This window comes from Amblyomma mixtum, chromosome 1 (assembly GCF_055824585.1).
Source record: "Amblyomma mixtum isolate Tamu chromosome 1, ASM5582458v1, whole genome shotgun sequence".
NCBI classification, from domain to species: Eukaryota; Metazoa; Arthropoda; class Arachnida; order Ixodida; family Ixodidae; genus Amblyomma; species Amblyomma mixtum.
Genome location: NC_143012.1, coordinates 22,469,907 through 22,614,085, shown reverse-complemented (window position 1 = coordinate 22,614,085; position 144,179 = coordinate 22,469,907). Strand labels below are relative to the sequence as shown.

Sequence of the window (144,179 nt, the reverse complement as noted above, 5' to 3'; positions counted from 1 at the left end):
CGCACGTAGCGTCCTCTCGCTAATGAATCGCGCGAGCGGCCCACTGCACAAGCGGGCGGGGTGGAGCGCCAGGCCGCCGCGCTTGAGAAACCCAGTCAGCTTTTAAACGTCGTGTTATCTAAAAATAACTTCTCTTCATTTCTCAAGAAATTTAAATCATAATCAACAACATTTAACTAAGGTTTGACTCTTGAGTGCTGCTCTGGGTAAAGGCGTAGTTTCTTGCCGAACAGACGGGAAACGCTTCGGAATAGTTCCCAGCATGCCGTTCTATGAAGTCTTCTTTAGCTCTTCATAGTTTGCGTACACCACTGGAATATTTTCCAAAACTAGCATCGCTTGCAGCAGTGGTAAAGCCCTTATCGACGGTGAACGAATAATCATCGGAGGCACTTTACCAACCTAGAAAAAATTTGAACTACCACACTACTAATTGTTACATTGGATAAATCACGTACCGCGCACAATGAGTCAGTGAAACAAGCATGAAGCGCAGCATCAGGTGTTGCCGCTTATTATACTGCAGCACTTGCTCACTCAACGCATTCGTACTGCATTTTCACCACATCGACAGAAGTTTCGAAGAGCTGACTGCTATCGAGGCCAATAACATGAGTGTTGAAATGCAGTGATTAATACACGATTTTAATATGTTTAATGCACAGAGTAAGAGCCACATACAAGTATTCGTGAGTGAGCTCTAAGTATGAGCGTCGGGAATTACGCATTTCACTGCTTGAACGAGTGTCCCTGGAAGTTTCATTGCTTTTGTATTGTTAATGCGTACGCAATATCAGTGTCACTTATGCATATGTGGTCAATGTACGCGCTTAATAAAAAATGTACCTATCACGCAAAATAGTCCTTGTAATCTCCTCTATCCGCCCCGGGCGCGCTTTCTTGTCGCACTTTATGCAGCAGCCCACTGCGATGGGAGCACTTTTGATTAAAGTACGCATTCATGTGGCACGACTCAACCTCTCAAAGCAAACAACCAAAGCATAGCACGGCCGGTCTCGACGCGCTCGCTCACGAGCGAGCGCGTCGGGACCACATAAAAAACTTGCTTTCGAAAAATATTTCGCAGTTAGCAGGGCTAAACCGCCCCCAAATTTTTTGACGAAGTTGGCATGCGTACACCGCACTAGCCACGGTCCGGCTTCTTTTCTTTCACCCCAGCAAAGAAGGGAGCGAGTAGGGGAGCGACACAATCAGCGCGCCTTGAATACGCTGGGTGACAAAAGAATAAAGAGAATCTCTGCCAGGGCCCCGAAAAGTTGGGTTCACGTGAGGGGAGCGCACACAAAGTGGAGAATGGGGGAAGGTGAAGGCATCTCTCCCCCAACCCAGGAAGGAGGAATGTAAGAGGAGAAGGAGGAGCTCAACTTCATGCGGCGCGTGGTGGCAGATTTGTGAACTAGGGGCGCATGAACCAGAATCCTGGCCATGAGTAAGTGGGACTGAGCTTAGTTAATTGCTTAATTGCCCAATTAGCATAATTAATTTTTCTAGTCAAGGCATATAAATAAATAAAACCGAGTAGGAAATTGGTCGAGCTCGGGAATCGAACCTCGGTCTTCGGCGTGCGAGACGAGCCTGCTATCCACTCCGCCATGCCAGCTCGATGATTTGGCATGAACAAAGGCGCGTCTAGTGAATAGGGTGTCTTCGCTCACTCCCATCCTCCTCCCTTCCCTTCCGACGAGGTTTAGGTGTCCACCGAGATATGTGAGACAGTTACTGCGTAATTTCCTTGCTTCAAATACAATTTTCATTTTCTTCATTACGGCCCTTCTTTCTTCTTTCACTCCCACTTCCTCCTTTCCTGTGCGGTGCCGTTTGGGTGTCAACCGAGATTAGTGCACCATTCCCTTTCCTCAAAAGGCGTCGCGTTCAAAGGGCAAGCTATCGTGCTGAATGTGTGGTGGCGTTCCGTTCCGTGGATTCCCTGGCAGAGCTGCAACACGCTTTCGCGTTCCACTCCTAAAGGCGAACCTTAAGCGTCATGAATTAGCAGTTAATTAGTATTCAGGCATTAATCAATAATTAACCATTAATTAGTGATCTGTCATCACTTAGTAATTAGTACTAAATTATGTGACGCCACCAGTGCCACAGAAGCAGCGAAAGTGGTGCGGAAAACGCTTTCGCCTCTAAGCACTTTAGACAGCCAAAGTGCCCCCTGAATTTTTTTTATGCGAAGCATACTACTTTAGCTACCACTTCAGGCCTTCACCGTGGTTATGCGCCTCAAAATCACGTGATACATGACGTCACACCACGTGACACGATGACGTCACGACAGTAGAGAAACGGGGGCCCACCTCGCGCCGTCGCTGTGGTTGTGCGCCTCCAAATCACGTGACACATGACGTCACACCACGTGACACAATGACGTCACGACAGATGAGAGACGGGGCTCCAACTTGTGCCGTCGCTGCGGTTGCACGCCGTGTGAATCACGTGGTATGGTGACGTCACACTCCCGCGCATTTAGAACGCGCGTTCACACTCGGTGTAGGTGAAACGCTCGCTCCACCGGGCAGGCGGACGCGGCTTCCGTGGCAATCCAGGCGCTCACCCAACGCGCGTCTCGGGGTTAGTCGGCGTTCCGCTGTAGCCATGCCGTTGTCTTCCCCCAGGACGAAGGCTTCTAGTGGTTGTACTAAATTAACCAAGTATTCAACCAAGGAAAGCCATGTATTACCAAGCCTAGCCATCAATATGCTTCGCATCTGACTAGGCTTAACCTTAGCGAAGCCTCAACCATTTTTTTTTCTCTCTCTCTCTCTCTCGGGCAACTAGACGCGGCTTGGCGTCTGTAACGTTGATTGTGTTCTGGACAACTTCGCCACGAGCTTAAATGTAACGTCTGTAATTTACACGCTCATAATTAAATTTTTCGGGAACGCCTGAGTGCGTAAGTCGGAGATACGTTCCTAAGATATTTGTGCACTAACTGTACGCGCGCCATGTGCTGGACCATCGGCGTACGTTGCGTGTCGGGTTTTGAGTGGGTGCCGCATGATGGCGCTACGAATGCACGCACGCCGTGCATGAAGGAAACTCACCGGAAATGTACTTCGCTAGTCGCTTAATAGGTGGTGTCCAACTGACGGCGGACATTGCGTCACGGCGCAGCTTTGTCACGTGAATTTGAACTTCCGGGTCTTTTCTGTCGTTTGGTTTGCGTAGGCATTGCTTGCAGATCTGCGGTTTCGGTCTTGCTTTTCTTAATACTGGCTCTCACATTGCTGGAAAGAGGATGTTGTGCGCCACCGCAACCTGCAGAAACTTCATTGCAACGGAATGCAACAGGTTCCGAGTGCCATCAAGTACAGGGAACGGCAAGAACAGTGTGCCGTTGCGATCCGCTGGCAGAATGCCTGCGACAGTCAACCCTATATATGCTGTTGGTTGGTTGGTAACAACTTTATTCATAGTCCTGCAGAGCTTTCGCCGACGGGGCCTTAGGTCTCCCACGTGGGGACGTCGAGGCGCTGCCTCGCCGTCGCCTTGCGGGCCTGCTGGACGGCCCAGAGTTGGTCCGCGAGGCTGGGGCTGCGCAAGGCAGCGGCCAACCGCGGCGGGAGGGTTCCGGAATTAGCACCGTGAAGGTTTTTGTTACAGTCCCAGAGCATGTGAGTTAAAGTGGCTACATTGGCGTTGCAGACCTTGCATATATTTGTCGGGTATGTACCGGGGTAAAGCCTGTGGTATAGCTCCGGGTTGGGGTACGTGAGCGTCTGCAGTTGTCTGAGGGTCACCGCGTGCGCCCTGTCCAGCTTGCCGCTGGGCGGAGGGAAGGTTCGGCGGGCCAGGCAGAGGGCCTTGGTAATTTCGTTGTAGCTGGTCAAGCAGTCTTTGGTGCTATTCCACGTACGACGGTCGCCGGCGCGGTTCGCGAGCTCGCGCGCCTTGGCGTGTGCCGTCTCGTTGCGGTTGCGATACGTCCTCGATACTTCTCCTATGTGCGCCGGGAACCATTGAATTCTGGTTTGGAATTCTACCTCCTGCTGGACTTGTCGGTTCCTCAGGACTCGGGCCGCTCTCTGTGAGATCCATCCTTTGGCGAAGTTAATAACCGTCTGACGCGAGTCGCAGAGAACCACGGTGCACGTCGGATCCGTGAGGGCGAGTGCCACCGCCGCTTCCTCCGCCTCTTCTGCGCGTTCACACGCTACACTTGACGTTATGCGCGTTTTGCCGCACGAATCGACGACCGCAACCGCGAATCGCGAGCGTTCTGCGTATTCCGCGGCGTCAACGAACCTTGTCCCCGTATCGTCTCCGTGGCTGTGCAGGAGAGCTCTGGCCCTGGCCACTCTTCTTCCCCGGTTGTGATCCGGGTGGACGTTTCGTGTAATCGGGTCGACTCAGCGTTTGTCTGATCGCGTTTGGAATGGCGACTTTCTGGCCTTGTTGTACGTGGTAACGGATGCCGAGACTTTCCATGATCTGGCGGCCTGCTGTCGTTCCCGTTAATCTTTCCAGTTGTGAAGTGCGCTGCGCCTCGGCGATTTCGCTAAGCGTGTTGTGCTTCGAGCATTTTGTTGGCGGCAGAGTTTGAGAGCGTTGTGGAAGTTGAAGAATTCGGTAAAGTAGGTAGTTTATCTCCTTGAGGAGCACCAATTTCTCGCTCGGAAGACTTCGGCTATGTGCCACAACCGTTCTCACATGACGGCGGCAGCACCGCGCGGGCTATGTTTGCAAATATATGCGGTTCGGCCTCCGTCAGTACAGCGTGACAACTTAAGATGTTAAAGGACTTAAGATGTTAAAGGACAGGACGATTATTCCTAGACATTTGCGCTGAATGCGAGTAGCTCGAATTCATAGCTAATACTTAAGGCGTGTGTTGTTACTGCCGTCTGCTGTCGAAACGGCGACACCGCGGCCACGTACGGCGGCATCTCGTTCGCTGGCACTGCTCTGGTCGCAGTGTTAAGGCATGTTTACGAGCACTTGTAAGAGTTATAAATTGTTCTATGAGGCCATTTTCGCTAATTTCATGCTCAAACTGAAACACGTTTTCACCAGAACACTAGTCGACATGAGCACGCAGCAAGTGTCGAAAATTATAATTAAGCAACCTGTTACACATAAGTTCCCTGTTTGTGTGGACCCGCATGTTGCAGTAATGTTTCTTCGTTTCCTGTGTGCGGAGAAGGAGGCTGACAGACGAGGTGATCGCATTAGAAAGTGATAAGAATTATTAATCGCCTTTCTTTTCATACTCCGAGTCAGTAAGTTGGGAAAAGCTTCACTTCAGGATAACACATTTAAAAATAAATGGCAGCCAACATAGCCTAGCTGTTTTTCACCTTTCCCTGTACAGAACTTAGTAGAATTGACATCTGAGACAAATGCTATAATACTGAACTCTCACTGTGCAGCAAAGTGTCATTCGCACACTGTTTATGTGCTGAACATGCATATGAAGTAAATAAATGTCTACGTCTATAGCTTGCATATGTGATGCATTGCATGTTTGCATGTAGTAATGTTGCACTTAATGATTGACTAATTGAGAGGTACATTGGTGATTTCAAGAAGTACAAGATGCTACAAGGAAGGCAGAGGCTGGTCTAGTGGTCGTTGGGTTCATAACGATCAAGAGTAATAATCATGCTATAAAATTACGTTTTTTTATTAAAAAGCCAAGGAACGCATTGTGTTCAGTCATTCCAGACTTTTTGGTATCACTAGTGTCTTAGGGATGGTTTATCAATGTGCAAGCTGTGCCGCATTGTTAACGCCAAAGCTAAAACTGGATGCAAATGCCTTTTGTTCAACATTGCACAAGACTTTGTAACAGGGACTTGTAGAATATTCTGAAAACAACTCGTATCAAGCTTCTGTGTGTGCTGTAAAAGCTGAAGCATGATATTTTTTTACGCTCGACCATACTATTTATTATAATTTACTATTTTTCACAAAGATCTCCTGCATTAAACTCATTTATTGCATGCTGTAGAAAATGCACTGCGAAAGGTTTTCCAAGACAAAGATATGATGTTATACCTACAGGACAAGAAGAGTTAAGTTCAGTTCAGTTTCTCGTTAATAGCTGAGAAACTTGCTCCTCTTGCAGTTAAACAGTAAAGCTGCCCACGTCAAGAGCTTGTTCTGCTTTTGGCTCCTGTTGCTTACTGTTTTGTCTTTGTGCCTGACTTTGTTTACGTTCAATAAAACTTCTTTTGGGGCTATTTGGTGCATTTTGAGTCTAAGAAAAGGAGCAGCACCAAAGCATGCAAACACAAACAAAGAAAGGAGAAGAGACAAGCGCTGTAGTGCGTGTTGTGGTGCCTGTAGTGAAGCTCTGTAGCAGGCTTTGATGCCTTGTTTTGGCTTTAGGTTTTTATTAGGAAAAACAGAAGGCAAGCTCATCTTTTGCCTAGCTGCTAGTGTTGTTACTTACCTACCTTACCTTGAACATTGTGCATACAGTGCGTAAGTTATACATCTCCAAATTTCTATACATAGCTTGGCATCAACGGCTGAGGTGCCAATTATTGGCGACATCTGTCTGTACACAGGCTGGTGGTTCTCCTTCAACCAGGCTCAGAGCACGAAGTACACGACAGCAAAATGGCTACAGGCTCTCCTCTGCTTTCTTCGGGAGCAACATTGATTATACGTCCTTGAAGCTAGTGAATATTCAAGAGATGACACAAAACAAAGCATTTATTTTTGTACATTTTTTTCATCTACCTAATGCAGCAACCAGCATCGGGAAATCGAGTACAGAAATTCTTAACATTCAGAGGTGCAAGTTAAATGTAAATGGCTTGTAATGTCCCACACCACCATGCAGCGTGTGAAATGCATTGCAGTGCAGTTGCAGTGCATAACTATGCATAGTCAATTTTGTTTGTGAGAAAAGTTCTTGTGCATCCACCTAAGCTGCAGTAAGTGGACGCCTCTCACTGCTGGAATAGCTGCCGTGTAACTTCCCATCTGGGCTCTTGGCGCACATAAGTGGAGGTTTTCAGCCACAAAGTCTCGGTGCATGCGGTCGGGGCATAATTCGTAGAGGCAGAATAGTGCTGAAAATTCAACACATTTGTAATGCAGTTCCATTTTTGCATTACAGCTCAACTAAAATTAAATCACATGACAGAGTTGTTAAGAATGCCAGCTTCTGCAGTAATTATTCCATAAAGCATAGCAAATATGCAACGAAAGCAATTAAGCTGACAAGTACAGAAACCGACAATAAAACAGATTGTGCCCCTTGCTAAGGTTGTAAAACATTGATAAGTTCACAGACTTTCGAGAGGAGGAGCGACACGTGGGCAATCAGGGACGCCGTAGTAGAGGCCTCCATATTAATTGGAACCACCGGGAGTTCTTTAACGTGCGCTGACATCGCGCAGCGCACGGGCGCCTTTCGCGCGTCGCCTCCATCGGAAACGCGGCCGCCGAGTCCCGGATCGGGTCCTCCGACTTAGTAGCCGAGCGCCCTAACCGCTAGGCCACCGCGGCGTGTATAGAAAAAGTACCGAAAGTCCTCCGCCGATTTCCACGGTTCAAGCTCCTTGCCGTCGTAGCCACCCTACTACAATGTGCGCTCGTACGTAATGCTAGGCTGCGGTTGCTGGTAGTCCATATATTCAGCGCCTGGAAGCATGAAACCTCTAGGAAATATGTACTATTATTGTAATATGTAATATTAATATGTAATATTAGAGAACTATGTAGCAGCCATATGATAACCGTATCAAGAAGCGGACTTTTCAGCGAGTGAATGAAGCGTCTAAACTTCAGCGCTTACAGACGACGCATGCCGAAACGTTCGCACTTACAACGCTTTTCCGCCCTTAATTCCAATACGGAACGTCGAGCGTGGGCATAATAATGCACGTAGAGCATGCTGACTTTTTTTACGACTTCATTCGCGCGTATTAACTTATTAGGAGCGAATTTAAGCTTGGCAAATCTGCATTTCAAGCAGAGCGCCATACACGCGCATCTCGCCGAAAGACCCGGAAGTCGGAGTACCCAGCATGCCTTGCGGCTCGTTCAGATTGGACACCACCTATTGGGATATCTGTAATTTTCATGCTCATAATTAGTTTATTCAGACATGCCTCAGTACATATTGCCGCCAGGTGTCCCCGTGCGGCGCCGAAAGGACGAAGAAGTGAGGAACTCGCGTGCTCTCGGAGCTGGGACATGATTATTTTATTTTTCCCCACCATTATTTTCTTGTTTAACATTTTGTACACCTATCAGTTGCCGCCTGTGTCTTGGCCAATCCCCCGCAGTGGGTATGCGCCATTTTCTAGAGGACAACAACAACAACAACAACAACAACTCCGTTTCTCTGTTTGCGGCCTGTGCCTAGCCTGTGTGATTAAGGACCCATCTGTGACATTTGTGGTGGAGTGCACTGGGTACATCGCCCTGGAATATGTCGCACACCCCTCCTAACACCGAGGACCCCAGACCTCTCCCTATCGACACGCCAGTGCATCGGGTCAGTCGCGGCAATCTAGGACTGTCCCCTGAGCATGGGCTGTTGGAGACTACCTCGGCACCTGGCCGGCTGCCTCCTGAGCTCAGGTCATTTGACACTACCTCGGCGCCTGCCCCTCAACCACTCATGCAAGGCGCCGCGTACTACACCCTCCAAAACCCACGGCTACCAAAATCCTTTCACGGGACTCAGCTGGAGGACGTGGAAGATTGGCTCCTCCAGTTTGAACGTGTCGCCGCATTTAACCAGTGGGATGACGCCGCCAAACTGAGGAACGTTTTCTTCAGCTTGGAGGACGGTGCTCGGACGTGGTACGAAAACCGTGAGGACGCTCTTTTGTCATGGCATGAGTTCCGACGTCAATTGCTCGCCGCGTATGTCAGCGCTGATCGTCGGGAGCGAGCTGAACGCGCCCTGCAGTCCCGCATGCAGATGCCCAATGAAACAGTTACCATGTACGTCGAAGACATGACGCGTCTCTTCCGGCGGGCTGACCCAGCCATGTCGGAAGCCAAAAAGCTGCGCCACCTAATGCGTGGTGTGAAAGAACAGCTTTTCGCCGGCCTCGTGCGCAGCCCCCAAGCACTGTTGCCGAGTTTATAGCAGAGGCTGTCACGATGGAGCAGGTTCTCCGGCAGCGTTCCACCGCGTACGACCGGCCAGTCCTTGCTGCATCTGTTACGGAGCCTCTCCCGGCGTTCAACACCAATACCGACTTCCTCCGTGACATGATCCGCACTGTCGTCCGTGAGGAGCTGCAGAAGATCTGTGGTACGTCGCAGACCACGGCCAGCTCATTTATGGGCGTTATCCGCGACGAGGCGCAGCAGGCTGTCAGGCCACAGTTACTACGCGGCGAACCACAGCCAGTACAGCCAGATTACTACCGCCCGACGTACGCTGAAGCTCTGCGACGCCCTGCCCCGAATCCAGCGGCATTTACACAGACTATCCAGACGGACTACTGCCGCCCGACGTATGCTGACGCTTTACGACGCCCTGCCCCAAATGAAACGGCGTTTGTTCAAGCCCATCACGACGTCCCGCTACCCTCCGTGCAGCCAGTGCAGCACATGCAGAGTGACCGACGATCCCTGCGCAGAGCGGACGTCTGGCGTGGCCCAGACCGACGACGTTTGTGTTTCCATTGTGGGGAGCCCGGTCACCTGTTCCGGCGGTGCCCATATCGTGAACTTGGCCTGCAGGGTTTTTCCCCCGATGCGCCAAGACCCCGATTTGGTCAACGGCCCCCTGCGATTGAAGAGTACGTGACGCAGCAACCTATGTGGTCCATGGCGCGCCGTCAGTCCCGATCACCGTCCCCTCGCCGGTCATCATTTTCACCGAATCCGCAGAACTTTTCGCGAGCGACAGCGGACCGCTCGCCCAGTCCTCGCCGGGAAAACTGAAGACAGCGACCTCCGGGGGCGTGGTCGCTGGATATCGATGCTGTAAGGACCCCCTGACGACGCCGACATCCGATGATAGAGCTTTGTCGACGTCGACGACAGCAGGTAATCTAAAGGAGCGATTCTCACGCGACATACCCGTGCTTCTCGACGGTCACAGCATTAGCGCGTTGGTGGACACAGGAGCAGAGTTTTCAATTATTAGTGGCAAATTGGCAGCGCTTCTGAAGAAAGTCACGACTCCCTGCTCTGGCATGCAGATCCGGACGGCGGGGGGCCATATCATTACTCCGCTTGGACAGTGCACGGCTAGGGTCCAGATCATCGATTCGACGTTCGTAGGGAGCTGCCTGGTGCTCCGCGACTGTTCTCGTGACCTGATTTTGGGCGTAGATTTTCTCCGTGAGAATGGTGCCGTTATCGACCTGCGGAACAGAACCGTTACGTTTTCTAGAGCGAAAGCCGACGACACCTCCGATGTTCGTCAACGCAGCTCCGCCCTTCGTATTTCCATTGAGAGTGTTTTGATCCCACCGCGCGCCAGTGTTTTTGCAAGAGTTGAATGCGATGATAGGCTACGTGATGGACCTGCAGTCGCCGAGGGCAACCTTTCCTTGCTACTGACACACGGCATTTGCTCGGCCCGAAGCCTTGTCCACCTCCATAACGGTCGGTCGGAGCTCCTGATTACTAATTTTACCAACGAACCTCGTCGCCTTTTCCGAGCTACTGCCATCGCGTGGGCCGACCAATTGGCAGATGTTACTGAGTGTTTTGCGTCCGAGGGCATGGTACAACCGGACACGTCTCTGGATCGCATCGATATTAGCTCCGGGCTATCAGCGACTCAACAGCGCGACCTACGCGCCCTACTGCTTCAATACCAAACCTGCTTCGCATCCTCCTCCAAAGTGTGGCAAACGGCGGTCACAAAGCATCGAATCATCACTTCCGATGATGCTCGCCCCATACGACAGCAGCCGTACCGCATTTCCCCGAAGGAACGCGACGCAATCCAAACGCAGGTGAAGGAGATGCTTACAGACGGCATAATTCAGCCTTCTAAGAGCCCGTGGTCGTCGCCTGTTGTTCTGGTAAAGAAGAAGGATGGGACTTTGCGCTTTTGCGTTGATTACCGTAAGCTGAACGCCATAACGAAAAAGGACGTCTACCCGCTGCCTCGCATCGACGACTCACTCGACAGACTTCGCCGCGCCAAGTATTTTTCATCGATCGACCTAAAGAGCGGATATTGGCAGATTGAGGTTGATGAACGTGACCGCGAAAAAACTGCCTTCATCACACCCGACGTCCTATATGAATTTAAGGTGTTGCCCTTCGGCCTTTGTTAAGCGCCTGCGACGTTTCAATATATCGAAGATACGTTTCTTAGACATCTGTTCATTCACAAGACGCACCTTCATTCACTTCCAACATTCGAGTAGTCGTGGCGGAGGGGCGACACTGCGCTATCTAAACATAAAAGGTAGCTAAAAGGGCGGCAATTATAGACAGCGCATCAAGAGCGGAGACCAAACCGGGAGAAAGTCCTTTTCATCATAAATGTACCTGAGTTAAAACATCATTCGACTTAAATGGCTTTTGGCTTTAACGAGAGGGTCAGTAGCTGAAAACTTTGTAAATAATCTCTATATATATCCCCTTTGTGCACATTTTGGAAAGAAAAATGAAAGATTGTACACCTAAAAGAATTTGATTCCCGGACCGAGTATGAAGTGGGGCTCACGGTGTACTGTGATGTTTCGTTGTCTATTTTTTTTCCCCCCTAGTTCTTTCTTGGTTATTTGTGTCGTGCTATGATGTATTAGCTATGTACTCCGCATTGCGTCTTTTCTCGTGTTTCATTGCTTATGTGTATGCTGATGTGCCGCTCACAATGTTTATAGATAGCTCATGTACATAAAACATTTAATCATTGTAATAAATGCGACGTTGAAAAGAAACAAAAATTGCCGACGATTACGTTACTTCCTAATGCGAAATTTGAGCGCAGCTCGTCAGCTGTTTCAGCTTTTCGATAGATTGAGGCAAAGAATTCGAGCAAGACATGTATATACAATTACAGAAAACTTGTCATTTTTTACAATTCCTTCTTCAAGAAACACTCCACTAACAGTTAATGATTGTCATGAAGGAAGATTTGGGGTTGGAGAAATGGATACATGCTAGACTTTCTGCACCAATGCCTGGTTCTCAAAGACGAGGTCTATGCAAATGTTTCGCGACGCAGCCGTGGGTGGTGTTGCGAACGAGAGGAACGGGATGTTCGCTCACATAAGATTAAATTAGTTTTTGAGGAAAGGAAACGGCGCAGCATATGTCACATACCTCGGTGGACACCTGAACCGCGTCCTAAGATGGTTGGTTTGGTTGGTTTATGGGGTTTAACGTCCCAAAGCGACTAAGGCTATGAGAGACGCCGTAGTGGAGGGCTCCGGAAATTTCGACCACCTGGGGTTCTTTAACGTTCCAAAGTACATATACTAAAATTGGAACGATACAGAGAAGATTAGCATGGCCCCTGCGCAAAGATGACACGCAAGGATGACACGCGTCCTAAGAGTATGGAGGAAGGTGGGATTGAAAGAAGAAAGAGAGAAAGAGGTGCCGTAGGCGAGGTCTCCGGAGTAATTTCGACCACCTGAGGATCTTTAACGTGCTCTGACATCGCACAGCACACGGTCGCCTTCTTCGTATCGCGCCCATCGAAACGCGGTCGCCGGGGTCGGATTCGAACCGGAGTACTCCGGCTCGGTAGACGAGCTCCTTAACCACTGAACCACTAGATGCGGCGGCCTGTTTGTCTTTATATTTACATTAAAGTCCCCGCCAACCCTGCCACCCTGGCTGATGGCGGTTAATGGTTGATCGCGAGAGTTCGCTTACCAGCGCTGACGCATGCAGCCCACATCTCTCTCTCTCTCTCATCAACCCACATACCCGTAAAAGCGATTCAGGCGTCCACTAACCCAGGGAGCCAGTTATGCGCACTTCCTTTTCTTAAAATCGTCGGAGCGTAAAACGTTGTCAACGCCAACGCCAATGAACACAATGAACGCCGACGGCCTGTGCCTTCTTCGGCGCGTTTCTCTCACAACGTTGTTAATGCCTGCAGCTCACATCTTTATCTCTCTCTCTCATCACCCCACGCACCTATTAGCGCGCTTCAGGCGTCCACTGACCCAGGGAGCCAGTTATGCTCACTTTCCTGAAAATGGCGCAACGTTGTCAATGCCAAATCGTGCAGCACAGTCAGTACCGCCACGTAGCTTAAAGGGTGTCCACTTCTAAGAAGGCAGTTATGCGCCTTTCCTTTTCTTTCCAAGCTCCCGCTCCATTGGTTTCGCGGCTTAAAGCGCGAATAAGGCGTCCACCGCTGGTTACAACGAACAACGAGCAACGGACAACGAACAAGGACGATGGACGACGGACGACGACGACGCCGTGAAACGCATGCAGAAATGGGCGGCAAAGAGATGCGCTCTAAAAAAAAAACTTTCGTGGCGGACCAAAAAAAAATTTGCAGAAGCTTAGCTTGGTTAAGCCCGGTAAGTTGCGAAAGCAATAGCCCTGGCTTCACCTGGTTTGGCTGGTGGTGTGTCTTGGTAGTGCTCTTAATAAAGGTTATGTTTATGAAAGTTTTGCGCATTTGTTTTACATGGCATTGTACTCACCACGTGCTGGGAGATTTATGCGTGCCTCGGTCGCCAAAACGAGCGGCTGACGCTAACGGAGGATTGTCTAGAAGCTTCCCTCTTCTTTCACTCCCACTTCCTCCCTTCCTGTACGGTGCGGTTCGGGGGTCCACCGAGATGACAGAGAATTTCCTTTCCTCAAAAAGCGTTGCGTTGAAAGGGCAAGGCATCTCAAAGGGCAAGGCATCGCGCCGAACGGGTGGTGGCATTCCTCCCTTCCTGTGGTTCGAGTGTCCACCCAGATGACAGAGAATTACTGCGCCATTCTTTGCCCTTTGAACGCACCGCTTATTGAGGAAAGAAAATGGCGCAGTAATTCTCTATCATCTCGGTGGACACCCGAACCAACCGCTAAGCGCGCCGCGCGCGGCAGGAGCGGGAGTTAGGCCGCGCTTGGTAGCTGCGGCCTCGCTACGCGACGGCGCGAGTTGGGCCCCTGGTTTTTGCGGCAGATGGCATGACGTCACAGCAGGGGGTCATACTAAAGGTCATTGGTAGCTACCGGCCTCGCTACGCGACGGGCTGAAAGTGCAACACACACACACACGCACACGCACACGCACACGCACACGCACACACACACACACACACACACACACACACACACACACACACACACACACACACACACACACACACACACACACACACACACACACACACAGTGTTGATGCGTAGACCTGTGGCTGCCTTGTAGGCCTGCCTGGCGAGTACTTCAATATTTAGTTTCTCGGCGTTTTATAATTGGAGGTAGGGGAGAGCGTAGGTAGTCCTACTTATGACACAGGCTTGCACCAATCTGCATAGACAATTTTCCGTGACATCTCCTGTTTGCTATGCGTTGAATCAGTTTAATCGTATCGTCTACCGAGACGTTTAGCTTTTTGATGGTTTCGGTGTTTTTGCGGTTCTCTTGGACCAAGGATCCGAATGGAATTGACTTCTCTAATGATTTTGCCTTGCGCTTGTACGTTTATGTTGGCTTCCGGGGGGGGGGGGGGGAGTGGGGGGGGGCGGAGGGGGGCTGGATTTACGTCCACTCGGAATGCCTTAATGATTATCGCGAGATCACTCAGGATTACGGGCTACAAAAGCTTATCTTCCCACCTCCGCTTAAATAACTAAGCAAAGAATAGGAGGTGCTGGGGAGTCAAGTACAATCTAAAACTCTCCTTAACTCCGCTGCCCTAAGCCATATGTGTACCCGGTTAGATTTAAACCTGAGTGCTGCAAATGAGGCGTCAAAGCCACCGTAGACCGCATCTTCTGGGACTGTCCGACAGATCCCCCCACGAGTATCGTTTCAGAGGCTCGCGCATCCGGGCCGTGGGAGGCCTTGCTGCTCAGCTCCGACCTGGAAACGCGAAGTCGTGACAAGAGGACAAGAGTTAAACGCCAATCTCCGCTGACGGCCATTTAGCAAAATCAACTTATTTACTTCTAGATTAGTTGATTTTGATAAATGGCCGTCAGCAGAGACTGGTGGCGACCTCTTGTCCTCTTGTCACGACTTAGTGAAGCTGATAATAAAAGTTGTCCAATCCAAATGTTTTTTATTATCTGAGGCCGCTTGAAGGTCCTATCTGTGCCGTAACATGACCTTCAAAGTTTGTACGCGAGAAGTAGAGCTTTCGCTCAAAAAAAGAAAAACTATTACGAAGAAATTCGGGGCACGCCACTGGGTCCCCGCACGACCCCTCTGCCCTCGTCTTTATGTTCCTAAGGTTCATAACACTGGCGGCGCCCGGTCGGTGGCGATGGTCTGCACGGCCGGGTCGCGTATTTTGCGCGCCTGGACACGAATGCGCCGCGAGAGAGAAACGCCTGAAAACGAGGAGGAAAGGACCTGTTTGGTTGCTGCCGGCCGGCTGTTACCAGCAGCGGCCAGCACCCCCCGTGCTGCTGCTCCTCGCTCGCCGCGGGAGCTCCCCTTTCCCACTCACGCCTCCCCCTTTTCCCCGTTTTTCCATTCCCGCATAGGGTACGCCACGAGGTGCTTTTGGACTTTTTATGCGAGTAACTTGTTGTTCCACCCGAGAATCATGGCGGCATCATCGCTGCCGTTCGAATGCGAGTTGGACAGTGAGAATTGCGTCGAGAACGTGCGTTGTTTTCGAGTGGCTCTGAACACCGACGGAGACGCGTACGAGTGGCTCACCAGCTACGGTGTTGCGACAAGAACAACGTGGATCGTTGACTGGGAAGTCGCAAAGCCTAAAAGGTATGGAAAATTTTGAATTTTATTAACCAGTGCACTTGATTTATTATTTCAAGAACTGAGCTGTCGACATTGCCTGATATACTTCTGTCCCCCGTGCGGGTCGAGGCCACCTGTGGAAGCACGTAAATGAGGAGATAAACATGCCACTTTGTAATTTTTAGCGCACTCTGCGCTGGAGCCGTCATATCTTGCTTGACGTAGCCGAGTTATTCGTGCGCATCAGGGTGCTCTGTGCAATTTCTGAGGCCTGTCATGGAATAATTACGTAACTGTGGACTGTGAAAGGTTCCAATTTTCTGCTTTTTGCTAGGCTGGCTTCACCGCATGGCAGTAGTGTCATGCAGAAAATTACGCAGTAATTACATTATTGGTGACAGTCTCTCTCTAATATGAAAGACTAAAGCAAAAAGATGAGTGTTACTGTGAGAACGAAAATCAGTTGCATTTGTTTTAGTTACGTTGTTGTGGACTGTGATAGATTCCAATTTTCAGCTCTTTGTTACGCTGGCTTCACCGCATGGCAGCAATGTCGTGCAGAGAATTACGCAATAATTCTATCATTGTTACTAGTGTCTTTCTAATATAAAAGAGACTTAAGCAAAAAGATGAGTGTTACTGTGAGAAGTAAAATCATTGGCTTTTGTTTTTTACTAGGATCGCATTCCACAAGAAGTGGAAATGCCAGCACTCAAACCGTAACAAGGTTACTGGCCAAACAGCCACGAACTGCCCAGCCTTTGTGGACATTAAAATCAAGAATGTCACTAGGGACACAAAGAAGCGGGACCCATTCCTGAAGAGGACTACGCCGTTGCGTGCCATCGTGAAGGTCAGGGATGACCATAACCATGCACTTGACTGTGCTGATGCACTACGCCTTCTGCGCACCACACCTGACACTCGAGCTGTGTTCCACAGCTACTTTCACGATGGCCTCACACCAGCACAGGCCATAACGATACATCAGCAGAAGCTGGAAACTGAAAACGATGCAGCCGAGAAGCTTGCCAGTGGTGCCGTAAACCCAAGTCCTGGCACCGTGTACTATTGGTTCAGGATGTGGCGGGATCAGCATTACGGCAGTGCAGTGGACCCTGTCAGCAAGCTTTCAGAGAAAGCATCATGTTATCTTGACAAAGGTAAGTTGTAATATGTCTGAGCAGTGTAGTTTCTTTTGTTTCTTTGAAATTCTTGTCACTTTTTGAAAGTACTGAACTGCAAAGGTTTTTTAGGTGTTTCACTATTCACATTCTCACACATTTGTGTGTGCAATTACTTTTATTTCTGTGGTCTAGGTACTTCATAAATATTTACCTTTTGCTTCACAAAAATTATCACCAAATGTTTTAGCACGTCATGCTATCAGCAGGGACAATCTCTTGGCTAGCAGTTTTCTTTTCCCTTAGAGGGACCACCTGTGGCTTTAGAGTATAGTCGTTCAAGCCACAGTGGACATCTTTTCGGTGAAAATAGAGCATGATGAGAAGTCACACGCATGTCTAAATCAGCTTATAGCAACCTTCTCTGGCCTGCATTACTAAAGCTGTGTGCTTTACAACAAAAATCACATCCACGATGAATACCTCTTGCAATGTCAAACAGTGACTATGCTCTACTTTTCATTATCTGTAATGTCGAGATTCAATATCCATACATCACAACAATACTGCCCAGTGATAGATTTGCCGCCCCCTTAGCCCCAAGCAAAGCATTACAGACATGAGTAAGTGCAACCCGCTTGCAACCCAGTTATCCTGCACCCAAAAAAGTAATTACACTGTCACTGATTTCTTACTACAGTTAACAGCATTAAAAGAGTAAATAGAACAACATTCCCTCATGCTTTCTTGGGCTTCAGTGATCATTTGCTTTTTTCTTATGTACATATTATTGTACCAATCATTTCCCTTCACTTGCATGCTAAAAACCATAAAGAAGGTCTCTGGTCTGGCACTCTTGATGCCATATACAGCATAAAGGGGTTAAACATGCCAAGTGCATGCTAGCACAGATACACTTGATAGTATTACTGCCATAGCTCGGTTGGTTGAGGACCATGTGCAACACGTGGTCTTACATTCGGATTTCATTGGTGGTACGTAGCTGCCTTTACTCCTACCTTGTGTTCAATTATCTGGCATCTAAAAAATGATTCTGCTGCTCCTAATTTGATGAATAAGAAAATGAAATTTTTTTCTTTAAATTACCATTTTACTTGTACTGCTGGCAACTTTCAAATATATATCTTAACAAGCCCCTCATTTTCCTTCGCGTCTCTGCTTAATGCCGCTATAAGTGGGAGCCCTATATTGCCTTTTGCAGGGGCCGATGTGAGAACCACAAGGTCAGAGGATGGTGCTTGCTGGGCAGTCCTCGTGGTGACCCAGGTCATGAAGAGGACACACGGACTGAGTGCTGCTAAGGAGATAATATTTATAGACTCCACAGCCTCATGTGATGAGTCACAAAGCAGCCTCACCGTGGTTCTTACAGCAACTGCAGTTGGGGCAATGCCCCTTGCTGTACTGCTACATAGTTCTCAGAGCAGTGAGAGCTACAAAACTGCATTTGGCCTTCTGAAGCAGAGCTACCCAACCTGCTTTGGTGGTACTCATGTAAGTAACAAATATTACTCAAAACATTCAAGAGTCACCAAATTGTAATTACAGCAGTGGATATGAACAAAAGTGGCCCATCACATGTATTTTGTTCATGCCTTCTGTTGTATTCACATAGGGGTATCTTTAGTAACGGAAGGGCAGATTGACATTTGCAATGCGTTTGTTTCCATTGGTCACATGTATAAAGCTGTCATTTAGCCATGTGCATAACTCATAAAATGTCTGCTGAAGACTGCATAACGAAAGCTAAAGCATCAAGGTCATGTCCATATCAAGAAAGCACTGTATGAAGGTTTAAGATTAGAAATGTTGATATTTATTCATTACCATTTCTGCTGCGATATTTGCCTGCTTTATTTATGGCTTGATAGGAAAGGATAAAAGCACATAAAAACACTAGTGTCTCTTAGTTCTCGTTGTTGCTCAGTTTGAAAAATGCCAATTCATTACATCATTCAGAGCCCAGTTACCTCAGCCAGTATTTTTGTAGCACATATGATGAATGGCTGTATGCTCCCAAGTCAAGGGCATAAGAAATGGTGTCTTAAGCATGAGCTTTGACCGCTAAACTTCATACTCTTTCTGCCGGCAAAATGAAATATTAGACCCGCATTTTCATGCAACTTTTTCAAAAGCTTCAGCATTCAAAAATGGATAAGAAATCTTACTGTGTCCAGGTTACCGCTGTGGCAATATTTTAGACATTTAGTTTAACAAAACCATGAGACGGGGTATCTGGACAGTTGAGTTCAATTGTTACAGAAAGTCTCTGTGTCCTTTGTCACAAACTTTGCAACACAAAACCCTCAAATGAAAAGCAATGTACAGACTCCGTACTATTTAGAATGGATAATACGGTTCTTTATTTACAGCAACAAAGGTACAAAATATTGCTTCTTATATTCTGTAGGCACCGCAGGCATTCATGACTGACAATTCGGCAGCTGAGAAAGCTGCTTTGCAATCAACCTGGCCCGAAGGCAAGCAGCTTCTGTGCCACTTTCATGTGGCTCAAGCCGAGTGGCGCTGGCTACATGCGTCACGTGACACCAGCAGGGATGACAAGCGAGATTTGATGACTACATTCCAAAAGGTGAATGCAAATTAAGCATGCATTACTTTTACTTCTGTCAATTCCAACTGGAAAATGTGACTGTCGGATATAGTATTGCATCTGCCAAGACAGTAAAGCATAATCGGTCAGTGATTTAACACCGCATGAGTGATGCAAAGTGCTGGTAATGCCACAAGACAAGCTGTTTGAATTCTTACAACAAAGTAACATGAACTATGTCAGACTCTCGTGCAGTTAGCAGGAATCTGCACTTAGAAATATGTGCTCACACTTGTAACATACAGCGACAAGTATTAAAGGAACATGCATGAATGGCTCAGAGGGCCCAGTGAAAAAGGTACTTCTGTGGGTGCTATCAAAGCAACACATGGCTGCATCACGGGAGCTTCAAAGAGCACACTTTCATGCCGATCATCCCTCTCAAATAAGAACAAAGAGTTGGACATTTTATGTGCAATAATGCAGGGTTTTAAGGTTTCTGGAACACTACACATGGCGACTTTTTCTTTCTCTTTCACAAAAGTTTTTTCTTTTCACAACCGAAGAAATAAAAATTTCTATGGTCTGTGCAGGTGGATTGTGCAGCGATAAAAACATGATGCCCATCACAGAGTGCAGTTAAAAGACAATAAATAAGAAAGCAGTTCATACTTAATGGTTTGTTAAGGCATAGAGAAATGGTGGTATTGTAGAATTGAAGGTTACTAACATTGAAGGCAAATTCTTAAATTTCTGGCATTGGCGTTGTGGTTCATGATATTAAACAAGAAATTAAGTACCCTATATCCTCAGAAATCAATGAAAGATCTACAGCAGAAGTAGTATAGCATTACTTCTTGGCATGGGGTTCAAAGGCATGTGCATGAAGCAGGCTTTCTAGGGCTCTGGGCCAGTGTCTCATTTCTTGGTGCTCCTAGAGGCAAATCATTATTTCATTAAATTAAATAAGTGCTTTCACAGTCATGTACACCTGAACAATTGTGACTGCCATGAAAACATTACGCTGCAAATGTTTACAACATTGCTTTGTGATTTTTTTTTCATGCACCAAAAGGGAAGTACCCAAGAATCCCATTTCCTTAGTCATGTGCCCTTCTTGCACATATTAATATGATGTGAAAATACTGTAAAATATTTTCAGTTCTTACCACCACCCTCTGTTCATACTTCACTGAGAAGGGTTAGAACTGTCACGAGCTACCATACCAACAAACAAACCTAGCTGCCCTGATGCAGTTTAATAATAGAGGAAATTGGTATCCTACATTCAGGTACTGAAACGTTTGCACTGAAGATCTGCTGGCTTGCATGTCATAGTTGCATAAACAAGTTCTAAATTTCTAGATTACAAAGGTAACCCATCAAATCCCCACTACATTCAGGACAGGCATAGCTCGTAAACAATGGCAGTGCGGTAACAAATGGATTATTTGAGCACAGTATCACATAAACTGAAATATGCAACAAGAGCAAACATTCTGCAACTTTTTTTCATTGTTCTGCCAAAAGTTTGGGCTAAGAGGTCTGGCCTATATCAAGGTTGACTTGTCAAGCATTGTGTTCTGTTACATAGTCATAAAGGAATGGTCATCTGCATTCACTACAAATAACAAGCTTGCATGCCTATTTAGTTCACCCTCACAGCTTACAAGAGACATTGTGGAGGGGAGTGGCAAGAATGCATAAAACTGGTCAAAAGTCACGAAGGCGCCGCATAGATGAGAAGAAAAATGTAAATTAAATTGTGGGATGAACGTCCTGAAGTGACGCATGAGCTACAAGGGGCGCTACAGTGGAGGGCTCTTGATTAGTTCACACCGCCAGAGAGTTCTGTGATGTGCACTGACATCATATAGCGCATGGGTATTTTTGTATTTCACCTCCATTGAAACACACCCACTGCGGTTAAGATCAAGCCTGCGACCTTAGGTTTGGCAGCCAAAGCCACCGGGCCACTATAGCGGTTTGATGAGTGAAGAGGCAAGTCAAAAACACCAAGTGTGATACAAGGCATGTTGTAAGTAAAATTGAATGCAATCAATAATTACATGCTCACAGAACTACCAGAGCAATAAAATCAGACTAAACACATTGAACACAATAGCCAAGATAAATTCAATGCATGTAGAACTGAACGATAGCTAGTGTGTCCGGAGATAAAGGCTAATGTGCCTGGCAAGCAGTTCCAAGTATGGAATGTCTCTGACAGAAATAACCGTATATGTGTCATTAACTGAAGAGGTACATCAAGTTTGTGAGGATGATGAACATGTACATAAATGCAAGTACCATGAGCGATCAGGGGTACCCTTAGATGGTTTTAATACAGTGGCAGGTCCTTTGGAAAAGATCAATATTAAGAAAAACCTGAGAAAAACGCACATAGTGACATGCCACAGTACGAGTTTGTTGCATATTTGTAATGCTTCTACTATGCTACTGATTACACACATTAAACTAATTGATTCTATGTGTTCACTCTAGCTTTAGTTAGTAAAAATCTGCTTTGGTAGTTTCTAGAAAGAGCACTATAGACAGAGTTGGACACAGTATATATAGCTGTCTTTGTTTTGAGCGACGCTGATGTGAGAAACTATGTTTTCAATAGCAAACATGTGGTGTTATGTATCTTACGTAGTTAACATGAGTTTTCCAGGAAAGGTTACTAGTAGCATAGGCATTAAAGTATTTGCATTCTAGAATGGGGCCACGCAGGCTATTGTTAATACAAAATTGTTATGTGGTGGTGGCAAGAAGGGGAGAGGTGAAAGAAAGCTTTGGCGGCAAACTTTTGATTGGCAGAACTTGTGTCCACAGATAGATAATGAATCAAAAGCTGTAATGGCAACAAGTATGTGCAATGTGGATTGAAAATACCAGCTGTTCTCAGTTGTGTGCAGTTTGACGGTTACAGTGAACTTTGGATATAAAGCACCCAAAACACCCACACAATCTCAGACATTGTAAAAGCTGCAACACACGATCATTAAAATTTCAGATAGTACCGTCACATCTCATATAGCAAAAAAGGGGGCAAACAAACACAGAAAATGAAAATGGAAACAGCACTTTGCGGAAATATTTGGGACAAGGTGATAGTTGTTGGAACATTGTCATTACTACATATCTAGAGGCTTGATATTGAGCAGCGTCAGAAATGTTAGTTATCTTGCACATCAGAAACGTAAGCCGCAGATGACACAGAGATAGACTGCTCAATATAAATTTTTATGCAGGAATAGTGCCTTTACAGGAGGCGAATATTGTAGTGCTATACATGCAACATGTGTTTTATAATCTTCTTTGCAGATTATGTATGCATCAAGTGTCAACGAGCTGAATGCTGCCATAGCGGAAATGGAGGGGAAATCCCACAAGGGCTATGTAACACGCGTTCTTGGCTTCCTGGAGCGGAAGACAGAATGGGTGCTCTTGTACCGCTCCGGAATGCTTACAAGGGGCCACAACACCAATAATTTTGCTGAGGCATCGATACGGGTCCTGAAGGATGTGGTTCTGGGCAGGCATAAGGCATTTAACGTTGTCGCCCTTGTTGACCTCATCACAACCATTTGGGAAGGCCACCTGCAGAAGAGGCTGCTGAAACACGCTCACAACCGTGTGCCAAGCCACAAGCTCCTCTACGATAAGCTTCTGGAAAGGATGCCTGAAAATGCTGCCGCAAGCATCCACACCCTTGGCAGTAATCTGTTTCAAGTCCCCAGTTGTAAGGAAGACGGGAAAGTCTACGAAGTGTGGCAGGATGTCGGCACCTGCACCTGCCGAGCTGGCCAGCAGGGGGCGTTCTGCAAGCACCAGGCACTGGTTCACAACACCTATGGGGGAGGATTCCCCAATGCTCCCGTACTTGGTGCTCAAGACCGCCACCAGCTCGCATGGCTCGCCTTGGGTGACAAGTGCCAACATCCTGCCTTTTTCCGTGACTTCCGTGAACCAGCATGGGACCAGCCGGGGAGCAGCACAGGCGAGCCAGGCAATGAACTTGTCCAGCCACAGGCCTTGGAGCAAGATGCCACAAGCCTGCCCCAAGACAATATGGAAGTTGAGGAGCAGCTTGCTGTTGAAGGCCCAAGTTCCAGTCATCAATGCCGCGAGGTCTGAGGCACATTCCTTTTTTCATTTTTGTGCATTACAGTATATCAGTTTCAAGTCTGGCTGCATGACAGTTCCCTAAAGCAGTGTGCAGGATTCTCATTTCAAAGAAGCTGAAAACCTCTCTCTCTCTCTCTCTCCTGCTGAAAACTGTGACTGGGCTCGCAGTACCCAACCCTCTCACTATGCTACTGCACCAACTGCATCAATGAACAGAGCTTTCAACAGCAGCATTGGTCACAGAGTAGAAGTGTAACATGAAACTTGCCCCGCAACCAGAGTGCACAGCTGTTTCAGCATTTCTTGCTTCTTATTGGAAGTTTTTTGCGGCACTGTGCCTCGCAGGCATGTTGAACAATTCAGCGAGTCGAAAAGACAGCTCTATTTGCAAAAATGACCGATAAATAGTTTACTTCTCTGTATCTCTAACATTAAACATTTATGTACTTAATGTATGTAACATAACTTTCGTGACATAAAAATCATTCGTAGTGCCAAGCATATGAGGATGCAGGTTCATTGCAAGTATAACCTTTCCACGCTTTCACTTGATGCAGTACACTGATGTTCTACTCTTCCACAATCCATCGTGTTGGCCCCTTGCGAACTTCCACAGTGCAATTTGCTTCGTAAATTGGAGTCCCATATTGAAATAACCTAAACACATGGCCGTAATAACCAGGAGTAGCTATAAACAGTAAGATGAAAGGACAAAAAGAACAGAAAAGTGAGTGGGATGCTAGAGGTACAATGCAAAAGTTATTACAGTTTGTACTTTAGTGCCTCACTTTACAAATTTCTGAGCTATTTTTGTTTTTTTCACAGGATGCCGCTGAGGTACTGAAGGAAATCACAGAGGAGCTGTGGCGGCAACATAATTTGGCCGCAGACAATCCATTTTACCTAACCCTGCTCCAAAGAGACCTGGCACTCTTGAAGAGAGCGCGCACAGAGCCTCAGGTAGTGGCAATGCATCTTGCTTCTACTGCAGCAAAAGCAAGTTCACTGAGGCGCGGCCGCACCATCAAGGTGCAACCAACTGGGATAGCAAGGCGTCGTCCAGGTGTCACACGAGGCGCAGCCAGAGTACATGCCGGTCGGCCTTTGAAAACGGCTGGCAACAAGAAAACAAAACGCCTTCACAGCTTCCATCAGAGTGTGAAAAATGCGGTTCCTCATGCAAAATCTCATGGGGCTGGGCACTGAAGTACAAAAGGGTGCTCTTGTGCACATAGGCAATAAGGGACGCCATAGAGGAAACCTCCGGATTAATGTGGAGCAACTGGGGTTCTTTACTGTTCTCTGACATCGCACCGCACATAGGCGTTTTTTCTATTTTGCTTCTGTCTGTTTGTTTGGTTTCTGGGGGTTTAACGTCCCAAAGCGACTAAGGCTATGAGAGACGCCGTAGTGGAGGGCTCCGGAAATTTCGACCACCTGGGGTTCTATTTGTATCTGTATTTTGCCAGCCACTCAAGCCAGCAGCCAAAGCCCCTGAGCCAGTGCAGCTGGTCATTGCTAACTTCAGCTTATCTGAGTCAACACTGATGCACCATTTAGTTTTGAGAGCAAGGTCTGAAATGTTGGCATTTAGATGTATGGATGTCTGCTTGCCTCATTCAGCTTTCATGGGTCAAGGTAGATCTGAACACAACCTTCTTTTTCTTTGTTCAGAACTTCCACGAGGCTGGTTCAGCAACTTGCGTGAACACTTGTTCTTTCCTTGGGTTTGCATTCCTTGGTTTAATTCGGCTTCCATATCTGATAGGAATTCATATGGTGCCAAAATGAATATTCGAAATTTTCGTCCAGTGCTACTGTAAGCTCTCCATGCAGAAGACTTGCCGTTCAAGTACATCACTGTATTGCTCAATTATGAAAAAAGTGAAAATTGGTTTTTGAGGAAAGGAAATGACACAGTAACTGCCTCGCATATCTCGGTGGACAGCCAAACCACACTGTAAGGGAACAGATAAAGGAGGAAGTGAAGGAAGAAAGAGGTGCCATAGTGGAGGGCTCTGGATTAATTTCGAACACCTGGGGGGACCTTTAACATGCACTGACATTGCATAGCATACGGGCGCCTTTTGCACCCTGGCTGCCGTGGTTGGGTTCGAACCCGGGTACACTGGCTCAGTAGACGAGCACCTTAACCACTGAGCCATCGTGGCGGGTTCAGTTGGCAACTTTTCATTTCTGGCTGTCATATTATTACGGTGTATAGTCGCAAGGTGAAGACGATGTTGTTTTGATGCTGGGCAGTTGACGACGACGAGGGCGTTGCAGCTAGTGCTTGGGGTTACTTGGTTTGGTGTGCCTTCTGACTGCGGCCTGTCACTCCTGCTGCTGAGCTAACCCCCGTAATATTTGGTGGAGGTCGTGCTGGGTATCACACCAGGACCCTGCCCTGGACCTCTGCCGCGGTCGTCACCTTCGAGCCATCACTATGCCGTCCAACACACCAGCGGCCGCAGCGTCCCCTCCAGCGACGACCGTCGTGGCGCAGCCTCGCGATCCGGGCGCCTTTTGTGGCACCGATGACGTCAATGTCAAGGACTGGCTCGCCATGTATGAGCCTGTCAGTAAGCACAACCGCTGGGATGCGACCCTCATGCTTGCTAACAAGATCTTCTACTTGGCAGGCATGGCGCATGTCTGGTTTGAGACGCATGAGGAATACCCCACACAACCTTGGGACAACTCTAAACAAAAGCTCTGGGACTTATTTGGCAAGCCAATTGGATGGAAGCTGGGCGCTAAAAAGACCTTGCTTCTCGAGCTCAGTCGTCTACAGAGCCATACCTCTCCTACATCCAGGACGTTCTCGCTCTGTGTCGTAAACTACATAGCGATGTCAGAGACCGACAAGGTGGGCCACATCCTGAAGGGGGTCGCTGACGATGCATTCAACCTTCTCCTATGCAAAGATTGTGCAACTGTCAACTCCATCCTCCATGCATGCCGGCAGTTTAAGCAAGCAAAACACTGCCGTATTGCTTCTCGTTTCGACTGCCTTCCAAACCCGGCGGCGACATCCTCCTGTGAAGACCTGCCAACACTGCAACAGCCGTCCTGTCCTGCCAATTTGGCTCGAATTGTATGCAGAGAGCTGGAAGCTATGACTCCCGTCACCTTTACCCCTCAGCCAGCCGACGCTATGATTGCGCTGATCCAGGCCGTCACTCACCAGGAGTTTGCGACCGTGGGCCTCACTTCTGGTCTGCCTTCTGTGTTGCCGTTTACCAACCACCGCTCCACTGGTTGCTGCTGCTTTACCGACTCCGACCATATTGCCACGTTACCGCTATCACAATCCTGCGGATTGGCGCATCTCAGACGACCGCCCAATCTGCTTCACCTGTTTGCGTGTCAGCCACATTTCCCGCCACTGCCGCAGCCGTTGGTTTTCACCTCCTGAACTTCGCTCTACTTACGATCGTCGTGCTGACTACGGACCTAGTTCTAATTATGATCATCGTGCCAACTACAAACCACACCTGAAGTTTTCCCGTGCCGAGTTTCCACAAGCCTTTGAGACACTCCGACCCCGCGAAGGTCCAGCTGCTCGCCTTCACTTCAGGTTCACCGCTCTCGTTCACCGCAATTTCAACGGGCGTCCACTCCACCCTTACCTGGCTCTCACTGGGAAAACTAACCAATGCAGCTCCCGGAGGTGACACTGCATTGATGACCTGGCCCGAAAATCCTCTCCTGATCCTCACTCCACGCAGTAACCTTCTCGATATCTGTGTGCACGGTGCACGAGTTACCGCTCTGATTGACACTGGCACCCAAATTTCTGTCTTCAGCTCCTCCTCTCGCCGTCACCTCAAAAAGGTTGTGACACCTGCCGTTTCCTCAGCTGCGTTTCTCATAGCTCGAGTTGCTTCAGGACGTTAAACCCCAATAAACCAAACCGTTTCCGCAGCCGTTCGCGTCGCTGACGGCAGTGCTGCTGCCGTTGTTAGACTGTGCACTGCGCGTTTGTATTACCGGTAGTACTACACCTGTCCTGTTCACATTCCTTGACCATTACCCAGATGATGTGACCCTCGGCATCGACTTTTTAATGACGCATGCGGCACTAATTGATTGCTCCACTGGCATTCTTCATTTGGACTTGCCGCTCTGCTCTGAAAGCGCAGATACCAAGCCGCCCCATTTACGTGCTGCTGAATTCACTCGCCTGCCGCGTGACCCTGCAGTCTATGTCCCAATGTCCCCATTTCCCGCCATTCCTGATGGTGCCTATGTCACGTACCCAATCAAGGACGTTGTCATCCAGCGTAACGTCAGCTTTTCACACACAGTGAGTTAGTGAAAAATTTTATTAAGCTCTAGATTTGCTTTTCTTCTCCGGCTGTCAGATGGCTTCGTCCATCTACTTGTACAAAGGTTGGCTGCCCTTAGTCCAGGGCTCCGCTGGAAGCTGCTGCCAGTTGTGCTCGCCGAATCAGACCTTCTTGGTCGACTCGGCGATCGCTGGAGAGCACTCCCTCCCATTGCTCCGCACTCGGGTTTGTTATCACTGGTACCACGCTTATCCTCTGGCATGCCCACGTTATGTGGTACAGCGTGGGTGGTTCTGGACACCAAGGGCATTTGTCAGTGTATTGTGAGGGATACATTTTGTTGAGTATGTGTAGGTTCGGGTACAAGCCCATTCGTAGCTGCCTCCACGCGACAGAGTCTTCTCTGCTAAGGGAATTGTGGTGGTGGATACCGCTTTCTGCAGCCCTTGTAATAGTTTAGTATCGCCGAATAATCTTGGGGTACAGGTTCGTTCCCCTCGAGGTCGGCTACTTTGGATGCTCGGTCATAGGTGTACCCTTGAGCTATCCTGTCCGCCTCTTGGTTCCCTGTTACTCCCGCGTGTCCCGGCGTCCATACTATCGTATGCCTGATTGGTTCTTCGTTTGGTTGTCTGTGGCCCCCAGAGCGGAGTATGTGGAGCGCTCTGTACCCTATTCTGCCGCGTAGGTAGTTGCAGCATGCTGTTTGTGAGTCTGTAAGAGACCGTTTAGATTGATAGCCCTCCGCTGTCACTAGAGCGACGGCCGCTTCTTCAGCCTCAACTATCGTACAGTCTTGTAGTAATGCGCTGGTGATCTCGCGTAGGGTCGAGTCAATCACTGTTGTTACCGCATTGCTGTTGTGCTGCCCCACTGTTCTAGTGTATGTGGCTGCGTCCACGTATACCGTCGTTTCTTGGGGTGCTAATGTCTTTTGTAGGTATTCAGCCCTTGCCTCTCTGCGTGCTTTGTGTAGGTTGGGATCCATGTTCCGGGGTATTGGCGTTACTTTTAGTGTGTTGCGATATTCGTCCGGAATTGTTTCTGTCCTCTGTATCTCTTGAATTTGATCGGCGCGTCCCAGTTTCTTTAGAAGCTCTCTGCCAGATGGGGTCTGCTGTAGTCTGCGCAGTTGGGAGACTAGTTGTGCCTCTCTCAATTCATTGAAAGTGTTGTGTAGTCCTAGGGCTAGGAGCTTTTCGGTTTAAGTGCTGCGAGGAAGGTGGAGTGCGGTTTTGTAGGCTTTGCGTAGGATCACATCCGCCTGTTGTACGTCAGTCTTGATGGGATTGTAGTAGGGGAGGCTGTATGTCACTCGGCTCACTTCCAGGCTTCTAACCAGCTTGCGTGTATCCTCCTCTCGCATGCCATGACATTTGTGTGAGATGCACGTGATCATGCGGGCCACTTGTAGAGTGGATGCTTTGAGTAGGGCGAGGGTGTGGGTGCAGCGTTGGTTCGACTGTATCCACATGCCCAAGATTCTGATGAGTGTTTTTTCTGGTATCGACTTCCCCTCGAGATATACTTTTAACTTTAAGTCGTCGCTAGTGGGGACTGTGCGATTTTGTTTTCCTCTCCAAACTCTTAGGAGCTCAGATTTCTTGGTGGAGCATGCTAGCCTTCTTGCTCTGACGTAGTTCTGTACGCAGGTGGCTGCCTTTTGTAATTTCTCTTCTTCCTCTCCGAGCGAGCCTGTGTTGACCCAGATGGTGATGTCTGCATACATGGCGTGGTGTATGCCGTCGATTGCTTTTAACTGTTTTGCCAAGCCAATCATGGCTATGTTGAAGAGCGTAGGGGAGATGACCGATCCTTGATGTGTTCCTTTGTTTGGAGTAAGGAATTTGTCTGACCTGAGCTCCCCCAGGCCAATCGTTGCCGTTCTGTTTGAGAGGAAGGCTTTGACGTAGTCGTAGACTCACCTCCCACAGTTCAGGTTGTTTATGCCCGTAAGGATAGCCTCGTGACTGACATTGTCAAAAGCCCCCTTGATGTCCAATGTCATTATTATGCTCTCTCCACTCTTGGGGATGTTCCCGAGTACCTCTTCTTTGATTTGAAGTAGTACATCTTGGGTCGATAGTTTTGCTCTGAAACCGAACATGGTGTGGGGATACAGTTCGTTGTCCTCCATGTACTGTTGTAGTCTCAGCGTCACCACTCGTTCGTACAGTTTTCCTAGGCACGATGTGAGCGAGATCGGTCAGAGGTTCTCAATTTGTAGTTTCTTGCCCGGTTTAGGAATCATGACTACCTCCGCATGCTTCCACTCCTCAAGGACGGTCTCCGCTTCCCAGTGTTTGTTGAGAAAGTTCGTTAATTCTGCGACTAGCTCATCACTGAGGTTGCGGATAAGTGCGTTATTGATCTTGTCTGCACCCGCGGCCGTGTTTCTGGTTGTGTTTCGAATCGCTGCGTAGACCTCTTCTCGCATGATGGGTCTGTCCAGGGTATCGTTTTCTCTTCCCCGGTAGCACTCTGCGTAAGCTGCTGGGTTTGTGTCCCCGAAGCACTTAACGCGTTAACGCATACTTTCTCCACAAGTTCTGAGTCTAGTCCCTCGAACTGGTGGATTAACCAGTAGATGGCTTTGTTGTTTTCTGCCTTGGTCTTGGTTGGATCTATGAGAGCCTTGAGGATATGCCACGTTCTCGCTGTGCTCAAAGTTCCGTTGAGGGAGTCGCTGAATTGTTGCCAATTTTGCCTTGCCAATTGCGCCGCGTACTCCTCTGCTTTCGCTGTGACTTCTACGATCTTAAGTTTTAGTTCTCCATTGTACTTTTGTTTCTTCCACCTCTTGGTGAGCCCGCGTCTAGCTTCCCACAGCTTGAGCAGCCTGGCATCTACCTCAGGTGTCTGCGTCGTTCACGCGATTTCTTTAGTGTACTTGCGCTGGTTTTCTTTGAGCATATTTTCCCACTCTTCTGTTGATTGGATCCCGTTCGCGGTGAGATTCCCGTCGCATGCCTCTCGAAAAGCGCTCCAATCCGTAATTTTTGCCAATCCCAGCTGGCGCTTCAGCCTGTCTGAGGTTACTTGTGTTTTGAGTATGTAGTGGTCACTCTCCAGATTTTCTAACAGATTATCTCACACTGCCTGTTCTGCTCCCTGTATGAATGTGAGGTCACATGTCGGTACTGACGCTGTTTCCGATTCTGGTTGGAGTGTCTGAGTCGGTGAGGAGGTCGCAGTCAGTGTTTTCTGCTGCCTCTGCTAGTGCTTTACCTTTTGGGTTAGCTGTTTGGTATCCCCAGCTTTTGTCCATGGCATTGAAGTCTCCTAGTATGATTAGCGTGTTTTTTCTTGCTAGTTTGCGTGCGCCATGGAAAAGTTTGTGGAATTTTGCTTTCCTCTGTTTTGGAGTGCTGTATGCATTCACAATAAAGACGCTGCCCCTCTTTCTTTTCTTCTTTCGTATAATTTCTACTATCACGTGTTCTACGTCAGTGTCGGCTATCCTGTTGTGGTTTATGGTGATGAGCGCCTTACTGACTAGGGTTGCCGTTCTTCCTTTCTCCTGAGTCTCGAGCACGTATATCCTGCGAGTGTTGGCGTAGTGCCGTCTCTTGAAGCGCTATGATGTCGGGCGGTCTTTGTTGTGTATGGATGTGTTGTTGGAGTAGGCCCTGCTTCTTGCGGTAGCCTCAGCAGTTCCATTGCCATATGTCTAGGGTTTCTTGCTTGCTTAAGTTTTTGTTGGCCATATTTAAGCTTCAGTGTTGTTTGTGGGCGAGTTGGCGAGGGCTGCCAGCGCAGGGCGGTGGTAGGCCTTTTCTCTAATGTTCTCGGCGAATTTCTGCTAGCGGATGCTACTCTGGAGTTCTGTGACTTGCAGTTGTACTTGCTGCATCATTGGCTGCATCATTGGCTGCATCATTTGCTGGATTTCTGCCTTAAATTTAGTGAGATCCTCGTTGCCTGTTTGCGACGGAGCTTGGATTGCTAATGTTTGTGGCTGCGGAGGGCTGTTCGACTTAAGGTCTCGTACTGCCTTCATGAGCTCTGCTATTTGGCGCTCTAACTCTGTCTGCCTAGCGCGTGATAGTTCTAATTCGCGTCTCAGTGCTGTTTTCTCTGCGTCCTCCTGTCTAGGTCGTTCGCAGTTGCTGTTTGTGTTTGTGTTATGTTTGTTAGTTATCCCTCCCGAGTGCGGAGCAAACCAGGGGTTTTCACAGTCCTGACCGTCACCGTCACCGGCAACCGCACCTACCTTCCGGTTCTGAGCTTCGGCCTCTCCCCAAGTTTTACCCTGTGGCACCACACTTGCTGAACTGGTTCCTTTGGCCGAATGCACCGTTTCTGCTCTCACAGCTGAGGTCTCTGGTCTCCATGCCCGGACCCTACTTTTGCAATGATCGAGGCAGATTTGTCACCTGACCACGCCAGTGCCCTATGATGTGACGTCTTCGATTTTGGGAATCGTCCTCTCGGCCAAATCAACTGTCGTGACCCACTGCATCAATACGGGCGATGCCAGCCCTATACACAGAAGGCCCTGTCGTGTCTCTCTTCCTGAGCACCATGTCATCCAGACAGAGGTGGACAAGATGGACAAGATGCTGGTGAACAACATTATCAAGCCTTCTAGCAGCCCTTCGACATCCCCTGTGGTGTTGGTCAAAAACAAAGATGGCAGCTGGTGTTTCTCTGTTGACTACTGCCAACAAAGAAAGACGTCTATCCTCTTCCGAGAATTGATGCCGCCCTCGATTGTCTACATGGTGCTAGCTATATTTCTCCTATTGATCTCCATTCAGTCTACTGGCCAATAGGTGTTGACAAACGGGATCGTGAGAAGACTGCCTTTGCCACCCCCGACAGCCTGTACCAATTCAAAGATATGCCTTTCGGCGTCTGCAACGCTTCTGCCACCTTCGAGCACATGATGGACACACTTCTGCATGGCTTCAAATGAACGACGTGCTTGTGCTACCTAGATGATGTCGTTTTCTTCCCCACGTTCGAAAGCCACATAACGCCGTCTTGCTACCATCCTTGCTGTCTTCCGTCGCGCTGGTCTCCAACTGAACTCCAAGAAATGCAGCTTCGGCCAGCGCCAAATTAAGGTCCTCGGCCACTTGGCTGATGCTTCTAGTGTAAAGCCCGACCCTGACAAAGTTCGTGCTCTTCATGAGTTCCCCAACCCCCGTTCCTCAAGTGATGTGCGAAGTTTCCTCGGGCTGTGCTCATATTTCTGCCGGTTTATCCCAAACTTTGCCAACACGGCCCGTCCCCTTACTACCCTCCTAAAGACTGATGTATCTTTCTCCTGGGGCTTTGACCAAGCTCGCTCCTTCACAGCACTTGTTGCGGCCCTCCTTTGCTCCACCTATGCTGGCCCATTTCAACCCATCTGCGCCTACGGAACTTCGCACAGACGCCAATGGCCATGGTATTGGCGCCATCAATGCGCAGTGCCAACATGAGCACTTTCGTGTGATTGCTTACGCCAAACGCCTGCTCTCTCCTTCCGAACGTAACTATTCATTATGAAGCGGGAGTGCCTTGCACTTGTTTGGGCGTAAACGAAATTCCAGCCTCATTTTTTTGGAAGGCCCTTCTGCGTAGCTACGAACCACCGTGCCTTGTGTTGGCTGTCTGTCCTCTCTTAAAGACCCTACAGGCCGTGTGGGTCACTGGGCCTTGCGCTAGCAACTATACACATTTACTGTTGTCTACAAGTCCGACCAGCCGCACCAAGACACTGACTGTTTGTTCCGCCATCCTGTCAATCCTCCCGATTCCAACACCCGTGATACCGATGATTGTGTTCTGTGCGTATCGGACTTTCTAAACATCAGTGACAAGAAGCGCCGTGATCCATCTCTGCGCCTCATAGTCGACCGCCTCCGCAGCAACCCTTCCGATCCTGCTCTGCGCCTGTTCGTGCTGCATAATGATATTCTGTACTGATGCAATACGCACCCAGATGGCGCCGACCTCTTGCTCGTCGTCCCGACCCATCTCCACTCCACACTACTTGCCCAACTTCATGAAGCTCCTACTGCAGGGCACCTCAGCGTGTCACGCACAGACAGCGTGCGCAGGCGGTTCTTCTGGCCTGGCCTTTATCGCTCTGTCTGCGGGTATGTTGCTGCTTGCAATCAAAGTCAGCGCCGGAAAACACCCCACTTCCGCCTAGTGGCCAACTTCAGCCCATCAACATTCCGACTGACCCATTTTTCCATGTTGGTCTCATCCCTACCAGCTGTGCCTCTGATGTCACCGGCTTTCTTCTCCATGACGTCGTCCTACTTCATGGCGCTCCTCATCAACTGCTTAGGGATTGCGGCCCTTGCTTTCTTTCTAAAGTGGTCCACGACCTTCCTTCTGCGCTCATGCTCCATCCACCACAAGTTCATGACAGCCTACCATCCTGAGACCAACGGTGTTACTGACCGCCTTAACCGCACCCTGACGGACATGCTGTCTGTGTATGTCTCAGACCACCATCGTGACTGGGACGTCAGTTTACCTTTCGTGACATTCGCCTACTATTCCATACGCCATGATACCACCGGCTACTCCCCCTTCTACCTACTCTTTGGCCGCGACCCATTGCTACCCTTGACAGCATGCTGCCTCATGACCATTCTACCAGCAGTTACACTTGTGACGGCATTGTCCATGCTGACGCCGCCCGCCAAATCGCTTGAGATCATCTCGACACTTCACAACTTGCTCAAAAATGGCGGTACGACCTTCATCACCATGACGACCACTACCCTCCCGGCTCCCTCGTACTCCTCTGGCTCTCTGCGCGTCGTGTGGGCCTGTGTGAGAAGCTGCTGCCTCGTTACGTGGGTCCTTACCGCATCTTGAGGCAACTGAGCAATGTGACCTATGAAATCACCCCCCTGCACCTCTACACTCCTCCCGTGGCCCCCTCCACACAGCTCGTGCACGTCGCCAGTCTTAAGCCCTACCATTCAAACCCACCACCTTAGGACACCCAGGGATTGTGCTTCCTTCCGCGCGGCAGAGGGGTTAGCGTTACGGTGCATAGTCACGAGGCGAAGACGACGTTGTTTTGACGCTGGGCAGTTGACGACAACAACGTTGCAGCTAGTGCTTGGGGTGACTTGGTTTGGTGTGCCTTCTGACTGCGGCCTGTCGTGCCTGCTGCTGAACTAACCCCCGTAATAATATCAGCTGACCTGCAGTAAAGTTTGCCGATGTACTGGATGAGCTTCAGCTTCTGGGAGTCACTAGGTTACTGCATTTGGCAGAGTAACAACAAAGAATTGCAGTCTCACTGGTGCATCTGGTGAACTCCACTAGAAAGAACTGTCTTGCTGTAATGGTACTGTTGCATCAGTGCAGGTGGTTGCACTGTCATTAAGGCTAATGAGCAATGGACGGTAGGATTGCTTCTGATTCTCATCAGAAAAAAGGAGGCTGACATCTGGTGATTTGTCCAATTCCAAAGTGGCATCATGCGCGTTCATTTTCGCTTGCTGCCATGACAAGTGATGAAGAGTAAAAACAGTGAATACACCTAACGAAGGGGGGTGGACCTTTGAACAATGTTCACACCATATGCAAATGGTCAAGGGCTGACAACGTGATGCAGTGTAATGGCTGGGCGTGCCACATGTGTGGCATTGTGCTTTGAAAGTTGGCACTGCTGTGTATCTCTATCCATCAGGACACTCTTGGAACAGTTAGCGGCAAGCAGGCACACCTTCCGAATTTTCGTCTAACATGAGGTCAGAAGCTTTTGGTCTGTCACAATGTGGTGCGAGAACCTCTGCCCTAGGTGCTTGCATTTCTTTGACGTACAACATGGATAGTTGTGCTGCCGTGCACTGGCTGATTGCTTTCCATAGCACGAGTGTCTTTTCAAGCAGAAAACATTCGTAATCGTCTGGTTGTGCATAGTGCTGATTTGATCTTCTTGTATGTTAACAGCTTGCATGAATCTGTCAAAAGCTTGACCTGTCATTTGCTTCATGTTGTGCAATACTTCAAGATGCATACATTGTACTGCAATCCCTTGTGAAATGCTGATTGAAGTGTTCCAGGATGTCCTAGATTTTTTGTTGTGGCACTGAAGTGCGAAGGTCTCATACTTTTGTTGCAGTTCCAGCTGTCTTAACTAGTAACAGCACCGATATCTGACTGAGTTTCATCTTGTTGTTGTACCCCGTAACTCGCTTGTAGATTCTGTATGTTTGTTTCAAGAGTCTACCACAGCTCAAGCTGGACCGAAATGACTGAAATGGTGGCAGATGCAGCAACACTGCACAAGGTAACCAGAAAAGTTCTAAACTGTTCTTGACATCGCATTACAAAAATGAACACTGATAGAGAAATAACTGGCTCGCGTGCTGAAAATGTGCCTGGGGTGCGTGCAGAAACACGGACCATGGCTAATACAATCAATTATGAAACCACTGCAGTGACGGAAGAGCAACGACAAAAAGGCTGCCGTACTCCTCATCGCTTGTTAGCATGTGACGGTGTGTGGAGTGCCCACTTTCTCAAACTGAACGCTTTTTCAATGCAGTGGGGGTAAAAATCTTGCGGTTTACCCAGAAACGCAGAAATGTATGGCAAACTGACAAGCGGGGTTGCTGTCTTCTTCTATGGGCACATTTAGCATAGCATCATCCAACACACACGTCCAGTGAGTGGATTGCGCAATGAAGAAGCACACCTCCAAGCTGAATTTTTGAACCCAGAACCTGGCAGTGCATTTAATCACAGCATTATTCCCAAACATCTGACATTCTATACCTTGATTTGACTGCTCACAGCTGCATCCTAAAAGAAAGTCAAAGAATGGAGAACCCCAAATAAGATGTTTTGGCAACTGCATTTCCCTTTGCCACTGCTCAAACTATGGCTGCTGTGGGGATGCAACATGCATGCATCTGCTTCAGCCAGTGTTCTTGTTTCTTTCTGCACTTAAGACATTTATTTCCTAATCAGTGTTAAATTTTTTCATGAGACGTCAAAAACAGCACAAATTTTTTTGGTTACTTCATACAAATTACTCTCACTGCTGCACTGGCAGACAGACTTCTGACACCATGTTGTACATGGGGCATACAGAGTTGCAATGTTGTGTGTTGGATACACACAAGGTGCATCACAGAGCAGCCATCTTGGTTTGTTACTGGACAGAATTTGCCTCAGTGTTTCCACATTAGTTTACTTCTGGCATTACCCTCATGGCCACAGGTGGATAGCATTAGCTTTGCTGTATGTGACAAATGGAACATCAAATAAGATGCAAAGTAACTAGGTTTTTCAAAAGCCCGCAGGAAGTATGTGTACTGTAATCTGCCTTTTTATAACCTCAACCATTCTCTGTCTGAACTGGTGTAGGCACGTTTATTCTGGCCAGCAGTTAGCAGCTGTCTTCAGTTTGTGCAGTACGCGACATGGTGCTTTCCAACACCATGTGCGCATTTTTGCAGTGGCTTCATATTGAGCAAGATTTGAAGCCTGATGCAACACAATGATACTCATTTTTTTCTTGTGCCTCTTCTGTTAAGAATTTCCATGTTTTGTTGCCTAAAAATTGTTTACACTACACACCAGATCACTGAATTGAACTGGCTTTCGTCTCCAGAGCAAAAATAAAGAAGAAAATCAAGGGCATGAGCAATCTCACAACGATACTAAACACCTTTTGTTGATGTAAGTCAGCACTTGTACAGTGTAAGGAAAGCTAAGAAAGTAACTGTTGAAACGCTGGCAAGCAACCTGAGGTTTTCCCTGTCTTGTTCATTTTGTGATTATCAAGAACCATCTGACCAACCTTTCTCTACCAAGTTCTAACCATGGGTGCTCAAAGGTTGAAGCAGTACATATATAGTACGAGGCTGCCTAGAAATACCTGAATCATAGCTCCACATTTCGCGGCACCACCGAGGAACTTTGCGGAACTAGCGCAGCCACTCCGCACAGACCTCAAACGCTCGGCGCAAAATTTAGCTTCTAGCCAGAACCGAGTCTAGCTGCAGCAGTGGAAAACGTCGGTGAAATGAATGTGCGCTGAGAACACCAATCTCTGGTGCCTCAAGGAGAGCATGCAGAGGATAATTTCATGCACATTGGTGACGAAATGCCTCGTAGGTTTGAAGAAACGGCTAAAAAGTAAAGTAACTGAACTTGGTAGAGCAATGGACGCGAAATTAGGAGGTCGTGGGTTCGAATCCCACGGGCGGCATGTGGTTTTTTTTTTTCTGCTTTCTTATGGTTATCTCAAAGCGATGGAATGCATTACTTAATCTCCCATTGATCAACACCATAAATTTATTTTCATACAAATAGAAACAGATGTCTGCCCTGTAATCGGACATTTTGAAATAAAATGTAGGCACCAGAAGACCACTACATCTAAAGAACAGTGTTAAACACATGTTAACGTGTAGCACAGCTATATTCAAACCAATTTCAAAGAAAGGCATATTCGGGAGAAGCAAAACAAACCTCCTCGATCTGGACCACGGATAAACGTATCTTCAGCAGGAAGCGGCCATCTTAAAAATTAACCATAACTCAAAAAATAAAATCAGCCAAATTTAGCGAAGTGCAACTTTGCCAAAACACATGAAAAAAAGTCACTCATCTTGTGCAGTTTGCTATAACAAGTAAATATTAAAGAAATATAAATCTTTAAAAGTAAATTATCTCGCACAAGATAGATCAACACTTGTCTCACAGTTGATCAGGCAGCGGCAGTAGCAGTGACAACAGCAGCATGGCGGCCTACATTGATTGAAACTTCGTTCAGGTTTAAAATTACGGATATCGAGCCGGAGCTGCCCGAGCTTCCAACATTCAGACACGCTTCAAAACTCGGCAGTGGATCACGGCTCGGATCATCCATCGGGAACACGAAACATCAAGCAGCGTGGGCCCGGTGCGCTCCACTAGCTCCTCACAGCAGGAACGAAAAATGGCCCTTCGCTTGGGACGACATATGGGTACTATAATATGGGCGTCTCTCACGGCTTATTGGGAAGAGCACGTCTGCTGACAAGCCTGTAGATAACCCAACCTTTTTGGAGGTGCCCGCTGTGCTGAAAGAAGAGGATCGTGCTTCTTTTTCAGGTGTGTGCGACTTCCTTTCTGGTGACACTTCGCGGACGCGCGAGTGCTGCCATGGGTTTGAACAAATTTTGAAAAGCTGCATTTCAAAATTCGCAAAGACAGAAAGCTGAAACCATTTGCTATCTTGGCTACTCCCTCTAGGTAAGTTTGAATTTTACATTGCTGATTCAACTTTGAAAATGTATTTTATTCTTCTAAGCTTCCTGCATGTTAAAGGTCAAAATCTAGAAGCAAGTCATTCAGAGAACGAGTAATAGCTCAGCCACAAGTCAGTGTATCTAGTCAGTGAAGTAAAATGTTTGCATCCCATTAACCTAACATTTGTAATGCTGTCATTATATAGAAGTTCCACCCACTTTGTATTTCCCACATACCACGGCACCATGAGAGGGCTCGCACTCATGTCCACTCGCTCATCAGCCTGACTACGCCCACTGCAGGGCAAAGGCCTCTCCCATGTCTCTCCAATTAACCCTGTCCTTCGCCAGTTGCGGCCACTGTATCTCCGCAAACTTCTTAATTTAACGTCCCAAAGCGACTCAAGCTATGAGAGATGACGTAGTGGAGGGCTCTGGATAATTTCGACCACCTGGGCTTCTTTTATGGGCACCGACAGCGCACAGTACACGAGCCTAGTGTTTCGTCTCCACCGAAATGCTACCGCCACTGCCGGGATTGAACCCACGTCTTTCGGGTCAGCAGCTGAACACCATAACCACTGAGCCACCGTGGCGGCTAGACACAGTTGCCTCGACAATGACCTGTCCGTGAATCGGAAGCACGCGGTGACTGTGAATATGTTTTGAGGCGTGGGAATTAGAGAGTTTTGGAACAGATCAAGTGAGTTCCTCACGGAAAGGGAAACAGCTGGAATGGGTCGCAAGTACAGATTTGCCCTGCGGAAAAAGGATCAAAGGGGAATTACCATTATCAATTTCTTTACACACCCGAAAGACGTGGGTTTGACCCCAGCCACGGTGGTCGCATTTCGGTGAAGGCAAAATTCTGGACGCCCATGTACTGTGCAATGTCAGTGCAGGTTAATCTTAGAACCCCAAGTGATCCGAATTTCCGGAGCCCTTCACAACGCCGTCCCTCATAACCTGAGTCGCTTTGGGACGTTAAACCCCCATGTATCAAACCAATTTATCTACAACAGCTTCCTGGGCTTACTTTCGGGCATAGGTAAGAGCAGGGCTTGCTTTGTTTAGCCGGAGCAGGCATGCATGACCGATCTGTGGAAACACGTGCCGCATGTTGTCTGCGCTGCAAATAGTAGTATCCGGATCAAAGGATTCCTTGTGCTGTCTAGATCAGTGCGGATAGAATTGCTGAAATCTGAGCTGCAATCTGAGCTGAGCTGCAGAACTTACTTCACTTATAATATATATTGAAATTACAAAGATAAATTAAATCGCATTACACACACCCGTTTCTCTTGTCCAGTGTCGAAGATTGGGCACCACAAATAAGAACCGCACCTTTCACACATGCATTGGAAGCTTTAGTGCAGTTGTTGACTTGCCAGGGCAGCCCACAGCATCCCAAATAGCCGGTGTTGGCAATCTGCTTACATGTTGCAGACGGAAGGCTTTTCATGGCCTTCAGAAAAACCTTTTGTTTTTGTTCTTTGGCTCTGGGTAGAGTGTGGGAGAGGTTAACTCTCAACCCCTTCCAGTTCTACGAGCGCAGTCCAGTGTCCAACATGCTGGCACCCTTTGACCTCTTTATGAAAACATCTATAGGGGAGCGCCCCTTTCCCACTCCACTGCCCTCAACCTCCTGTTCTCTTTTCGTCATATTTTTCGGTATGGTGTCCATCGGACGGCTTTTCGTTGCTGCCTTCTTGGTATCTGCAGTTTGAAGAGAAGCACTTGCTTGGGTGATACTTTTAAGCGAAATGAAAACTGTCACCCTTCATTTCGTCACCCTTCTTACTACCTAAAACTGTCACCCTTCTTACTACCTTTCATTTTGCTTGTACTGCTTTTCTTTTGTTGTTTTCTTTTCTTGAGTGAACAACTGACACCGCTCGGGTAAATTATATGATTCCTTTCTCAAGTATAGCAGAAGTAGGTTAAAACTGGGCGCCCAGCCACTCAAAAAGAGAGCGGCCAGTTCGGTTGCCACCTAATATCCACTGCTGAAAATTGCCACAACTTTTTGTCACCATCAGCACGAAAGAATAATTTCTGGAGCCGATTAAAACATGAAATATTGCCCTTTTAGGCTATCTTCTTGGATGTCAAGACATCACCATGTCTCATACTTGCATACAAAAAATGAAAACCATATCCTTGATTTGTGTCGCAGGGTGCCTTCGCGTATATGATAGAAGCAAGAACCTCTGGAATTGCTAAACACTACACTTGGTTTTCGCATTGTTTCTGGGCTTGAGCTCACCTCGTGCACTTCTAGAGCCGGGCTAAGTAGGTCAGGTCCCTCACGTGGGCAATGGGAGACCCTGCCAGCTCCGGGCCCAGTCCAGTCAAATAATTATGGCCAGTGCAGACCTCTATAGCGCACACCCAGGCACAGAAAACCTAAGCGTCCACTGCAGTATTCAAGATCCCAGCTTACGCTAATTATTGCCGATAAGCGGGCAGTTGTCTCAGTGGCAAGCATTGAAACTCTGCATTCTGCATGTATGAGCTCGAGCCGTGTAGAAGGCCTTACAAGAGACATCTGCCTTTCTTGCAGTGGCAGTGCAAAATTTGATCAAAGGATCCGACATTGTAGTGGCTTATTGCACCTGCAAAGGGCCTGCACCCATGCCAACGATGGACTAGTAAGGCGTACAGTAACAAAGGATTGCCGTTCCCATGTCAGGGGAATTCTCTGCTGCGGTCGTCCAATGACACTGTCATGCTGCCTTATGCTGCCTCACCCTCGAGCGCCTTCGGCAGTGAATATTTGGTCCCCTTTCCTGTCAACAACATGCAAATATCTAAGCAGACACCATCGTTGCGACAAACATATAAACTTTGCTGTCGCTGTCGCGTCCACCCACCACTCGCATCCACTCACTCACAGTGTGTGAGTGAGGTGATACGAGTGCACTCATGAGTGAATGCTCCGACCTGTGATTTCCCATAACATTTTCAGCATTGTCTGCATGCTGTTTAGTGCTTGTCGATACCTTCTGAGCATTATCATTGCCCTTACCAGATGTTAAAGCAAGCCTGCTAAGCTGTGCTACATTTTTACCACGCAGTGTCTGTATTAAGCTCTGATGAACAGCGCAAAAGGACAATGGGCAAGTAGAAGGGCGACATGGACAGAAGCACTGAACTAGCAACTTCTGTTTCAGAAGAAACATAGACAATGTATTTATAGTTTCTAGTCCAGAACTGTGACAGAGAAAGCTAGGCAAGAAGTTTTCTTAGTCCTATATTGCCATTTCATGTCGTAGCCATCACTCAGCTGATGAAACTGAAACAGGTGACAGAAGAATTTCAATGTGGCTTTAGTTAAGCAGTCCATGAGGGTCGCTGTAGTCGGGGGCACCGAATAATTTCAACTACCTGGGGTTCATTCACGTGCATCTACATCGCACAGTACACAGACCTCTAGCATTTTGCCTCCATCGAAACGTGACCACCTCAACTGGGATCGAACCTACGTCAGAAGAAAATGGATTATAAATTTTATAGCAGTCTTAGGCAGACACTACCTGGTGATCCATATGTGCTATTATCTGTCGCATCATCTGAAAGAAGGAAACACACAACTGCAGTTGCGAACCGAATGAACTTTGCATTATTGAGATTTGTCTTTAGTAGAGGCACAAACACTGAGTGGATGAATCACGTATGGGTAGATTCTTCAGAATTAACATTAAAGGGACTGACAAGTAACCAAAATGTGCCTTGAGATTATGGAGAAATGACACGATGTTGCCTCATGTAGTAAGAATTGAGCTTTGCAATATCAAAGAAATGAAGATTTATAATTCTAATTTGTCATTGAAAATTGCATAAAACAAAATTAAATGCCACGGTGCATTGAGACCTTGCCACTATATCAGTGTATCCCACGATATGACCACATCTCAGTAAAATATATTTGTTGAGTGCAGAATTTGTTTTCTTTTTCGGGAGTGCTCGTCATATTTTCTTTTAGTTTACGCTCTCTCCAATGTGCCCTTCGATGAAAAGGAATGCTCCCTTCGCAGTGCCATTGAGGTGCTTCTAGCTTTTTTCACCAGATCGGGCCGCAGTGTTTTGCATTTCTTGGTTGAAGCGGTACCAAAACTTTTGTCAACGAGGTGTACATGACTGCGCCATAACAGCTTTTGGTATGGAAACTGAAATGGATGCTGTTCTATAGAAGAAATGTTAAATTACTGTCTGGCAGGTGAGATCTTTATTTCCTTTCCAATTGTATCACTTTTATCGGCGTGCAGAAGCCATTGCGCTCACTGATCATAGTTTCCAGCTTCTTCGGGATACATAAAAACTGGCATTCAGTGATCAAAACTGTTGTGGAATTGAGTACCTTAGAAACACATTTTTCATTGTGATGAAACAATTGCATGCTTAATGTTCAGTTGTTAGCGTGCTAACAGATTGAGAGGCAGGTAGAGTGCTGGGATGCGTGCAAGTTAGATGCTTGAGAACATCATACTGAAGACAACTTTGTAGTGCATGGTGACTCGTGCATCATACACTCAGTATGTATTTGACAAGGTCTAGATCTTATGAACTGTCAACAGTAGCAGCTGTGGGCACGCTACGCCAATGGTTTTATGCTGCAGGTCATCAGGCGTCCCAAGTTCACCAGCCAACAGGAGTGGTGTCCTACCCAGAAAAGGATGATTACAGCCTTGGCTAAACTGTCCAGGATGGTGCTGAAGAGCTCCGCGCAACTCTCCATCAGCACAAGTCAGCAATGCTCTTGATGGTGCCCCATCACAACCATTGGCTACCAACGAACCCAACAGACATGCCAAAATAAGGCTGGGGGCCCTTTCAACCTCACCTCATTAAGCTGCCTGCACCCTGACTCAGTAAATTATTTGCAAAAGTTTGCCCAGGACAGTGTAAAGAGTCTCTTGGCTTCAGTACAGCAGCAGAAAAAAAAGACATGGCGTGTTGCTTTTCCTGTGGAGCTTTCCCACCACAAAATGATTCTGATTTATTTTCATTGCCCACAGGTTGCAGAACATGCAAGAAACCATAAAAAAAATCACAGCCATTTAATCATTTTAGCCCTGGTGTTCTCACGTGACAGCAAATGTAATTGTTTGAAGTCCTACATTTATGAGTCACTGAGAATAAACCTGAAACTAGTAACGAAAAGGCTGCCTTGTTTATATGTGGTCCACCTTTCATACTGTTGTGCTTTCTGTTGTTCTTTAAATTGACAACATAAGTCAACAATGTTGTGAAGTGTGAGTGTTCCGATGTTGTTTATTCTCTAAATACCAGCTTCAGCATGCTGAGTTTTGTACCTTTTCTTCACCCTTGCTGAACACAGTAACCGTACCATAGTGTGTTTGCCCTCACAATAATAACAATATAGCGGCTATTGTTTACCTTTCCTGAAATAAGGACACCAGAGCTTACTGGCTGTCGTGAGATTCAAGTGAAGTGAAACTGGAAGGGGTGGTTCTTTGACAGTTTCATTTTTAAAGAAGTAAAATTGCGCCTGGGTCTTTATCTCAAAGTGAAAGATACAGGTGAATATCTGCGTAAGCTCTCTGTGGAAAAGTCGGAACCCGCACTTGATTGCATAGACCCCGGATGCAGTTCACCTGTTGGTGACGACTGATACTGTCTGGCTGCATAGAAAGCTCGGAAGCCCATGGAAAAGGTTGGTCTTTTGTGGGTGGTGACAGAACAAGGATGTTTGCTATGACCTTATCAGCCACTGGCCATTTGTGACAAAGAAACACCGTTTTACCTGCAGTATTTTTGACTGTGAATTAGACTAGTGTTCATAATACAAGGTGAAATAAATAAATTTTGCTTCTTGCCTTACAACCTATTACATGATGGAACTGAAGGAAGTTACATTTAAAGTTTGCAGTAAAGTTAGTCTGAACTTTTCTCACATTTCGACATAGTCTCCACTAGTGGCAGTACACTGCTGTTACTAGTGCCTCTGTTGACTACACTAAGAGCGCACTGCATAGGTGACCTATTCATGGGATGCAAAGTTCGTACCCTTTCAATTTTCCTTTATCGTTGGGGAAGCAGGCAAAGCCCATTGGCACAAGGTCTGTGCGTAGGGCAGGTGAAGCAAAGCAGCTGCTCTTATTCTTGTGATGCACAAGTGGTGGAAGTGTACTCCTGTCGCTAGGGTCTTTATTGTGAATTATGTGCTCATGGAGAGGAGACTATGCATCTGATGAAGAGGAGCAGCCAAACACTCCAGCAACTGAGGAATGACTGCAGATACAGTGGCCCCTGGCAGTGTTCTCATTTACGTGGACAATATGGCACCGGCAGCACATAGTGCAGTTCCCTGATGGTAGCATGGACAGTAACAGCAAAGGTATGCTGCAAAGGCACAGGTTAACTATGTGAAAGTGTGCCAAGTTTAGCAACTTCCTTGCTTTGTGCACATTGCCGAGAAATGGCCTGCTTCAAACACTTGTGCCATTGTGTTCTTTTCTGCATCCGTGTCCTTTCTTGCGTTTTCTATTAAAGATATATTACCAAAAGCTGGTCTTCTGTCTTAACAAACAACAGGTAATGCAGTGGTAACCGCTCACTTATTGTCAAGAAAGCTTAACACGTCACATACCTGTGCACTCGTTAAGACATCCCGAATCCTTCCATCAAATGTTTTTTTTTGCTTTTTTGTTTCAAATTTTGTCTCCAGATTTTTGTCTTTTCCAACTAATAGATTTTCTGTGCACTCGGATAGTTCACTGAAAGAATTCTATGTAAAAACTTCCATTGACCATGTTTCATTAATTTTGCATTGCTTAACTGATTTGTATTGCACCTCTTTTGTACTGAGTGCTGGGTACACACCCTGACGGGAAATTGCAGTTTGGGCTGACCCAACAAATAGATGTATTGTTAATGTGGAGCAATAAAGTATTATTACTATTATTATATAAAACTGTTGGCAATTTCTTGCTCAAAAAAATTGAGTTTTGCAAATGTGTGTAATATGCAAGACAGTTCATGTTCAGTCGACATGGATAAAGTAACACTGTCTGCTCCATATGTGCGTGTGTGTTCCAGTGAAAAGTTTTATTTCTTCTCAGGACTTATACGGGGCTCTTTCTGCTCCTGTCTGCTGCAGTACTAACTAGCATTCCAAGGATTGTACTTGCCAGCTATACAAAAGAAAATGGTAGCACTTGCATTAAGAAACAGAGCCCCCGAGGGCCTGGGTTCAGCCCAGGCCATAGCGACTTTGTCTCAGTGGAGGCAAAATGTGCGGCACTGGTGTACTATGCAGTGCCAGAGCACATTAAAGAACCCTAAGTAGTTGAAATAACCGAGAGCCCTCCACTACGACAATAAAGTAAAATTCTGGAGAGGAAATTGCTGGTGAAGAGGAACTAAAAATATGTAATATGTGCAAGTTTTTGTTGATGCTATATACTTATAGTGTCATGTACTGCGTGCTGAAAGTTGTGTTTTTGGTGGCTTCTTCACTGCTGTCGTTCTCAGCACTATTGCTGCTGGCCTTATCTAGAAAAATATTTTGACTAGTCTCATTGCTGCAGCCATGACATTGTCATCTAAAGGAATGCCCATCATTTGTCTTCACAAAGGTTTTTGTATGCACTCCCACCGACTACCGTCTGGTATGCTACAAAAAGCCAGATAACAGAGCATTAGCACTTGCTGCCTTTGATAGCCGTCTGCTGCATTAGAAAAGCCACAGACGATTTTAACAGCTTTGGTGATATGGACCCACTTCCCATGCTCATTAACCTACAGGCTTACTATCCTGTTTACTATCTCAGCAACAGCTGGTTGGCAAGATTAAATAGAAAAGGGTGGGCATGTTGTTGTGAAAGTGGAAACGCTGTGATGAATAGTAATTTTTTTTAATAAGACATCAAATGTCTAACTTTTCAAATAGCTAACTTTTGAAAGCTCGGAAGCGACATTAACAATTCTGTCCCTTTTTTGAACAAACAACATTCACAAAAATGTGTCATATCTTGATAGCATTAAATTCATGCATTCAACACCGCTCCCCCATTTCACTGGCGCCGTGCTAAATGCGCAAGGAATTCTTATCTGCGCGACGTACAAGCCTCAGTGGCCTTGCATTCCAATCACCACTAGCACCAAACAATCGCATTTGAGGAGCTGCGTGTGAGGTCTGGAGCACGCAATGCGCGCCCGTGTCTCAGCGATTGAACAGATATACAGGAATAGCGCATTTGATAGCCTCATGCGGGGCGTACAGAGTCGGTCACACTCGTCTAGAGAGCTCGGACGGTGTGCTGCGGAGCAGATGAACTGAAATCTTTTCGCAGCTGATTTGCTAGCGGTCAGGCACTGGAGCCTGCGCGTTCGCGTCTATTCAGCTGCTCTCGAGGGCAAGCAGTATCAATGAAAGTCAGTTCCCTGCTTCATAATTTCTCTTTCATTCCCACCGAACTGCACCTTTCCAGCACTCTATGAAAGTCAGTTCCCTGCTTCATAATTTCTCTTCATTCCCACCGAACTGCACCTTTCCAGCACTCTAGACAAGTGTCAGCGACTCTGTACGAGCATATACACATAGCAAACACGCGCACCCGCACATCACCCGAGCAAACACATCCGCGCCTGGCCCGCGCGGCCAGCGAGCAGCACGGGGGGTGCTGGCCGCTGCTGGTAACAGCCGACCGGCAGCAACCAAGCAGGTCCTTTCCTCCTCGTTTTCAGTGGTTTCTCTCTCGCGGCGCATTCGTGTCCAGGCGCGCAAAATACGCGGCCGGGTCCTCAGAGCGCAGCCGGGTCTCCCAGTCCTGCCAGCTCTTGAGGTGCAGGGGAGGATCAGCGGGGGAGGATCTGCCGTGATATGAAAAAGGAGGTGGGGAGCAGAAGCGAGAGGTAGGGGCAGAGTGTACAGGATGAAGTGAGGCAAAAAGGGTGGGAGTGAGAAAGAGTGAGGGTAGATTGTAGAGTGTGTGTTTGTAATTTGCGCCAAAGGTTTGCCTGTCGATTGCTGAGGTACTTGTGCGGGAGAGGTGTAGCTGGTGCAAGGCCTTGGGGGCCTGCGTCAGCTCGCTGAAAGCATGCGCGCGCTCTCCGTCGTGAATACCGAGTGGGAGGTCGCCAGACCCCGGATTTAAGTAACCTTGGGCTAAGATGTTTGCGCGTTTGTTTCCAGGATTCCGGGAGTGTGTGGGCAACAAAATCAGCTCCACATGAAGGGGCGGAGGTGGGAAGATAAGCTTTTATAGCCCGTAATCCTAAGTGATCTCGTGATAGGCATTAAGGCATTGCGAGTGGACGTAAATCCCCCCCCCCCCCCCCCCCCCCCGGAAGCAGCGAACATAAGCGTACAAGCGCAAGGCAAAGGCATTAGACAAGTCAATTCCATTCGTATCCTTGGTCCAAGAGAACCGCAAAAACACTGAAACCGTCAAAAAGCTAAACGTCTCGGTACACCAGACGATTAAACTGATTCAACGCATAGCAAACAGGAGATGTTACGGAAAATGATCTATGCCGATTGGTGCAAGCCTGTGTCATAAGTAGGCCTACCTACGCTCTCCCCTACCTTCAATTATACAACGCCGAGAAACTAAATATTGAAGTAGTCGTCAGGCAGGCCTACAAGGCAGCCACAGGTCTACCCATCAACACTTACACCAACATGCTACAGCAACTCGACCTGTACAACACGCTAGACGAGTTGACTGAGGCCCACAGGAGAATGCAAGAGCTCACGCTGGCTAGCACCAGTGGGGGTAGAGTGATCATCGAAAGACTCGGTATAAGAAAAATGCGCTGTACGTGAGAATAAAACCCGGGTTACCAGAATGCCAGTCGAGGACGCTTCCAGTCCGCGTGTCCAGTCTAGTGTGTGTGCGTGCGTGCGCGTGTGTGTGCGCGCGTGCGTGTGCGTGCGTGCGTGTGTGCGCGCGAGCGCGCACAAAACAAACTATTTTCACAGCATGCGCTTTTTTTTACGGTTTTTTTTTTACAGCGCATCTCTTTGCCGCCAATTTCTGAATGCTTTTCACGGCGTCGCCGTCGTCCGTCGTCCGTTGTTCGTTGTCCGTTGTAACCAGCGGTGGACACCTTATTCGCGCTTTATGCTGCGAAACCAATGGAGCGGGAGCTTGGAAAGCAAAGGAAAGGCGCATAACTGTCTTCTTGGAAGTGGACACCCTTTAAGCTACGTGGCGGTAGTGACAGATGCGTGCTGCACGATTTGGCATTGACAACGCTGTGCCATTTTCAGGAAAGTGGTGGAAACTTTTATTGCCAATGATTTAAATCGTGGGGGCGAAGCCCCCTACATGGCACTTGGATGCCTCCTCAATGTGAGGAGGAGGCACCCTTACAGCGCGAAGGATAGCCCCTGGGGCGCAATCCTTCTGTGAGCGCTGGAGATGATCCGGCGCTGGTCTTGAGCGGACGAGGCCGACTGCGCTCGGAGCGAGCGGACGCATCTTATATGCGGTCTGCGATTTTCCGGCGATTTCACCAGTTTCCGGCTATTTACAGCCACCAATTTTTCACAGGACGGCCCGCCACCGATACAGCGTCACCTGTGGGACTTTTAACCACTTTCAGGCGAGTGCCTTCAATTTTACGGCCGATTTGCGGCCACGCCCGACCGCGGGAGCTAGGCCTAACGGCTCAGCACGCCTAGTGCGTGCTCTGCTCCCACCTGCGGCGGCGACGCCCGCTTCGCCTCGACGGCGCTTCCCTGGATTTAAAGATGCAGTACACAGTCACCGGCACGGATATTACCGCCGCGGAGCTGACCGATGGCACTTGGACGGCACTCGAAATGCAACGCCGCTACAGACGCCCGCCACCACCGGCAACGCTGCCGGCCACCACCCAAACGCCCGTAGCCACCACTGGCCTGTCAGACCAACGACCCCGCGGCCGTCCACCACCGCCAACTAAAAGACGACCACTTCCTCGCCTGCCTACAGAGGACTACAAAATTGTCTTCCGACCGCAAGGCACCGTCGACCTCAACGCAGTCGGCCCGGCCAAATTGGCGATGGCCATCTACAACGCCGCCAAGATCGACGGCCGCCTTGCAATCACCGCCGACCAAGTCCGCGTCCACCCCACAAACAACACTGTCACCATCAGCACACCGGAGAAAGAACGGGCGTTCCTGTATGCTAAAATACGAACTTTAACCATTGACTCCAACGCCATCCTGGTAGCTATGTACGCCCCAGCCCCCGATGACTCCGTGCGAGGAATCATATATAGAGCCTACAGTCACGAGACCGACGCTGAGATCCTCGCTGAGCTCCAAGCTCGAAACCCCGATCTCCCCGTAGTCGCCGCACGCCGCATGGGCCGCACACGACATTTCGTGGTGACTATCGCTAATGCCAAGCTACCCCGCTACGTGAGGTACCTCGGCTTCACTTTTGAGGTGTTCCCCTACAAAAGCCGTCCGGAGGCATGCTTCAACTGCCGGAAGCTAGGCCACAGGGCGGATGTGTGCCCCCACCCGCGACAACCAACCTGCCGACGCTGTGGCGCAGCCCATGACCCTCCTCCAGCTGGCCAACCGCCCACGTGCCAAGCCTCATGCATCGTCTGCAAAGGTGCCCACCCTACAGGCAGCAGAAGCTGCAAATACCGGTTCACGTCCTCCACTCGGCCCAAGTCTTCCCCATCGGTCACTGACACCGATACCGGCTCCAACTCGGCAAACCCCGGACGCCAGTCCCGGTCCCGAGACCGCAAACGCGGCGACCACAACCTACTGCGGGACGACTCCTTCCCCCCGCTTGGCAGCGACAGCCCTTCCAGCAGCACTCGCAGCCGTTCCACATCCGCCTCACGCAGCTCTCGGGCCAGCTCTCAAGGCCGGCCGGAGACCAAAGCAGCCAAACAAGTTGGATGGAAGACTCTTGCACAAGTCACCGCTTCTCCACCACATGCACAGGTAAGGGAGCTGGCAGACATGGTCAAGGAACTACAGCTACAATTGGCCAAAGCAAACGCTAAAATTCATAGCCTAGAATCAGCACAGGCAAACCCCAAATTGCAACCGCAGCAGGTGGCTCACGCTCCCACATCCGACCCCGTAGGTGATCCACGCATGGACACTGAGCAGTCTAAGCGCACGAAGCGTAAAGCACCTCCCCCCTCCTCACAAGCAGACATAGATGCCAAATTCGAGGCAGCTGATACGCGAATGGCCCAATTCGAGGGTGCCCTCCTTCGACTCGCCCCCACCATTGACCGTCTAGTAGAAAGCTGCGCCACAATGGCAGCCAACATCCAAACCCTTCATGCCAGGCTCGATACCCTCACGAATCCCCCGACATCCGCAACCCCCTTAAAGTCGACAACCCCTACTAACTACCCAGCACCCATTATTGTCGCTACGTCGGAGAGTGCAACCGCGCGCTCACGTGCAGGCGGCATTCTTAAATCACCCGTCGTGCTATCACAGCGCCCCGAACCCTACGGGAAACGCGATGGCTAGCTCCCCCTTCACAGTTTGGCAATGGAACTGCAGGGGCTTCAAGGCGAAGCGGCGAGCCTTGGAGCACACCCTGCAGGCCCAGCCGCACACCCCCCACATCATCGCACTTCAGGAAACCTACATGGACACGAAACTTACCAGCTACGCCGCATATAACCAACAAACAACACCAGACCACCGGCCCAACACCGCCATCCTGGTCCACCGAAATTTAGCAGCTAATCATATAGACCTTAGTTACCCCGAGGTTCCGCACACTTTCGTACAGGTCCTACCGAACAGCCGCTCACAAGCCCCGCTCCACATCCTCAACGTCTACAGCCCCCCTAGCGACAAAAGCACACGAGTGGCAACCCTCGTTCGTAAGGCCTGCGCGACTGCACAAACAGGGATGCTACTCATCTTAGGTGACTTCAACGCGCCGCATACCGAGTGGGGCTACCCCCGCAAAGCATGCGGTCGTAAGGGAGCCAAATTGTGGGAGACAGCCCAAACACTGGGCCTGACACTACTCCTAGACCCCGACAGGCCTACTCGGATTGGAAACAGTGTCTCACAGGACAGCTGCCCCGATCTCACTTTCGCCCGCAACATCCCAGACGCACGCTGGGAAAACCTCGGCATGAACATAGGTAGCGACCACTATGTTCTCAGCAACAACCTTCACGGCTACACACAGCAAAGCCCCCAACCGAACAATCAGGCACACTAACTGGGACGCCTTCCGATACGTGCGCGCCAAACGCACTTCGGCCCCCATAGACGACCTGGACATATGGACAAACTCGCTGCTCGAAGACACCGCCAATGCCACCTCCACGACTACCCAGGACGAGGATGGCCCCTCTCCCGACGCCAAACTCATACACATGTGGGAGGCCCAGCGCAGTCTTAGCGCTCGCTGGCTCCGCCAAAAACACAATCGACCCCTCAAGCTCCGTCTCGTTCGCTTCGAGCGAGAGATCGAAGCTTACTCCATCAAACTGAGTCAGGAGCAATGGCATCAAACCTGCGACCGTTTTAACGGACAGTTAGGATGCAAAAATTCGTGGTTCTTGCTCAGACATCTACTGGACCCAACTCACACCAAATCCACATCTCACAAGAACCTCACCCGTGTCATACACGCTTTTCAGGGAACAAATGAGGAACTCCTCGCTACCCTGAAAGACAAATACATCAATACTTCCACTGAAATTCCCATCCCTTCAGGATACACGGGTGCTCAGAACACCAACATGGACGCCGACATCACGGCAGGAGAAGTCCGCGCCGTCCTCAACCAGATTAAAACCACCGCGGCCGCTGGCGACGACCACATCACAAACAAGATGCTTCGTAACCTCGAAGATCAGTCCGTCGAGGCACTCACGGACCTCTTCAACCAACATTGGCATGAGGGTCGCCTTCCAGACACTTGGAAGCATGCCAAAGTGATTTTCATACCTAAGCCAGGCAAACGACTCGAGCTGGGCAACCTTCGGCCCATCTCGCTCACGTCCTGCCTGGGAAAGGTCATGGAACACGTCATACTCAATAGACTCCACACTCACGTAGACCAAGAGGACCTTTTCCCCCCCACTATGATCGGCTTCAGGACCGGCCTCTCCACTCAAGACATTATGTGGCAAATCCAACACGACATCCTCGATCCGAGACCCATCCGAGCTACACGAACCATCCTAAGCCTAGATGTCAGCAAGGCTTTCGACAACGTGTCACATGCTTCCATCCTGGCAAACCTCTCACAAATGAATGTAGGCACTCGCACTTACAACTACATCGCCGACTTTCTTCATAACCGCACAGCAGAACTTCACATTGCAGACCTCCACAGCGAGAAGATCACACTAGGCACCCGGGGAACACCACAAGGAGCAGTCCTATCTCCGTTCCTTTTCAACACTGCAATGAGAGGCCTCCCTCCGCTCCTGGAAGAGATACCTCACATTAAACACTCAATATATGCCGATGACATTACCCTGTGGACCAACTCTGGCTCTGACGGGGAAATCCAAAACTCCCTCCAAACAGCAATCAATAAAATACACTCCTTTGTACAGGCGAACGGGCTCACATGCTCCTCCACGAAGTCCGAATTACTAGTCATCAGGGACAGACGAGCTCGCCTGCCCGTACCCGACCCGCAAGAACCTATTGTGCTTCAAGTCGACACCCATCCCATACCTCCGGTCCGCACCATCCGCGTTCTGGGTATGTTAATACAGAACAACACGCAAAACTCGGAAGCCATTCAGCGCCTCCGCACCACAGCCAATCAGATCAACGGCCTTATCCGCCGCATCAGCACCCGCCGGAGAGGTATGAAGGAGGACGACCTCTGTCGGCTCACGCAAGCTTTCCTCATTAGCAGGATAGTCTACTCCTACCCCTACTATCACCTCTGCCGGAAGGACGAGGAAGCTGTGAACAGCATTATACGTTCAGCGTACAAAGCGGCACTGGGGCTACCTCAGTACGCCAGCACACAGCACCTCCTCCAACTCGGCATCTACAACACGCTCACAGAACTCATAGAGGCACACAAGACCGCCCAAATCCACCGCCTCTCACGCACTAAACACGGGCGGCTCATACTTGACCGTCTCAACATCAACCCCATAGGCGACGTCCACCCCACGACGCCCATTCCGATTGGGGTCTATAGCCGCCTAGTTATAAAACCAATCCCCAAAAACATGCTACCTGGCCGCCATGATACGCGCCGTCAGCTGAAAGCCCAAGCACTAGACGCCACATACCTTGCCGACGAACACGCAATATACGTAGATGCTGCACGGCAAACACATACGTGGCTTGTGCAACCACGCCACAATCTACTATCGTCACCGCCGCCACAGTAGTAGCTCACTCTCCGACAGCGGCAGAAGAAACCGCCATCGCGCTGGCCATCGCTGACCCACGTACGCGCACAGTCCTCAGCGACTCCAAAAGAGCGATACAAAATTACTCGGCAGGTTTTATCTGCCACCCCGCTGCACGCATCCTTCGCGGCTGCACTCCCGACCATAAGATCAATCTGGTATGGGTACCCGCCCACGCGGGAAACTCTGGAAACGAAGGGGTCGACCGACTAGCCCGAGGACTAACCAACCGGGCGGCCGGCCCCACGGACCCAGACGCTCTTGCCGAGGCTCCCCAGACCTTTGCCGAAATTACCAACCTCTACAGAGAGATGAGACGCCAGTTCCCGCCTCCACACCCCGACTTGAATCGAGCGCAAGCCACCTTGCTCCGCAGGTTGCAGACACACTTAGCCATTCTAGACTTTCACTCATCACAGACGGGGAATACGACCCCGTCTGCCAAAATTGTTACCAGGGAGAAATCGCCACCCAGGCTCACATCCTCTGGGGTTGCGCGGGAAATCCGCCCCCTCGAACCTTACTGCCAGCTCCCTCCGAAGACGGATGGAACCAACTCCTCAGAAGACCAGACAAGAGCATCCAACTGGCACTCATTTCGTGGGCCCAGGAAGTCGCCCCCACCTGGGGGCCACACCAAGCCCACCTGCCCTAAATCCCGCCAATCTATGGCAATAAAGTTGTTTCTCTCTCTCTCTCTTGAGCGGACGAGCTGGTCAGAAGAGGCTCCCAGTAAGACTCCGCCGCGGTTGGTGATGGGGGATGAGGGAAGGTGGGGCATGTGAGGAGGGTGTGTAAGAAGTCTCCTGGTTTGCCGCAAAGTTTGCATGATGACGGGAATTGGTCGGGGTATCGGGCATGCAGCAGTATTGGGTATGGAGCAGTTCGGGTTTGTAGTTGTCGCCAATGTGCAGCCTGGGCTATGGTGAGGGATGGAGCTGGGGGTGCGTATTCCCTTCGATTGTCTCGGTAGTACGAGAGAATATCACGGAAGGAGAGCAGGCGCTCCGAGGCTCGTAGAGGGGGCTCGACTCCTGCCCGGAATGTGAGACCTCGGGCTAGGGAATGAGCCTCCTCGTTGCCAGGGAGGCCAGCATGTGCTGGCGTCCAGATGAGGGTGATGAGGCGCCGGGGCTGCCAGAAACGTAGTAAACGAACAGCGGTGCTGGATATGTACCCCTTTGCATAATTCAAAATTGCAGATTTGGAATCGGAGATAATTTTTGTGGAAGATGTAGAAATGAGAGCAAGCGCGATGGCTGCCTCTTCTGCCTCTGTGGTCGAATTGGTAATGATTGAGCCGGAGGTTAGAAGCTTTGCATTATTGTCGGCTACTGCCAGGGCCATACGGGAGCCTGTCGTATATTCCGCTGCGTCCACGTAGACCACCTCATGGTCCTCGCTATACTGTTTGTGAAGGGCCCGAGCCCTTGCTACTCTGCGTTCCCTCTCTCGCTCAGGGTGCATGTTCTTTGGGATGGGGGTTACGTTGAGGTTAGAGCGGAGGGTAGCGGAAAGGGGGACCCCCTCGGTAGGCTCTGTAAATGGGGTCAGGCTCAACTGGGACAATAAAGTACGCCCAGCCTCTGAGCTGGATAGACGGGATAGTTGTGCCATAAAGGTAGCTTCTTTCAGCTCCTCAAAGGTGTTGTGTACACCGAGTTTGAGGAGTCGGTCGTTGGATGTGCTGAGGGGAAGACGTAGAGCCGTTCTCGTGCAACTACGTAGGAGCGCATTAACCCGGTCTCTCTCCTTCTGTTTGAGGGGTAGGTATGGAAGGGCATATGTTGTGCGGCTTATGATGTAAGCCTGGGTGAGGCGAGTCGTGTTTCGCTCGCGTAGGCCAGCCCTGCGGTTCGCTATGCTTCGAATCCGTCGAGTGGTGTGTTGAGCGTGTGTTAGAAGTGTCTTTATGACTTCTCCGTGCGCACCGTGGGAGTGGAGTACCAGTCCTAGTACGCGGATTTTGTGTAATAGTGGGATGGGATGGGTACCTAGGGCGGTGGAGATGGGTGCATTGACTGAATCGTGTTGCTTGGGCCGGTAGAGGAAAAGCTCCGATTTTGAAGGGGAGCAGGTCAGGCCACGCTCCCGTACATATGCGTCGATGGTGGTTAGTGCAAATTGTAGGTGCTCTTCTACTTCGGCATCGCTGCCATGGTTTGCCCAGACAGTGATGTCGTCGGCGTAGAGGCTGAAATGGATGTCGGGAATTTGAGCTAGCTGTTGTGGTAGGTGAAGAAGTGCTATGTTGAATAAAAAAATTCAGGGGGCGAAAGCGTTCTCCTCATCTCTTTCGCAGCTTCTGCGGCACTGGTGGCGTCACATGTAATTAAGTACTAATTACTAAGGGATGACAAATCACCAATTAATGGTTAATTACAGATTAATACCTGAATACTAATTAACTGCTAATTAATGACGCTTAAGCTTCGCCTTTAGGAGTAGAACGCGACAGCGTGTTGTAGCGCTGCCAGGGAGTCCACGGAACCCCACCACCCGTTCGGCGCGATGCGTTTCCCTCTGAACGCAACACTTTTTGAGGAAGGGAAATGGCGCTGTAATTCTCTGTGATCTTGGTGGACACCTGAACCGCACGGTAGAGGAAGGGAGGAAGTGGGAGTGAAAGAAGAAAGACAAAGATGGGCCGTAATGAAGAAAATGAAAATTGTATTTGAGGAAAGGAAATTATGCTGTAATGGTCTCACATATCTCGGTGGACACCCGTCAAAATTCAGGGGGCACTTTTTTGACCTAAAGTGCGGTCACTGATGTGTGGTTAAGATGTTAAGCTTCGCCTCTAAGTGGAACGCGACAACGTCTTGCAACGCTGCCAGGGAGTCCATAGAACGCCATCGCCCGTTCGGCTGTACGCCTCGCTCGTCGGTAAATTGGTTTTTGAGGAAAGGAAGTTATCTGTCTCTCATATCTCGGTGGACGCCTAAACCTCGCTGGAAGGGAAGGGAGGAGGATGAGAGTGAGCGAAGACACCGTATTCACTAGACGCGCCTTTGTTCATTCGAAACCATCGAGCTGGCATGGCGGAGTGGATAGCATGCTCGTCTCGCACTCCGAAGACCGGGGTTCGATTCCCGAGCTCGACCAATTTCCTACTCGATTTTATTTATATATATGGCCTGACTAGAAAATTAATTAGGCTAATTGGGTAATTAAACAATTAACTAAGCTCAGTCCCACTTACTTGGAGCATCACTACATGATCCCTTCAATTGGTTGCATGGTTACTAGCCAAATTACAATTGGCCCCGTTTGAAATTCGCGCACTGTGACGTCACGACCGTTTCGACCAATTGAAAAGCGTGACATTTCTGTCGACAACTGCTGCTTACAACGATGAGACATTAAAGGCTTTCGCCTTAATAGGGAGAGGACAGCTCCCTGGGGCGTACCTCGTGCTCCCAGCGTGATCCCTGGTAGGCTGTGGACGCCGAAGGTAAGCGTGGCTGTGCGGTGGCTGAGGAAGTCTCGGATGTAGTTGTACATCCTGGCGCCGACTTCCAGGGTCGTAAGGTTTTCTAGGATAGCTGAGTGTGTAACGTTATCAATGCCTTAGTGAGATCCACCCCTAGGATAGCTTTAGTGTCGGAGATCTGTGAGTCGAGAATGTGATGTTTTAGCTGCAAGAAGACGTCCTGTGTGGAAAGTCCTGGTCGAAATCCAAACATGCTAGTGGGCTGAGATTGTTGCTTTCTAGGTATTGGCAAAGCCTGCGCTGGAGTACATGCTCCATGAGTTTGCCAACAGAATATGTGAGGGAGATGGATCTGAGGTTAGAAGTGAGCAGAGGTTTGCCAGGTTTGGGGATGAAAATGAGCATAACTGGCTCCCTGGGTTAGTGGACGCCTGAAGCGCGCTTATAGGTGCGTGGGGTGATGAGAGAGAGAGAGAGAGAGAGAGAGAGAGATGTGGGCTGCAGGCATTAACAACGTTGTGCTAGAAACGCGCCGAAGAAGACATAGGCCGTCGGCGTTCATTGTGTTCATTGGCGTTGGTGTTGACAACGTTTTACACTCCGACGATTTTCAGTAAATCAAATGCGCATAACAGGCTCCCTTGGTCAGTGGACGCCTGAATCACGCTTATAATATAGGACAGGGGAGGGGGGGGGGCTTAGAGAGAGTGTGGGCTGCCGGCATCAACGTTACTAGAACCAACTCGTTGGTTCTAGTAACGTTGACCCATACGGCGTGCGGCTCGGGGCCGTACGCTCGATGGAGTGCCTTCGCACGGGCTCTGCGGCGCTGCTCATGGTGGCACGGGTGCATATTCCTCGGGAGCGGCCTGATGAGGAGCTCCCGGTGAAGAGGTCGTGGAATGGCGAGGAGGGTTGAGTCGTTGGCCGGTATTCTGATTCCGAGGTAGTCCAGGATATGCTGACCTGTGGAGGTTTGTGTGAGCCTGATATATTGGGCCTGTCGGTGGGCCTCCACCAGTTCCCCGTTCGTGTTGTGGAGGCCCAGGCCTAGTAATCTGTCTGTGGGTGTGTTGAGGGGAAGATGAAGTGCTACCTTGAATGCCTTGCGCATCAAAGCATCCAAAGCGTTTATGTCATGTTTGGATAGTTATAAGTATGGGGTAGTGTACAGCACACGGCTGAGGACAAAGGCATGAATGAGGCGACATAGGTCGCGCTCGTTCATGCCTCTATGACGTCCCGAAACCCTGCGGATGAGGTGCGATATTGCGCCTACAACCTGCTTGAGTTTCTTGAGGGTGGTGGTGTTTTGCCATCGTTCTGGATGTGCAGGCCCGGTACACGGAGGGTGCCAACCTCAGGTACCGGGTTACCATTCAGTTCAATGGCAATAGGGAAGCGGGGACAGCGGTGGTTCTTAGGACGGATGAGGAGCAGTTCGGACTTCTCTGGGGAGCAAGACAGTCTGATGGTCCGTGCGTAATTTTCTGTTAGTGTGGCTGCTTCCTGTAAGGTGTTCTCTATGCCGCCGTCACTGCTGTGGGTGGTCCACAGGGTGATATCGTCGGCATAAAGTGTGGGCTTCAGGAGGGGAGTAGTTGCCAATTTTTGGGCGAGGGGGATGAGGGTAATGTTAAACAAAAAGGGGGAAAGGACGGACCCTTGAGGGGTGCCTATGCTCTGAAGCTTGTAGGAGGGGGAAGACAGAGGGCCGAAGAGTATCTCAGCCGTGCGGTCGGTTAGGAAAGCCTGAATGTAGGCGTTCGTGCGTGCACCCAAATTCAATGGGGATAGAGCAGTCATGATCGCCTGATGTTCAATGCGATCAAAAGCTTTGGAAAGATTCAAAGCTAAGACTGCCTTGGTGTGACCAGGAAGAAGCGGGTCGAAAATGTCGTGTGTGAGTTGCAGCATGGCGTGCTGTGCTGATAGATGGGGGCGAAATGCCAGCATGCTATGCGGGTAAAGATTGTTGTCCGCCATGTGACTTGTGAGTCTCGCTAACACAACATGCTCGAGGAGCTTCCCGAGGCATGAGGTTAGCGATCTCGGGCGAAGGTTTTGGATGGTAAGTGGTTTGTTGGGTTTGGGTATGAATATTACCTTCGCGTGGCGCCACGACTGCTGGAGGCTACCCTCCCTCCAGCACTGGTTGAAATATTTCGTAATCTGGGTGATCGATCGGTCGTCCAGGTTACGGAGCATGGAGTTTGTGATTTGGTCTGCACCAGGTGCGGAGTTGGCGCGGAGAATCAGGAGGGCCGCTCTGACTTCCATCTCCGTGATGTCGGTGTCGAGTGTGGGATTTGCTTGTCCTGTGTAGTGCGGTAAAGGTGTGGGGGCGCCTGGAGAGGTGTACATGGTTTGAAGTGTGTCTACGAGGGTGTCGGGAACGTCAATGTGTTCGTGTGTGAGGCGTGTCACGTGGTGCTGTGTTGCTGATTTGGTGCGCGTGGGGTCAATGAGGTGTCGGAGGAGTTGCCATGCGCGTTTGCTGACAGGTTTCCGGCGATGCCGTCACATATCTGTCCCCAGTTGGATCGGCAGAGCTCCTCAGAGTGCTGTTGGATTTGTGTCTGCAGTGCGGCCAGCCATTTGTTAAGCGTTCTGTTGAGTTTGTTGCCTTTCCAACGATCCAAGAGGCTGTGATAAGCCTCCCAGAGGTGGGCTAGGCGTGTGTCGAGGGTAGGGGTTTCGGTTGTAGTTTCAATGTGTCGCGTGTTGTGGTGAACGTCATGCTTGAGTGACTGCACCCAGGCGTCGATATCTGCGATGGGTGTGTCTGGGAGTGCGGTGCGTGCAGCGGGAAAGGCATCCCAGTTAATGAGTTTGTGTGTTGTATTTGCGTGACGTGGTGGTTTGTACGGGACAGTGATTTGTATAATGTAATGATCACTGCCCAGTGTATATTGTGTTCTGTTCCATGTAACGCCGCGGATGCAGCGGCTCAGCGTCAGGTCCGAACTGGTGTCCATGCTGACACTGTTGCCGATCCGCGTAGGCGCCTGAAACGTGTTGTGCACAGTGAGTTGGAGGTTCTGCAGGAGCAGCCAGAGCCTGCGACCTCGATGTGTTGTGGTTGTGTATCCCCAGTCAGTATGCTGACAGTTGAAGTCCCCACCGATGAGTAGGGGATGTTTCCCTGCTAGATGGTGCAGCTTTCGCAGAAGTGATTCTAGCGGGGCCATCGGCAGGGACGGGGGGTGGTATATGTTTGTTATAAATATAGAAGGAAGTGAATGTGTGTGTGGATAAGTTCTGTGATCACGCAGGGCGTCTCAGACGTGATCTGGTGAGTTTTGTAGGTGAGGCTGCGGTGGATGAGTGTGGACGCCCTGGGTGTGTTAGTGGTATCTGAGTGCGTAGATGTGTAGCTGGGGAGCGTTGCCTGGTGTGCAGTCTCCTGGAGAAGAAGTATGTGCGGCGTGGGTGTGATGGTGGGAAGGAGAAGTTGCAGAGGAGCGCGCTTGGCCCGGAAGCCGCGGCAGTTCCAAGTTAAAATAGGGACATAATTAGTGCTCCCCCCTCCCGCCATATTGGATAGGGGGTGGATTTAGGAGGGTAGTAAGACGGGCGTCAATCGGTATGTGTTGCTCAGGAAAGGTGGTTTGTGCATGCGGAGGTAGGATGGCGGGAGTGGAGGGTATTTGAAGTTGGGCGAAGCGATGGGTAAGGCTATGTTCCAAGAGCTCCATCATCTTGGTAAGCATAGCGTCCATGCGCTGCTCAAGTTTTTCGGTAAGGGTGGCGGCAAGGTGATTGAATCTGGCCTCGAGGCGGGCGTCTAGTTCTTTTAATTTGTGGTCAAATTTGGCTTCGAGTGCTGCTAATTTAGCGTCGATTTCTGGGGGCACTGGAGGGGGTGTGGCGTCTGTGGTGCGCTGTTTCTTTGCAGGAGGGGTGCTCGAAGTGTCTGGGGTTGATGAGGTCGGGTTAATGACAGGGGATGCGGGTTGAGGGGTCATGGAGGGGACGGGGGTGCTTAAGAGGGAGGAAAGGCGGCTTACCTCGTCACGCAAGGCCTTGAGTTCCTGGTCTCTGGGATCTGCCTGGGAGGACTGGGGTGGTGGTGGATGACGGGTGGTGTTGCCGGAAACGTGGTCTGCCCAGGTGAGACGCGAGGTGTTCTTGCTGCCATTCTGCCGGGTTGCGGAAGGCGACCGGGAAGCCGTCGATCTGCGTCCGTTGGCTGTGCTGGGTTGATCGCAGCGGGAAAGCCGTGGTGTAGACGGGGGAGAGAGAGCGTTCCTCGGGAACGCTAGTTTACGGCCCCGTGCTTTGCAATTCCCAGTTCAGGTCATGTGAGGGCCTCCGCAAAGAATGCAGCTGGGGGTGCATGAGGGCACATCTTCCTTAGGATGGAACTGTCCGCAGCGGGGGCACTTATGTGATCTTAGTTGGACGCACACATCCGTCCGGTGACCTGGGACACGGCAGTTTGTGCAGGCGTCTATATGCCCTCGGTACGGTGTGCATCTGTACACGGCCCCCTATCTCAACCAGGTTGGACGATAGTTAAATCATAGCAATTGATTTTAAGGCGAAAGCCTTTAATGTCCCATCGTTGTAAGCAGCAGTTGTCGACAGAGAATGTCACGCTTTTCAGTTGGTCGAAACGGTCGTGACGTCACACTGCGCCAATTTCAAACGGGGCCAATTGTACTTTGGCTAGTAACCATGCAACCAATTGAAGGGACCATATAGTGATGCTCCAAGTAAGTGGGACTGAGCTTAGTTAATTGCTTAATTACCCAATTAGCCTAATTAACTTCTCTAGTCAGGCCATATAAATAAATAAAACCTATACTTCATCTCACAAGATGTTTGCAGCACTCCGGAAGGTAGAGCTCTCTCGTCCAATCAGGGCTGCAGAAACGCTGAAAATAGTCGCTCGAATATTTGAGGAGTCTATGACTGTTATTCAAAACAATAAGCATTGCAACTAAAAACATGATTTGGACGGGTATATTTAAATGGTGGGGAGTGTTTCAATCACTGGTGAAATTATCAGACAAAGCCCGTACGGACACAGCTCTGCGGAGGCCTGCTGCGAGGTAGTGATGCGTCGCCACTTTCCAACATGGCGTCGGTCGAGTCTGTTGTGTCTCCTGTGTGCTCTACACCGACAGTGCGCTGTTTCCCCAAGCAGGCGAAGCAGGTGGCTTTAAACGTTCTTGAAGCGCTTCGCGTCGAGTGCGGGGGCAGTTGGAGTACAAATGCGCTCATCAAGAGGACGGCAAAACTCACGCAGGTGAGCGAGCGAACGCTTTACAAGTGGACAACGGAGACGTTGAACGCGGGCCGAGTGTTGTTGAACGCGGGCCGTTTAACGTGCGTTGCCTCTCGCGCAGCACATGGGCTTGTTTTGCATTTCGCCACCATCGACACTCGGCTGCCTCGGCACGCTGGAGTAAATAAATTTATATGCGCATGACACGATTACTGAAATTTACTGCGACGCGACAACAGAGGAACTGATGACAACAGGTTGCGACAAAAAAAAAAAAAGTGGGGCTAGTCCCTTTGGAACGGGCGTCCGCCTGTCCAAAAACAAACCAAAAAACGAATAAAAAGACATCAAGCGCCACCTGCTATAGGTAGAAAGAAGCCACCTGGACATCAGGTGGATCGAACCACAGGCGCGTAGGAACAGACTAATGTAGTGCGCGCCATCCTGATTGGACGAGAGAGCTGTACCTTTCGTAGTGCTGCAAACAGCTTGTGAGACGGAGTATAGTAAGAAATTGGTCGAGCTCGGGAATCGAACCCCGGTCTTCGGAGTGCGAGACGAGCATGCTATCCACTCCACCATGCCAGCTCGATGGTTTGGAATGAACAAAGGCACGTCTAGTGAATACGGTGTCTTCGCTCACTGCCATCCTCCTCCCTTCCCTTTCGGCGAGGTTTAGGTGTCCACCGAGATATGAGAGAGAAATACATTTCCTTTCCTCAAAAAACAATTTACCGACGAGCGAGGCGTAGAACCGAATGGGCGATGGCGTTCTATGGACTCCCTGGCAGCGTTGCAAGACGCTCTTGCGTTCCACTCTTAGAGGCGAAACTTAACACCTTAACCACACATCAGTGACCACACTTTAGGTCAAAAAAGTGCACCCCCCCCCCCTGAATTTTGACGGGTGTACACCGAGATATGTGAGACAGTTACTGCGTAATTTTCTTTCCTCAAATACAATTTTCATTTTCTTCATTACGGGCCATCTTCGTCTTCCTTCTTTCACTCCCACTTCCTCCATTCCTCTACGGTGCGGTTCAGGTGTCCACCGAGATGACAGAGATTTACTGCGCCATTTCCTTTCCTCAAAAACCGTTGCGTTGAAACGGCAAGGCATCGCGCCGAACGGGTGGTGGTGTTCCGTGGACTCCCTGGCAGCGCTACAACACGCTGTCGCGTTCCACTCCTAAAGGCGAAGCTTAAGCTTAATTAGCAGTTAATTAGTATTCAGGCAGTAATCAGTAATTAACCATTAATTAGTATTTGTCATCACTTAGTAATTAGTACTCAATTACATGTGACGCCACCAGTGCCACAGAAGCACTGAAAGTGGTGCGGAAAACGCTTTCGCCTCTACGCACTTTAGACAGTCAAAGTGCCCCCTGAATTTTTCGCGAAAGCTCCTGCACATTACATGAAGAAAAACTTAAAAGTTGGTGGTATTTTGATATACCCGTAAACTGGTCATGGTTGTTTAACCACTTGATGGAATAATATAAGCACAGTCTCAATTACTGTTTAATGCTCGCGTTTTTTGTGTATTATTAATGTGATTTACACTGATATGACAGCATATCTGTCACAGGTTTGTGCGGCGAGTATCAAAGTATCCATAACTAAAGCATAGCTGCACGGTGTCGCAAGCGGTAAATTTTGCAGCGAAGTCCAGTTTGCACCAGCTGTGCAGGGTAATCATTTCTATGTGGTGTTACGAATTGTAGGGCAGATTACGCTCTCGTGAAAGACTGACGACACAGCGATGCTGTTTCAGTTTGGTTCCACTAAATCAACCGCGATTATACTCGTCATGTCTATCTGTTGTCGTGTACAGTACCCCCCCCCCCCCCCCCCCCCCCCCTCTAAGATTAACGAAAGGTGCATTTCGGTACCACCATTCACCTCGGAGCTGACAACAGGATAGGCAGCGCGCCCACCCTGGCAGGTGGCAGTTAATGGTTGATCGCGGGAGTTTTCTCGTCCAATAAACGCTTCGGCCTATTGCTGAATCGCCGCGCGTCTGCCACAACGTTGTCAGCACGAACGCCTGCAGCCCACATCTAGTTGGAGTTTTTAAGGCGAAAGCCTTTAATGTGTCATCGTTGTAAGCAGCAGTTGTCGACAGAGAATGTCACGCTTTTCAGTTGGTCGAAACGGTCGTGACGTCACAGTGCGCCAATTTCAAACGGGGCACATTGTACTTTGGCTAGTAACCATGCAACCAATTGAATGGACCATATAGTGATGCTCCAAGTAAGTGGGACTGAGCTTAGTTAATTGCTTAATTACCCAATTAGCCTAATTAACCTCTCTAGTCAGGCCATATAAATAAATAAAACCCAGTAAGAAATTGGTCGAGCTCGGGAATCGAACCCCGGTCTTCGGAGTGCGAGACGAGCATGCTATCCACTTCGCCATGCCAGCTCGATGGTTTGGAATGAACAAAGGCACGTCTAGTGAATACGGTGTCTTCGCTCACTGCCATCCTCCTCCCTTCCCTTCCGGCGAGGTTTAGGTGTCCACCGAGATATGAGAGAGAAATACATTTCCTTTCCTCAAAAACCAATTTACCGATGAGCGAGGCGTAGAACCGAATGGGCGATGGCGTTCTATGGACTCCCTGGCAGCGTTGCAAGACGCTCTCGCGTTCCACTCTTAGAGGCGAAGCTTAACATCTTAACCACACATCAGTGACCACACTTTAGGTCAAAAAAGTGCACCCCCCCCCCCCCCCCCCCCTGAATTTTGACGGGTGTCCACCGAGATATGTGAGACAGTTACTGCGTAATTTTCTTTCCTCAAATACAATTTTCATTTTCTTCATTAGGGGCTATCTTCGTCTTTCTTCTTTCACTCCCACTTGCTCCGTTCCTCTATGGTGCGGTTCAGGTGTCCACCGAGATGACAGAGATTTACTGCGCCATTTCCTTTCCTCAAAAACCGTTGCGTTGAAACGGCAAGGCATCGCGCCGAACGGGTGGTGGCGTTCCGTGGACTCCCTGGCAGCGCTACAACACGCTGTCGCGTTCCACTCCTAAAGGCGAAGCTTAAGCTTAAGCTTAATTACCAGTTAATTAGTATTCAGGCATTAATCAGTAATTAACCATTAATTAGTGATTTGTCATCACTTAGTAATTAGTACTCAATTACATGTGACGCCACCAGTGCCACAGAAGCACTGAAAGAGGTGCGGAAAACGCTTTCGCCTCTACGCACTTTAGATAGTCAAAGTGCCCCCTGAATTTTTAGAGTTTTTGTGCGTCATCTGTTATGCATTGTTCCCATGCAATAGAGAGGCACATTTGAGGCCGGGCCTTACAATGGATGCATATGCCTTCATTCTTAATGCAGCAGGGCAACTTCCCATCCGAAACTTAAGAACTAAGAGATTTCTGCGGCCGGTGGAGCATATGCTATCCATGCGTTTCGTTCATTTCAGCCAGCAAGTTTTTTGCGACTCCTAGATGATAATACCTTTTTACAACTGCCATAAAATTTTTATCTTTTTTTGCGGCCAGTCTCTCTACCAGCTGAGCTAACCGAGGACAGCCAGCAGGTCAGATGCTAGGGCTAAAACGAACTTATAGTCAACAACTCGAAGTTCTCCTTTGTGGTCGTATGGCAGGGCACGGGTGGACGCTGGTGACTAATTTCTCCCTTATTGCAAGAACCTGATCTTCACGTGTGGGCACGCACTTCGCAAACTTTGATCTTCCTGTGTGTGTTGCCATTTTTCACGAAACATAAGCATGTGCTCTCAAAATACTGGAAGCGCTGCGGTAGAGAGATAAAACAGCCATTTTGGCCCCTATTTTTAACACAAGGCACTACTGTGTGTGTGTGTGCGTGTGCGTGCGGGCGTGTGCGTGTGTGCAGAGGGCGGAGAGGGGGGGGGGGGGAGAGGAGAACGTGGACATCGCGCTATGCATCGGGTGAACACACGTACGAAGGGAAACGAATGCAGGATACCGTTGCCCATAGCCGCCTATGTAACTCGCATCTTCGCCGGTGGAGCAGATAGTATATTTATTTACGCAAAATACCCCACAGGCCCTCATTTGAGGGTATTAGGAGAGGGGGGGGGGGAGTACAAAGCATTTGTTCAAGGTTAAAATAATGCACTGATATAAAACAGAAATCGGAATTTTTAATGAAAAATAGGCATACACAAAAAGAGCCGCTACAATCCACATAGCAGCAAAATTTGAGGAATAAATAACAGCACCGCAAGAAAAAGACGACACCGGAAAAAGTGTGGTGAATTACAAATCAAAAATATAAAATGCAAAGAAGACAAGGCGGAAGAAAGTACGCTAAAAAACATTTTTGGTTGTGGAAGCATGAGTAAGTAAAGTGTTGGAACTTATTTAGGTCCGATTCTGTGGCAATGCCTGATGGTAAAGGGTTCCATTCGATTATTGTGCGTGGTAAAAAAGAATAAGCACAATGGGATGACTGGCAGTTTAAGCGTTTCGCTTTGTAAGGATGATCACGACGTGCAAAGATAACTGGCGGTGGCTGAAAGAATTCACCATGAAGGGTAGGATGGTGGTAAAGGTTATGGAAAAGGGATAAGACGGGAAATTTTCCGGCGCAGTGCTAAGTTTTCTAACTCGGCTTTAGTCTTCAATGAGGCGAGGCTGGTGCAAAATGAATAATCACAAAAGATGAATTGTGCAGCAGGGTTTGCAGGGCTGTGATCTTACGGATGATACAATTCTGATGAGGATCCCAAATGGCAGACGCATATTCGAGTTTCGGACGGATTAATGTGGTGTACGCTAGTTTCTTTACATGTGTTGCGGCCTCCTTTAAATTATGTTTAAGAAGTCCGAAAGTACGATTGGCGGAAGCAAGAGTGAGATTAATATGATGATTTCATGATAAGTCGGATTCAAGGTTAAAGGCAAGATAATTGTAACTTGTGGTGAATTCTTTGCTATTGTTATCAAAGAGTAGGCGGTAGGAATACCTGGCTTGTTGGTGAAAGACATGAGCTTAGTTTTCGAAACATTAAACGCTTTAACCAACCAATGAACCTGTTTTTAACGATTCCCGGGATGAGTCTAGTTAAAGCGTAGCAATATGTCACAGCCACACATGTTGCGGCGACCGATGGTGTTGCAGGATGCGCGCGTCAAAAAACATCCCGTTTTTGACCAATTCCACAGACGACGGAATTGCTAGCACACACACTTTACATGTTTATTGGCTGTTTATTGGCCGTAAAGGCGGTAAAAAGGCTTTGCATTTCCTGGCCTCACCTTTGTGAGGTCTTCGCCCCTGTCTTTTCTGGCGGCCAGCTCGGCGACGCTCAGCACGGGCGTGTTCGGATCGACGAAGTCAGAGGTACCAAAAAGCACCGATCGCGACATCTGCCCCATCGCATTGTCCAGGTCCCTGACGTTTGTTTCGCTGAAGGCTTTGTTTTGCAGAGCGTCATGGGGAGAGTCTACCCGATAGTTGATATAGGGATGGATTGCAAAAGCATCCCGCCAGTTTGGGTACCCATGCGGTTGGAACACAACGTTGAGCATGTCGAGGTTGGACTCCAGGTTGTAGTGCATGCAATTCACCAGATGCTTCCGCTTGAGGGCCAGCAGCCTTGTGGGGACTTCGCATGAGTTATAATTCCACCTGGAGTCGTTAAACCTGCAAATAAGATACACGTTGGCCGCGCGGAGCCTGCAACGCCGGCGTCGTCACAGCGTAGGCAGCGTTCAACGTTTGGGCAGAGTAATCAGGTGAGACAGAGGCTACAGCCTGAAAATAAGGCGACTGCCTTCTCCACGTAACCCCGGAGTCACACTAAACGCGAACGTGTGTGAGGTGAGTGAGATTTATTGCTGACCTAGTTTGCGGACACCTTTCTGTCGTAATATCCTAACACAAGGTGACCAGAAGGCAAGTCTTGTCCCGTCTTTCCTCTTTCTGGTCGTCTTGTGTTACCCAAACTAAGTACCTGGAAAATCGTCCGGCGCCTTTTCATTTCTGCTACTCTATTCCATTTGGCAATGCTGGAACAGCAGTAACCCTGCCACTGCCTCGTTTACGCATCTGTGCACTTTTGCTTTATAAAAGAGGCGGAACTTTTTGCGGACGAGTAAAAATGCGCCAACACCGATCGAGCACGTATGCAGTAGGTAGTAGTTAGCTGCAATAAGTAACTTTGTCAGTCCAGTCTTCAGGGGAATCCCCAAATGTGGAGTAAATACGTTATAAGGAACTATTTACCCATTAGCATTGACAAAATCTACAGGCATAAATTAAACAACAAGCACTTCATACAGTTCCAGTGACACACTATTTAAATCTTTGAACATACCCAAGACCATCGATTTGGCTACATTTAATATTGCTTCCTTAATTTATAAATTGCATCACCACACGTTAACTATACTGACTCCCTCTTTCAGTTCTTCCGTTCGAGCTGAGGCATCATCCACATGTCATCGCTATCTGTTACCAAAAACAAAACCTGATTATGGTCGTTACACCTTGCAATTTACAGATATTCTGCAGTGGTACCTTCAACAGCAAAAGCCAAAACTACCTTCCATTCCTTCAAGAAACATATAAAGCAGTAGCTCCTTAGGAAGGCGTGATAAGTTGCTGTTATTTTGAAACAGCTATGTGCTACCCATAACATGTAGGTATTTCTTGTATTCTGATATCTGTGCCTTTTGCCTGTTGTTAATCGCATAAGAGTATAAATCTTCTCTGGAAGTATAGTGTTCTGTTTATAGCAGCAATGTCTTTATGATTGTCAATGTCACGTCCCCTCCGGTGTCGCCATTGCATATTTTTCAACTCTACTTATTCAGGGACCTTTAACAATTTTTTGGGGTAATTTCTTCATTCTGATTGTAAACAGTCTCTGTGGCAAATAAACCTCCAAGCCTTCAAAAGCTGCACAGTTTGCACAGGAGTTTCATTAGCTGAGGAAAGATTCATGGTGATGCAGGCATCGAACACGGGACCATTGCCCATCCGGTGTAGTTGCCTACCAAGTAAGAGAAAGACAGAGAGTTCTGAGTTGGTCGCCGAACGGGGGAGAATTTTTATTCAACTGCAAAGGCACTGAGGCACCTGTATAGCTTTTTGTTTTGTTTGGTTTGGTTTATAGGGTTTAGCGTCCCAAAGCGACTCAGGCTATGAGGGGCGCCGTAGTGAAGGGCTCCGGAAACTTCGACCACCAGGGGTTCTTTAACGTGCACTGACATCGCACAGTACACGGGCGTCTAGAATTTCGCCTCCATTGGACATTCGACCGCTGTGGCCCAATTTGAACTCGCGTCTTTCGGGTCAGCAGCGAGCGCCAGAACAACTGAACCACCGCTGCGGCGTGCATAGCTTTTTTGGCCGCATGGCTCCCCACGGTTGCTGCTAATTACTAATTACTCCGTTTTTATTTATTTATTTATTTATTTATTTATTTATTTACAAAATACTGCAGCCCGAGGGCCATGCAGAGTGGGCAATTTAACAACAGGCAAAGATCACACCAAACTACAAAAAAGAAAAAGAAAACAGACAAACACTACAAAACACCTGAATGATCAACATAAAGGCAGTCAAAAGTAAAAGGTTGCTGTATGAACAACATTGTCAAAAAGAAAAAAAAAACAGGAAGAAATATTATAAAACACCAGACGTAGGATTACAAACAGAACTCAGATGATAGGGGACAAGCGTTCTTCAAAATCATGAACATTACGCGCAGAAAAGACGAGAGCTGGCAAGCTGTTCCACTGAGTGATAGTGCGAACAAAAAAAGAGTTTTTAAAAAGGTTTGTACGGGCAAAGAACGGCGTAAGGCTGTGGTCATGAACGTTCCTAGTATGCCGGGTTAAGCGTGGGCGCAGGTAGTCCTTGGAAGAGAAATTGAACTGTTGGTGATAAAGTGAAAAAAGAAATTTTAACCTAGCGAGTGCTCTTCTTTTTTCCAAGGATGGAATATTATTTACAGACATGATGGCGGACGGTGAAGCATTCCGATGATAACTGTTGAAAATGAAGCGGATTGCTTTTCTTTGTATCATCTCTAGTGAATGTATATCTTTTTTGAGAAATTGATCCCATGACACACTAGCATATTCAAGTTTAGGTCGAATGTACGTGTTGTATGCTAATAGCTTCACGGACTGTGGGGAAGACTAATTTGTGGCGGAGGAAGCCAAGTTTCCTTGCAGCAGCAGCGCAAATTTTGTCGACGTGACTAGTCCAACTAAGGTGCTTATTTAATGTTACGCCGAGGTACTTGTACGAGGTACTTGAATAATTAACATCGTATTTGGAAAAATGAAGGGCTGGTAAAAGGCTTGCCAAAGAGGAGGGCTGCGAATTTGTTTACCCCCTTCCCCGAATTTCCTTGATACGCATTCAAGTCTGAGTAGAAGAATATCCACTTCATAAAAAGTCAGCAGCTGTTTGCGGCATGGAACCTCAAACTTCGGGCATTGTACCAGAGCGCTATGTGTACTGATCTCGAGCGCCGTGACATCAGTCCACCATCAAAGCGCGCTATTGGTGGTGAGAAGCGCAAGAACTACTGAATTTACTTTCTTTTACTGCATCAGGCTATGAAAACATATGTGGCCAGACCACAGAAAAATTCTTGGCTCATTCAATTTTTCATAGCAGTTGTGTTTCTACAATTACCTGAGGAGGAGGAATTGCGTAATACTTTGCAGATTGAGGTTCAACGGTTCAAGCAATTAAGCTAATTTTCAAGAAATCAGGCTCTAAAGAATGACGTTATGTGAAACTGGTCAGAACGGAGATGGTCATCGCATGAAATCATATAAGGAGTCAGGCAAGAAAGGCGAAGAGCGCCTGTGATAAAAAGAGGAAATACAGGGTCTGTTCTGAAAGTAGTAGGACTGGTTTTTTCCTGGGCGAACGGGCGGAAGAAAGCTGGTCTGCGCGTGCAGGATCGCTGAAGGGGGATATTGGGAATGCTGGGGAAAATCGGCAGTAGGCTCTCGGCCTCTGAAGAGAGGAGGTCACTTGTATTGTGAACCCCTGTCGAAACGTCTCGTCACGCAGAATAGTCGAGCGCTTGCTCGATCAACGACACGTGATCAAATTTTGAGTAAATCTTAGTAAAACGGGCAAAGAGACTCACAACAGGATTAAGCAGGCCTAAGGTGACGCTTCCATGGGTAGATCAGGTGTTTTTTGAGTGGCAGAAGCTGTTCAGAGAAGGTAAGGAAAGAGTGGAGGAAGACAACCGCTCCAGACGCCCTTCGACCAGCAAGACCAACGAAAATGTGTAGCGAGTGAAACATTTACTTAACAGTGATCGTAAAATGAGTATCACAGAATTGCTGATGAGTTCAGCATTCCTCAAACCCAAGTTTTTGAGATCGTGACAGAAAACTTATCCATGAGGAAAGCGTGCGCGAAGTTGGTGCCGGGAGTGTTGTCAGAGGAGGAAAAGGCCAACCGGTAGGATCTTCTTCACCATGTGAATGAGGACCCCGATTTTTTGCCCAGCACAAGGCGGCAACGCTGCCTCAGCCCCCCTACAGCCTCGACATGACCCCGCCAGACTTTTTTCTATTCCCGAGAATAAAATCGACGCTCGAGGGGAAACATCACGGATCGGTAGAGGTGGTTCAACAGGCCGTGACAAGGGAGCTAAACAGCATTCCGGTCCAGGGGTTCCTGGAGGCGTACAAAAAATGTAGAACTCATAGGCAGCAGCGTGTAGGTGCGGAAGGGTGCTACCTTGAAAAATGGTAATCGTTTGTAGTATTCTCTTGAATAAATTTGGTTTAAAAAAATCAGTCCTACTACTTTCAGAATAGACCATGTAATTTACCTGTGCACTTCCAACTAGAGCACATCGCTAGCCTGACTCATGTTTCCTGGTAAGGGTCCATCTAAATACACAGTCATAAACTTCTATTAAAATGTCTTGTCAGAACGACAAATGTAAGACATATGCGTGTTCGCGCGCAGCGGACAAGGAGGGCAGTATCATTATCAATATGGATAAGACTAAATATAGTCGCAGAAGTTAGCCTAAATCTCCTCAGTAGCCTAAGGAACCCGAGCGATAAAGATGAATTCAGTGGTGTAGACGGATCGGACAGCCCGTAGCTAAAAAAGAGAACGTGAGGTAAGCCTTAGATGCAATTCAATCGAGGAAATCCGTGGCTGAGCATCAGGCAACTGCAGATTTGTTTATCGACGGTGATAAGAGTTTGCTTGACGAACATGAAGCTCCATGTACGCAGTAGCTAACGACCTTGACAGTACTCGAATCTTGGAAGAACCCTGTCATCTTCTTAAACCTATCCGTCGATCACCCGGTGAAAGTCCTGTATCTTTTTCCTATTAATGTTTTTGCTACCGTCAAAAGAATTCCCCATTGGTCTTCTATAGCAGTCTTAACCTTTCGATTCTAGCTATGGAGTCACTTTAAAAGAAAGATTTCGCTCCACATAAAAACAATAGACCCTTACCTTAGATATTTCTATAACAGTGTCTTACAATTTTCCCCTTTTCAATATTTTTGCCCAAGAATTTTGGACATGGTATGAGAAGCGGTATGTCAAACACTTGAAAAACTATAGGCCTTTAGAAAGGTAGTCGCTCTTCGGATTTAGTTAACCTCAGACTTCTGTCAACCAAACGGCAAAACTGGGTTCAGGAGAGAATACTCGACTACTGTCTATATTAGTGATGCCTCTGCGTGCTTCTTCCTTTCCACCTGCGGTGCGCCGTCAGCGAGGGTTTTCTTAAATGACGACTCGTAGCAAGAGGTGCAATATTGGCAAAAGTATCTAAAGCTTTGTATACAACACAGTTACAAGAAAAACAAATTTACAGCAAGCTGGGTCCAATAAAACGCGAGGTGGATCTGGCTAGCAGGAAAATCATCCCTCCTCGGCATAGCCGAAGATTCGGAGCATCTAAACCTACCCCAGACAGATAGACTGGGCTCCGGGGCTTAGTTTAATACCCTCACGAGTCCCTCTCACATCCGGTGAACATTCAATCAGCTCGCCTTGGCTGCTTGCTGCGTCCAACACCAAAAACACAAATTCTCAGAAAGTCATAAACCTGAGCTGCACCATATGACGCACAAAGCGAATTCTGCAAAAGCGATTGGCTCGTCTAATCGCGCTTCCCGTCCTGAAGCTTTACTAGCGCACCCGGCATCCCTTCTGGGGAAGTGCTTTCTGTTAAGGCAGCCTTGGCTTGCCGCTGACGTCCACAGACGCACGCGCGTCAGCGAGCGCATTCATCGATGAAAGGATGACACTCGCCTTCGCCAGAGATTCCATGGAAGCCTGTCTGCAAAGCGCCTCCCCTCCTATTCAGGCGATTTTTATCGACCAGTACCAGTACAATATTCATAGCATTAATCAGGTGGTAGAGAAATGAGAAGTGTATAAACACCCTCTCCGTATAGCCTTCATACATTACGACAAAACGTTTGACTCAGTCGAAGTCGCAGCAGTCATGCAGGTAGTGGGCATTCGGGATAATAAAAATGCATATGTAAATGTACTGAAAAGTATCTCTAGCACCCCATCACCCCACCCCATCAAAGGGAGGCTATATAATACAAATGAGGAAATCAGGTAAAGAAACAATCGCTCCAGTACTGTTCAGCGCGTTTTTAAGGGAGGTACTCAGGGAATTCAGCAGGGAAAGATTGTAGACAAAATTTAATGACGAATACTTTTCAAGTCTCTATTTTTCTGAGGAAATTAAATTGCTAAGTAACCCAGGCGCTGAATTCCAAACCATGACCGAGCATCCAGACAAATGAAGTTGAAAAAAAGAGAAACAAAATTAAAATGAAGAAATAGTAAGTAACGTTCAACACTGTCGGAAGGAAACAACAGTTTACTGCAGGCAGAGAAGTAGTGTTGCGTTAAGAGATGCATCAATAGTTAGGGACAGATCAGGCACGCGAGAACGAAGTACCTACAGGAATAAGAATGGGCTGGATAGCAGTTGGCAACAACTCCGAAGAGAGGGATTACAGTTCACCAATAGCCGTGAAGAGTAAAGTATGTAAACGGTATATATAACCAGCGTTTAACCAATGAGAGCAGCGGCGCAAAGGCTGATGAAAAGGGTTCAGTTTAAATCGAGGACAACGCATCAAGCTAATACTGAACTGGAAAATTGAAGGAGACACTTAGGCTCCTCCTTAAGGGTACGACGCGATAGCAAAACGGGTTAATTGCTGTATATGCAGAATATAATTCTCTGCTTTATACTGGAAGCCCTCTTACCCCTCCTGGCGCCGTAGTGCATCGGTTAAGCGACGCAACACTGCCCGACGATGGCAGTAGATCTCACGAGCGGGCTTTGTGCGACCCTGATTGATCTTCCCAAGCAACCACTCTTTAATTTAGCTGCCACCTGCCACGTTGAACAGTTGGCTTACTATTCGGTGGGCAGGTTGTAACGATGCCGGAAGGTCACGTGAGCTAAGTGGCGCACCTGTCTTCTAGGCCGCCGCGGTGGCTCAGTGGCTATGGTGCTCGGCTGCTGTCCCGAAAGACGCGGGTTCGATCCCGGCCGCGGCGGTTGAATTTCTTTGGAGGAGAAATTCGAGGCCCGTGTACTGTGCGATGTCAGTGCACGTTAAAGAACCCCAGGTGGTCGAAATTTCCGGAGCCCTCCACTACGGCGTCTCTCATAGCCTTAGTCGCTTTGGGACGTTAAACCCAATAAACCAAACCAATAAACCAACCAACCTGTTTTCTAGGTTACTCTCTGGGCATCATCTGCCATAGTCATGCTCGCGATTTTTCGCTCACCACGCCAACACCAAATTTTTTAGTCAACGGGGCCTTTAACGCCATCGCGTTACAATGGTAGTCGTGGCGTCAAGAGGCAAGAACAGAGAATAATCAGTCTGGGAACAAACGCGAGTTAATTACATAGCAGTCCAGGTCAAAAAGAAGAAATGGGCATGTAATTCAAAGTAAGAAAAGAACAACGTTCTTTTAAGGTAAAAACAGTGTACTCCAAGAGAGGGCAAGCGTGTACTATAAGAGAATATGACGCAACACAGTGCAGCAGGCCACACAACGTTAACCCTCGCCGCCAGGAAAGAAGGAAAATTCACAAAGTGAATAGGAGACAGGAGAGCCGTGAGAAAGAAAAAAATGGCTGAGGCTTAACTTGGTTAAGCCTGGAGAATGCGAAGCATCATCGTGTCGCGTAATTTGGAGGCGCACAACCACAGCGACGGCGCGAGGTGGGCCCCCGTTTCTCCACTGTCGTGACGTCATCGTGTCACGTGGTGTGACGTCATGTATCACGTGATTTGGAGGCGCATAACCACGGTGAAGGGCTGAAGTGGTAGCTAAAGTAGTATGCTTCGCATAACAGGAAAGCAAAAGATGGAGACGAGGACAGGAAAAGGCGACTGCCCATTGCCCCGGTCGGGTCAGGCCGGAGGTGCCGTCTACAGGAAGCTGCAGCTACGCACCACTGCAAAGTGGTGTGTTGCCTCCGCCGAGGGGCCTTTAAGGTCCAAACGCTCAGCATCGGCTCAACCACCAGGATCCCCTTTTCCCTGGACTCGACTGAGCCACGCGCGGCTAAGCGTGGGTGCTCATGTCCGTGGTGACGCACTGCTCACTATCATCCCCCTGAGGGGATGTCCCTGTGGATTCTCAGGAACCAGTGGTGTCGCAACTTACCAACATCTGCATGTACCAGATGCCCCTGCGGGGAAACTGCGCAAATGTTCTGCATGAAATAATGGGTTATTTGGCACACAGCGCCGGGTGGTACTCGCTCTGATGATGATGATGATGAGGTTTCAGAGCGCAAGGGCCTCTGTGGCCAAAGAGCGCCATGGCAGAAGTTTGTTGTTTCTACTCAAGGTGGAGCTAAGGACCTATTTCCCAAGCATTTCATCCCAAAGAAGCCGAGCACCAGGCAGGAGAAACCTTGAACTAATTGAATCACCGGTGGGTGCCTAGCGGCACCGGGGATCGAACCCCTCTCCTCCCGCATGCGAGGCGGATGCTAAAACGACTAGGCCACCGCTGCGACTCTTACTCACCCTCGTTGTGATTCAATGTAGATCCTGAGGAAGCGGGAGTTCTTGTGGAAGAACAAGATATTGATGGTCATCCAACCGTTAGGCGGACAGGCTACCGTTGCCTCGTAGCGCAAGAAGCGCCGCAAAGACTTGACCACAAACACGTCCCAGTCCAGGTAGATGCCGCCGTGCCGCCTCAGGATCTGCATCCGGGCAAAGTCAGTTACGTGGTGCTTTTCCTGCGTTATGACAAAACGAAGGCATTAGGAAACGGCAGATAATAAAACCTCACATCTGAAAAATTAATGGTTGCAAATGCTGTACCACCGCCTGGCCCCACTAGCAGCAAGTTCTTGCTGCGTATTACTAAAAGCCCACACTGACAACTTTAAAGAATAAATGAACGATCTTCTACATGTGGACCGGCCATCTCTGGCCCTTCTTTGTATTTGTGAGCTCAACGATTTCTTGGATTCTGGCACGAAGAAATCTGCTACATATCCGAAATGCGAAATTTCTGTTTACTGTTTTTTTTATCGGATGCTTGATGCCATTGCAGTCAGTGCGAAATTCCAGCGCTGTGCGAGTGAATCGAACGCCTCTCTTCGATGCGGAGTACTTCTAAGGTAATGTGATCCTGGGTAATGCTGTTCCTGGGTGGATATTGCAGTCAGTAAGCTGGCGCCAGTTCCAAGCCATGTCATGGAAATTTAGCACCTGCTTTACTTCCGAGCATGATTTCATTGTGCAGGGATGTTGTGGAACAGAATTCACAATTCCCGAAGCAGTGTTTGAAATTATTGCAAAAAGACACACTCTAGAGTTTGCCCCTGCTGCTGGAAGTGCAACTTGCGCTCGCGCAACAGCCTTTTACCATATGCATGGTCTCATTCTAAATTACTTTTGCAAAGCTGGTGACTTGCAGCTGCACAGAACAGTTCTTCTGGGTACACTTGCTATAGATAGCAGCTACCAAAAGCCAGATCAAAAGTGTTTGACACTGGATTTCCTAGCGCAGGGTGTGTTGCTGGGCAAGATGGTTTGACATTCTGAGCATTGTGGCGCTGGCAGACTAGGGACGAATGAAGGACGAGAAATACAGGGCGCTGAACTAGCAGCTTTAATATCAAAAAGGGGGTGATCCGCACGTTTTATACAGTACCTAAGAAGTCAGTGATTATAGGGTACATGCACATATCAAAGCAAAAAGCAATAAAAACAGAAAAAAAGGGGAAGCGCGCAAGCGCATATTGAAACCACACCACACAGTAGCAAAAAAAAAATTGGAGGCTTATCAAGGTTAAGCCCAGTGGATGCGAAGCATGTTAAGCAGCTGCCTCAGTGTGGATGGGGCATTCCTATTATTAACGTCCTTAGCGTTTGGAGGCATCTTGACCGCATACACGCCCGGCGCAAAGACGCTGGCGCGGTTGCGGGCACAGAGACTGACGCGACGGCGGGCGCGCGCCGCTTCATCCCTGGCGTGACGTCACATATCACGTGATGCAGCGATGGTGGCGCCGCCGCCGCGTCGCGCGCGACGGCGCGAACCGAAGCGTGGAGGCTCCGCCGGGCGACGTCCGACGGAGCGATATGAGGCCCCATCTGCAGCCGGTGTGACGTCACCACGTGACGTGATGTCACGTGACCCTACTTCAGGGTCAATGGTGGCCACCGCCGGGCATCGCGCGAAGGCCCGAAACCTACGTTAATATGCTTCGCACAAAAACCGAGAGGGATTAACCCATTCTGGTCGGCCAGAAATCAGGCACGCCCCTCGGGACACAAGAGCCAAAGAGCAGCAGTGAAGGGCAGATGGGTAAAAAACATATAACAACACTTGGTAAAAAAAAAAGAAAACTATACGTACTGGCAGTCCTGTGCAGTCCTGTGGCGATTCTGTGCAGCAACAAGAAGTATGCGTCAGCCCGCCCTCACATGGTGGAAAAGCAGGAGCAATTTGGTGACCTTCTTTTCACTTTGTTTCTACTTTTTTTCAACTCGCGGTCGAGATACGGCTCGAGAGCCGGCGCGCGCAACGTCATAGTGGGATGAAATGCCCGCGCGCCCGTGGCTAACTTGTCCTGGAAGCAGCGCATTTTTGAAAGATTGAAACGAGCCAAGCGACATGCCTGCTGGTAATAAAGGTCACAGATTGGCTATCTGAGTCCGAGACGCCTCCTGTAGATGGCGCTGCAACGCAGTTTTCCATTTCTCCGGCTCCCGCCGCGTGGAGTATACCACTTCTGTCCCCGATAGTACGTCTTCACACCGTATTCCGAGATTTTAATGTCATTGCCTTTTGCATTTTATTGTTTTTATCTTTTTATCTGTGTCATAATCAAACTGCAAAGAACTGCAGAGCGTGTACAGTCGGGGACAAAAGTCTCCGGACCACGTGTTCCTTTAACGAAGCCGATAGCACTGCTATTAGTCGGCGGCTGGAGACCACACTTGTAGAGGTAAAAGTTAATTTTTTGTTCTTTCATCTCCACTAGTGCGGTCTCCAACCGCTGTCTGATAGTAGAGCTATAAGCTTCGTTTGAGGAACACGTGGTCCGGAGACTTTTGTCCCTGACTGTACATTTCTTTTTACCAAGTGTTGTTATTAAGTTTCCCCCCATCTGCCCTTCACTTCCGCTCTTTGGTTTTTGTGTCCTCAGGGGCGTGCCAAATACCTGGCCGACCAGAATAAGTTAATCCCTCTTAGTTTTTTTTTTTTTTGCGTCTGTGCAGTGTGGGTTCTATATGCGCCTGCGCGCTTCCCCTGTTTCTTCTGGTTTTATTGCTTTTTGCCTTGATTTGCGCATGTACCCTACAATCACTGGCTTCTTGGGTACTGCATAAAACGTGCGGATTGCCCCTTCTTTTGATATTAAAGCTGTTAGTTCATCGCCGTGTGTGTCTCGTCCTTCCTTCGTCCATAGTCTGTCAGGGCTACAATGTTTACAATGTTCATTTCCTAGCATTGTTCTTGTCCGCGATCTGTAGTCGCGGCTGTCGAAGGTCGCAGGTATTGAAAAAAAAATGGAGGAAACACTTAAGTTCCGCATTAAGGGTATGACGTGATATATGAGGTTAATTCCCACATGCGCAGAAGGTCACTCTCTACTTCACATTCATAGATCCCTGGGAGTCCTCATATACCTCCTGGCGCAGTAGGGCAGCGGTTAAGCGATGCGCCACTGGCCTGCGATGGCAGGTGTCTCCAGTGGTGGGCTTTACGCGACCCAGGTTGCTCTCCCTGACTGACCAATCATTAATTTAACTGCCTCCTGCCACGGTGGGCAGTTTCCTTCCTATCCAGTGGGCAACTTATTATGACACCGTAAGGTCATGTGATCTAGGTGTGGTCTCTGGGCACCATCTGCCAGAACCGTGCTCATAATTTCTCGCTCACAACGCCGACACCGGATTTTCTACAGGACGGGGGCCGTTAACGCTATAGCGTTAAAAAAGGAGTACATTCCTGGCAGAGGATGTCCTGCCCGTCACGCTCTTGTGAGCCATGTTTTGCTGCTATGTAGAGTCTGTCAACAAGTAAAAGTGTTATGGTATTAACTGAAGCATTTTCGATCGGAAAGAAAGGAAGCATGTTAGTCAGCTACACGTATACAGGGTGTCCAGGCTAACTTCAGCCAAGGGTTAAAAAATAATACATTTGGGGTATGCCAGGGAAACCTCTTCCATACAGCTACTAGCCGGCTTGCGCGTCTAGGCTATTTTTTTGTATTGCTATTATGTAGCAATCAAGATAATTTTTCTAAATGCGTAAATACTGACTTTAGACAGCAGATGTGCATAGCAAAGTTGGAGAGCACCTTCAGACACCCCCATTCCATTAATTTGCGGTAAAGTAACCATCACGTTTATTCTTTTACGGAGCTCCAAAGAAAGCCCGCGAAATACAAAAAAAAAAAAAAAACATCACGTGCCTAACGTCTTGCCGCGTCACTATTGTGCTGCTCTCAACCGTGGCTTGAGTGAACGAAATCAGCTGCTGGTATGGCGCGACGACCTCACTGCTTCGGCAGGCCGATATGTCGACGGTGGTTGCGGCACCCGCGTGAGCCAGTATGCAAGCGTGACGGTGCAAGTTGCAGCGAACGCACCGGGCATTGTGAGCCCGGTGCAAGGTGCATGAAGACGGTTTTGACACTGCGGGACGAGTTGTTTCGACGTTTTGACATAGAAAGGAGACTGCACTATGGCTGTGCGACGAATTCGCCCTTGAACTGGGAGGTGTGCGGGTGAGTGCACGGTCAGTGGAGCGGCAAGCGCTGCGCTTCTTCGCCGCTGGTGGGTTTCAAGGCACCGTAAGAAATGACGTAAACGTCGGCGTAGCCCAACCGACTGTGAGCAAGTGTTTTCGGCGGGTTGCGGAGACCACTGTCAAAGTTAAGTCGCAGAAGGTGCGCGCTTTCCGGCGAGACACCCCCAAGACAAGGCGGCGGCGAAGACGGGCTTCCTTCGCTTAAACTTTCGCCACCGCAGTATCCCCGGCGGCGTCATCCGAGCATCATTTGAACGGAACGGCAACAACATGAACATCAAGTGTTTAGACCGAAGTGGGCGGCATCAGTGGTTACGAGGCAGAGAGCGATTGTTGCCCCAGTGACCGGGCGTGCCGGCTCTCATTTCCCGCACAGAGATTGCAAGCTCCCAGCAGCTGCACCGGTCTGCCCCCGTATGTCGGCGGTTGCTGCAGGGTTATTATTCATGGTCGCCTGCTATTTACTCAGCAAAAATAAATAGAACAACGTATAGCCCTTAGAGCACATTTGCCATCTATAGCAGGCACCGACCGAGAGCACAGGCTGGGCGGGTTCACGCTGGCGAGACGCGGAGGTCGCGCGACAGGTTTAAATCAATTTGTTACGCTCCCTCCCCGCTTTACAAGTGCTTCGGAAACTTAACCAATTGACCGAAATCGGTCACGCAACGTTTGCGACTCGCCAGTGGTGGTGCTGGTGGTGAAAAACTTTAATATTCAAAGAGAGCTTGAGGGTTAAAAAACCCTGCTGCATGGTCGGTATCCTTAGTCCGGGACACCGCACGACGAGGCCCCGTCTCGCGCCCGCTTGACCAGAGCCTTTTGGGACTCCAGCGTGGAGCAGTTGAGAAGGGCAGTCTCCCATGCCTCTCGGGTGGGGTGGGGAAAGGGGGAAGGTGAGGATTCTGAGTACATGTCCACACCATGTGAAAGATATCCCAGATCTCTCCACAATGCGGGCAGCGCCCATCTGTGTTTGGATCGAAGTGTTTTGCTATAGCAGGACTGAGAAGAGTTCCTGTCTGCAGGCGCCGCAGAGTTCGCTCCTCCGCCTTACTCAGCCCCTTGGCAGGTGCCGGGTAGAGACGGTGGCTGTCGCAATAATGAATTAGGATTTCGCGGAACCGCAGAAGCGGTTTATGAGCTTCTGAGCCAGGAGAGCTAGGATGAGGAGCCCGGTGTGTGAGCGCTCGGGCGGCCGCATCAGCGGCCTCATTGCCTCGTAGACCCTGGTGGCCAGGAGCCCAGATCACTTTTGTGCGAGTTGGATCGGCGGGAGCGCGTCTTAGAATTTGCGAGGCAAGAGGTGATATTTCGCCTGCAAGATAATGTTCACAGGCCCGGCGAGAGTCTGTAATAACCGTTTTCGATTTTGGATCGGTGGCAGCGAGAGCTATTGCGACTTCCGCCGCTCGTGTTGAATTTGGGGCCCGAAAAGATAGCCCATCGACATTCATTCCCCGGTGCACTACGGCAGCCGTGAAGAATCCCGCGGGCGACGGCCCTGTGATGTCCACGTAGTAGACGCCCTCTTTATATCCATATTGCCTCTCAAGCGTGCGAACCCGCGCTTGTCGTCTGCCTTCATGTGAAGCCAGGTCCATGTTAGGCGGGAGCGGAGCGACCCAGAGCATGTGGCGCCACAGCACCGGGATGTTCTCCGTCCCCTCTGGTATGCATGTGTGTTGGATGTGTAAGCGGTTTAGCAGGCGGCGCCCAGGAACTGTCTGCGATAGCCGCGTATATTGGTTCACGAGGTGGGCCTCCCGCAACTCCTGATAGGAGTTTACCACTCCCAACGACTTCAGTTTGGCATTTGAGGTAGCCACCGGGAGGTACAGTACTCGCTTTGTTGCCTTCCTGATGATGGCGTCAATGCGCTCGTCTTGTTTGGTGGTGCGTAGGTACGGCACGGCGTAGAGGATCCGGCTGGTCACGAAGGCATAGGCGAGCCGTAGCGCGTCCCTGCCCCGCAGACCACCCCGCTTGTTGGCAACACGGTGGATCATGCACCCTACCTGTTCACCTATGCTCTTGAGTTTCGCTATAGTAGAGTCCGGCCTAAGTTTGTTATTTATGAACAGACGCAGGATACGGAGCTCTGCCACTTCTCTGATGGGACCGCCCGACAGAGATATGTGTAGAGACGTGTTGTCCTTGTGGTTTGTCCTGACGTGTAGAAGCTCTGATTTGGCGGGAGCACATTGGAGACCACAGTCGGCAGCATATGCTTCGACTATGGAGGCGGCCTGCTGAAGACGGTCCTCCATCTCCCCAAGGCTCCCCTCGGTGGTCCAGATTGTAATGTCGTCTGCGTAGAGTGCGTGTTTTATGCCATCCACCTGAGCCAGTCGGCCGCGCAGGTGCATCATGGCGATGTTGAAAAGGAGCGGGGATAACACCGCCCCCTGTGGTGTACCTCGTGTACCCATAGAGTACGGGCCGTACTCCTCGTCCAAGATCCGGAGGAGTGCCCGAACTTGCCTTCGTCGGTTTTCGAGCCGAGCTAGCGCTCCTTTCAAATTGATCTCGGCAGACCCGTAGAAATCACTGCCTTCAGATTTTTCCCCGCACTTCAGACGTCCACGCAGTACCTTGATTCTACATGTGTAAAAAAAAAAAAAGAGAGACAGCCGTCGAATCACCTGATTTTTTTCTGGCTGCCATGCTTACGATGGCTCATTATGGCTTGGTTTATTGGGGTTTAACGTCCCAAAGCAACTCAGGCTACGAGGGACGCCGTAGTGAAGGACTCCGGAAATTTCGACCACCTGGGGTTCTTTAAAGGCCGATTCACACGACGGACCGTTCGCCCGCGGCCCGCGCACTACGTGTGCATACGTCAGCACTTTGAGGGGCGCGCTGTCGGCCGCCATCCATCCATGCATCCAGCGCGCCTCTCAAAGTGCTGACGTATGCACACGTAGTGCGCGGGCCGCGGGCGAACGGTCCGTCGTGTAAATCGGCCTTAACGTGCACTGACATCGCACAGCACACGGGCCTCTAGAATGTCGCCTTCATCGAAATTCGCCCGCCGCGGCCGGAATCGAACCCGCATCTTCCGGGTCAGCAGCCGAGCGCCGTAACCACTGAGCCACCACGTCGGGCATGGCTGAATATGTGAGTGCATGGATAAGGCTGAATTCTTTGAGTCGGGCGGACTCGCGCAACCTAGCCGATGTTTTTCCAGCGTCAGCGTACCCTCGCGGGAAGAAAAGGGACTGAAGAGCAAACTTCATATCAAAACTGAGGACGCTTCTTGTTTTGCTTCATGTTGTTGAGTTGAAACATAGTTTGTTAGAAAAATAAAACATTGTTCATTTTATTAACGGCGTGTTTACAGCAAAATGTTTGCATATGGTCCCTTATTGTGCAACTAAATGCTTCCAGGGTGGAGTCCTGCTACTAGCCACAGCAACCTTGCTGCGAATTGGTTGATTCCGCGGTCAGCGTCTCGCGGTGTCATCATTTTGACGTCATAGTCTCGAAAATTGAGACGCAAATTGGCAGCGACTCGTACTCGCACCCCAGAAGAAACGAAGGCGCGCCTCCGAGCGCCGATTCCACAAAGGCTGAATCCACAAAGGTCCGAGTGTTTCCCTGGGACACTCGGTTCAAAAATCTGTAGCGAACTAGCCTCCTCCCTAAGAAACGTATGTTATATGAAACGAGAAATATCATGACACCATCCGTATCGGTGTACGAGGAAGAACTGAGCTGACTCGGCGGTGGCGTAGCAACAATCGGTCTCGGCGGTTGTCCAGCAGTACGCCCGCCGCTTTCGGCCGTGCTCTCGGCTCAGCAGCCGAGTTCTCTAACCTCTAAGCCATTCCCCGGGGTGACTATAAAAAGAGAAGGAGGTATTCTTCATTTCTAGTAACCTAGAAATCAGGCTTATTACCGCGTCAGCAACGCCATCGAAGGAAGAAAACCACCGGTTGTAGAAAGCATGCATTAGAAGAACCACCAAGGACATCTCGCCCTCCAAAGAGCATCTCACTATAATGCCACTACAGACGTATGCGCTCCGTCTAAAAAAAATCCACAACCTGACTGCATCGTTTGGATATTCTTTCAGCGCACACTACAAGTAATGTACAGAGGTGAGTTTTCTAAGTCTGCATCAGAGAAATTCGTAATCGGAGGGCCCACAGCACAGCGGTTGGTTCCACAACCCATTCTGCGACCGTGGTTCAAAACATCGCACAGAAGCATTTGACCGTCTTACTGGAGATATAGTGTCACAATGAGGCATAAAGCACTAATGAAAAAAAAAACGACAAACCACAGAAAACAGACAAGAAGAAATTAGGCACAATTAAAAATAAAGATATGGTAGGGATATATCAAACATGGAAGAAAAAATGCTGTGGTCGAACCTACATTTTGTGGCGTGTATACCGCTTGAGCTTCGTATCAAAGCTTAGAATGTCTCTCCAAGAAGTAATATTTTTAAATCGTCCCATTGACATAACGGTGGCAGAGGTTCGATATGATTTCTCAGCTTCTTTCAAGAGCTTAGCTGATCGGAGACTGGAATTTGTTACTTACTTTAAGTTCTACTCCAAAGATGTGTGTTGGAAATTTATAGGGTTTGAAGGTAATGTTGATGCCTTCGGTCCAGTTAACGAAGGGCCCTGTGAATCCGCACGGGTCACAGTGCACAATGATGGCGCTAGGCCGGTGGTTCAGGTACATGGAACGGAGGAAGACCACGTCCATGAATGTCAGCTCAGGCTGTCGGCGCCTGCGTTCAAAACAGTGCGAACGCCGCGATTACTGCCTACTTATAGCATAGAATATATGTGAGCATCATCATCATCATCATCATCAGCCTGACTACGCCCACTGCAGGGCAAAGACCTCTCCCATGTTTCTACAATTAACCCTGTCCTTCGCCAGTTGCGGCCACAGTATTCCCGCAAATTTTTTAATCTTATCCGCCTACCTAACTTACATGTGTTTACATGTAAAAGAACCGCTCCAAAAGAGCTTGACTGCTAAAATTGATAAATGTGACAAGCAGTTTGCGAAAAAGGCGGATAACACGTTTTTTTTTCGCGATTTATTGCCGTATCTTTGCATCTCGCGGCAGCCTGTGGAAGCTGCGACTGACGTCAATACACCCGCGCGCCCACCGTTCCCGCAGAAGCACGATTGCCATCGCGTCGGCCGCTCGTCGTCTGCTCACGGCGTTCACCGATATGTCAAGATGTTAATCGATGCTGTCTACATACCATAACCGTATGCACGCTTACGTACGCTAAATGCAGCTATTTTTTCCGGACCTTACGCCATTTCTAACATTCTCACGTTTAAAACAGAAGCCCGACGATGTTTAGACTAGTAGCGCCATCTGGTGGTTAAGAAGGGAACCATTGTTGTCAACAAACAGATGCCGAGAGGGGCAGAATTGTCACTCTAAATAAAAAATAAAGCAAATTTATTACTCGGAAGTTTTCTTATGAGCGACAGGAGACGAAGCGAAAAACCGGTGGCCCATTTATGGCCATTATACGCGCTGAAGAAGGCAGTAACAACCAATGTTAATGGAACTAAACTTAGTTCCATGAACGTTGGTAAGAACAACAAAACCAGTCCGAAGCAAGGTTTCATGCATCGAAGGGCGTCGCCATATCTGTCGGCGCGGGAGGGTGCCATGACGTCACGCTCTTCACCTCGCGCCGGCCGGGAGGGCTTGGCGCTCTCTCTCCATCCGCTGAAAAATATGTGCACTGCCGACTAGATTTCGGTGTAATGACAATCTGAGAATCTATTTCCAGCGTTTTTGTTCAATTTCCAGATTTTTCTTCAGTACCCCTTTAAAGACGAGCGGTTATCTTGCCTTCGCATGACATGCCCCGCCCAAGCCCACTTCTTCCTCTTGATTTCGACAAGGATGTCATTAACCCGCGTTTGTTCCCTCACTCACTCCGCCTGATTCCGATCTCTAAACGTCACACCTATAATTTTTCTTTCCATTGCTCGCTGCGTTGTAATTAACATAAGCTGAACTCCCTTTGTCAGCCTTCGGTGTTGAATTTATTTTTCACAGTAATTCTTCTGGTCACAGTCGCAAGGTTGCTCTGGAACTCTTGAAAAACAAAATGGATGAAAAATGCGTCGCTGCTTCTTTGCCCGTTCTATTCAGTCTTTTTTTTTTTTAAAAAGTGGTTAGTGTTGTTTTCGTTTCTCGTCTTTTTTTTTCAAGATGTGAAAGCACAAATAGAAAAAGAAAGCGCAGAATATATTTTTTTTTAGTTTCGGCTTCAGTGTCACACATTACGTTCGTAGAACTCGCACGTACTACGTTCAAAATCAGGATCGTACGCGAACATGATGGATCAAAGAGAAAAAAAAATCTCTGCCTCTCCCGTAACCGAGACTTGAGTAAGCATGAAATGTTTACGGGCATAACACGTTGGTTGCAGATGGTACTAGTCAAAATCCTGAAATGGGTCTAGTGTTCAACACACCACCCCACGCTCTTCTTGTTGCGTCGAAGCGATCGCCTGCAACAGTGCGGGCTTATGTAGGCAGCCACGAACCGTGGCGGCCTTGTAGCTTTCGGGAGGGGCCGCATAATCTTGGCGTTGTCGGCAGGGGCGAGCAGTCTTCTGCGGTGGCGTATCACTCGCAAAGCGATCGCTTTCCGCAAGACGCTTCCTATCTCTCCTTACATCAGGCTCCATTGCTGGCGGCAATGAAATGCAGGACGATGCAGAAGCGTACGCGGACACGACGAAACGCAGACCTGACAAGAATGTATGTGCAGCGCGTTCGAATACTCCGCGGGCGTGTATACATCTGCCTGCCAAAGGGGAAACCTTCATGGGCTGAAGGCCCGGCGGCCGGTCTTTGACATGCGTGAGTATGGGACCGCAGCGCCATCCTTGGGGACGGCGCGGAAGCGCGGCCTTCTCTCTTAGAGAGTCTCGTTAAATCTCGTACGGTGCCCGGATGCTCTCGTTTCAGTGCCCGGATGAGTGGAATTTAGTGCCCGGATGTTGGCTCTCGGTCTCAACATGATGTCACCACACTGCCGACAACGGGAGCTAGAAGCATTTCATGCTTAAAACGCGTTCGCAAAAGCTGCACTGGATCGCGCTATCTTTCTTCCCCTAAGGTTTTTAGAGCGCTGTTCTTTCCGCGTGCTCCATTGGTCTATTGTCTACAATCCGCCGCAGTCCAGAGATTGCAGTGGAGCTGTCGTGGAAGCGTCTTTTTTTAATCGACATCGTCCCATACGATGAGGATTTCGGTTAATCCTGACCGAATCAGGAAAATGTCCCACCCAGGCTCAGAGTTAAACCAAAATAACAAATTAGTGCCATTTATGTCCGAAGTCAGAGCTAGAAAGGTTCACCGCGACAAGCATTTTAGCAGGTGCTCTGAGAGACAAAACAGTCAAGAGTTCAAAGCAGCCACTTCTATTGATTGTTCGAAACAAAGGTACTTTGTGAACGAACATCCCCGCAAGCGCAAAGAGATATGTTAAAAGGCACTAAAGGCACTATAGATGGGTGCTATGAAGTTTTAATCTTTTTCAATGGCCCGAAGTATTACGCCGTCGTGGATTGTGAATGCTAGATGAAAGGAACCTGACGTGACCGTTTGTTTTCGGGGAAATTAGGGGCAACTTCTTTAATTGTTCTAAACACTCACGGCAAACAGCCGGCAGAGTTATGGGATGAATGTTGCGATGAAGTTAGATGAGGAATAAATGAAACGGAGATTTGACGGCTGGATTCAGAGCTTAAGTGACCGCAAGTTGTACAGGAGAAGCAGCTGAAAATCACGCAAAACACATACACACTAATCGAGGAGACCGCGAACGCAGTGGTGGGGCGTGACATTTTAGAAAATATCATCCAGGCGCACATAATTCGAGTCGCGTCGCACGCTTCAAGGGAGCCCGCTAATAAATCAGTGATTTCGGACAGGTTTCTTAGCATGAGCGTAAAGCAAATATTTGCGAAAATCATGCATGCCGCGTAGGCTGCAGCAAGCAGAGGCAGATTTAGTAATCTGTTAGCAGACTGGCTGAGCGTACAGCTTTCGCAAGACAATTTTCTAGATCTTTGGTGAAATGAAACCTTTAAAGTATCACACATCCTATACGGCTCCGTAGAATTCCCAGCGAAATATTTCTCAGAAGAAAATACGCTCAGCGGACATGCTTACCTCACAAGATGAAGTATATTTGGAACCACGTCGTAATCGTATGGAATGGCACTATCCGCATCGTAGAAGCTCTTCGGTAGCTCTCGTTGCTTCGTTTGTGATAGGCCGTAAAGCGTCTTCAGGATCAGGCAAGTGATGGTGAGAATTAATGCACCGGCGAACATTCCTATTAACAGCAACCTGTGCGAAGGAAATTGAATCCCAACAGGGAGCGCAGTGTCAGAACAAAATACAATGTTATAAACTCTGGCCGCGTTTCCAGAGATCAAACACTGGCAGGTGCCTGTGGAAGAGTGCAGGACAACCAGATGGTCATGACCTTCAACTTCGTACTTTTAAACACCACCAACGGTTTGGGAAATCATGTATAAACAGAGGAAAGGATGATTGTGTGCGCTGATATTCTAATCGGTAAAGTGCACGCGTTTCATAAGCGAAACGTTGTTTGTTATTTCAATATGTTGAGACAGCGCCCGATTCAACTAGAAGTTGGCAAAATACGGTAAAAGGTTTTGCATAGCAGGCTGCAAAATATGAAAATGAAACGAAGAAAAAAAAAGGTTTGGTTTGTGGGGATTACCAAAAACGTACTACTTCTATCGGAGCCACAGCCATTGGAAGGGCTATAAATAGGAGTAGTTATTGTAAGAAAAAAGGTAAATATTGAATAAATATTTCCTTGTTGCGCTGGCTTTATAATGACAGCAAAATTGAGGAATGAAAGAACTCGTTCCAACTGTTATGGTCTTTCAAACTATTTTTCGCGACCACTGCGAGAGTCACGCATGTAAACGACCGCCTTTGAAAGCCATGTTTAAAGCATACGGTCCATTTCTGCTTCCTTAGGGGTGTAATCCTGGTGCCGCGAAAAATTGGAACGGACACATCAGCTCCGCGTTATGGTATGGTTGGGTGGTTGGTTTATTGGGGTTTAACGTCCCAAAGCGACTCAGGCTAGGAGGGACGCCGTAGTGAAGGGCTCCGAAAATTTCGACCACCTGGGGTTCTTTAACATGCTATGACATCGCACAGTACGCGGGCCTCTATAATCTCGCCTCCATCGAAATTCAGCCGCCGCGGCCGGGATCGAACCCACGTATTTCGGGCCAGCAGCCGAGCGCCGTAACCACTGTGCCACCGCTGCGGGGCCTTATGGTATGACGCGATAGAGTAATAAGTTAATTCCCATATAGGCGGAAGGTCTCTCTCTAGTTCCAATTCATAGATCCCTGGGAGCCCTCATACCTATCGTGCCACAGGGTGCTGAGGTTAAGCGATGCGCAACTGCCGTGCGAATGCAAGTGCTCCCAGCGGTTGGTGTTTTGGGCACAGGTTGCTCTTCCCGAGCGACCAATCCTTCATTTAACTGCAACCTGCCAGGGTGGGCACTTTGCTCACTATACGGTGGGTAGTTTGTGATTTAACGCTGTAAAGTCATGTAAAGTCATATCCCCTTAGGTGGCCCACTGGCCTCCAAGGTTGCCCTCTGGACGCCACCTGCCAGAGTCACGTTCGTGATTTTTCACTCCCAACGCCGACGCCGGTAAAGGTTCCGTGCAGCGCTCAAGCGATGCGCTGCAATGACAGCTGCTCCCATGACAGGTGCCGCCGCGCCCGAGCGATGGCAATGACTCCGGAGAAAGGTGAGACGAGCACGTGCTGCCTTAGACCACTGTGAGTAGCTGGTTTTTCTTTCCTTTTCACATCTCGCTTCTTGCCTACTTTGTTCACACGTCGCTCTTATTCCTCCACGCCATAACAGACACTTCGCAGGGAACGTATACAGCTGCCTCAAAGAAATCGCATTGCAAGCTTAAACGTAAGCTGGCCGGTTAAGGCCGATTCACACGACGATCCGTTCGCCCGCGGCCCCCGCTCCACGCGCGGCCTGCGATCCCATGACGTCAAGCGGACCCGACGGCCGCACCAAAGGAGCAGACGACGCGCTGGGTGTACCACAGTTGCCTGATTATTTTAAAGTGTTTGGCAAGGCTGGTCGAATCGGTTTTTCCTCCCGACCCATGACTGTACGATTGAATGAAACAAAAACTTAAATGAACTGCAGAGGAGGCCCTGCAGGGTTGGTGCGGCTCTTTGCCCAATTCCTCTGCGCCGTCTTGCTAGCCCAGTTGCCAGAGCTAGTGCACGCATCTTCGCGGGCCGACAGCGAGCCTCTCAGTGTGGAGACGCATCAATACGTAATGCGCGGGGCCGCGGAAGAACGGACCGTCGTGTGAATCGGCCTATAGGAGGCCACGAGTTCAGGTGCGCAAGAAGGAAGCAGTGCGTCACCCGTATATTTTTTACGCTAAATCAGCCTCAAGCGGGCCCATCCCCTACACAGGCTGTCACGTCCATTTGAGCAGGTTCTTCACTGCATCAGCAACGCCAGCAATCGGCCTCTTGGAATAGTAGCGCCAGAAGGGTTTCTCTTTAGAAACTATTGAAAATATACAACGTAAATAAGTTGTCTGTAGACGTCAACAGTTTTTTCTTCCGCAAGGCCGTTTTTGTATGCTGCAAGATATCTCTCCCTGACGAATGCACCACGGGTGCAATACCTGCGTAACAATATTTCACGCCAGCCTCCAGCCAGCGTGAGCAAGAACCTGCGAGAAACCGTACACTCGAATATAATTGCTAACCTAACGATTCTAAAGCAAGCCAATGGAAGGAAAGAATGCTACCTGTCTACATTGCCAAGAACTTATCAGGTATGTTATGCGTCTCCCTCGTCCCAACGTTCACTCTATCCCTCTCACATGGAATCGCACAAAGTAGCCCGGAAGAATGTCATTTCGACGTAAAGTATGTTTCTGAGGGCGAATATTCTCATGTCTTCAGTCGCTGGCGACAATGGGGATGCTTCACTTCCGAGTGTCGCCTCGTTGCCGTCCATGTGTTGAAGGAGGGCACCGAAGCTCATGAAGACAGCGCGAAGAAAATTTGCGAGGCTGCGATTAAAGATACCGCGACTTTCTACTCTGGCGGGCCGGTTATCGCCGCTCCACTATATGCCACTAAGGAATCAGACAGCTGTAGAGGCGTCTGGAGGGCGTAGTTAAGCGTGTAATGGCCATAGGAGTCAGCAGCATCTCTCAGAGCCTGTCACACACGGACAACAGTACGGCCATCAGACGGTATTTGCGTTTGCTCAGCTCGATGTCATAACTTCGTTACAAATGCAATTGAAGGAAAGGCGGGCGGCCCAGTTTTCTGTCCTGTGATGATCACAAGGTGATGAAGGAGCAACGCTGAAACCGCGCTGAGCACCAGTAACATCCTTCTCGCCCTTAAAAATTCTCGGCAAAACAGCCTTAACGAAAGGTTGCGCTGGTCCAGAGCACAAGCCAGTTGCATTCCTCCTAACTAGTGGCGCGCAATGCCCAGCACACGGTAGACAGTCAGAGGTCGTCACGTACCTTAATCTTGGCCTTCTAGAAATGAATACATCGACGTACGACTTGGCAGAGGCCGCCGGAGGCTGGGACTTGTGCGCAACCCCGATCTCCACCTCCATGGCTTGCATTTTTCTTCTTCTTCTTTCTCCTCTTTGTATTGGCACATACCCACGTGGGGGGATTCGCCATGTTGTTGTTGTGACTGAGAGAAGGATGAAAAGGAAATTGCACGGACCTGCCTACTGGCTAGAGCCGAGCCACCACCGCTGCCACGTGCAGACAGAGGAGAGTTAAAGATGGAAAGAGAGAAAGGCGCCAAGGTATACAGTGGTATAAATAAGGAAATTTCCATAGGATGACGACAACGTCATCTTCGTTTTCTCCTCACAGGCTGTGCTTGCAAGAGGAGTTGTTTTTGTTTTCAAATATCCTAATCACACACGTGCAGTCTGCGGGATCGGCCAAGAATTGAATGGCGTAGAAAGCTAGCGCTTCGGAAAAAAAGAGAGCTAAAATTGGGTAGCGGTTTAGCACTGCTAAGCACGAAATAATGTGCGAAACGTAGAGTGGGAGGCGCTTCGTTTGGGCCTTGGGCTTCCTAGAGTTGTAGCTAACAACCTGCTTTACCTTGAAGCCCGAATTTAGCCTTTATAAATTTCTCACTGTACAGACGTATCTCAGGATATATGAATCAAGTTTCCACCGCACCTTGTCCCTTCTTTTTCGCCAATCGACAGCCTTCTTTGGACCCCACTGGCCTTCATACCCCGCAGATAGTACTCGTAAAAAACTTACTTGAACTTTTAAATCTAGTTCTGTCTTATATACTTCCCACACAAACCAGTGGATCTTCCATGAAAATTGTCTATGATGACATTTTCCCTAAAAATGCTAACCATTTACCACCCCGCATTTTAAGTGGATTATTAGAAGACCATTTACAGAGCCTACCTACTAGCATAACGATTGCTACTCACGCCTCCCAATGTGATGAAAAGGCGGGAGTGGGAATATATTGCCCGCTTCAAGATTGGTCTTTTTCTGTGCGCCTTCCGGATTTCACCCCCATTTTCCAAACGGAGTTTCTGGCAGTGGTGCTTGCTCTTTGCAAACTAGACCCATTTTTCTCTGCAGTGGTTGTCATTATTTGTCCTTACAGACTCTTTTTCTTTGTGCTCGTCCCTTGCTTCGGCTACGGATTCTTCAATCTTGAACACCTTCCTATCATTACACCCTCCACAGTTGAGCCTCGTAGATATCATATGGGTACCAGGTCATAGCAGTGTGACAGTCAGTGAAGTTGCTGATAGCCTGGCAAAGGCGTCCCTCAATGGCCCTGTACTACCAATCCTGACGGCTACAGCATACATCACAGCAGCGAGGTGTCGGAGAAGTATTTTGTTATGCATGACACCTGGATATATTTTAAGATCTGTTGATTTCCTGCACCTCAGGTATTCGTGGAGCAGGAAATCAAGCAATTCATTGCAGCTTGAGGTCTCTATAACTAGGCTGCGCTGCCGGATCCCGCTCTTAAATTTTTATTTTCACAGGTCTGGTTTGGCGCTTTCTCCCGTCTGCGCATTCAGTGGTGAACCAGAATGTTTGTAGTTGTTTTATCCGCTTCTCTATGACGAGACGATGGTTTTTAGACAAGCCATTCCAACAGCATGGCGCGAGTTTGTTCAGCCCGATCATGTTGTCGTTTGGCGCCACTATACTTGGATACAGCCACAGGTCTTATTTTTACCGCCCTTCATTTACTCGAATGGAATCAGTTACCTTTCTAACAAATTTTTAATTATTATTATTATCTTTTTTATTTTCCTACTAATATTATTATTTTCTTACTCCCTCTGCTACAAATCGCAGTGTCCGTCTCCTGCTTGCGTTGTGCCTTTCCCGTTTTATTTCGGTGTTTTTGCTTTCTGTTTACTCCTCTCTTCCCCAGCAATCATTTATTTTTTTGGCCATGGAAAAATTTATCTGGAAAACTCTCTGTGCAGAAAAATTCTCAGCCGATCCTCCTGTGTGGGCATGAGCCATTGCACGAGGTTAACAACAACAACAATTTCGACCACCCGGGAATCGTTAACGTGCATTGACATCACACGGCACATGGGCGCCTCTGCCTTTCACCTCCATCAAAACACGGCCGCCGCGCCCGGGTTCGAACCTGGAAACTCCGGCTCAGTAGCCGAGCGCCCTAACCGCTTAGCCACCGCGAATCTTAACCATCCTACAATTTTTCATTCATGCTTACCAAGAACTTGTCGTGAGTGAAACCAATTGCCTCTGGCACTAGTCCCTACCCTTAGCAAAAACTAATACGTTTGGAATATACGGTGGACTATTTAAAATGTATTTTAAACATATTTTGTATTCATGAATGCACTAAAAATATGTCGGAAATACGTTTCTGAAATTTCATGCTTGGTATTCGAAATATATTTTTAAAATGTGCCAAAAATACCTCGCTTAAAGCATACTTCGAGCACTTTTCAAATACGTGAAAAAATATGTATGCAGTTTTAGCATCTTGTCAGTGTATTAAAAGTGTATTTTCAGAAATATGAAATTAATTCATCGAAAGTATACTTCAATTCTAGAAAACGGGCAGCCCTTGTAAACGTATATGTATGCAGTTTTAGCATCTTGTCAATGTATTAAAAGTGCACTTTCGTAAATATGAAATTAATTCATCCGAAATATACTTCAATTCTAACAAACGGGCAGTCCTTTTAGACGTCTTTGCACACTTCTAGCTGCCGTTGAACAGTCGAGTGCTCGAAATCGCGTTTCGGGAAATGGCATTTGCGTGTCGTCAATGTATTTGAAGTGCACTTCCGTAAATACGCAATTAATTCGTCCAAAGAACACTGAAATTCTAGCAAATTAGCAGTCCGCATTAGCATGTTTGCAGCGCACTACAAGCTGTCGTTGAACAATCTAATGCTCAAAATCGAGTTTCGGGACATCGCATTTTGGTGCTGGCCATCTATTTAAAGTGTACTTTCGTAAATACGCAATTAATCCGTCTGAAGTATATTTAAATTCTAACAAATGGGTTGTCCGCGTAAACATATTTGCATTAAATAATCTAGGGCTCGAAATGACGTTTCAGCGAAGAGTGAAAACTTTCCCATTCTTGTCATCCTTTCGTTTATGGTAACTTCTAGCAGGAAGGTGAACACCACTTATACCCCTGCTACACGGGCGCTTCGAATGCCTTCCAGCCGAATGTCATCTAACGATGCTACACGTGTTCTGTCTAAGGGAGTGCTTGAAGATAATATTACACCAATGAATATTAACCGCGTCAGCATGAAATTTCCCCGGGAGTGCGCCGATGAGGACGACTGCACACATACTGTTGTTTACATCGCTTGTTTACATAACATAAAACGCAATCCGCGCTTGCGTTCTATTAAACAACCTGTTTTCTTTTTTACTGGCTGTACTCGTGCTTGTTTACGCAGTGCGACAATGTGTGGGAAGCGATGATGCGATCGCACGCCTGAGAAAGCCGGGTTGTTGGCATCGCGCAGGACTGGCGCTTCTCGCTTCTTGTCCCGGCTTTCTCCGACGTGACCAGAACTTTTTTTTAAACTACTTTATCCAGAAGTATGTCTGGCGGCTGTTCGCTTTAACTGAAACGGCCTAACTTGATATCCACAAGCTAGCGACGGCGACGAATGCTGCTGGCCGTAAAGCACGGCTCGGCAGTCTGGGTCACACCGGCGATTCCCGTTCATCGTACGCGTGCCCTGCGATGTAAGCAATAGTTGATTTCAGGTCACAGTTGCCAAAACTACACCTGCTGACCATTTGCATACCCTAAAGCTTGTGATTCGCTCTTCACAACCGCCGAAATCACAGATCCAACCCTGCGAACTCGCTGGGCCTAGCCGTCGCGGAAGGGAATAGAGCCGTCGTCGATTGAAAATGATTTGGCAAGCGCTTATCGCTGGTGAGTGTTCAGGTGTGCACACGTGAAATATAGCCGTTCGTTTCGCTCATTTAGAAGCGCGAGCATATACACACCGCCGCCTCATCACCGTGCTCTCGCTCAGCCGCCGACAAGGCTGACCGTCCGCCGACCGGATTCATCGGTGTCGTTGGCCTGAAAAACGTGTCCCTCTAGAATCATATTATAGTAAACTAGATATTTCACTATAATTACATGCTGTTGTTAAGCGTGATATATACTGTCGTTGTCGGACGAGTGTGACCGCCGTCGTCGTCGTCGCTGTACACTGAAAACGAGCTGAGGCTTTCGAATGCGTTTCGAAAGTATCGTGCAGCCCCGCGGCAGTCCGTCGAGTCCGACTGTCATTCCTACCTATTCTCGAATGTCATTCCACTCAATGTCATTCGAACATTTCCGTGTGAGAACGTGATAGCATTATACCAGCAAAAGCGCCTTGGGTACTTCTGGGTCCGAATAAGCCAGCGGAAAGGACACCGTCTGCCAGGGCAGACCGGCTCCCTTACACGCCCATGTATCTGTTGGTTGAGAGTTCGACTCCTGACCTGGGCCTGACGCAAGTTTTAACTAGCAATTCAGTTCTCAATTAACCCCCGATTCGAACGCGACCAGTAGGGTACTTGTGCGATAATTTGGCAGCCCACAGTATTTGTGCAAAAAAAGGCCTCACCGTGCAAAATAGTGCGTCGCTTTCGCTGTGTATATATACCGCAAGCCAAGCATAGCGCTTGTCGTAGGATTTGTTGTTTGCTGTGTCTCTGTTGTCTTGGTATGCTGTGTGTAGGTATCTGCCGTTCCCATTCAATCACGTGACCTTATAATATCAGACTCCTGTGGATTAATGGTAAATACCCGTGTACAATTTGTTCTCGAGTTGAATTAACCCGTGTCATTCCATGGAGCCGCCCAGTAGACTTTTTTTAAGCCCGAGTAAACACATTTTTAATGTATTAAATGTATATTTTTAGTATATTTCCAATGTATATTTTTATTATATTTTTAATGCATTATAAATATACTAAGCGGGCAAAAATGTACTTTTCACGTATTTTTAAGAACGTTTAAAATATTATTCCTAGTATACTTAGAAAGCATTCGTATTGCAGTTTAAGCCTAGGGACAAAAAAATGCGAAATAAATATGAAATTAATACAATACGTTTGAAATGCATTTTTAGCACATCCTCTTTCTCGCTAAGGGCTATCACAGAAACCGATCGTTTCTGTGAGTTTACTTCAGGAGGCCGTGACAAGCATTCTTGTTCACCACCGAATGCGCAGACGGGAGAAAGCGCCAAACGAGACCTGCGAAAATAAAAACTTAAGACTTGGAACCGGCAGCGCAGATAGACCTCAAGATGCCGTGAATTGATTATTTCCTGCTCTACGAATACCTGAGATGCCAGAAATCATCAGATCTTAAAATAGATCCAGGTGTCAAGCTTTGCACAATACTTCTCCCAAACCTCGCTGCTGTGATATACGCTGAAGCCGGGAGGACAGGTAGCCAAGTGCGATTGAGGGACGCCTTTGCCAGGCTGTCAACAACTTCACTTACTGTCCCACTTCAATGACCTGGTACCCATATCATATCTACGAGGCTCAAATGTGCAGGGGGTAATGATATGAAGGTGTTTAGGATTAAAGAATCCTTAGCCGAAGCAAGGGACGAGCACAAAGAAAAAGAGTTTGTAATGACAGCCACTGCAGAGAAAGATGGGTCTAGTTTGCCAGAAACTGCGTGAAACTCCGCTTGGAAAATGAGGGTGAAATCCGGAAGGCGCACAGAAAAAGACCAATCTTGAAGCGGGTAATATATTCCCACCCCTGCCTTTTCATTTCATTGGGAGGTGTGAGTAGCAATCGTTATGCTAGTAGGTAGGCTTTGTAAATTGTCTAATAATCCATTTAAAATACGGGGTGGTGAATGCTTGGCATTTTTAGGAAAAATTTCATCATAGACAATTTTCATGGAAGACCCACTGTTTTTTTTTTGGAAAGGATATTACACAGGAGTACATTTAAAGGATCAAGTAAGTTTTGTACGTGTACTGTATGAAATCTAGGACAGTGGGGTCCAAAGAAGGAGGTCGACTGGCAACAAAAAACGGACAAGGAGTCGTGGTAACTTGGTTCATATATCCTGAGGTACAGTTTTTGTCAAAAGTAACCAGGCTGCATGTTTTTCTTCTCAGTCGTATATTAAAGCAATTATGCCAGCCCTCAAGGTCTAAATCTCTGGTACGGTAAGAAGAACCCCTGTTCTCACCTTCAAAGAACTTTTTGATCTTTAGGAAAGCCGTGAAGGCTCTGTTATACGAATGAGAAGCAAACCATGGAGCCTGGTTACTTTTGACAAAGACTGTACGCCTGCACATTGAGAAATTTAAATCTAGATAATAAAGGTAGAATTCGGGCTTCAAGATAAATCAGGTTGTTAGCTACAAATCTGGGAAGCCCGATGCACTAAACGGAGTGCCTCTCGCTCCACATTTCGCAGATAACCCCGCCGTGGTGGCTCAGTGGTTACGGCGCTCGGCTGCTGACCCGAAAGACTCGGGTTCGATCCCGGCCGCGGCGGCTGAATTTCGATGAAGGCGATATTCCAGAGGCCCGTGTGCTGTGCGATGTCAGTGCACGTTAAAGAGACCCAGGTGGTCGAAATTTCCGGAGACCTTCACTACGGCGTCCCTCACAGCCTTAGTTGCTTCGGGACGTTAAACCCCAATAAACCCAATAAACCAAACATTTCGCTGATTATTTCGTGCTTAGCAACGCTAAACAGCCGCCCATTTGTTGTAATTTTTTTTCCCCCGAAGCGCTAGCTTTTCATGCCACTCAATTATTGGCCGATCCCACAGACAGGACGTGTGTGATTAAGTTATTTGAAAACAAAAACAACTCTTGCAAGCGCAGCCTGTGAGAAGAAAACGAAGACGTCGTTGTCGTTCTAATGTTCGATCATGTAAGACATGACGGACTCTCTATCTATTTGCTTTTCATTATCATCACCCTCTGAGTCTCGGGCATTACGCCTCTTTAAGCAGCGCTGATCCCGCTCCATCTAAATTCGGTGAGGTTGCTTTGGGTACCGGGTCATGTGGGCATTCAGTTAAATGAGGTTGCTGATTCATTAGCAAGGGCCTCTCTCTGTGGCCCAATAATTGCTGTCCTGCCAACATGCGCATATACAGCTGCGGTGAGGTTTCGCAGTTACACAATATTTCAGGAATTTTCAGCCTCGGCGCTTACTTCATCTCCCGAATATAAGCACCTTCTGCACCCTTGGAGCAGCAAAGACTGGAGTTCGCGCAGACTGGAGGTCTCTTTCACGCGTTTGCGATGCCGAGTTCCTCTGCTAAATTTATACCTTCACAGATCTGGTGTGGCGGTTTCTCCACTGTGCCCATTTTGTGCCGAGCCTGAGACAGTGGATCACTACCTGCTGTTCTGCCGCCGATTCTCTTCTTTGAGGAGGCTCCTATTAGAAATTCCGTTTCACCAGCTGGGTCTGCCTGTGACCATTGAGGTTGTTCTTTCCTTTGGCGCTACTTCACTTGGACGAAGCAACAGGAGTGCGCGCTGTGCAGTTCAAAAATTTCTTCTAGAAACACAGCGACTCCCATGCTAATGTAAATTTTATTTATTTATTTTTCTATTTGTTTTCATTTTTCTGATTATCAAACAGTTCATTTATTATTATTATTATTATATTTTTATTTTATTTTATTTCATTTTTTTTCTGTCTCTCTTTCAGTCAATACAAAATTGAACCATTCCATATGATGCATTCAAATTTGCACATAAAGCCGTCGTCCCATCTTCGATCGCCCAGCTAACAGGACCCCTTTCGTTGCGTCGTCCAATCTGTCAGCCTATACCCTATTAATTCTCCTTTTCCTCTGAAGCTCCTAATCATTCCAACAGTTCACCGCCTGTGTCTTGGCCACTTCCCCGTAGTGGGTATGTGCCATTCTACTTGAGGCCAACCAACCAACCAAGGCGGTGTGAGGTGTCCATGACGCTACTGCGATGCAGAATCCCCCACCTCAACTTGTACTTATGCAGATGCGGGTTCGCTACGAGTAACCTTTGTAACACATGCGGAGAAGTTGAAACAATTGACCATTATCTCCTCTCTTGCCGGCGGTTCGCATTTCAGAGAAAACAGTATTTGGAAGACCCTCTTTCGAGGTTAGGACTCCCTTTGTCTTTACCAGTTCTGCTCTCGTTTGGTGCGAGCGCCACGGGATTCTCATTAAGCACTATTTGCGGCTACCTTCATGATTACATCATTGCAACTGGGCGCTTACCCTGTTAAATCCATATAAAATTCCACTGAATGTCCAAAAGCGTATTTTATTTTGTTTCCTGATGTATCTAATTTGTTTATTATTAACATTTCTAACAATTCATACATATTTTCTGGTTTCAAACATTCTACTATTTTACTTAGTTTTTTTCCCGCATTCATACCTCCTTGGCATTCACCACCGTACCTTGGCCAATCCCCCCGCGTGGGTATGTGCCATTTTCATATGGTGAAGAAGAAGAAGAAGAAGAATGCAAGCCATGCAGCTGGAGATCGGGGCGGCGCACAAGTCCCAGCCTCCGGCGGCCTCTGCCAAGTCGTATGTCGGTGTGTTCATTTTGAGAGCGCCAAGATTATGGTACGTGACGACCTCTGACTGTCTACCATGTGCTCGGCGTTCCGCGCCACTAGTTAGGCGGAATGCAACTGGCTTGTGCTCGGGACCAGCGCAACCATTCGTTAATGCTATATTGGCCGAATATTTTTAAGGGCGACAAGGATGTTGCTGTTGCTCAGCGCGGCTTCAGCGTTGCTCCTTCAGCGCCTTGTGATCATCACAGGACAGAAAACTGGGCCGTCCGCCTTAAAATTTTTCAGTTGCATTTGCAACGCAGTTATGATATCGCGCTGAGCAAACGCGAGCAACGTCTGGCCGTACTGTTATCCGTGTGTGACAGGCTCTGAGAGATGCTGCTGATTCCTGTGGCCACTACACGCTTAACTGTATGATTCCTTAGTAACATATAGTGAAGCGGCGTTGAAAGGCCAGCCAGAGCAGAAAGTCGCGGTATCTCTAATCGCAGCCTGGTAAAGTTACTTCGCGCTGTCTCCACGAGCTTCCGTGCCCTCCTTGAACCCATGGACGGCAACGAGGCGACACTCGGAAGTGAAGGTAGAACGTGTTGTCGGGCTAGTTGGTTCAAAACTTCAGACATGGTAGTTGCTCGAAAAACACACACAAAGCACGGTACGGGCCGATCTCAACCTTACAAACGATTTTATTTAAAATACACAGCACGTACTTAAAGGAAAAAAGTAAAGAATGCACTTTGAGTATGCGCAGCGCAAGGATACAACATGTGGCAATCAGTAACACTCCAAGGCCTGAACTTGGATCGTCTTATCGAGAAAGGCTACCTCACTATTGAATAGTACCGTGAAGCATCCCCAGTTTCGCCAGCGACCGAAGATAGAAAATATTCCCATCAAAAACTTACTTTACATTAAAATGGCATTCTTCCGGGCAAGTTTGTGCGATTCCATGTGAAAGGGCCAGCGTGAACGTTGGGACGAGGGAGACACAACACATACCTGACACGTTCTCGGCGATGTGAACAGGTAGAATTTTTTCGTCCTCTTGGCTTGCTTTAGAATCTTTAGGTTAGCAATTTTATGTGATTGCACGGTTTCTCGCAGGTTCTTCCTCACGCTGGCTGGAGGCTGGCGTGAAAGATTGTTAGACAGGTATTGCACCCGTGGTGCATCCGTCAGGGACAGATATCTTGCAGCAGACAAAACCGGTCTTGCGGAAGAAAGAACTGATGGCGTTTACAGACAACTTATTTACAGAGTGCACTTTTAAAATAGTTTCTTAAAGCAAAAGCTTCTGGCGCTACTATTCCAAGAGGCCGATTGCTGGCGTTGTCGAAGCTGTGAACAACCTGCTCAAATGGCAGTGACGGCCTCTGTGGGTGATGGGCCCGTTTCAGGCTGAGTTAGCGTAAAAAATATACGGGTCAAGCACTGCTTCCTTCCTGCGCACCTGAACTCGTGGCCTCCTAACCGGCAATTTTACGTTGAACCTTGCAATGCGATTTCTCTGAGGAAGTTGTATACGCTCCCTGCGAAGTGTCTGTTATGGCGTGGAGGCAGAAGTGCGACGTGTGAGGAAAGTAGGCAAGAAGCGAGATGTGACAAGGAAACAAAAACCAGCTACCCGCAGTAGTCTAAAGCAAGACGCGCTCGTCTCGCCTTTCTCCGGTGTCGTTGGCATCGCTCGGGGGCTGCGGCACATGTCATGGGAGCACCTTTCATTTCAGGGCAGTGGCGCATCGCCTAACCGGTAGACGGGGCAGAATATCCGGTGTCGGCGTCGGCATTAATTGTCAGCGAAAAACCACGAGCATGACTTTAGCAGGTGGTGCCCAGAGAGCAACCTTGGAGGCAAGGGGGCAGCTAGGTCACATGACTTTATATGACTTTACGGCGTCATCATAAACCTGCGCACCGGATAGTGAGCAAAGTGCCCACCTTGGCAGGTGGCAGTTAAACGAGGGATTGGTCGCTCGCGAAGAGCAACCTGGGCTCAAAGTGCGAACCGCTGGAAGCACCCGGCATCTCAGGGCAGTGGCGCATCGCTTAACCGCCGCACTACCGCGTCACGACAGATTTGAGGACTCCCAGTGATCTATGAATGGGAACTAGAGAGTGACCTTCTGGATATATGGGAATTAACTTATTCCGCTATCCCGTCATACCCTTAAGGCAGAGCTTAAGTGTCCCTTCCAATTTTATCGCGACACGAGGATTACACTGCTAAGGATGTAGAAATAGACCTGAGGCTTTAAGCATGGCTTTTAAAGGCGGTCGTCTACACGCGTGACTCTCGCAGCGGACGCGAAAACTAGCTGGAAAGAACATGACAACGCAACAAGTTCTTTCATTCCTTAGTTTGCTGTCATTGTGAAGCCAGCGTAGCGAGAAAATATTTATTCAATATTTACCTTTTTCTTAAAATAACTACTCCTATTTACAGCCCTTCCAATCGCGGTGGCTCCGATAGTAGTAGTACGTTTTTTTTTCTTCGTTTGATTTTCATATTTTGCATCCTGCTATGCGAAATTTTTTACCTTGTTTTGTCAACTTCTTTTTGTATCAAGTGAAATGACAAACAACGTTTCGCATATGAAGCTCGTACAGTTTGTCAATTATAATATCAGCGCTCGCAATCATCCTTCTCTCTGTTTACACATTACTTTCCCAACCGTTCGTGGTGCTTAAAAGTATGAAATGGAAGGCCATGATCATCCGGCTGACCTGCAACCTTCCACAGGCTCCTGCCATTGTTTGAGTTCTGGAAACGCGGCCAGAGTTTATAACAATGTTTTTTGTTCTGACACTGCGCTCTCTGTTGGGATCCTGTTTTCTTCGCACAGGTTGCTCTTTATAGGAATGTTCGTCGGTGCATTAATTCCCGACCTCACTAGCCTGATCCTAAAGACGCTTTACGGCCTATCAGGAGCGTCAAGGCACTCGATGGCAACCCCACAGCAGCGAGAGCTTCCGGAGAGCTTCTACGACGCGGATAGTGCCATTCCATACGATTACGACGTGGTTCCAAATGTAATTCATCTTGTGAGGTAAGTACGTCCGCTGAGCGTAATTTCTTTTAACAAACATTTCGCTGGGAATCCTACGAAGCCGTCTAGGATGTATGGCGTATTAAAGGTTTCATTTCATCAAAGAGCTGGAAAATTGTCTCGCGAAAACTATACGCTCAACCAGTCTGAAAACACATTACTAAATCTGCCTCTGCTGCATCCTATGCGTCATGCGTGATTTTCGTAAATATTTGACGGTCATGATAAGAAACCTTTCCGAAATCATTGATTTATTAGCGGGCTCCCTCGAAGCGTGCGACGCGACTCGAAGTATGTGTGCCTGGATGATATTTTCTAAAATGTCATGCCGCACCACTGCGTTCGCGGTCTCCTCGATTAGTGGGTATGCGTTTTGCGTGATTTTCAGCCGCTTCTTCTGTACAACTTGTGGTCACTTAAGCTCTGAATCCAACAGTGAAATCTCCGTTTCATTTATTCCTCACCTAACTTCATCGAAACATCCAACCCATAACTCTGCCGGCTGTTTGCCGTGATTGTTTAGAACAATTAAAGATGTTGCCCCTAATTTCTCCGAAAACAAACGGTCACGTAAGGTTCCTTGCACAATCCACGGCGGCATAATAGTTCGGGCCATTGAAAAAGATTAAAACTTCATAGCGCCCATCTGTAGTGTCTTAAGTGCCTTTCAACGTACCTCTTTGAGCTTGCGGGGATATTCGTTCACAAAGTACCTCTGTTTGGAACAGTGAATAGAAATAGCTGCTTTAAACTCCTGACTGTGTTTTCTCTCAGAGCACCTGCTAAAATGATTCTCGCGGTTAACGGTTCGGGCTGAAATAGATAGCGCGACCAGTACAGCTCTTGCGAACGCATTTTGTTTTCTCTTTTATCCATCATGGTTGCGTACGATTCTGATTTTCAACGTAGAACGTGGGAACTATACTGACGGAATTGTCACAGCCTGAAGCCGAAAGTATAGAAAAAAATATTCTGCACTTTCTTTTTTCTATTTTTGCTTTCACATCTTGAAACGGAAAAAAGGAAAAAAAAAAGGCGAGAAACCTGAACAACATCAACCACCTTTCTTTAAGACTTAACAAAACGGGCAACGAAGCAGCTACGCATCCTCCATGCTTTGTGTTTTTCAAGATTTACAGAGCAACCTTGCGACCATGCCCAGAATATTTACTTTGAAAAATAAATTCAACACCACATATATTCTATGCTATAAGTAGACAGTAATCACGGCGTTCGGTCTGTTTTGAACGCAGGCACGAACAGCCCGAGCTGACTTTCATGGACGTGGTCTTCCTCCGTTCCATGTACCTGAACCACCGGCCTAGCGCCATCATTGTGCACTGTGACCCGTGCGGATTCACAGGGCCCTTCGTTAACTGGACCGAAGGCATCAACTTTACCTTCAAACCCTATATATTTCCAACACACATCTTTGGAGTAGAACTTAAAGTAAGTAACAAATTCCAGTCTCCGATCAGCTAAGCTCTTGAAAGAAGCTGAGAAATCATATCGAACCCCTGCCACCGTTATGTGAAATGGAACGATAAAAATTTTACTTCTTGGAGTGACATTCTAATCTTTGATGCGAAGCTTAAGTGGTATAGGTACGCGCCGCGTAATGTAGGTTCGACCACAGCATTATTTCTTTCGTGTTTGATACATCGCTACCTCATCTTTATTTTTTAACTGTCTAATTTCTTCCTTTCTGTTTTGTGTGGTCTGTCGCCGTTTTTTTTTTATTAGTGCCTTATGCCTCATTGTGATACTATATCTCCAGTAAGACTGTCAAATGCTCCTATGCGATGTTTTAAACCACAGTCGCTTAATTTGTTGTGGAACCGACCGCTTTGATGTAGGCCCTGCGATTACGAATTTCTGTGCTGGAGATGTAGAAAACTCACCTCTGTGCGTTACTTGTAGTGTGCGCTTAAACAATATCCAAACGATGCAGTGAGCTTTTGGATTTTTTTTTTGAAAGAACGCATACATCTGTAGTGGCATTGTAGTGAGGTGTTCTTTGGTGGGCGAGATGTACTTGGTGGTTCTTCTAATGCATGCTTTGCTACAACCGGCGGTTTTCGTCCTTCGATGGCGTTGCTGTCACGGTAATAAGCTTAATTTCTAGGCTACTAGAAATGAAGAATACCTCCTTCTCTTTTTATAGTCACCCCGGGCAATGGCTTAGAGGTTAGAATACTCGGCTGCTGAGCCGAGAGCATGGCCGAGAGCGGCAGGCGTACTTTCCACAACAGCCGAGCACGCTTGCTGCTACGCCGCCCCCGTGTCAGTTCAGTTCTTCAGGGTACACCGATACGGATGGTGTCACAATATTAAGGCCAAAGTCTTTTATGGCTCATACTGGCGGTGTTCATCCTTGCGCTGGAATGGAGCCAACTGTGGCCCCTGCGCCGTGCAGCGGCACAACCTCCTCCCTCCTTAGCAACCGGCACGCCGGTGGGGGGCGCAGCTGTGCATAGCAACCATGACGTCATACAATAGCGGTAGAACGAGCGCGCGCGTCGGCGGTGGCAGATGCACCGCCGCTTCTTCGCCAGACGTCTCGTTGCAGTCGACTGAGGGAGACGCATGGCTACGAAGCGGCCCAGTGATTCCGCGCCAAGCGGTTCGGGGTAGCGGCAGTGGGTCGACTACAAGGCTTTTGTCAAGCACACTTTAGAATTTCCGAAGTTTTTTCGGTAATTTCTCGTTTCATATAGCATACTTTTCTTAGGTAGGAGGCTAGCTCGCGACAGGTTTTTGAACCGAGTGTCTTAGTGCAACATTCGGACTTCTAGGAATCGCCGCTCGGAGGCGCGCCTTTGTTTCATCTGTGCTGAACCTGCGTCGAAGTCGAAGGATGACGATGACAAAAATAATGTTTTCGCCTTCACAGCATGTAAGCAACCTTAAGTGGCCCGTGAGTTTTTTGCGTTCATTTTAGTGCGAAAGCAGGTGCATTTCCGGTGAAGACCGTGAGGTGAGTCGACTCCTGGCGGGTGACATGGCCGAAACGCGGCACTGGAGCAACAGGCCGCTGGCGTTGAATAAATTCGTTGGCGTTGGTGGCGATGGTGAAAACATTAATGACCGACTGAGACTTATTTACAACGTAACGATGAGCTGGCTCTTGGTCCCGTCAGGCGGCCGGAAGTCGATGACGCTCGGCGACCTCCAAAGCTCAGCCCTTCAGCTGCTTTTTGGCAGTCGGGTCGGAGGTAAACACTGCCACCTCCCATCGTTCGATGTCAGTGAGCTGTCAGATGGCGGTTGTAGCTCAGAGCATATGCGCAAGATATTACGGCAACCAGCTCGGGGAGTTCTGCATAGAGTGCTCTCCGCTGAGAACAGCCTCGGGCGTATGAGTGCTAGGTGGGAGGAGGGGAGGAAGGTGAGGGACTGTAGCTGGCGCTACGTCACCCGCTCAACTTTGGATAGCGATTTGTGGGGTGGGGGGTAGTGAAGACCCTGTTCTAAAGTTAGATTTCATGGTATATAACCACTCTATGACGGACACTTCCTAGCTCGGCTGCCTGGCCTGCTCGGTTTACGTATACTCGAGTGGTGCTATGGGCTGCTTCGTTGCCGGGCTGTCCTGCGTGGGCGGGGAAATTGAAAATTGGTTTCTGAGGTAAGGAAATGGCTCAGTAATTGTCTGACATCTCGGTGGGCACTAGAACCGTGCCTAAAGGGGAGGTAGGAAGGTGGGAGTGAAAGAACAAACAGAAAGAGGTGTGAGAGTGGAGGTTGCCCACTATGACACCCTGACACATAGTGGAACTTCCCCAGCAACACACCCTGCGCTAGGAAATCCAGTGTCAAGCACACTTTACCTGGTTTTTAGTAGCTGCTATCTATCAAACATACCCAAAAGAACTGCTCTGTCCAGCTGCAAGGCACCAGCTTTGCAAAAATGTAACTAATTTAGAATGAGACCATGGATAAGGCTGTTGCGCGAGCGCGAGGCGCACTTCCAGCAGAATGGGTAAACTCGAGATTGCGCCATTTTGCATAATTTCAAATACTGATTCGGAAAGTATGAAATCTGTTCCACAACATCTCTTAACAATGAAACCATGCTCGGAAGTAAAGCAGGTGCTAAACTTTCATGACATCGCTTGGAAGGGGCGCTCTCGCTGATAGTAATATCCACCCAGGAACAGCATTATCCGGGATCGCATTACCTTACAGCTACTCTGCATCGAAGAGAGGCGGTCGATTCACTCACACAGCGCTGGAATTTCGCACTGACTTTAATGGCTTCAAGCATCCGATAAAAAAAAACGAACAGTGAACAAAAATTCCGCATTACGGATATGTAGCAGATTTCTTCGTGCCAGAATCTAAGAAATCGTTGAGCTCACACATACAAACAACGGCCAGAGAAGGGTGGTACACATGAAGAAGATTGTACATTTATTCTTTAAAGTTGTCAGTGTGGGCCTTTAATAATACACAGCAAGAACTTGCTGCTAGTGGGGCCAGGTAGGGGAGCAGTATTTGCAACTCTACATTTTATGCGAAGCATATTACTAGAGCTACGCTACAGCCCGTCGAGCGCGGCGGTGGAGCTACCATTGACCTTTAGCGTGACCACGTGACACCACGTGACGACATGACGTCACAGCAGAGGAGAGATGGGCTGCCGGCTCGCGCCGTCGGCCGCGGCGGTGGAGGCTCCACATCAGAGGTGCTGCAGCTCACCACGTGACGCTACAGCAGCGGTATAAAGCTGAGCTTGCCTCGCTCTCCGGGCATTTACGAGGCGGCCAGGTGTTGGGATGCCGCCTAGAAGAAGGGCTGATTTGAACGAGAAGCGAAAGCTTCAGCGTGCCACAGAGACCGATGAAGAGCGGGATGAACGTCTGGCTAAGCGGCGTGCTCAATATGCGGCTCGGCGACAACGTTCTACAACAACTGAAGAACAAAGCGAGGAACTTTACCAAGCCTAGCGATCAATATGCTTCGCATCTGACTAGGCTTAACCTTAGCTAAGCCTCAGCCATTTTTTTTAAAGTGATGTTTTATTATCTGCCGTTTTTTAATGTCTTCGTTTTGTCATAACGCAGGAAACGTACCACGTATCTGACGTCGCCCGGCTACTGATCTTGAGGCGGTACGGCGGCATCTACCTGGACCGGGACGTGTTTGTGGTCAAGTCCTTGCGGCGCTTCTTACGCTACGAGGCAACAATAGCCTGCCCTCCTAACGGTTGGATTGCCAACAATATCTTGTTCTTCCACAAGAACTCACGCTTCCTCAGGATCTACATTGAATCACACCGAGAGTGAGTACCATTCGCAGCGGTGGCCTAGTCGTTTTAGCATCCGCCGCCTCGCATGCGGGAGGAGGGGGGTTCGATCCCCGGTGCTGCTGGGCACCCACCGGTGATTCAATTAGTTCAAGGTTTCTCCTGCCTGGTGCTCGGCTTCTTTAGGATGAAATTCTTGGGAAATAGGTTCTTAGCTCCAACTTGACTAGAAAAAACAACATTCTGCCATGGCGCTCTTTGGCCACAGATGCCCTTGCGCTATGAAAACTCGTCATCATCATCAAAGCGAGTACCACATGGTGCTGTCTGCCAAATAACCTATAATCTGACAAATAACATATGCGCAGTTTCCCAGCAGGGGAATCTGCTACATGCAGATGTTGGTAAGTTGCGACACAACGGGTTCGTGAACATCTGCAGGGACATCCCCTCAGGGGGATGACGACCAGGAGTGCGTCACCACGGACCCGAGCAACCGCGCTTAGCCGTGCATGGCTCAGTAATGTCCTGGGAAAAAGGGGGGTCCCGGTGGTTGATCCGATGCTGAGTGTTTGGACCTTAAAGGCCCCTCGGCGGAGGCAACATACCACTTTGCAGTAGTGTGCAGCGGCAACTTCCTGTAGACGGCACCTCCGGCCTGCCCCGACCGGGGAAAATGGACAGTCGCCTTTTCCTGTCCGCATCTCCATCTTTCCTGTCTTCTTTCTCACGGCTCTCCTGTCTCCTATTTACTTCGTGAATTTTCCTTCTTTCCTGGCGGCAAGGGTTAACGTTTTGTGGTCAACTACCCTGTGCTGCGCCATATTCTCTTATAGTACACGCTTGCTTCTCTTGGAGTAGACTGTTTTACCTTCTTTTTTTCATCATCATCATCACTTTTTTTCCAACATTAACATTACAGATGCTGAGGACCGTGAACAAAAAGCCTATAGCTGGTCTTGACGGGGTTCACGGACCCTAAAAACATGACATTGTCAACAAAACTAGAATATAAACACAACGCATCAGACATGGGAGGATGTGGCAAAAAAATCAAGACATAAGCAAAGACAATTATAAGATTAGGACAGTTTTTAATTAAGTATACAATGTACGGTGCTTTGAATTACATGCCCATTTCTGCTTTTTGACTTGGACTGCTTTATAATTAACTCGCTTTTGTTCCCGGACCGATTCTGCTCTGTTCCTGTCTCTTAAAGGCCCGTTCACTAGACAATTTGATGGCGTGATGAGCGAAAAATCGCGAGCATGACTATGGCAGATGATTGCCAGAGAACGAACTGGGAGACAGGTGGGCCAGTTAGGTCACGTGACGTTGCGGCATATTTACAACTTGCCCACCGAATAGTAAGCAAAGTGCCCACCGTGGCAGGTGGCAGCTAAATAGTAACTGTTTGCTTAGAAATATGAATCTTGATCGCGCAAAGCCCACTGCTGGGAGTGCCTGCCATTGCAGAGCAACGGTGCATCGCTTAACCGATGCACCACTGCGCCAGGAGGGGTAAGATGACTTTCAGGGATCTATGAATACAGAGCAGAGAATTATTTTCTGCATATGCGGCATTTAACCCATTTTCCTATCGCGTCATACCCTTAAGGCGGAGCTTAAGTGTCTCATTCAATTTTCCCTTTCAATATTAGCTCGATGCGCTGTTCTCGGTTTAAACTGAACCCTTTTCATTAGCCTTTGCGTAACTGCTCCCTTTGATTCAATGCTCGTTATAGCCCTTCACTACGGCATCCCTCATAGCCTGAGTCGCTTTGGGACGTTAAACCCTAATAAGCCGAACCTAAACTCTAAACGGCTATTGATAAACTGCGATGCCCCTCTTGGGAGTTGTAGCCAGATGCAATCCACCCCATTCTTATTCTTGTAGTTACTTCGCTCTCGCGTGCCTGATCTGCGGTCAATTTCTGCCCTAAGTATAGATGCATCTCTTACCGCAGCACAGCTTCTCTGCCTGCAGTAAACTGTTGTTTCCTTCCGAAAGTGTTGGACATTACTTTTTATTTCTTCATTTTAATTTTTTTACCTATTTTTAACTTTGTTATTCTGGATCCTGTGTCATAGTTTGGAATTTGGCACATGGGCTACTTAGCAATTCAATGTCCTCAGAAAAGCAGAGACTCGAAATGTATTCATTAAATTTTGTCTCCAATCCTTTCCTGTTGAATTCTCTGAGTACCTCCCTTAAAAACGCCCTGAATTGTACTGGAGAGATTGTGTTTCCTTACCTGATATCCTGATTTGTATTATATAACTTCTCTTTGAAGGGATGCGGTCATTGCGCAAATTCTAGAGATATTTTTCCGTAGTTTTACATATGCATTTTCATTACCCTGAATACCAACTACCTGGATGGCTGTTGTGGCTTCGACTAAGTTAAATATTTTGTCGTAATGTATGAAGGCTATATGGACTGGTTGCTTATATACTTTTCATTTCTCGCTCACCTGAATAGTAGAATGAATAATTTAAGGAATCATTAAACCTCTAGCGATACCAAGAAGGCGTTGCTGCCGATTACTGGTACTGGTCGCAATAATCACCTAAGTAGGAGGGGAGGCGCTTTGCAGACAGGCTTTCGTGGAATCGCCGACGAGGGCGAGTGTCATCCTTTCATCGACGAATGCGCTCGCTGACGAGCGTGTGTCTGTGGAAGCCAGCGGCAGGCGAAGGCTGCCTTGATAGAAAGCACTTCCCCCCTTTCGAAATTTCCGGAGCCCTTCACTACGTCGTCCCTCATAGCCTGAGTCGTTTTGGGACGTGAAACGCCATAAAACAAACCAAACAAAACAAAAAGCTATGCAGGTGCCTCAGTACTTTTGTAGTTGAATATAAATCCTCCCCCGTTCGGAGACTAAGCCAGCACTCTGTCTTTTTCTCACTTGGTAGACAGCTACACCGCATGGGCAATGGCCCCGCGTTCTATCCCCGGATCACAACGAGTCTTTCCTCAGCTACGAAACTGCTGTGGAAACTCTACAGCTTTTGAAGGCTTGAAGGTTAATTTGCCACAGAAACTGTTTACAAATCAGAATGCAAAACTTTTGGGACCCAACAAAATCGTTTAAGGGTCCCTGAACAAGCAGAGTTAAAAAATATGCAATGGCAACACGGAAGAGGACGTGAAATTGATATTCATAAAGACATTGTTACTATAAACAGAACAGAACAAGAAATACATGTTATGTGTAGCTCATAGATGTTTCAAAGTAACAGCAACTTATCACGTCTTGCTAAGGAGCTACTGCTTTATATGTTTCTTGAAGGAATGGAAGGTAGTTTTGGCTTTTGCTGTTGAAGGTACCATTGCAGAATGTCTGTAAATTTCAGTGTAACGACCATAATCAGTTTTTATTTTTGGTAACAGATAGTGATGACATGAGGACGATTCCTCAGCTCGAACAGAAGGACTAACAAACGCAGTCGATAAAGTTAACGTGTGATGATGCAAATGGTAAATTAAGGAAGCAGTATTAAATGTAACCAAATCGTTGGTCTTGAGTATGTTCAAAGATTTAAATAGTGTGACTGTGGAACTGTATGAACTGGTTGTTGTTTAATTTATTTCTGTAGATTTTGCCAATGCTAATGGGTAAATACTTCTTGATTACTTATTTACTCCACATTTGGGGATTCCCCTGAAGATTGGACTACCAGAGTTACTTAATGCAGCTAACTACTATCCACTGTATACGTGCTCTATCACTCTTGGCGCATTTTTACTCGTCTGCCAAAAGTTCCGCCTCTTTTATAAAGCAAAAGTGCACAGATGCAAAAACGAGGCAGTGGCAGAGTTTCTGCTATTCTAGCATTGCCAAATGGAATAGAGTAGCAGAAATTAAAAGGCGCCGGACGATTTTCCAGGTAGTGAGCTTGGGTAACACAAGACGACCACAAGGAGGAAGGACTGGACAAGACTTGCCTTGTGGTCATCTTGTGTTAGGATGTTACGCCAGAAAGATGTCCGTAAACCAGGTCAGCAATAAATCTTATTCACCTGACACATGTTCGCGTTTACTGCTACTACGGGGCTACGTAGAACGAGCAGTGGCGTTAATTTCAGGCTCTAGCCTCTGTCTCCCCTGATTACTCGGCCGAAACGCTGAACGCTGCCTGCGCTGTGACGACGCCGGTGTTGTACGCTCCGCGCGACAAATGTGCATCTTATTTGCAGGTTTAACGACTCCAGGTGGAATTATAACTCATGCGAAGTCCCCACAAGGCTGCTGGTCCTCAAGCGGCAACATCTGGTGAATTGCATGCTCTACAACCTGGAGTCCGGCCTCGACATGCTCGGTGTTGTCTTCGAACCACATGCGTTCCCTAACTGGCGGGATGCTTTTGCAATCCATCCGTACATCAACATGCGGGGAGAGTCTCTCTATGACGCTCTGCAAAACCAAGACTTCACCGAAACAAACGTCAGGGACCTCGACAATGCGATGGGGCAGATGTCGCGATCGGTGCTTTTTGGTACCTCGGACTTCGTCGATCCGAACACGCCCGTGCTGAGTGTCGCCGAGCTGGCCGCCAGAAAAGACAGGGGCGAAGACCTCACCAAGATGAGGCCAGGAAATGCGAAGCCTTTTTACCGCTTGTACGGCCAATAAACATGTAAAGTGTGTGGGCTAGGAATTCCGTCGTTTGTGGAATCTGTCAAAAACGGGATGTTTTTTGACGTGCGCATCCGGGAACGCCATCGGTTGCCGCAACATGTGTGGCTGCGACACATTGCAACGCCTTAACTAGACTCGTCCCGGGAATCGTTAAAAGCAGGTTCATTGGTTGGTTAAAGCGTTTAATCTTTCCAAAACTAAGCTCATGTCTTTCACCAACAAGCCACGTATTCCTACCGCCTACTCTCTTGATAGCAATAGCGCTGAATTCACTACAAGTTACAAGTACCTTGGCATTAACCTTGAATCCGACTTATTCATTCATTCATTCATTCATTTATTGTACCCTTAAAGGCCCTTTTCGGGCATTACATAAGGGGGGGGGGGACAGTTGAAATACAAAGTAAAGAAAATAACAATGTTAATACAGTAAAATACAACACAATGCAATGCAAGAAGAATAAAAAAGAAGAAAAAAAAACAAAAAGAAAAAGAACTAGAGTACACTAGGAAATGTTAAGATGCAGTTCTAATCAATACATGGTGGCGGATGGGCTAAAGGAAGGAATAGTAACAAGAAAAGTAAATGGTAAAAAATCAAAGCATGCGGTTGTTTTTTCATTTGCTGTAATGTTCGATTAGTGCGTCTCTAAATTTACTAGCGTCACGCTTGTTTACAATGTGGTCTGGTAACTGGTTCCAATTTTCTATTGCTGTAGGTAGAAATGATTTATTGAAGGCGATTGTAGAACCATGTAAACGCTGAACACTCAGGGAATTGAAGAGGCGACGCGATGTTCTGATGGGAGGTAGGAGTAATGAGTCGCGGAGGTAAGGAAAGTTGTAATACAATTTATGAAAAAGGCAAAGCCGTGAGATTTTTCGACGGTTCTCGAGTGGTAGAAGGTTGAGTGTTGATTTAATCCTGGTGATGCTGCAGTATCTGTCATAACTTGAGGTAATGTAACGTGCTGCGCGGTTCTGAATAGCTTCTAGGGTGTTAATTAAGTACGCTTGATGAGGGTTCCATATAGAAGATGCATATTCAAGTTTACTACGGATGAAGGTTTCATATGCTAATTTACGGACAGAAGGAGGAGCCAAGTATAACGATCGTCCGATGAAGCCGAGTGATTTGGATGAATTGGCTGCTAATTTCAAGATGTGTTCGGACCAGGTTAAATTGCTGGAAATGGTGACTCCGAGGTATCGGTAGGATTGCACGTTTGTTAATGTGTTTGAAAGCAATGAATAAGCGTAAGTGAGGTTGGAATGTTTGCGAGATACTTGCATGTATTGGCATTTTGAGATGTTTAGCGACATAAGCCACTCAGAGCACCATCGTTCAATTATGTTCAAGTCGTTCTGGAGTAATAATTGGTCCCTGTTAGCAGCAATGCGGCGATAAAGAATGCAATCATCTGCAAAGAGGCGAATTGTGGAAGAAATACCAGAGGGAAGATCATTAATGAAGATGAGAAAGAGAAGAGGGCCAAGGACCGACCCTTGTGGTACACCAGACAGCACTTTAGTAGGACCTGAACAATGATTGTCTATTACCGTGTACTGAGAACGATCTATTAGAAAACAGTGTATCCATGCTACAATTAGAGGGTCAATGGACAGACCGGAAAGTTTAGACATGAGACGATGGTGGGGTACGCGATCGAAAGCCTTAGAAAAGTCTAAAAAAATGATGTCAGTTTGGAATGAAGAGTCTAGATTTAAGTGAAGATCAGTAGTCAATTCAAAAAGCTGAGTTTCGCAGGAGAGACCGGAGCGGAAACCATGCTGTTTAGTGAAAAAGAAAGAGTTATGATCGAGATGCGATGCGACTTGTGAGTATATTATGTGTTCGAGAAGTTTACAGGCAATGCATGTCAAGGAAATGGGGCGATAATTGGATGGGTCTGATCGGTTACCAGCCTTAAACACCGGCACAACTTTACTTATTTTCCAATCTTTAGGTAGTTCACCCGTTGATATAGACTGTTCAAAGATTACTTTCAGGAATTGACTGGAAATGTCCTTAGTACTTTTAAGTAATTTCGCGGGTATCCCATCAGGCCCAGGTGCGCTCGATGTTTTAAGATTTTGAATTAATTTTGTAATACCGTCTGCTGTGATGCAAACTGGGGGCATCTGAGAAAAATTTGACTCTGGAAATGATGGTACGTTCAAGGGAGGTTCGTGGGTGAAAACTGATGAAAAATATGAATTCATGACGTCTGAACGGTGTTCAATGGGAACAGATGATCCATCTTGGTTGACCAAGGTGCTGCTTTGTGAACGACTGGTGTTTGGTGTCAGTAAGATCCAAAACTTCTTCGGGTTTGTGTGAATAATATTCATCAGGTCCTGGTGGAAGAATTTTTTTTAGTGCTCCTTAACAAACCTGTATATTGGTGAAGACATGTAAAGTATTTTTTCCCATTTTGAAGGAAAATTCGAATTTTTGGCCTCACGGTAAAGGCGTTTTTTTCGTTGTGATAGTCTTCTTAGCGTGCTAGTGTACCACGGTCTTCGAGCGTCACCACGTATACGAATGAGGGGAACGTACGTGTCAACTAGTGATAATAGTTTGTTTTTATAAAGTAGCCAGTTTTCATCCACTGTTCGACTACATGGCGATAATCGGAAGTGCGATAAGAACTGGCTCAGCTCGGTGTTGATCTTAGCGAAATCGGCTTTCTTGTAACTGCGGATGTATTTTATGGAAGGTTCACTGACGGGAATAGAAATCGAGAGATCGAAAAGCAACATTTTATGATCACTCAGGAAATCAACACATGACAATGACTGGATGAGTTCGGGATCTGAGGCAAAGATAAGGTCAAGAATGTTTTTGCCACGGGTTGCTGTTTTAACTGTTTGGGTAAGGTTAAATGAGAGAGTCATATCAAGAAATTCGTTCGACTGATGAGAAGGTGCATGCAGATGATTCCATTCAATGTCTGGGAAATTGAAATCCCCACAAACCACGTGTTCAGCGTTTGGAAAGAGGGAATGCAAGTTCAAAAGGACACTGTTAGGCTCGTCAACAAAAGAGCGGTCACAATCAGGCGCGCGGTAGCAAGCAGTAATAATGACTGTAATTGACGGCAGGGATATTCGTACACACATTATTTCGTGGCTGCAATTAAGTTTGACAGGAAATGAGGGTATACTAGATTTTATGAAAACAAGCACTCCGCCTCCCCTGCGCCCCTCCCTGTCAAGCCTATGAATGGTGAACACTTTGTCATCATGAAGTAGCTCGCGGTTTTCGATGTCGGAACTTAGCCATGATTCAGTAAAAATGGCGATGTCGGTGTTGTTATCATGCAGGAGGGATTCTATGCCTTCTCTTTTCGATAAATAACTGCGGATGTTTGCGAGCATAACTGCCATGGTCTTATAAGTAGGTTTTCTATTCCGACCTGTTGAATAGGGAGGACGAGGGGAAAGCGCAGGCGTAGCCGCCGGCGATAACCGCTATGATTTGGTCTCTAAAACGGAATCAGACTCGGCATCGTAGAAAAACTGCCTTTCGTCCATGAGAAGTTTATCGAAGCGGATCTTATACTTTCCACCACGCTCCTGAGCAAAATTGTACAGTTTTTGACGGGCTAATCAGACACGTGCTGAGTAGTCTTCTCGAATTGAGTAGGCTGAATTTTTTAGCTTTGGGGTAGCGGACAAAATATTTGTCTTATCTTTAAAGTTAGCAAATGCGGCAATAATGGGGCGGTTCTTTCCGGGTTTGAAACGACCAAGTCTGTGAGCGCGTTCAATCGCATTCTCACTGACGGTTAAGTCTAGTTCCTTTGAGCAGACAGAGATTACATGCGACTCAGACTGTGTCCATGCTTCGTCACTGGAATCAGGAATTCCAAAGAACAGCAGGTTTGATCGGCGAAGACGGTTTTCCGCGTCATCGCATTTGTCGTTAAGCCGTTTAACTTGCGCTGTTAGTTTTTGCACACAATCTGAGTCTACATTGCTTGACTTCTGATTTTCTGCTTTTTCCAATGCGTCTACCCGCAAAGAAAGGCTGCTCACAATGTTCTCGATGTTTGTCTGAGCTGAATGGATAAGTGTAAGTTCTCAGAGAACGGAATTTTGTGCGACTTCTAATCGGGCTATTGCCTCAGCAATTGTTTCAAGTGAGACACCTGCGCCATTTTCGTCGGGTCCGGGATTGAGTTCCACATCACCAGACACAAGCCGTAAGTACACAGAACACGCATTGAGCGAGGTCCAACATACATAACATAATAGACGACGGCAAAAATCACTCGTGTCTGGGGGGCACGACACCGCGAGAAAGAACGGATCACTAGTGCGAACGCAAGCAGCGTGCGGAAAATAACTGACCTGCATTGCAAAGGGCACGTTCATGACCGTATCCTCTGCGGCGTCGTGCCCCAACTGATTCCAAGGTGTCGGTGGCTTTTCTAGTAGTCGAGTAACGCCTCCCGCGCAGATAGCGGGGCTAGGTTGCCAGACAGGTGGTTGGTAGAGTGCTGCAAATGGCGGGCGGGAAGTGGCCTCAGCTGCAGGATAATTCTTTGCCCGTAGGTTCCAAGCAGATCCGTTGCTGTGGTCAGCCGGGAAATCGCTGTCGCTGGCGTTGAAGACGAGTGTTATGCTCCATAGGATAGCCTGCATTGCAAAGGGCATGTTCATGACCGTATCCTCTGCGGCGTCGTGCCCCAACTGATTCCAAGGTGTCGGTGGCTTTTCTAGTAGTCGAGTAACGCCTCCCGCGCAGATAGCGGGGCTAGGTTGCCAGACAGGTGGTTGGTAGAGTGCTGCAAATGGCGGGCGGGAAGTGGCCTCAGCTGCAGGATAATTCTTTGCCCGTAGGTTCCAAGCAGATCCGTTGCTGTGGTCAGCCGGGAAATCACTGTCGCTGGCGTTGAAGACGAGTGTTATGCTCCATAGGATAGCCTGCATTGCAAAGGGCATGTTCATGACCGTATCCTCTGCGGCGTCGTGCCCCAACTGATTCCAAGGTGTCGGTGGCTTTTCTAGTAGTCGAGTAACGCCTCCCGCGCAGATAGCGGGGTTAGGTTGCCAGACAGGTGGTTGGTAGAGTGCTGCAAATGGCTGGCGGGAAGTGGCCTCAGCTGCAGGATAATTCTTTGCCCGTAGGTTCCAAGCAGATCCGTTGCTGTGGTCAGCCGGGAAATCGCTGTCGCTGGCGTTGAAGACGAGTGTTATGCTCCATAGGATAGCCTGCATTGCAAAGGGCATGTTCATGACCGCATCCTCTGCGGCGTCGTGCCCCAACTGATTCCAAGGTGTCGGTGGCTTTTCTAGTAGTCGAGTAACGCCTCCCGCGCAGATAGCGGGGTTAGGTTGCCAGACAGGTGGTTGGTAGAGTGCTGCAAATGGCGGGCGGGAAGTGGCCTCAGCTGCAGGATAATTCTTTGCCCGTAGGTTCCAAGCAGATCCGTTGCTGTGGTCAGCCGGGAAATCGCTGTCGCTGGCGTTGAAGACGAGTGTTATGCTCCATAGGATAGCCTGCATTGCAAAGGGCATGTTGAAGTTGAAGTTGAAGTTTATTTCTCGCTCTCAGTGGTACAAGTATTACTTACAGTATTACAGTATTACAAGTATTACAGTGGTACAAGTACAAGTATTACTGGGAGAGAGAGGACGCAGGGAAAAAAGCTGCTTGAATGCAGCTTGAGAGGCACCCTGCGCCCACACTGCTGAGGCAACGTATTGCCTCAGTTGTTAGTTTACAAGACAGCTACAGGTGAGGCACTCGAAAACAATAAATAAAGTATCAACATGAATATAATATCTACAGTGGCACTTAAACATTAGTATCACAATCACAACAAAAAGCGTCATAAATACTCAAAAAACCAAAAGCATCACATCAACCAGGTGTACAACAGCAGAATTCACACGTGTTACAGCTTTAATCACAGTTCGGAACAAGTTGTAATTAAATGTCTTCAAAAAGATACAAAATGGTTTTTAAGCTCTTTACCGTGATGCATTTTAGCGATATGTTGTTATTTTCTAAAATGTTTAGGTATTTCGTATCCTCTGCGGCGTCGTGCCGGCGTCGTGATAATGGGATCATCATATTAATCTGACTCTTGCCTACGCTAATCGTACTTTCGGACTTCTTAAACATAATTTGAAAGAGGCCGCAACACATGTAAAAAAACTACCGTACACCAACATGTGTTTGGAGCTTCAATGCGGTTTTATTAGTTTTCACTTAGTTTATTAGTTTTATCCCGTTGTCAAAGCTGATTATTCCGGTTCTAGGTGGAGAGAAAAAACATGACAGCCCTGAAATTCCAGCCGACGTACGACGCCTCAGTCTCGCCAGTCTGTGGCCTCGTTGGGGCGCAAGAAGGAAAGCGGGGAGGGGCTTGGAGAAAAATTTAAGCAAACTAGACAAGGGAAGGAATGCACGTGCTTCCCGGTCAAAGTCCCTGTGGATTTCGCTGTGAATAAAAACACCTGGCGCGAACTGACTGCTTCTATGATGCACTGATATTCCTATCAGCGTAGCAAAAAAAACTTGTAGAATAGTGATGAAATTTGTGTCCCCATTTCATCAGTACTCATAGCTATCCTGAAAGGTGTGCTCAGTTTTTGTGTTCTAAAGTTGTAAACACTTTTTTTTAAGGTATGCTGCCAACAAGCCTTGCATTCGGGTTGTGGCAGGCCATTTTGATACAGCAGAGAGCACCCACCACCGAATGATGGACAGGGTCACATGAGCTAATCACTTTCGCATAGTGATTGGCTCTGCAATGCCGATATTGAGGGGTTTCTGAGAGTCCCGTAATATCAATGCGATCGTCGACCTGTTGAGGCTGAGACCAAAATTAATTTGGACCCATTCCTTCACTGCTTTAACTGACAGAAATTGTTGTTCCCGCTTACATCCGCTGATTCCCCGCTTTGAACCGGCGCCAAGTACTCGTACTGCTCACCACGCACGCTTCAAACCCGGGCATTACTCTTATTTTCTACTTACGGTGTGGTATGTTTAAACAAAAAAAAAACGTTAACTTAGTGCATTGGACGGTGGGAAGACATACGCGGGAGTTTATGGATGTGATAATGTAAGCAAGCAACTTTTGAGTGGCTTAGTTCACATTGTGCAATGAGCGATTTGCGCCGGGAAGTGAATAGCTGGGCCTTGGGCATGAATATGGCAACAGAAAGAGAAGCACTTTGGCAATCAGAAAGTGCGTGAGCTGAAGGAGTCGGTGCGCTTGGCAGTTCACAGGTCAACAAAAAACTGTGGACACCAGTGCAGCAAGCAGTATGATGACATTTCCGGTGTGTGATGGTGTATACGGTTCAGTCAGTGTTCGACTTATACACTGAAATCCGAACAGTTGAACTCGTGAGGCATCACTGTATACATGGTATAATGGTTAATTGTTTAGTTCGGGTGATGACACTAGCAACTAATCTTTGTGTTTTTAGCTCTTTTCAAAAGAAGTAACTTTATCTTATGAATTATGCAAGCTGATGTAGAAGAACGAGTTGAGCACTTTTAAGCAGCAGGTTGAAAATAAGCCCTGTGGAGCTGTGGAGGCAGAGAGAAAAAATTGCAAGGACACTTTGACAACTGAAGTGTTGAGAGGCGAAAGCCGAGGACACTACGCCGTGACGACTTGCGGTGGATGTGACGTCACACTGTTCCCGTGGCTTTATCGATACCCTTAAGTGTTAATTACGCTTAATTACACATTTCCCCATCTAATTTGACACAAATCAGATATTTTCCCAACCATTCTGGGACAATTTTCACAACGCCGTGACGACTTCCGGTGGATGTGACGTCACACCATTCCCGTGGCTTTTTCGACGCAATTTCGCCATTTTTGCCTATAATTATTTTACTAATTTGTATACAGCCATGAAACTTGGCTTCTAGCTTCATTTTTTTCCCTCTATCTGAAGCAACCATTGGTTTTCTCCTCCCTTTTTCAGTTCCCGAGTTAACACGAGTTAAACGCTGCAAAAGGTGTGCCGCCCTCTGCTAACGAACGACAGCATGAACCACTAAAGGCTTTCGCATTAAAACAAACAACGCCCAAATGCGGGGGAGTAGCCAATATAAGTGCTGGCGTACTAAAAAACTGAGGAGAGATCGTGACATCACTCGGCTAGCCTTCGAAAGCCAAGTGCTTATGTAGCCATTCCCTTCCGTGGTTTTTCTCTCTTCGACTCAGTCAAGTACAATTCGAGTCACTGTAATCAGGGTCAGTCCCTATTGCTTTGGTGTCGGTACGTCTCAATAAGCCTGTCTGTGCGGCCCACGGCGTCGACGTGCGCGCTCTTGGCGGCGTGCGTGCGTCCCCGTCAGGAAGGTTGGGGTGGTCCGACTGGAGACACTGGATAACTTGCCCAGTGATTCTAGCTCCGACCCCTCCGGTAGCGTTGTGCGCGTCGTCACGAAGAAGCTGTACGTTTCCTTCTTGGGCATCTATCGCGCTCTTAAAGAGATGGACCATTTGCTCTATTGTGGGGTGCAACCGTACATTCATACATTCGCTAAGAAGCATATTTTACGGCCAACTAAGGCGACCAGTAGGAGAAGACACAGGCGAGTGCTCGGTTCTACTCGTTTATCGTCAGAAACAATTTTCCGTTTTAGTTGAGTCCCTATACCATTTTAAGGACGTACACGTCTGCTATATTTATAAACATTTTAATGAGCTGGCTTCCTGGATAACCTTTTGGGGCCCTACAAGGATGGGGGGAGGGGGGGGGGGGGGTATGAGCGCGCGCAGTCAGTTTTCAGCTGTGTGCAGACGGCTCGTCGCTATATCGATTGATCCCTGCCAAAATGGATCCCTGAGGGCAGCATAAACCCTTTTCTAAATTCGAGAAGCCAGCTTTCCGTGCATAGCGAAAAAGCAGCTTGGCGCACTGTCTTTCTTGGTCGCGACTGCCATGCGTGGCTTACTTACCCCCGTATTCGTTTGACTTTCGTTTCCGGCCACTTTGAAGCACCTTAAGCTGTTTCATAAACTGTAGCTATGTAAACTAAACTGTAATATATAAACTGTAAAAACAGCACAGCTTGTTTTTCAGAGAGAGAAAAGCATGTCACTAAAGAGCGACACATTAAGCGCCTAAAATATATTTGGAGCACCAGAGGAAGTCTTGACTTCTGCAGCTAACAGACGAGCCTATTTTATTCAGCGCCTGTCAGCCAACCTCTGGCAGCGTCGCATTACCGTTTACCGCTAATGTATTTTTGCTGTGGTTCAGGCAGGTGCTAACACCAGAAAGATATAACGATCAGCCCTTCGCCTGGCCGTACGCCCTCGCACTTACAGAATCAGTATTTTAAATTGGCAGCACTGTTGGTTACATTCCCGTGCAAGAAATATGTTTAAGGTGAGCAATACCAAGCTTAACATATGGAAGACGAACACCAACTACCGGTGCTAGAAAACACGCGTTTCGCCTGAAAAACCTGCAGTCGGCAGCTGACCTACCTGGCTACCTCCTGCACATTACTACATAATCTTGTGAAATCAATAAATGTATATCCTGATGCATAAAATTGACCCGGCGATGTAGCTCACTGGTGGGGGTTGGCCATCAACCCCAGATCTTTTTGCAAATGTGACTTGGGTAACTATCCCCCCAAAATACCTAGGAGTGCCACTAAATTGCTACCGGAACAGTGATGCATATTGGAAAGAACAAGCGAACGAACTACTGGAAAAATCAGATAGATGGAAGGAGGCACATTTATCAATCTTTGCGAGAGCGACGGTGTGTAACTTGTTCTTTTTAAGCAAACTGTGGTACGTCATGCAAGTGTTGCACTGTTCCCGGGCAAATGTACAGAAGATACATCGCATTTTAGCTGTTTTTGTTTGGTCCTAGACCTGGGAACGGTGCCGACGGACTAATTTGTTTAGACGTGTGAAAGATGGGCTAGGACATCTGTTTCTGCGCCAGCTTGTAAACAGGTTTTTCTTTTTTCGAGATGTGCGCGACCCTTTTTTGAGAACTATGTGTCAACTAAGGTTGACCCGTGTTTTGCCTGATTTTGTTGTGGGAACAAATTATTTTTCCGGAAGAACTTTAGGTTACTTCAGAGAAGTTGCTGATAGCGTTAAATTTCTTGTTGTGCGTTTTTCGAGAGAATATTTAAGTGGCGCGAAGCGGAAAAAGCTATACGCAGATCTGTGTGATGTTGTTTTTCCAGTGCCAATGTACAGAGCTTTGTACGATGGAGGCCACGGAGGGGATGTTCTGAAAAGAGTAAAAAGAATGCAAGTACACCAGGAACCAAAACTTTCTTCTTCAAGCTACATACAGAAACACTATCAGTTAAAAGGTTTTTAGAGGGAAGAGGTTTATTCCTACCGTGGGGTTTGCATTGTCTAATCTGCAAGTGTCCCGAAACAATAGACCATGTGTTTCTTCACTGTTGGGAGGGGGTGTTTTTCTGGGACGTTTTGCAACGAACAATTAAAAAAGAGCTGCCGCTTCATCCCTACGGTATCAGATATTTGGCAATTGAAAACCAGGACGGGTTCCCGTTTGATCAGGTAATGCTCTGGGGCCTCCATAGTATATGGCGCTCCAGAATGGCGGGGTATTACTGCGATTCTGACGCCAGACCAGCCCGCATGTATTTTCGGATAATTTTCGTAGATTTGTGGAAGTGATGAAACTACAAGCATGTGTACCCGATTGGCTACCCAGGATGGAAAATTTGACTCTGTTGAGAGAATTTTAAACTTGACAAGGCCTGCCAGGAAGATCTGGCAGGTTGCTGATTTTCAAAGTTTGGTGTCTGTAGTTTTTGTGTTGTTTTCTTGAAGGCAATAAAGAAAAAAAAAGCGATGTAGCTCACTGGTTAGCGAGCTCAGCTACTGAGCAGGAATACCAGGGTTCGAATCCGAACGCGCCGAGGACGCATTTTGACGGCGCGAAACTCCAAATGCGCTTTTGTGCAGTACTGTGTCAGTGTACGTTAAAGATCTCCAGGTGGTCGACTCCACACGGAATTTTGCTTTCTTTCTTTCTTTTTTTTCTTCCTTCCTTCCTTTCTTCGTTTCTTTTTTTCTTTCTTTCTTTCTTTCTCTCTTTCTTTCTTTCTTTCTTTCTTTCTTTCTTCCTTTCTTTCTCTCTTTCTTTCTTTCTTTCTTTCTTTCTTCCTTTCTTTCTTTCTTTCTTTCTTCATTGTAGAAAAAACCAGCGCTTACAAACACGGACAGAGGACAAGGGAAACAGACTGACGGCGCTGAACTTACAACAAGTTGTAAGTTCAGCGCCGTCAGTCTGTTTCCCTTGTCCTCTGTCCGTGTTTGTAAGCGCTGGTTTTTTCTACAATGGATCACCACCAACTCGCCCAATCCTCAGTTTTTCTTTCTTCCTTTCTTTCTTCCTTTCTTTCTTTCTTTCTCTCTTTCTTCAAAAGGCAGGAATACATAGTGCATAATGTTTCCTGCACAACAAGCGAAAAAAAAAGAAAACCCTTGACTGCATACATGTAAGAGGCGAAAACATAAAAGAGGAGAGTCATGCCACATTGCAGAAGTGCTGAGAGAGAGGGAGACTTATGAATAAAGGAGAGATGCACAAGTCATGCATCATCATGGCTATGACTATGCCATGCACGCATGAAGTGCTAAGTCATGCTACGTCGCAGAAATGAAGAGCTGAGTCATGTTATCTTGCATGGCTGAGTCACGAGTCATCTCTACGACTACGCGTCATGAACACGCACATTTTGTGCAAATTTCTTAAACCTGACATTGCGTTACTTGTAAAGTGCTGAGTCACGATACATATACTTCGTCTCACAAGATGTTTGCAGCACTACGGAAGGTAGAGCTCTCTCGTCCAATCAAGACTGCAGAAACACAGAAAATAGTCCCTCGAATATTTGAGGAGTGTATGACTATTAATCAAAACAATAAGCATTGTAACTAAAAACATGGTTTGGACAGGTATATTTAAATGGTAGGGAGTGTTTCAATCACTGGTGATATTACCAGACAAAGCCCGTACGGACACAGCTCTGCGGAGGCCTGCTGCGAGGTAGTGATGCGTCGCCACTTTCCAACATGGCGTCGGTCGAGTCTGTTGTGTCTCCTGTGTGCTCTACACCGACAGTGCGCTGTTTCCCCAAGCAGGTGAAGCAGGTGGCTTCGCGACAACAGAAGAACTGATCAGAACAGGTTGCGACAAAAAAAAAGTGGGGCTAGTCCCTTTGGAACGGGCGTCCGCCTGTCCAAAAACAAACCAAAAAAAGAATAAAATGACATCAAGCGCCACCTGCTAGAAGTAGAAAGAAGCCACGTGGACATCAGGTGGATCGAGCCACAGGCGCGTAGGAACACACTAATGTAGTGTGCGCCATCCTGATTGGACGAGAGAGCTCTACCTTTCGTAGTGCTGCAAACATTTTGTGAGACGGAGTATAGCAGAATGACTGTGACTACAAGTCATGCCTTTCATAGGGCATGATACGTTACGTTTCTCATTTACGACTATACATCTTCGCTTGCGTTGTTGTGACATCGTACACAGGCGTACTGCATCATCCGAATTTCGTGCTATAGATGGTGACGGACGTCGGACGGCTTTTGTGCTAATGGGATGTTTTTCAACTTACAAAAAGCAGACACGTATTGCATTAGACGGCAACGCACGTAAATGCAACAAACGACACATCGGCATTTAAATCTAGGTGCAGATGCCGGTTTCGTCTTCGTAGCCTGCCTCGTTGATTACCGTCGGATATCGCGTCAACGAGGAACAAACAGTGCATGTGTTGTGTCCCCTTGTTGCTTTTGTGTGTGTGCGCCCCCGCGTCCTCCTCCTAACGACAGTTCGCATCCTCCTCCTAACGACCACTCAATCCTCCTCCTAACGACCACTCGCATTCCCCTCCTAACGACAGTTCGGCTCCTGCCTCGGTCGACGCTGGTCGCACCCTCATCGGCTTTAAATAAACGAAGTCTTAAAGTACCGTGTGCGTCTTTCGCTGCATTCAACACAGCGACCGGACACGACAGTGGCGACGAGAAAGTGGATTCGACCCGCGCTACGCAACGCTATTGACAAGCCATGGCTACGCGAGGGTTTCCCAATCGGATACCAGAATTCAACGGCTCATCGTGGTCATCGTGGGTTGGACGTCTTCAGTTCTACTTTGAAGCTAACAACATCACAGACCCTGCCTTGAAGAGGGCCAACCTGCTGACGCTGTGCGGGGAGCAGACCTACGATACTGTCTGCGCCCTTATTCAGCCAAGCACACCAGCGGCAGTGTCTTACGACGACATCGTAAAAGCGCTGCAAAAGCACTACGACCCAAGGCCATCCGAGGTCTACAGCCGGGCTCGCTTCCAACGACGAGATCAACTGGGAGGAGAAACTGTGAGCGCCTACGTAGCCGCGCTCAAGAAGCTCGCTGCCGACTGCAATTTTGGAACGCTGTCGACAACAGCTACCGGGCAGGAGGGAGACGCAGCTTCTTCTGCTAACACCACCATGCTTCCCTTGGACGTGATGTTACGCGACAGATTTGTGTGCGGACTGAGTGACGAGTCACTGCAGCAGCGCCTGTTCGCTGAGAAGGACCTCACATTCAGCAAAGCTTACGACATCGCCGTTCGAGCGGAGAGCGCCGGTCACCAGCAGAGAGGGATTCGCCGGAACACCGAGCCGGTACACCAGACAAGCAACCAGGTGCGCAAGCCTTCTGTTGTTGTTAAATCGGTCAAAAAGGCACAACGCTGCTGGCGGTGTGACGACCAACACAACCCCCAGGGATGTCGATTCCAGTCAGCCACGTGTAATTTTTGCCACAAGCGAGGGCATATCGAAAGAGCATGCATTACGAAACGGAGACTTGCCAAGATAAAGTCACCTTCCCAGCCTAATCACAGCGTCAACGCCTCAGAGAATACGCCGCTATCTGATCTCCATGGAACAACATCAGCAACACCATCTGTGTTGTACGACCTGAACACCATGAATCTCGGCACGCGACCGAAGATTTTTACAGAAGTAAGCGTACATCACCAGCTGATTAAGTTCGAGGTGGACTCCGGCGCAGCCTGTACTCTGATCAGTGAGGACACGTTCCGAACTTCATGGCCATCTGACGCACCCGCCCTGCAACAAGACGACACGCACCTGCGAACGTGGTCAGGACAGAATCTGCCACTATTGGGCTCTGCCAACGTGCAGGTTAACTACAACGGCCAGACCCATACGCTACCTCTGCTTGTTGTGAAGGGCACAGGATCAAGCCTTCTAGGGAGAAACTGGTTTTCTCCACTAGGCGTGATGATATGCGGCATACACCAGACGCCGAGCCAGAACATGGTTGAGCAACTGCAAGAGAAATACGAAAGAGTATTCTCGGAAGAGATTCCAGGAAACGAAGGGCCCCCGGTCACACTGGAGTTGTTGGACAACGCGCAACCCAAATTTCTGAAGGCCAGGCCGGTGCCGTTTGCTCTCCGAGATTCCGTTGAAAAAGAGTTGGACAAACTGGAGCAGCAAGGTGTCATCGAGCCGACGCAGCATTCAGAATGGGCCACACCACTTGTCGTAGTTCGCAAGAAGAACGGAACCATACGCCTCTGCGGAGACTACCGGAGCACCGTCAATCTTGCGACTAAAGCGTCCTCTTACCCGCTACCGACACCTGAAGAAGTATTCAGTGTACTGCGTGGCGCAAGAGTCTTCAGCACATTGGACCTCACCCAGGCGTATCAGCAGCTGAAGGTGAGCGAGTCAACTGCTGAATTATTGGCAATTAACACACTGAAAGGCTTGTACAAAGTCAAGCGACTGCCTTTTGGCGTAGCTGCAGCCCCGGCCATATTTCAAAAATTCATGGAGACAGTGCTTCAGGGCATCCCAGGAGTTTGTGTCTACCTTGACGATGTCATCATCAGTGGCACTTCCACTGAAGAGCATGCAGTGCGCCTAGAGCTCGTTCTCGAAAGGCTAGCAAACGCTAATTTGTGCATAAGCAAATCGAAGTGCTGTTTTGCGGTGCCAGAGGTGCAATTTCTGGGACACCGAATTGATGCGGAAGGCATTCACCCTACCGAGGACAAAGTGCGAGCGATCACAGAAGCACGAGCTCCAACAAACAAGCAGGAGCTACAGGCTTTTCTCGGACTCTTGACGTTCTACGACCGGTTCTTGGAACAAAGAGCTACCGTGGCCAACGACTTATACCAACTCCTTCGGAAAGATGTGACATGGACATGGTCGCCACGCCATCAGCAGTCATTCGATGCCCTGAAAGACCTGATTCGAAGATGTACAGTCCTCCGCCACTACGACGAAAGGAAGCCTCTGCTTTTGGCTTGCGACGCATCACCGTACGGAGTCGGCGCGGTTCTATCGCAAACTGACGAGCAAGGAAGGGAAGCTCCCATCGCCTTCGCCTCACGTACGTTGTCGCAAGCAGAACGCAACTACGCGCAACTTGACAAAGAAGGGCTAGCCATCGTCTACGCGGCGACACATTTTCACCAGTACATTGCCGGCCGGAAGGTGACCTTTATAACCGATCACCGACCGCTATTGGGCATTCTGGGACCACAAAGGCCTATGCCACCAACTTTGTCTCCGCGAATGACACGTTGGTGCATCAAACTCTCAGCGTACGACTACGCTCTGGTCTACCGCAATGGGAGTAAACATCAAAACGCCGATGCGCTAAGCCGTCTGCCACTAGACGCAACTGTTGACGAACCATTTCCACCAGGAGACGTTCTGATGTTCGAAGCACTGCCAGAACCTCCGCTTACAGCAGGCACAGTTGCAGCATCTACGCAGAAGTGCGCAGCTCTCCGGCTAGTTTACACAGCTGTTCAACAAGGCAACGTGCATAAACTCAAAGGGGACAACTTCGACGCTTACCGCAGGCGAGCTACAGAGTTGAGCACCCATCGCGGCTGCATCATATTTGGGTCCCGAGTTGTGATGCCGAGAGAACTACGCGCACAAGCTATGTCTCTCATGCACGCCGGACATCGGGGCATCGTTGCAATGAAAAAGTGTGCCAGAAGCTACATGTGGTGGCCTGGCATTGACAACGACATCGAAACAGTGGTGCGAGAATGCAAGCCTTGCCAGAGCAGCCGGAGCGCCCCGCCGAAAGCTCCTGTCCCAGAATGGGAAAAGCCAGACACACCATGGCACACACTGCACATTGATTTTGCAGGACCAATTGAGGGCTGCACTTTCCTTGTGGTCGTAGATGCCTACACAAAGTGGCTTGAGATAAGGCAAATGGGACAGACGACTTCGGCAGCAGTCATTGACAACCTCCGATCACTGTTTGCAACGTTCGGCCTGCCGCGCAAGGTAGTGTCGGACAACGGAACACCGTTTGTGTCTGCGGAGATCCTCAAGTTTTATCGCGACAACGGGATCTCATCAGTTACATCGGCCCCCTACCACCCAGCGACAAACGGACAAGCCGAGCGCTACGTAGCCGAGCTAAAACGCGCCCTTGAAAGAGATCATCAGACAGGCTCGCTGCAGCGCCGCCTTGCGCGCTTTCTCTTCAAGCAGCACACGACGGTTCAGAGCACAACAGGCGAGACCCCCTCAAAAATGATGTTCGAGCGTGAAATGCGAACCCAGCTCACAGCCATCCTCCCCGAGCCAAAGGCAGAGACGTTCCGGGAAGAAAAAGCAATTCCGCGCTGCGGCACGCTTAATGAGGGGCAGCGCGTCCTCGCCCGACAGTTTCTGAAAAAGCCACGCTGGGAGGAAGCTACAATTGTCAGACGCATAGGCCTGCGCTCTTGGCTCGTCAACATACATGGCACAGTAGCACGCCGACATCTCAACCAGCTGCGTAGATTTACGACGCCGTCTGAGAGCTGTCCGCCAGCGGAGAGAACACGTGCACTATCTTCCCACATAGCCTGGCACCTCTTCCCGGAAGAAGAGACTTCGCCCAGGACAGACCTAGGAGACACAGCGAACAACAGCCAGCCTACAAGTGTTTCTCCCCCGAGCGCACAAAGCCAGCGCGCCTCCACGCGTGAGCGCCGACCCCCTGCACGATACCAGGCAACTTTCTAAGGGGGAAGGAAGTGTTGTGTCCCCTTGTTGCTTTTGTGTGTGTGCGCCCCCGCGTCCTCCTCCTAACGACAGTTCGCATCCTCCTCCTAACGACAACTCAATCCTCCTCCTAACGACCACTCGCATTCCCCTCCTAACGACAGTTCGGCTCCTGCCTCGGTCGACGCTGGTCGCACCCTCATCGGCTTTAAATAAACGAAGTCTTAAAGTACCGTGTGCGTCTTTCGCTGCATTCAACACAGCGACCGGACACGACAGTGGCGACGAGAAAGTGGATTCGACCCGCGCTACGCAACGCTATTGACAAGCCATGGCTACGCGAGGGTTTCCCAATCGGATACCAGAATTCAACGGCTCATCGTGGTCATCGTGGGTTGGACGTCTTCAGTTCTACTTTGAAGCTAACAACATCACAGACCCTGCCTTGAAGAGGGCCAACCTGCTGACGCTGTGCGGGGAGCAGACCTACGATACTGTCTGCGCCCTTATTCAGCCAAGCACACCAGCGGCAGTGTCTTACGACGACATCGTAAAAGCGCTGCAAAAGCACTACGACCCAAGGCCATCCGAGGTCTACAGCCGGGCTCGCTTCCAACGACGAGATCAACTGGGAGGAGAAACTGTGAGCGCCTACGTAGCCGCGCTCAAGAAGCTCGCTGCCGACTGCAATTTTGGAACGCTGTCGACAACAGCTACCGGGCAGGAGGGAGACGCAGCTTCTTCTGCTAACACCACCATGCTTCCCTTGGACGTGATGTTACGCGACAGATTTGTGTGCGGACTGAGTGACGAGTCACTGCAGCAGCGCCTGTTCGCTGAGAAGGACCTCACATTCAGCAAAGCTTACGACATCGCCGTTCGAGCGGAGAGCGCCGGTCACCAGCAGAGAGGGATTCGCCGGAACACCGAGCCGGTACACCAGACAAGCAACCAGGTGCGCAAGCCTTCTGTTGTTGTTAAATCGGTCAAAAAGGCACAACGCTGCTGGCGGTGTGACGACCAACACAACCCCCAGGGATGTCGATTCCAGTCAGCCACGTGTAATTTTTGCCACAAGCGAGGGCATATCGAAAGAGCATGCATTACGAAACGGAGACTTGCCAAGATAAAGTCACCTTCCCAGCCTAATCACAGCGTCAACGCCTCAGAGAATACGCCGCTATCTGATCTCCATGGAACAACATCAGCAACACCATCTGTGTTGTACGACCTGAACACCATGAATCTCGGCACGCGACCGAAGATTTTTACAGAAGTAAGCGTACATCACCAGCTGATTAAGTTCGAGGTGGACTCCGGCGCAGCCTGTACTCTGATCAGTGAGGACACGTTCCGAACTTCATGGCCATCTGACGCACCCGCCCTGCAACAAGACGACACGCACCTGCGAACGTGGTCAGGACAGAATCTGCCACTATTGGGCTCTGCCAACGTGCAGGTTAACTACAACGGCCAGACCCATACGCTACCTCTGCTTGTTGTGAAGGGCACAGGATCAAGCCTTCTAGGGAGAAACTGGTTTTCTCCACTAGGCGTGATGATATGCGGCATACACCAGACGCCGAGCCAGAACATGGTTGAGCAACTGCAAGAGAAATACGAAAGAGTATTCTCGGAAGAGATTCCAGGAAACGAAGGGCCCCCGGTCACACTGGAGTTGTTGGACAACGCGCAACCCAAATTTCTGAAGGCCAGGCCGGTGCCGTTTGCTCTCCGAGATTCCGTTGAAAAAGAGTTGGACAAACTGGAGCAGCAAGGTGTCATCGAGCCGACGCAGCATTCAGAATGGGCCACACCACTTGTCGTAGTTCGCAAGAAGAACGGAACCATACGCCTCTGCGGAGACTACCGGAGCACCGTCAATCTTGCGACTAAAGCGTCCTCTTACCCGCTACCGACACCTGAAGAAGTATTCAGTGTACTGCGTGGCGCAAGAGTCTTCAGCACATTGGACCTCACCCAGGCGTATCAGCAGCTGAAGGTGAGCGAGTCAACTGCTGAATTATTGGCAATTAACACACTGAAAGGCTTGTACAAAGTCAAGCGACTGCCTTTTGGCGTAGCTGCAGCCCCGGCCATATTTCAAAAATTCATGGAGACAGTGCTTCAGGGCATCCCAGGAGTTTGTGTCTACCTTGACGATGTCATCATCAGTGGCACTTCCACTGAAGAGCATGCAGTGCGCCTAGAGCTCGTTCTCGAAAGGCTAGCAAACGCTAATTTGTGCATAAGCAAATCGAAGTGCTGTTTTGCGGTGCCAGAGGTGCAATTTCTGGGACACCGAATTGATGCGGAAGGCATTCACCCTACCGAGGACAAAGTGCGAGCGATCACAGAAGCACGAGCTCCAACAAACAAGCAGGAGCTACAGGCTTTTCTCGGACTCTTGACGTTCTACGACCGGTTCTTGGAACAAAGAGCTACCGTGGCCAACGACTTATACCAACTCCTTCGGAAAGATGTGACATGGACATGGTCGCCACGCCATCAGCAGTCATTCGATGCCCTGAAAGACCTGATTCGAAGATGTACAGTCCTCCGCCACTACGACGAAAGGAAGCCTCTGCTTTTGGCTTGCGACGCATCACCGTACGGAGTCGGCGCGGTTCTATCGCAAACTGACGAGCAAGGAAGGGAAGCTCCCATCGCCTTCGCCTCACGTACGTTGTCGCAAGCAGAACGCAACTACGCGCAACTTGACAAAGAAGGGCTAGCCATCGTCTACGCGGCGACACATTTTCACCAGTACATTGCCGGCCGGAAGGTGACCTTTATAACCGATCACCGACCGCTATTGGGCATTCTGGGACCACAAAGGCCTATGCCACCAACTTTGTCTCCGCGAATGACACGTTGGTGCATCAAACTCTCAGCGTACGACTACGCTCTGGTCTACCGCAATGGGAGTAAACATCAAAACGCCGATGCGCTAAGCCGTCTGCCACTAGACGCAACTGTTGACGAACCATTTCCACCAGGAGACGTTCTGATGTTCGAAGCACTGCCAGAACCTCCGCTTACAGCAGGCACAGTTGCAGCATCTACGCAGAAGTGCGCAGCTCTCCGGCTAGTTTACACAGCTGTTCAACAAGGCAACGTGCATAAACTCAAAGGGGACAACTTCGACGCTTACCGCAGGCGAGCTACAGAGTTGAGCACCCATCGCGGCTGCATCATATTTGGGTCCCGAGTTGTGATGCCGAGAGAACTACGCGCACAAGCTATGTCTCTCATGCACGCCGGACATCGGGGCATCGTTGCAATGAAAAAGTGTGCCAGAAGCTACATGTGGTGGCCTGGCATTGACAACGACATCGAAACAGTGGTGCGAGAATGCAAGCCTTGCCAGAGCAGCCGGAGCGCCCCGCCGAAAGCTCCTGTCCCAGAATGGGAAAAGCCAGACACACCATGGCACACACTGCACATTGATTTTGCAGGACCAATTGAGGGCTGCACTTTCCTTGTGGTCGTAGATGCCTACACAAAGTGGCTTGAGATAAGGCAAATGGGACAGACGACTTCGGCAGCAGTCATTGACAACCTCCGATCACTGTTTGCAACGTTCGGCCTGCCGCGCAAGGTAGTGTCGGACAACGGAACACCGTTTGTGTCTGCGGAGATCCTCAAGTTTTATCGCGACAACGGGATCTCATCAGTTACATCGGCCCCCTACCACCCAGCGACAAACGGACAAGCCGAGCGCTACGTAGCCGAGCTAAAACGCGCCCTTGAAAGAGATCATCAGACAGGCTCGCTGCAGCGCCGCCTTGCGCGCTTTCTCTTCAAGCAGCACACGACGGTTCAGAGCACAACAGGCGAGACCCCCTCAAAAATGATGTTCGAGCGTGAAATGCGAACCCAGCTCACAGCCATCCTCCCCGAGCCAAAGGCAGAGACGTTCCGGGAAGAAAAAGCAATTCCGCGCTGCGGCACGCTTAATGAGGGGCAGCGCGTCCTCGCCCGACAGTTTCTGAAAAAGCCACGCTGGGAGGAAGCTACAATTGTCAGACGCATAGGCCTGCGCTCTTGGCTCGTCAACATACATGGCACAGTAGCACGCCGACATCTCAACCAGCTGCGTAGATTTACGACGCCGTCTGAGAGCTGTCCGCCAGCGGAGAGAACACGTGCACTATCTTCCCACATAGCCTGGCACTTCTTCCCGGAAGAAGAGACTTCGCCCAGGACAGACCTAGGAGACACAGCGAACAACAGCCAGCCTACAAGTGTTTCTCCCCCGAGCGCACAAAGCCAGCGCGCCTCCACGCGTGAGCGCCGACCCCCTGCACGATACCAGGCAACTTTCTAAGGGGGAAGGAAGTGTTGTGTCCCCTTGTTGCTTTTGTGTGTGTGCGCCCCCGCGTCCTCCTCCTAACGACAGTTCGCATCCTCCTCCTAACGACAACTCAATCCTCCTCCTAACGACCACTCGCATTCCCCTCCTAACGACAGTTCGGCTCCTGCCTCGGTCGACGCTGGTCGCACCCTCATCGGCTTTAAATAAACGAAGTCTTAAAGTACCGTGTGCGTCTTTCGCTGCATTCAACACAGCGACCGGACACGACAGCATGTCAAATAACTGGCGCTCTGTCGCGCACAGTGAAAACACGAGTAGTTACGCACAGCTCGTATATACACTCTAAACAGAAAGGAGCAAAAAAGAAACAAAGTGTCCTCTAGCGGACAACCTTTTGCAAAAGGGAGTGCGCAAGAGGACAGCTTACTCTTTTTCTCCCATTTGGGCGCATTCCTTTTTATAGTATACATGCTATCAGCGTCAAATGAAATGCGAACAGCGGAGCGCTTGGCAAAGTAGTTTACTCTGCGTGCCGCCATCAGTGAAACACGTGCTCATCGGTTTGCGACAGTTTTGCTTCTGTTTTCTTTGAAGTTTATTTCTTCGCTTTGCCACTGGAGCCGCCACATTCACACTTTCGACCGATCTCAACTTGTTCAGGGCGGTTTCGCTGGCGGCGTCGGCTGTGGTCCGGGTGGGTGAAGCGAGCGCTCTTATCTCCCTGGTCTGAAGCGCTTTGATAGCGCTTCCATCATCGTCACCTTATCAGCGCTTGGTTGGGATGCGAGCAGTGAAGAAGACCGATCGGGCTGCGCTCGGTGCACAACGCAGCAATTCCTGGATCGCTTGATTCCGGTAGTGAGCACAACTTTATCGCCATCAGAAAAGCTCGGAGTGCAGCAACGCGTCACTGCGAAGTAGACAGGTCGTCCACTGTCTATAATTAGAATTCTCGGGGCATTCAGCGGTGAAGGACGGCTCCGAAACTTGCCCGGTGGGCACAGATTACCGGCAAGGATGAAGACCTGTAATTGTTATGGCCGCTGCAGCAAAACCACCCAACATTACGGCTTGTGAGGTTAAGAACATTTTTTAATTTCGTGCCAGCATCTTAACCAGTAGACGTCGTCTATACGAGCCTGTTTTGAGAAGCCTGTACCGTCACAGAAGCCAGCGGTCTCGGAATCAAATAGAAAAGCAAGGCATGTGTTTGCACAACACCATGCATCATGGACTAGTGAGGACTGGCGCTGCGTGCGATGTTCGCTAACGAATCAACGTTTTCAACTCACTGGGAACAGCGTCAGCGAGTTTGGAGAGCCGAAACCGCCAGGTGTGCCTTTCCTGCCACGTGACCCTGCCATATATGAGGTAAGACTGCTTTAATCCAATGACCATCATATTGATTATTGCGACGTAAATAGAACCCTTAGTTCTTTCCTTAATTCACGCAACCATTCCACCTTTATCTGTTTACAGCGCAACCAGACGTTGATAACACGCTGATGATGGAAGCAAAATCAAAGCGATACCGCGCTGCGCAAGTTCAAATCGATGGAAAGTACGAATCTGGCGCTCCATTGGCAAAGCGAGAAAACGAACTTCAAAGAAAACAAAAGCAAAACTATGGTAAACCGGATGAGCGCGCCTGTCTATGTTAACGAGGCAGACGGCGTAAAATGGGCGCTTGGCCACGCGCCCCGCCCTTCTCATTTCATTTGACGCTGATAGTACGACACGTCTGCTTCGAATCGTCACCCTTTTTATGGGCGTCCTGGCGCAAGCATTTGCTTTTAATTTCGTTTACTTTCCAATTGTGTCGCGTGTTCAAGGTCAGGTTGGTCAGGCGTATGCAAAGAACTAGGGTACTAGCGCTGGCACAAGCATATTTGTAGACAATTCGTAGATGTCATATAATGCGGGAAAATACAAAATGTGAACCACTCATAGTAGTCACTGGTTCTTAGAACTGCACCAGCTACGAAAGAATAGAATTCAGATTGAACCACAGTGGAATTCAAATAGATATGGAATGCTTTCGCATTACTGGCACGTAAATTCCTTAAGTGCCCCCGGCAATTTTTATTTTGTTTCATTTTGTTTATTAATTTTTGCGTTATTTTTATTCTCCATAAGACGCACAAGGCCTGCCTTTAACCAAGTTGAACTGACCTTCCTCAGTGGTTGGTGGTGGTGATGAAAATATTTATTTTAGTACAGTTAGAGCTAGGTGGCGAAGAGGATGGTGGTGGTTCTTAGTCCGGGACTCCATCGGCGAAAGCTGCAGCCCTTGCTCGTTCGATAAGCTGAGAACTATGTACAGTACTGCCTCCCACCCCACCCACTTTGGCTGCGTTGTATCTATGACTTTGTTTTTCTTGCAGGACCGTACCATAGGGTACCATACGGTAGGGTACTCTCTCTCTTCTCCCAGCAAAATTTGCTTTTTGATTCGTTGCAATCCAGCTTTATGGCGTGCAGTATATTAGGGCTGCGGAACTTAATTTGTAGTCTACGAAGGCAAATCTCCTCGCTTTTGCTAAGGCTTTTTTGGCAGGCGGTGAAAATGTCTGTCATTCCACTCTAAGGTGTTGTAGTACCTTGTTGCGTGTTGTGAGAGGATCGAACTGTTTCGTTTCCCAGGTACATCTATCGGGGTCCCCAGGGAAAAAAAGCTCGGTGTGAGTCGAGTTTCAACTCGTTCCTCTGCATACCTTGGCTGCCAGGTATCCACACCAATTATTAGACGTCAGCGTAGGCTTTTCTGGATTAGAGGATCAAGGTCGCAAGCGGTCCAAGCCTACCCTTAATGCAGTTTCAGATGTGCTATTTTTGAGTATGTTTATATTGCGAGGCGGAATGTGTAGCCGCATGGCCCGTAGACTGTCGCGTCATCTGATGGTGAGAGGGGGAAAAGCCAGGAAGAGGGTACTGCGGGCGACCGCACGGCTGCAGCACAAGCGGGTTTATCGCAAAGGCCCTCGTTTCTCGCCGAGTCACTGGAATAGATTTTTCAGTGACTAGCTTCTCGCTCAGACAGCGACGCCCACTCATCCGTCGTGCTCATGGAGACAAAACGAGAAATAAGACGAATGTGTTCGTGCCTCAGCAAGCTGTCCGAGCGGTCTACAAACAGAAATTCCTCTATTCTTGGCCGCGAGGTACTCAGAAGAAGTAAGAACGTGTTATGAATCTGAGTACTGCCGCCTGTATATGAATCTGTATACTACCGCAGCCACACCTCCGGCGATCCTCCTGCTGAATGTGAAACTGCAATACCCGATCACCTTGGCGAAACATCGCAGTTTACCCTTTTGACCTCGAGGCGCGCGTGGCGAAATGGGCGCGATGACAACTACTAACAGCGATGCTCTTTAAGCCGGAGGTTGTGGTGGTGGTGAGAAACTTTATTACTGACAGAGCTCTTATAGTTGACAAGTTCATAGTTGGACTGGCTCCTGGTCGTGGGCGTTGACCGGCACCCCGTGTCTGACGGCGACCTTCTCCGCCCACTGCACCAGCCTCAGTTGCGAGGCCGGGTCGGAGCTAGAGACCACGACCTCCCTCCCGCCCTCCGAGTCCCTGAAGGCCCATTGGGCCGGTGGTTGCAGTTGTCGGCCGATTTACATAGTATGGTCGAATGTGGCTCTCGGGGCGCCACATAGGGAACATTCGGGGGAGTGAGTAGGAGGGAAGAAAAGCACAACGCTGGGGGGGGGGGGGGGGGAGGTGCGAGCCTGGAGTTGTAGCCAGGTCATCTGTTGTTGTTTTGTCAGCGGCGTGTGTGGCGGGGGGTAAAGTAGATGTCCTCGTGGTATGTCACGTGGTGGAGGGACGGGCGTAGGGGCGACACTGTGCTGTCTAAACATAAAACATAGCTGAAAGGGTGGCAATTATAGACAGCGGATCAACAGCGAAAACCAGTCCGGGAGAAAGTCCCTTTCATCATAAATGTACCTGAGCTCCAGCATCATTTGACTTAAATGGCTTTTGGCTAAAACAAGAGGGTCACTAGCTGAATGCTTTGAAAATAATGGCTGAGGCTTAACTCGGTTAGCCCTGGTCAGATGCGAAGCATATTGATGGCTAGGCTTGGTAATACATGACTTTCCTTGGTTGAATACTTGGTCATTTTAATACAACCACTAGAAGCCTTCGTCGTGGGGGAAGACAACGGCATGGCTACAGCGGAACGCCGACTAACCCCGAGACGCGCGTTGAGTGGGCGCCTGGATTGCCACGGAAGCCGCGTCCGCCTTCCCGGTGGAGCGAGCGTTTCACCTACACCGAGTGGGAACGCGCGTTCGAAATGCGCGGGAATGCCGCTCGAGGACATTCCGGTGTCTGTGCGATGGCATCGTTCTCCCTCTCCCAGCGCGTGACGGCGATCTGTCGTGACGTCATGTGTCACGTGGTATGTCACGTGGTGTGACGTCACTGTACCACGTGGTCTGCACGGCGTGCAACCACAGCGACGGCGCGAGGTGGACCCCCATCTTCCTCTGTCGTTACGTCATGTGTCACGTGGTATGTCACGTGGTGTGACGTCACTGTACCACGTGGTGTGCACGGCGTGCAACCACGGCGAAGGGCTGTAGTGTACCTCCATCTTCCTCTGTCGTGACGTCATGTGTCACGTGGTGTGACGTCACTGTACCACGTGGTGTGCACGGCGTGTAACCACGGCGAAGGGCTGTAGTGTACCTCCGTCTTCCTCTGTCGTGACGTCATGTGTCACGTGGTGTCACGTCACTGTACCACGTGGTGTGCACGGCGCGTAACCACGGCGAAGGGCTGTAGTGTACTATCGCGCTCAATATGAGTTGCAACGCGCGGTCATCGACCGGGGCTCGTTCCTTGGTGTGCCTCCTCCAAACAGTCGCTCGGAATTCTGGGAGAAACTGCTGTTCCAGGAAACAACAGCACCCCCGCTCTGGAAAAAGTTTCTTCCAGAATTTCGAGCGACTGTTTGGAGGAGGCACACCACGGAACGATCCCCGGTCGATGACCGCGCGTTGCAACTCATATTGAGCGCGATAGTACCTCTAGTAATATGCTTCGCATAATAATCTGTATATATCGCCTTTCTGCACATTTTTGAAAGAAAAACGAAAGATTGTACACCTAAAAGAAATTGATGGCTGGACCGAGTATGAAGTGGTGGTCACGGAGTACGGTGATGTTGATTGTCTTTTTTTTTTTCAAGTTCTTTCTTGCTGATTTGTGTCGTGTTATGATGTATTGGCTATGTAATCCGCATTGCCTCTTTTCTCGTGTTTTATTGCTTAAGGGTATGCTGATGTGCCGCTCGCAATGTTTATAGATGGCTCATGTACATAAAACATTTATTCACTGTAATAAATGCCACGTTGAAAGGAAACAAAAATTGCCGACGCTTACGTTACTTTCTGATGCGAAATTTGAGCGCAGCTCGTCAGCTGTTTCAGCTTTTCGATAGATTGAGGCAAAGAATTCGAGTAAGACATGTATATGCAATTACAGACCACTTGTCGTTTTTCACTTATTTTCCTTCTTCAAGAAACACTCCTCTAACAGTTCTTGGTTGTCATGAAGGAAGCTTTGGGGTTGGAGAAATGGATATATGCTAGATTTTCTTCACCAATGCCTGGGCCGCCGCGGTGGCTCAGTGGCTATGGTGCTCGGCTGCTGACCCAAAAGACGCGGGTTCGATCCCGGCCGCGGCGGCTGGAATTTCTTTGGAGGAGAAATTCTAGAGGCCCGTGTACTGTGCGATGTCAGTGCACGTTAAAGAACACCAGGTGGTCGAAATTTCCGGAGCCCTTCACTACGGCGTCTCTCATAGCCTTAGTCGCTTTGGGACGTTAAACCCCCCAAACCAAACCAAACCAAACCAAACCAATGCCTGGTTCACAAAGACCAGGTCTATGCAAGTATTTCGCGACGCAGCCGTGGCTGGTGTTGCGAGCGAGAGGAACGGGATGTTCGCTCGCATAAGTGATAAGGAATTAAATTAGTTTTTAGAAAAGGAAACGGCGCAGCATCTGTCACATACCTCGGTGGACACCTGAACCGCGTCATAAGAGAATGGAGGAAGGTGGCAGTGAAAGAAGAAAGAGAGAAAGAGGTGCCGTAGGGGAGGTCTCCGGAATAATTTCGACCACCTGGGGATCTTTAACGTGCACCGACATCGCACAGCACACGGGCGCCGTCTGCGTATCGCGTCCATCGAAACGCGGTCGCCGGGGTCGGGTTCGAACCCGAGTACTCCGGCTCGGTAGACAACCAGGGAGCCAGTTATGCAACAAACCACTTACCATCCAAAACCTTCGCCCGATTTCGCTAACCTCATGCCTCGGGAAGCTCCTCGAGCATGTTGTGTTAGCGAGACTCTCAAGTCACATGGCGGACAACAATCTTTACCCGCATAGCATGCTGGGATTTCGCCCCCATCTATCGGCACAGGACGCCATGTTGCAACTCACACACGACATTTTCGACCCGCTTCTTCCTGGTCACACCAAGGCAGTCTTAGCTTTGGATCTTTCCAAAGCTTTTGATCGCATTGAACACCAGGCGATCATGACTGCTCTATCCCCATTGAATATGGGTGCGCGCACGTACGCCAACATTCAGGCTTTCCTCACCGACCGCACGGCTGAGATACACTTCAGCCCTCTGTCTTCCACCTCCTACACGCTTCAGAGCATAGGCACCCCTCAAGGGTCCGTCCTTTCTCCCTTTCTCTTTAACATAACCCTCATACCCCTCGCCCAGAAATTGGCAACTATTCCCCACCTCAAGCACACTCTTTATGCCGACGATATCACCCTGTGGACCACCCATGGCAGTGACGGCGACATAGAGAACACCTTACAGGAAGCAGCCACCCTCACCCAAAATTACGCACGGACCATCGGACTGTCTTGCTCCCCAGAGAACTCCGAACTGTTCCTCATCCGGCCTAAGAACCACCGCTGCCCCCGCTCCCCCATTGCCATTGAACTGAATGGTAACCCGGTACCTAAGGTTGGCACCCTCCGTGTATTGGGCCTGCACATCCAGAACGATGGCAAAAAAATGGCAGAGGCTTAGCTAAGGTTAAGCCTAGTCAGATGCGAAGCATATTGATGGCTAGGCTTGGTAATACATGGCTTTCCTTGGTTGAATACTTGGTCATTTTAATACAACCACTAGAAGTGTAGCAAGGATTGCCGTGGCAGCTATATACGGGATCATCGGTCTCTGGCACGCTGAAGCTTTCGCTTCTCGTTCAAATCAGCCCTGCTTCTAGGCGGCATCCCAACACCTGGCCGCCTCGTAAGTGCCCGGAGAGCTGTTGTTGTTGTTGTTGTGACTGAGAGAAGGGTGAAAAGGAAATTGCACGGGCCTGCTACTGACTCGATCCGAGCCACCACCGCTGCCACGTGCAGACAGAGGAGAGTTAAAAGATCAGATGAAAGAGAAAAAGGAAAGAAAAGACGCGCGTCGCAGCAACAACTGCGTCCGCCGGAGCAGTCGGCGCCGCGCGCCCGCTTGTGCGCGCCGTGACCGGGTCTGATATGCGGCCTCGTGCCCGGAGAGCGAGGCAAGCTCAGCTTTATACCGCTGCTGTAGCGTCACGTGGTCAGTTGCAGCGCCTCTGATGTGGAGCCTCCACCGCCGCGGCCGACCGCGCGAGCCGGCAGCCCATCTCCCCTCTGCTGTGACGTCATTTTGTCACGTGGTCAGCCGCCGCGCCTCTGATGTGGAGCCTCCACCGCCGCGGCCGACCGCGCGAGCCGGCAGACCATCTCTCCTCTGCTGTGACGTCATGTTGTCACGTGGTGTCACGTGGTCACGCTAAAGGTCAATGGTAGCTCCACCGCCGCGCTCGACGGGCTGTAGTGTAGCTCTAGTAATATGCTTCGCATAAAACACCACCACCCTCAAGAAACTCAAGCAGGTTGTCGGCGCGATATCGCCCCTCATCCGCAGGGTTTCGGGACGTCATAGAGGCATGAAGGAGCGCGACCTATGTCGCCTCATTAATGCCTTTGTCCTCAGCCGTGTGCTGTACACTACCCCATACTTACAACTATCCAAACATGACATAGGCGCTTTGGATGCTTTGATTCGCAAGGCATTCAAGGTAGCACTTCATCTTCCCCTCAACACACCCACAGACAGATTACTAGGCCTGGGCCTCCACAACACGATCGGAGAACTGGTGGAGGCCCACCGACAGGCCC

General features: G+C 48.6%; 3 protein-coding genes and 1 pseudogene across 3 annotated transcripts; 3 read left to right on the top strand and 1 right to left on the bottom strand.

Moving 5' to 3' along the window:
- Positions 1-12,368: 12,368 nt before the first annotated feature.
- LOC149365707 (U6 spliceosomal RNA) lies at positions 12,369-12,478 on the top strand (annotated as a pseudogene).
- Positions 12,479-15,649: 3,171 nt separating this feature from the next.
- On the top strand, positions 15,650-24,843 carry LOC149365706 (uncharacterized). The gene is made up of 6 exons (XM_089542599.1): positions 15,650-15,828; positions 16,483-16,967; positions 18,151-18,443; positions 19,360-19,542; positions 22,834-23,640; positions 24,463-24,843. The coding sequence occupies exons 1-6, from the start codon at positions 15,650-15,652 to the stop codon at positions 24,841-24,843; spliced, it is 2,328 nt and encodes a 775-aa protein (XP_089398725.1).
- Positions 24,844-68,375: 43,532 nt separating this feature from the next.
- On the bottom strand, positions 68,376-93,165 carry LOC149365705 (uncharacterized). The gene is made up of 5 exons (XM_089569095.1): positions 93,068-93,165; positions 89,646-89,825; positions 86,013-86,208; positions 77,210-77,427; positions 68,376-68,811 (listed from the first exon to the last, which is right to left on the bottom strand). Exons 1-5 carry the CDS (start codon positions 93,163-93,165, stop codon positions 68,376-68,378), a joined length of 1,128 nt encoding a protein of 375 aa, XP_089425221.1.
- Positions 93,166-101,605: 8,440 nt separating this feature from the next.
- LOC149365704 (uncharacterized) lies at positions 101,606-114,590 on the top strand. The gene is made up of 5 exons (XM_089569083.1): positions 101,606-101,703; positions 104,501-104,704; positions 105,958-106,153; positions 109,771-109,988; positions 114,155-114,590. The coding sequence occupies exons 1-5, from the start codon at positions 101,606-101,608 to the stop codon at positions 114,588-114,590; spliced, it is 1,152 nt and encodes a 383-aa protein (XP_089425209.1).
- Positions 114,591-144,179: the final 29,589 nt, after the last annotated feature.

Excerpts from the sequence above, each read along its gene's own strand:
- LOC149365705 (XM_089569095.1), bottom strand. The coding sequence starts at position 93,165 with ATGGAGGTGGAGATCGGGGTTGCGCACAAGTCCCAGCCTCCGGCGGCC. Across the intron at positions 86,209-89,645 it reads AATATACTTCATCTTGTGAG|GCGCCGACAGCCTGAGCTGA; the intron begins GTAAGCATGTCC and ends TTTTGAACGCAG. Across the intron at positions 77,428-86,012 it reads TCTTTGGAGTAGAACTTAAA|GAAAAGCACCACGTAACTGA; the intron begins GTAAGTAACAAA and ends GTCATAACGCAG.
- LOC149365706 (XM_089542599.1), top strand. The coding sequence starts at position 15,650 with ATGGCGGCATCATCGCTGCCGTTCGAATGCGAGTTGGACAGTGAGAAT. Across the intron at positions 19,543-22,833 it reads TGATGACTACATTCCAAAAG|ATTATGTATGCATCAAGTGT; the intron begins GTGAATGCAAAT and ends TCTTCTTTGCAG. Across the intron at positions 23,641-24,462 it reads CCAGTCATCAATGCCGCGAG|GATGCCGCTGAGGTACTGAA; the intron begins GTCTGAGGCACA and ends TTTTTTTCACAG.
- LOC149365704 (XM_089569083.1), top strand. The coding sequence starts at position 101,606 with ATGCAGCTGGAGATCGGGGCGGCGCACAAGTCCCAGCCTCCGGCGGCC. Across the intron at positions 101,704-104,500 it reads TTGAGAGCGCCAAGATTATG|GTTGCTCTTTATAGGAATGT; the intron begins GTACGTGACGAC and ends TTCTTCGCACAG. Across the intron at positions 106,154-109,770 it reads TCTTTGGAGTAGAACTTAAA|GAAACGTACCACGTATCTGA; the intron begins GTAAGTAACAAA and ends GTCATAACGCAG.